Source organism: Coptis chinensis, chromosome 1 (assembly GCF_015680905.1).
Source record: "Coptis chinensis isolate HL-2020 chromosome 1, ASM1568090v1, whole genome shotgun sequence".
Lineage (NCBI taxonomy): Eukaryota > Viridiplantae > Streptophyta > Magnoliopsida > Ranunculales > Ranunculaceae > Coptis > Coptis chinensis.
In genome coordinates, this window is record NC_141456.1 from 53663375 (window position 1) to 53807553 (window position 144179).

General features: G+C 38.2%; 4 protein-coding genes, 1 long non-coding RNA gene and 1 pseudogene across 23 annotated transcripts; 2 read left to right on the forward strand and 4 right to left on the reverse strand.

Annotated features, from left to right (window-relative positions):
* Positions 1-17096: 17096 nt before the first annotated feature.
* LOC147524543 (secreted RxLR effector protein 161 pseudogene) lies at positions 17097-17642 on the reverse strand (annotated as a pseudogene).
* A 5193-nt stretch (positions 17643-22835) lies between these two features.
* Positions 22836-76938, forward strand: LOC147524544 (uncharacterized). Of its 19 annotated transcripts, none has more exons than XR_015219736.1 (20): positions 22909-23064; positions 23263-23358; positions 23465-23542; positions 23649-23708; positions 23817-23921; positions 24354-24464; positions 25314-25355; positions 41674-41784; positions 41869-41969; positions 51042-51169; positions 51326-51441; positions 51526-51568; positions 51660-51751; positions 52753-52801; positions 53881-53951; positions 54921-55034; positions 56762-56850; positions 63905-63950; positions 76466-76546; positions 76625-76938. XR_015219736.1 is itself a non-coding variant. In XM_086603671.1 (20 exons), exons 2-20 carry the CDS (start codon positions 23311-23313, stop codon positions 76633-76635), a joined length of 1521 nt encoding a protein of 506 aa, XP_086459797.1. In that variant the 5' UTR covers positions 22909-23064; positions 23263-23310; the 3' UTR covers positions 76636-76938. The 19 variants fall into 19 exon arrangements, 18 of the variants coding, with proteins under 18 accessions (XP_086459835.1, XP_086459797.1, XP_086459798.1 ...); XM_086603671.1 differs by having other exon boundaries at positions 76441-76546; XM_086603672.1 differs by having other exon boundaries at positions 76459-76546.
* LOC147524545 (uncharacterized) lies at positions 69532-75564 on the reverse strand. Its single transcript, XR_015219746.1, has 2 exons — positions 74176-75564; positions 69532-69824 (listed from the first exon to the last, which is right to left on the reverse strand). It is a non-coding gene; the product is annotated as an uncharacterized LOC147524545 (long non-coding RNA).
* A 36176-nt stretch (positions 76939-113114) lies between the features above and the next one.
* Positions 113115-118995, reverse strand: LOC147524546 (G-type lectin S-receptor-like serine/threonine-protein kinase LECRK1). Its single transcript, XM_086563464.1, is given in 2 exon segments — positions 113115-113962; positions 118929-118995. Coding segments are annotated over 2 exon segments (915 nt in total).
* A 3684-nt stretch (positions 118996-122679) lies between these two features.
* LOC147524547 (uncharacterized) lies at positions 122680-124079 on the reverse strand. The gene is made up of 3 exons (XM_086575317.1): positions 123287-124079; positions 123026-123118; positions 122680-122720 (listed from the first exon to the last, which is right to left on the reverse strand). The coding sequence occupies exons 1-3, from the start codon at positions 124077-124079 to the stop codon at positions 122680-122682; spliced, it is 927 nt and encodes a 308-aa protein (XP_086431443.1).
* An 8122-nt stretch (positions 124080-132201) lies between these two features.
* Positions 132202-132801, forward strand: LOC147524548 (uncharacterized). The gene has a single exon (XM_086575318.1). The coding sequence runs from the start codon at positions 132202-132204 to the stop codon at positions 132799-132801; it is 600 nt and encodes a 199-aa protein (XP_086431444.1).
* The last annotated feature ends 11378 nt before the right edge of the window (positions 132802-144179 follow it).

Below are 144179 nucleotides of genomic sequence, written 5' to 3' on the forward strand. Positions count from 1 at the left end.
ACCGTTCCTCAAAAATTGGCATGCTAACCGGGGATACAAACTTTGAGGAAATTAGGAACGTTTTCAAGAATCTAACGATAAACCTACCTTTTCTCGGCTATTAAAAAGCTACCTAACCACGCTTAAGTTTCTTAAAGAGTTGTGCACTACTAGGCGTAAGACCAACATACCTAAAGACGCTTTTTAACCGAACAGTTCCCAACTTTATCCTAAAAATAATGGAATTGTTAAGTACAAGGACCCGGTCGCCCCATCAGAAAATGCACCTTAGGAGATTCCCACACGACGACGCCTTTATTAGACACGGGGAAAGTGTTAACTTACTCCCCGTATTACTTGTATAAACAAATAAGTCTCACAGAAATGCAACCTACAAAAATAACGTTGCAATTAGCGGACAGTGTCAATTAAGTATCCTAAAGGTGTAGTGGAAAACGTGCTTGTTAAGGTTTAGGATTTCTACTATCCCCGCTGATTTTGTTATCCTCGATACGTAAGTCGCTAATGACTCAGACCGATCATCTTAGGGCGCCGCTTCTTGGCAACCGCCAATGCACTTATAAATTGTCGCGATGGAAAGATGTCCTTATCTTTTGGCCATCTTTTCCGCCGAGGTAAATGTTTTAAAATGATGAAACAGATTACTGATTCGCCCGTAGATGGGGAGGTTAGCATGATCGAGTTTAGCTCAAGATTATTTTAACAACACGTTTCGAAAACAATATGTACAAATTCCTTTCTTTTGGAATTTCAGATTTTGTAAATGACTCCTACTTAGAGGAAGTCAACACCATCCCGAGTCCACACCAATTGTAGACCCGCCGGTTGCTCCATATATCGATTACTTAAGACTTGCTACCTAAGCAAGTCTTCATTACGCAAGATAAGGACACTTATGAAACATCAACGGACATTCCGGCCCACACTAGTGCTTAAACCTCTTCCCCGGAGTTAAAATATATTCAACTTGATCCGGATGGTAGTCACCCGATAATTATATCTTCTCGTTAACTAAGGATGAAGAGACATGTTTAATAAGGGTGATTAGGGAACATCGGTCTGCGATTGGTTTGTCCCTAGCCGACATTAAGGGAATTGACCCTAATGTTTGCACTCATCGTGATCCATTTGGAGGATAACACGAAAACTTTCGCGAACCTCGGCGTCGCTTGAACCCCGCCATGAAAGAGGTGGTTAGGGAAGAAGTCTTGTGATTACTCGATCGCGGGTATTATATACCCAATCTCCGATAGCGAATGGGTAAGTCCCATTCATGTAGTTCCTAAGAATCGGGAATTACCATGGTACGTGAACGGGAAGGGTGACTATGTTGTCACTCAAGGTCCTATGAAATGGAGAATCAGATTGATTACTGACGTTTAAATACTATGACACAAAAGGATCACTTTCCTTACCATTTATAGATCGGATGCTAGAACGCCTAGTCGGTCATGCCTTTTATTGTTTTTAGATGGCTACTCCGCTATTTTCAGATTATTATTGATATTGATGACCAAGAAAAGATAACCTTCACATGTCCGCCGGAACATATGCCTATAAACGAATGCCTTTTGGCCTTTGTAATGCCCCCGGTACCTTCCAAATGATGTATGCTTCATATATTTAGTGACATGGTAGAGCTTTATGGAAGTGTTCATGGATGATTTTTCTATCTATGGAGACTCCTTTACTGAATCGCTTTGTCTAACCTGTCTAAGGTCTTGACACGGTGTGAAGAAAAGAGCCTCGCTTTTAAATTGGGAAAAGTGTCATTTCATGGTAAAAAATGGCATAGTACTAGGTCATATTGTATCTAGTGATGGCATCGAAGTAGATAAAGACAAACTAGATAAGATAGCTTAATTTACCTAAAACCAATTGATCGTCCGCGGAGATTAGAGCCTTTCTAGGCCATGCAGGGTTTTATAGGCGTTTCATTAAAGATTTTTCGAAAATAGCTAGGCCTTTAACTAACCCGCTTTTGAAGGATGCAATCTTTGATTTTAATTTTAATCGTAAACGGGCTTTTTGAAACCTTAAAAGTGCCCTAACCATCGCACCTATTATACTGACCTCCTCGATTGGTCTAAACCTTTCGAACTCATGTGTGATGCTAGTGACTATGCACGGTTGGTGCCGTCTTTGGGACGTAAACTAGATAATAAGTCCACTGTTATTTATTATGCTAGTAAAACATTAAACGATGCTCAACGGAATTATACAACCTTGAAAAAGAATTTTTAGCTGTCATTTATGCTTTAGATAAGTTTCATCCCTTATTTGGTTGGTTCTAAAACTTTAGTTTACACGGACCATGCAGCTTTTAGGTACCTTCTTGCAAAGAAGGATGCTAAGCAGAGATTAATCCGATGGATTCTTCTCCCGCAAGAGTTCACATTAGAAATAAAGGACAAAAAGAGGGGTCGAAAACGAGTTGCCGACCACTTATCTAGACTTACAAATGACGATAGTAGTGATTCTCCGAGTCCATACCTGGGACTCTTTTCACGATGAGCATCTCAGATCCTATTTTTCATCACCATGGTATGCGGACATCGTAAATTATTTAGCGGCTGATGTTATGCCTTATAATTGGTCAAGAAATGAACGTGAAGAAGTTCTTGGCCGAGTCAAGTTATACTACTTGGGATGAGCCCTACCTTTTAAGTATTGTGCGGATCAGATTATTCGCCGTTGCATTCCCGATTGGGAATATAATGAAGTTCTATCGTTCGCCATGACAAAGAGTGTGGTGGCCACTTTAGTGGAATGAAAACAGCCGCTAAAGTTCTTCAATGTGGATTTTATTGGCCTACCCTTTTTAAGGATGCCCAAGTGCATTGCAAAGACGTGTATTCATTGCCAACAACTTGGGCTTAATCATGGCCGTAATATGATGCCATTAAATCCAATCTTGATAGTATAAATTTTTGATGTTTGGGGTATTGATTTCATGGGCCCTTTCCCCTCGTTTCCCACGGTTATATTTATATTCTAGTTGTCGTGGACTACGGTCTAAATGGATAGAGGCCCTAGCTTGCCGTGAGCAATGACCATAAGACCGTTGTATTTTTATTAAAGAATATATTTTTCGTCGGTTTGGCATTCCTAAAGCCATCATTAGTGATGGTGGAACACATTTTTGCAACAGAGTTGTTGCATCCCTAGTTAAAAAGTATGGAGTTACACACAAAGTAGCAACTCCTTATCATCCACAAACTAGCGGACAAGTAGAAGTTTCTAATAGGGAAATCAAAAAGATTTTAGAAACAACAAGAAAACCCCGATAGGGAAAGATCGGGTCGGCGTCTATCGGATGCCTTATGGGCATATAGAACTGCTTTCAAAACTCCTATAGGTATGTCTCCCTTTAGACTTGTATTTGGGAAACCATGTCATTTGCCCGTTGAATTAGAGCACCGTGCTCTGTGGGCTATAAAAAGCCTTAACTTCAATATTGATGAGGCGGGTGTCAAACGCAAGTTACAATTAAATGAGCTTGAAGAAATCCGTGGCGATTCATACGATCTCGCCAAGGATTATAAAGCCAACATGAAACGTGTTCATGATAATCATATCTTGCAAAAAGAGTTTGTGGTCGGACAAAAGGTTTTGTTTTTACAACTCCCGCCTACATATTTTCCTGTGGAAACTAAAACCCGTTTGGTCCGGCCCTTTTCTGGTTATCAAGTCACCCCTTACGGGCAATTACCTTGGTAAATCCCAAGGACAACAAGGTACCTTTCAAGTTAACGGTCAACGATTAAAACATTTTCACTAACTTCGTCCCCCTCGATATAGAGGAAATCCTTTTACAGACCCTATATATGAGGAATGACCCTTGTCATTGGTGTACTTCCTTTCACTTCCATTTAATGGTAAGTGCACCATTAAGGTAACCGGGCCCTCCCTATGGAGTGTGTGGTCGTGAAGTACCGGATCCTAAGTCCACGGTTCACATAGTTCACGTTTTCCACTCTTTCATGTTTTCTCGGATTTTTGAGTCATGTTTTCTATGGTGTGAATTATGTCTTTATTTGCTTATTGTTTTTTAAAAAAAAAAAAAAAAAAAAAAAAAAAAAAAAAATATATATATATATAATAATAATAATAATAATAATAATAATAATTGTTTTCATTTTTAGATATAGATATATATCTAAACCCAGAGAACTAGCAATCCAACAAGTCTTGGGAATCTGACTTTAAATGACCCATGTTTAAACAAATTTTGTGTTTAAAAATTTGTTTGGGGGTGGGAAATCAGTCTTTCCATCCGAATTGCTCGAACTATCTATTTGTGTTGCTTAGGTCCATTAGTATAGTTCATTGGGGTTGACGTCATCTAATTTAGTGTTCATTCGTTCACATAACTTACGTCATGCACGCACTACGTGGAGGCGTTTTCCACTATCTTATATGTCACCCACGGAATAGAGTAGTTTATGGATCATTGGATTGGAAATTCTCTCCTGATCATTTCCATATCTCATTCGCAAAAAAACGGCCCGGTAACGAAACGGGAAATTTAGTTTAAAGTCGCGCTAAAAATCGACAAAAGTCGAAATATCGAATTGGGCTTGCACCCAACTCAGCTCCACTCTACAATAGCTATCCTTTCCAAAACACAATCGCGAGTTCATCTTCTCAAACCGCTTGTCACAAATTTAAATTCAAACCCTAGCAACCAAAATTAAAAAAAAATAATAATAATAATAATAGAATATATCAAAATAGAAACACCACCCACGCCCATTGTGTAACACCAACACCAATCTTCCACACACTCCAACCGTTTCCATCAAGCAAACACCCAACAATTCAAGTCTCCAACCTCCACCATACCCACCACCATCGTTTTTTAGGAAGTTTTCATCAAACTCGTCTCCTCAACCTTTTACAAACCTAAAAACAAAAACTTCATGGCGCTACGACGAGAATTCTGCGGAAACGCGCGTTTGCTCCGACGGTTTAGCGCCATTTTATGACGGAGATGTTTAAAGACATTGGAACGGACTGTGGTATTCGAATGGAGGAGTTCTATCACTATGATTTGGTAGAACAGTTTTATAAGAAACGAGAATGGAGGGAAATAGGATTTTCATTAGGATAGCAGAACGAGGAGGGAAGTAACGGAGACGGTTGTTGGTCGAGCTATTATGAATCACTCCCAGAACCAACCTAGATACGACCATTCAGGAATCCCAAGATATCTTTGGAGTTCCCGCTTTGATGAAAGATACGGTCATAGAGGGTGAATACAATACGATATCTCATTAAGGCGTCGCTAAACGATCTCGAGAACCAATCAACCGGGTCAGAGTTCGGTGGATTGGTAAGAACGCCCCGGGAAAGACAAAGTCGGCGACATCGGACTTCGATTCCGTGACGTTCTCTGGATTTTGCAAACGAATGAGGGTAATTTCTGCATCCTCGATTTAATTTTGAATGTGATTAGAGGAGTGGGAAAAGAGCATGGCCTCTTCCCGTATTGATCACTAAGATTATGCTCTCATTTAGAGTCGCCGCTAAATCTGCTCCTATTAAGATCAAATTGCATTCTAATGCAAGTATTTATAAGGAATGCATCCAAGAGACTTGGCCGTTGTCCGCAGAGAAGGAAGTTGAGTCGGATAATGAAGGGAAGATATGACATGGTTGGTTGAGGATAATTTCGATAGTCATACTTCTAATTTAGAACGAATGATAATGCCGCAAACCGGGTTTCGCGATGCGGTTATCGTGATCTGTGAAGATATCCGACATAGACAAATTGTACCGAAATAAGCAAAACGACCTTTCGGGGAGAGTTGAAATGCTCGAAGGGGGTCGAAGATATCTTGTCCAACTTGGAGATTATCCACCGTAATCACCAAGCCCAAGATTATGCGACTCAAGATCGAGATGGAAGCACAAATAGCCTTGTTCGGGATAGAGATGCTACGACGTATGCCACTCGTGGATGAGTCCGTCTCAAACCGAAGTCCGAGAGGCATGAGCGCCGCCGCAGGCCGATGGCTCAAGCCATTCTTCACCACGTAACTAGTCTCCATCTCGGGGACCATCTTCTTCACACCTAGGTGTTCACCATCGGCCAGTGGTCCTGTTATTTCATTGTTTTTTTTTATTGTTTTGTTAGTGGAATTTTATTTCAGTAGTTAGATTTAAATATTAAGTTGTTTGTTTTAGATTGCTTGGATTTCATATTATTTTAATATAATTTATTTTGATCATCTTTCGTAAGGTTGTCTTGGAGTAAAAGTTGAAAATTAGGCCGATATCGGCATATCTATGATTTTTTTTCGTAGTTGTAGCATGATATGTAGGAGAGTTTAGAAGTTACTATTCTAAACCAAGGTTAAAAGATACCAAGGTTGTTAGGAAATCAAAACTATGGTTAGTTTCCGTTTTCGGGTTTGGCAGTTTTCTATTTCCGGAAATTGCCTTAAAACAATTTGGCAACTTGCCGATTCGTTTTGGAAACCCAGAACCTATTTAAACTTCCATCATTCTACACTCACAACCCACACTACACCCCACAATCATCTCTCACCTTTCACTCCAAGCTTTTTCTTCTTGTTTTTCTTGTAAACTCAATTTTCGCTACTACGGGCAACGCCAAGCAGAGCGCGACTCGCCCTACAACATCAGAATCGAAAAAAAATCTCAGCGGCGCTTCAACAACATCGTCAATCTAAAATCTCGCTACCAAACACTGTCAATCTAAAACCTACTCATGATGCCTCTATAATAGCGCGCGCTCCTCCTCCGTAAGCAAGTGAAATTCGATTTTCCGAGGTTTCTTCCGTGTTTTAAGAGTCGTCTACAGAGTACTTTTGAGATGACACCTCCTATAGTGATTCCCGAACAGTCATTTGAAGACTTGATGGGAACCGATACCTATGGAGCATCGTTCCGCGAGCCGGATCGCAGCGATTAGGATGGCGGCATCTTCGGTAAGTGATGACGCATTCTTTTCACCTAAGCTAACCGAATTCTTCTATAATAATATTACTTTTTGGTACCCAAGAAGGAGAACAAAAATTTTCCCTTGCTATTGATGGCACGACTATGGAATTCAAGAAGCAATTGATAGCTTTGGTTTCGGATTGCCATTACCGACCTATGCACACGTGGGGATATATGACGATAACTCATACCTATATGAATATGCCTATTTCCATGAGTATTATGGGGGGGGTGTTTCAAATATCATGGACCAAGACCAATATAACATCATACGAAAGTAGCCTATCGCTGAATGTAGGCACAACCATGTTGTTCATCATGATGAACATTCTAGGGAACGGCGGTTTACTTACGCCAATAAATACCGGTGACGCGTTTTTCCTTGCTTTAGGCGAGGGACGTCGTCGGTATGACATTCCCCGAAGTTTTAGTTGCTACTCGAGGCGAGGCCATACCTTGAGGCATAAGTACCTTCTTATGCCGTCTTGGTTTGCCGCGATTATGCGGCTTTGCCTACCCATATATTACCAGACACGCGACAGATTGGGAAAGGGTCGAAAACCATGAGACCCACCAATCGCGGTGGTGGTAAGATCATTCCGAGCCATGACTTGGTCGGGATGGCAGGTGCAACCACATTTGGTTGCCCCTTACACCCCATCGACCAAGTAACACTAGAGAGGTTAGCACTAGTTGATGATACACCACGGCAGGCATGGCAAGTTGTTATGGCATGGCAGGGGATCGAAAGAAAGAACCTCATATAGAAGAGGAGGATGACGAGTAAATCTTTGGGGTGCAGGTAAGTTTTTAGTTAAGTTAGTGTCCGCTTATGTCCCAAGCAATTTCATTCTCGTTAACCTCATAATGGGTGGAACTCTTTATAGAGTTCGCGTCGCTTTTTATTACTATATTTGTATGTTTTAACCTTGTTTTGCGATGTTCCCGAATTTCCACGCGTTTCAATGGTATTTTTCCTACCCTCTTTATTTAAATGCTTTGAGGACAAAGCATGCTTCTTGTTTGGGGCATAGAAACATGTGTAATTAAGACATCTGTTAGGATATAGATATGTATAATGTGCACTTGTTTTCTAGTTAAAATTTCAAAAATTCAAAAATATAAATAAAAAGTATGCTATACACTTAGGAATATTGGTATTGTTTTCTTTCTCTATGCTTTTAACAATTTAGAAGTCTCACATAGCTTTTGCATCGAATAATTATTAGAAACTTAGGTTAATATGTAGGTAATAATCTTTGCATCTATCTATAAATTTATTACATGTATATCTATGATTGTTAGCGAGTAAGTTTCTCAAATCTAAGCTAGAGTACTTATTCTACAAATCCTGTGAGAATATAGCCTAAAGCCTTATATGAGCTTAAACATTTGAGAAATGACACAAGGGAGAAGTAAAATCCGGATAGAGAAATCACACGCCCACTTGCTTGATCACTAAACCATATCCTAAGCGAGAATTTAGGCCCTCTTTCGATCGATATAGCCGTAAATTCAAACCTATGAATTAGTTCCGCTTAGTCGCCTCTTCCTCGAGCCTTTCCTTAGCCTTTCATAAACCAAAATTCCTTTACCCTGTTACAAAAACAAAACAAAATAAAAATATAAATCAACCTACCCAATTTAGAATAAGTCTGAGAATAGAATGAGAAAGAAAAAGAGAAAAACCTGTGTAAACAAAAATTAGTAGTTGCTTCAGAAAAAGAAAAGAAGTTTCCATCCAAGAAAGAAAAAAAAAATAGAAATAAATAAAAACTCCAAAAATAGAATAAAGGGAGTCAAAGCCAAAGAAAAGAAAAAGAAAAAAATATGGCTAAGGATGGAAACAAAGTATAGAAGCAAAAGAAAATAACAAGGTTTTCTCTAAGTTACATAATATGAAGACTCTATTATCTCAGACTTGTCCTTTTGAATATCCATTTCCTTCCTTCTTAAACCATCTCCTAATCCCCCAACACACCTAATAAAGACCTCTAACTTTCGGTTAGGAATAGGTTAGTGTGATAGTAAGTGGTAGATGTGTTTGATCGACTCCGCCTTCCTTGTGTGTCATTGAGATTGTAAGGTAAAGTGTGCCCACCGCACAACCGGAGTAGCTTAAACTTGAGTGGAAAAATCAGAGTGGTTTTTTGTCTTGACATTTATGTGAGGACCTACTTAAGGACATTTATTCCGAAGTTTTAAAACGGACCGCTATTACATTTCATAAGTATTACTCATTGTTATATGTTTATTTTAGATGATTGATTATTATGCATATATTAGCTTAGGGTTCTGACTGGGCTATTCTTATGTATTTGCTAGTGAGATGTATAGATAGTTGAGACATGAATGAGAAAACAATAGTTTTATTTCTTAGTCGTTGTAGTATAGATGAAGTTTGTGAGTACCTTCCCTAGAAAACTCTCACGAGGCTATAACTCGTCCACTAGGGAATTCCTAGTGGTTTAAGGCCTTGTTGCATATGGTCAATGCAATCACACTCAGCGAGACGAGAGTAGATAGAACTCCATTTTTTGTCACTTATGCTAATTTCTCATATTTGCTTGAGGACAAGCAAAATGCTGTTTGGGGGTGGTTTGATAAGAGCCCAAAACTGTAGTTTTAACCCCTTAATAATCATACTGTTAGACCAATTATGTGAATAATAAGTAAGAGTTAATACCGATTACGTGTTTTTATGCATTTCAGGCTTCAAAGTCCATTATGTGCAGAAATATGCCACTTTAGCGAGATAAAGGAGCAAAAGTCAGTAGAACTTCCGAATGCCATATCTTTGGACTCAGACCTCGGAATTGGGCCTACCTTATGTCAAAACGACCGGCTCGGAAAGAGCTTTGCAATGGTCCAAGCCTTGACCCAATCAGAGGAGTAGAAGTGGACGAAAAGTCTGCTGAAGCCAACTGCAGCTGAAGAGGCCTTTTTGGACTGAAAGAATTGAGTTTTGGGCCTGATTCTCTGGCCCAAAACATGGCTCCAAGCCCATGCACGAATTTTGGATCTGAAAGTATAAAAACCAAAGCTTAACTCTTTGTTAATGGTAGCTAGTTAGACCTAAAATAATATAGATAATTCTAGATCTGTTTTAATTAATTAATTAAGTTTTAGTTCCATTTCAATTCTTGTTTTAGATTAAATCTTTGAATGATTGTTCTTGATTGAGTAGATAAATAAAATAGTTAGTTTGTCAATTTCGAATTTGGTCATTCCCATTCTAGATCTAATTTCAATTCTTGTTCTTATTTCATTCCAGCCATTAAATTAGATTCATTATTGTTTAATTAAGTAAATCTCAATTTCTTGACATTATGTTTAGTTATAATAATATGGGAAATGATGTTTTGATAACTCAAGGCTAAACCTCCATTAGAGGGGTTGATGAAGCCTTGATGAAAACTTAGTTGTTTAGTATAGAATCGTTGTAGAATCTATTCCACTCTAGAAGGTCGTGTTTCGCCATGAGAATGGGGGCTTAACCTCACATGCTAGTTAGTACTTGGTAGAAATGCCATGAACACTAGGGATTAGACTCGAAATTCTTGCCATTAAAACGTAAGAATCGAGATACGACAATCTATACTAGGTTATTAAGTTGGATTCAAGGTGGATTTAATTCACCTCTATTTCTTTATCTAGATTCAAACAATCGTATTTCCATAGTATTCGTAGTTAAATTCAACGTAGACTCATTTTAGTTGCATCGTAGTATAATTTCCCTCGTAAACCTCTCATTGACTTCAGAGTGACTAGTTAGATTAGAGAACATCCATGCTAAGGCACTAGGAGTGGAACGAACTTCATACTCCACTATATCTCATAGGATTGAGAGTAGAAACTTTGATAAGCACTCTAGCACATAAGACAGTTTTAGTTTACTTACGTTTTGAGTTCTTGAGTTCATTTCGTAGGTAAACTACTCATTTTATGTTTATCACCTGTACTCTGTTCTTCGTTATGAAAATATACCACCCCCAAACAAGTTTGGAGCGTGGGTTGATAGATATAGAACGAGAAATACATAGTTTATCTAAATAGTAAGCTACGTAATTATTCTACCATAAAATTTTGGGGGTTTTTTTTTTGAATCCTGTTTTTCTCAAAAGGTATCTCTAACCATATAGAGGGTTTTTACAAGAAGATAAAATCATACGTTTATCCAGTATCATTTTGGTTACTCTGGGGCGTGACATTTTAATTTTTATATCCTCAAGTTTTTGAAAAACCATGTAGAGATGTTTTAAAGATAACTCCTACAAAAGTTGTGATTTCTGAAGCTAAGTTTGAAAAACAAACTATAACAGGTGATCCTAGGCAACTTTCGTGTGGGCTCTTTATTTAACCCAATCCAGTCAGACTGTAGCTTCAATTATGTGTGTTGCGGGATTTACTATACAGAATGTAATGGGATGGTTTATCTGATTGGACACTAGTGGATGGTGGAACTAGGTCTCTTTGGTGGATTTTGGTAGTTCTGGCTTAAAATAGGGTGGAACCAATGCTATATTCTGATTGATGTAGGTACTTTGTCCTTGTTTGAATGTAGTTGGTGGTTTGATGAACCCTAGAGGTGGTTGGGTTTGTGGCTTTGGGTGTTGCCTCCATGGTGCATTTAGTATATTGAAAGCACAGACTTCTTAATGGTATGTTGGTGCACAAGGGACAATTGGTATCTATGTGGGTTAAGCTGAGACAGAAAGTGCATGGTGATATGGGTGACCCTTAGTAACACATAGCTGATCCTCAAACTGCCTTTAGAAGAATGAAGACTGAGTATTTCTAAGGTTTGGTCTATGTGGAATCCATTGCCCGTTTTGTTTTTATTTTCGAAAAATCACATGACTATTGATGTATCGAGAACTTTCTATTAAGAGAATGGAGAAAAACAAACATTTTTATTAAAGAAAGAAAGAAACATTTGTGTTTGGCTTTTTAGTTTTTATGTTCCTAAATTACTATGATTATAAAACTACTAAGAAAAATCACTATGAGGAGAGTGATCCTCCCAATAGAATGAAAAAATGTTTGAAATTAAGTGATTCTAATTGAGAACCTGCGTGGGGTTTAGCTTGCCCTAGATTGTGCACTTCCTTGTTTTGCAAGAAAGCGAATCTAGTGAAGAGGACTAGCTTTATTGCTAGATATTCTAGTCTCTCATCTCCTAATCTCTAGTTAGCCCTATTTTGTAGCTATTCTAACCAGAGAGAAAGACGAAGCTCGAAATAATTAGAAATCACTCATAGAAGGAAAAAAATTTCGAAATCAAGGGCTCCAGCTGCTAACCATCCCATGGTTTGGCATACCTATGGAAGACGAGACATGCTAAACAACCATAAGACACCTTCACTCAATCCCCATCGCCTTCTACTTTGTTTCACATCTCTTCTTTGTAAAGGAAAAACTACTCAGCGCCAAAGGTAAAGACTGAAAGAAAAATGTTTATGTAATAACAGAAAACAGGGAAATGAAAATAAAGGCAGGAATTGTAAGTGACAGGAATAGAAAAGCTATTCTAAAAAGAAGTGTAAAATAAAGAAAAAGAAAATTGTATACTTGCTCCACATAGGTACACTACTCAAACTGCGAGTAAAAGTGCTAACCAGGAATATGCAAGTATACGTGGACTCAAGGCTCCGACACTTACAACCACACACTCCAAGTGGAGTTGTCCGGTTACCTTTATGATGCACTCCCATGGAATGCATCGAGAAAACATAACATGAATCTTTTATAGTTAAGACTATATGTGGGGTCGTTTTAAGTCAGATTCCCCAAGGCCATATGCATATGATGGATGATATGTTATTAGCTATATACTAATAATCTAAACAGTTGGGGATCTTTATAGAAAAACATATGAAAGCATTTACCCCCAAACAGGATAAAATGATGCATTTGGAGTGTAAGATACAGAATGATAAGAGAAAGCTTATGTAACATATCATGGAATTTATGTAATAACCCATCATTGAATTGTCCAAGAGAGTGTGAGTGTGGTAGTAGTTGTTCTTCATGAGGCTTAGATGATGCGACATATGACAAATTGGGTTTTTCAACCTCTTGAATAAAGGGACCATCGTATGCTCTCAAGAACTCATATTCCACCTTAGATTCTATTTTCTCTTTTTCTGATACTTCAATCAATGCGTGGCTCTTCTCAACTGGAATGATAGTCTCGGGAGTTTGTATGTTGGGCAAAGTCTTTTTACTGGGAAGGTTTAGAAAACTATGAAGGATTTCAAAGGCAATTGGCTTAAGTGTGAGCTTGAGGTTTCTTTGAAAAGGTTTAGTGGTGCAATCCTCAGAAATGGGTGGATTTTTTATGAATGGAGGTTGGCTTTCGAGAGGTGTTAACTCGGGGGAATGATGGTCGGGTGGTGGTTATTCATATGATCTCAAGGACTCAGGGAACTCTTCATCTACCTTTGGCATTTCTACAAATTTGTGGTTCATATCGACAATATTAAGGATGTCACAAATTTGTTCCATCGATAAGTCTTTAACGACAAAACTAAAATTAGATCCACTTTCTACTATAGAATTTATATCCTCTTCTCCAGGCACTTGCACTTGATTTTCTTCATCCTCTTTATCATTATCCAAGTGTGTCGAGTCATTTTCTAACACATGTTCTAGATTTTCTTCTACCAGAGTGTTCTCATCCATGGGTGTATTAAGACAAATGGGAGAAACTGTAACTTTAGGCATGTAATCATTATAAGAACTGGAATTCACACGATAGTCAGGTAGATGGTGATGTGGATTTAATTGGTTATAAATGTCAATATGGGCTTTAGCAATTGGTTTTGTTATAGCAACACTTTGTTCCTCTTGTTGGTTGGTTTTTGGACTGGTGGGAAGAACATTAGTCTAACATATGGTATCAATTGAAATGGATTGGAGATAACAGAAGGTCTTTGCTATTTGTTGTATTTTAATTGTTTGCTCGACCATTTCTTGATAAAGTTGGTTTGTGATAAATGGTGGAGTGGAATATGAATTTGATATGGATGGTGATGTGAATGGTAATGTGAATGGTAATGGACTGTTAGTGAACCTATATTCTGACTGACCGGGTGGATATATGAATGATGGTTGATTATCTGTGATGGAACTCCATGAATTGTCTGCATGATTAGAAAACTCTAGGGTGTATTGGGTACTATGGAAATTTGAAAATTGAGGTTCGTAATCGTAAGAATATTCCATAGGAGGCTCGAACTTGATATATGATGTGCATTGAGATGCCCAATGATACGGACTACCACAACAAGAACAAGGTTTTGGGTTTGCATTGTAATTCTATGATTGTTGTGATGCATATTGATAAGACATGAATGCTCAAACAAGAATGATGCACAATCTGCAGAAATTCATTTGTGACCTTAAAGTTTTTGAAAAGTTTTCATACAATGTCTGTAAATTAGAAACTATGCCCTGTTTGAATTTAACAGTGGGCGCGAAACTGGGTTTTGGGAACTACACGCATCGAGGGAGAAGATTGTTACTTCACTAGATGGTGTGCCACCAAGAATCTCACCCACGATATTTCGGAGGGAGGGGAGTGAGGAAGGTGGTTGGTCCACTGGAATCTGATAGTTTACTACTCTATTTGTTCGTGCTAGATGTTTGCCCTAATGGATGTGACTAAATTAGCTCTGCTTGGTTGATTTTATCTTTTTCATTTGGTCTATGTAAGAAACATTTCACGCAACGTCCGTTCTAAAGTGGGTCTTAATCCCACTTTTTGTTCTTTTAGGGCTCGAGTTTAGCCTTAGCGTTAAATGTAAAGACGAGGCTGAAATATAAATCACACAATCATATAAGCATGATTAGTAACACACAAGTATCCTCTTACACTTTGTAGAGAGGAGGTTTAGAAATTACCTCCCAAGGTCACGTACACGACCCTTGGGGTAAAGGCGGCGTGGTGGGGTTGATGAAGTGTTTGGTGTCTTGCGTGTCAACCCACCATTCGAGCTTTTCCTTACGGTTACAAATTTAATCTAACTAAGACCCACAAGTCGGGTCGAAATGTTGGCAAAGCCAATAAATTACAATTGATTGCCTTCGTGGGCCTAAAACAAATTTGCCTTAATGGGCTTAAAACTATGAAAGCGGTCAACATAAAAATTAACTATTTACTTAATTAAACAAAATACGTAAAAGTTTGGAAAGTGTTCGTCAAAGATTGGAACTTCAACCCCCCAAGTTGGATTGGGATGTCCGCGCATGGTACTACTCTTTCATGCCACACACATCCAATCGGTCCAAGTTGGTTGAATCACCAACTCTTGGTAAGTAAACTTAAACCAAAAGACTAAACTTCCAAAGCTTAAACTTTTTTGTATATTTAACCTAATTAATTTTTTTGTGTTTTGACTTACTTATATGATATTATTTTAATCTAATCATGCATAAACAACAATTAATGAAAACTAAGACCTAAACATGCTACTAAACTAATTCTAACATTTAACCTTACTGATGATTACTAATTCATTTTAATTAATAAAAACTTTTAATTTTTAAAATGCTTTTTAATTGAATTTTTATTTTTTGAAAACTCAAAATCTTGTAAATCTATCTACTTTTTATCTACTAACAATTGAATTAAACAGACTATGGTAAATTAAGGTGGACTTACATATGAAGATTCTTAGCTAACGAAATCTTCATCGGATAAAAACGAGGCGCTGCGCGGGTCAAAGGAGGCACGGTCACGTGTTATTTGCAGGCGCTTGGAAATGGTTCGCGGGTGCGTGTAGTACGCGGACGCGTGTTTAACATATGTGGGTGCATTTCCTTCCCAGGCGCGCGTGTGACAGGCACGGCGCGGGTTCGTTTTCTCCGTTTGCGTTCTATTTTCTACAGCAAGTTTCGGTGACTTGTCTCGTGCTACTATCGGGCCGTTTGCGAAGAAATGTACTTGAAATACACGAAAATGAAACATCAATAACGAAAATTTAAAAAAAAACTAAAAAATTTAAATGAAGATTGAGAAGAAGGGTTCAATGATTGTTGCTTTTCTCCATCTTCCTTTTCCCATATGGATCCATGACAGCGGTGCCATTTGAAGAATAGTATTTGATAGTGGTGGAAAGGGTTTTGTTGTTTATCTTAGACTCTTTGTTTAGAGGATGGTTTTTTATGAATGAAACACTAAACTTTGTAACTCTTCTCTCCTACTTTCTTGTGGCTATTGGAATTACTCTCAATCTTAAATTTGTATTGAAATGATTAAGAAAACTTGTATTGAATTGATTAAGAACTTGGTTTACACTAAAGCTTGAAGAACATGAAAATGGAAAATAAGTAAATAACAATTAAATTAAAACATATATTCTACTCCTAATGACCAAAGATTAGATCTATGGTAAAGATCTTTCTCTACAACTTTGGTTTATATAGGACACCATTTATAATTATACTCTTCCTTCTAGAAATAATCTTATGGGCCTTTGACCTAAGCCCATACACTAGAAGTCTTGAAATTGGCTTTAAGTCCCTGGGTCAGTAGCTTTTAGTCTTGAATCCTTAAGTCCTTACAAATTGTAACACCATACGAATCTTAGTATAGTCACTAAACAAGCGCCTAACTTGAGTTTTATCCCAGTCACTCTCTAGCGCCTGTCAAGAAAAACACTCATATTCGGCTTAACTACAGGCTACATAAAATTGTGGATAAATTTTATGTTCGACCTTTATTTTATAAGGTCTCATCTTAGTTCTAACTAAGGCGACATTCAAAAAATTTTAAAAATATTCTTTTCGCTCTTCTAGCACCAAGAATATAGATGTCTCATCTGGCTCGCTCTCCAAGCGTCAAGGTGAATCACCTATGTGAGTAGGTCAATTCAAGCCCGATGACAAAAACAAATCAAGAATGTGCAATTAAAAGAATATTCCAAAAAATCTGAATTAATGAAATATATCATAAACAATAATAATTACATAAAAGATTTCCAAACATATCAAATCCTACAAAGTCCCATACTCCTAACATGAGATTTAAACGCATCTCGTGCAATAGGTTTAGTCATGGGATCAGTCAACATGTTAAGCATGGAGATAAGTTTCAAGACCACTTCTCCTGTTGCAACCTTATCTCAAATGTAGTGAAAACGAGTCTCTATGTGTTTGGCCTTCCCATGATACTTAGGATCCTTTGCAAATGCCAGAGATGCAGTGCTATCACTATAAAGTAATATTACATCCTCTGCATGAGCTGTGATATCTAAGTGTATCAAGAATTTCCTTAGCCAAACAGCTTCTTGGACTGCAGCTGAGCAAACAACATACTCTGACTCCATTGTAGACAAAGTAACACATTTTTTCTTCTGGCTATACCAAGTAATAATTCCACCTCCGAGCATAAAAGCATAACCCGAAGTAGAATTGCGCTCATCTTTATCATCAGCCCAGTCTGCATCGGTGTAACCTTTCAGTTTCAAGTCTCCACCATGGTAACTTAGGACAAAAACAGTAGTCCCTTGTAGATATCTTAGTATCCTTTTCACAGCTTTCCAATGAGCTGGACTAGGATTACTCTAATAACGACTGACTAACCCGACTGCAAAGGTGATATCTGGTTGAGTACACATCATGGCATACATCAAACTACCAATTGCATCCACATATGACACATTGGACATTTGATTCTTTTCTTCATTAGTTTTGGGACACTAATAAAGGTTTAAGACATATCTTTTTTCCAATGGAGTGTCTATTGGTTTGGAGTTTTGCATACGGAAACGCTCAAGAATCTTTCTAATGTAAGTCTCTTGAGACAAACCAAGAAATTTCTTTTTGCAATCTCTCGTGATCTTAACTCCTAACACAGTCTGCTTCACCCATATCCTTCATATCAAAATTGGAGGACAACCACTTCTTAGTGGCAACAATGGAATCCATATCATTCCCAGCTAAAAGAATGCCATCAACATACAATGAAAGGATAAGAAAACTCTTTCGGGATCGTTTAATGTACACGCAATGATCTTCTTCAATCATTCAAAACCAATTGAGGTAATTGAATTTTGAAATCTGAGATACCATTGCCTAGACGATTGCTTAAGGCCATATATAGAACATTTTAGGCGGCAAACTTTGCGCTCTTGTCCCTGGACCTCAAAACCAGTCGGTTGAGCCATATAAATCTCTTCCTTTAATTCTCTATTGAGAAATACGGTCTTAACTCTTAACATCCATTTGAAAAAGTTCTAAATCCTGTTGTGCGACAATAGCTAGAATGAGGCGAATTGAAGTGAATCTCACCATAGGGGAGAATGTCTCTTCATAGTCTATACCCTCTTGTTGGGTAAATCCTTTCGCCACAAGGCGTGCTTTATGCTTGTCAATTGAACCATCTACCGTGCATTTAACTTTAAAAATCCATTTATTTTCAACAGTTTTACGCCTAGGCGGAAGATCAACTAACTCCCAGACCTCGTTTTTCCCCATTGAGCTCATCTAATCTTGCATAGCAGCCATCCACTTGTCTCTAGCAGGAGAAGAAATTACTTCTTTAAAAGAAGTAGGCTCTTCCTCATCTAATGGAGTACACATAAAATATCCCTTTCAATCTCTAAATGACGACGGGGAATATTTCCACGTTTACTCCTACGCACGTAAGGATCTTGTGGAGGATCTAGTGGTACACTCACATTGTCTGGTACACTCCCACTAGGTTGAGAACTACTCCCACTATCTTCTACAATTACAGGATGAGAAATTAATTCCCCACCCTCGCTTGAAGATGGTAGGATGTCTTTGTACTCCTCTATCTAATAGAGGTGAAGATATTTCTTTGCGTTACTTACGCTAGGAAAATCATTCTCAATGAAATCTATATCGCGAGACTCTATTTCTGTCATTTATCTATTAGGATGTTCACCATACATAACATAACCTTTTGAGTTATCAAAATACCTAACAAAGATACACTTTCTAGCTTTAGGGCCTAGTTTTCCATACTTATGAGAGATGTTGTGAACAAAACCTGCTGAACCCCATGGGCGTAAATGCTCCAAATGGGGCTTTTCGCCTTTCCAAACTTCATAGGGTGTTGAAGGAACTGACTGAGAAGGCACTCAGTTAAGTATGTAGGCAACAGTAAAAAATGCGTCCCCCCAAAATGATATAGGGAGATTACCTTGCACCATCATTGATCTAACCATATCTAAAAAAGTTCTATTTCTTCTCTCCGCTACACCATTTTGTTGTGGAGTATAAGGAATAGTTAATTGTCTATGTATCCCCTTTTTCTCACATAGTTCCTTGAACTGATTAGATAAGTATTCACGTCCTCTGTCAGTTCGAATAGTTTTTAAGCTCCCCTCTTTCTGTGTCTCAACCTCTGCTATAAAACATTTAAAACAATTCAAAGCTTCATAGTGGTGAGCTATCAGATAGACATAACCATATCATGAGTAATCATCTATAAGAGTGAGAATATAAGAGGCGCCATGACGTGCCTTAATATTCGTAGGCCCACAAATCTTTGAGTGCGTGGATTAGCTCAAGCGGCTGAGTAATTCTTCTGCCTTTCCAAAAGGCTTTCTACATGCTTTACCAGCTAAACATGGTTCACATATAAGTAGGTCAACCTTAGCGAGTGGGCCCAATAGGCCTTCTCTAGCTAATCTGGTCATCCTATCTTGTTCTTTATGACCTAGTTTAGCATGCCAAGTAACAAAATCAATATTTCTACTTGCACTAGCCATGTAAGATAATGAAGAAACATAATCATTCAATTCAACTTTAAAGAAATTATTCATAAGGAATCCATGTCCATAAACAATACCATCCAACTTAATATCTAACCTATCAGCCTTAAAATCAAAAGAATATCCAAAAGAAAGAAGTGCTAAAACAGAAAGCAAATTATGCTGAATTCAAGGAACATAAAGCATATCATGTATAAGAAGTACGCGCCCAATGCGTAATGAGAGTTGGTATGTACCAATTCCTAATGCATCTTCACTAGTGCCATTTCCCATATAAAGCCTTTGGGTGTTTGCTGGAATTCGACGATAATCTACAAACCCTACTAGCTCTCGAGCTACATGCCTGGTTGCTCTTGTATCTACAATCCATTCAGGGAGAGAATGAACAGCTAAAACATGTGTACATACACTTATGTAATGAGAGTAAGGGGAAATGGATGCCTGCTTCGGCTCAGTGCAATCACGAGCGAAGTGTCCCATCTGCTTACAGTTATAGCATTTCACCTTGGTCATATCAATTTCTTTCTTTCCACCACGCTTGCCTCTATGGCGCTTGGCTATGCCTGCCTTAGGAGCCAACATATTAGCCCCTCCTTGCTTCTTGGGTTTGTTATTACCCTTGCGCTTAGACCCATTTGTCTTGCGCTCGCTATATGCGATTAAGGCAGAAGCATTACGGTTCGCATCCTGGCGCTCCGCCTCAAGCTTACAATGTTGAGAAATATCAAAAAAATTCTTAATACTCTCATTGCGAGTGATAATTTACTTCATATGCATCCAAGAATCAGGGAGAGATCTTATCACAGCTTGGACTTGCTGCTCATCAGTAAGGACATTTCCAGCGGCCTTTAACTTGCGAATCATGCTTGATAACACCCTTAGGTGTTCAGGCATGGTTGCCTTGGGATCTTTCCTGAACATCTCAAACTTTAAAACTAGACTTCTAAGTTTAGTAGTAGTTGTTCCACTGAAAGCAAATTTTAGTTGATCCCACATGTCCTTAGCTATGGAGAAACTCTCATAATCTCCAATTAGATCATCATGTATGTTGCTCAACATAATGTAGCATGCACGACGATCCGTTTTGGTCCATGCTTGATAAGTCTCAAGGTCACGACGATTTTGGGCTGTAGTCCCAATTTCAGGTTGGGCCATTAGAATGGTTAAGTATACCTGGAGTTTTTGCTCATTCAAGAGGTATTGAATTTTCTTATGCCATATATCATAGTTTGTCCCATCAAGTTTAGTTCCATGGTTAAGGTCTACAACTACGGTCTTGGTGGCCATCACTACATTCAGATTGCACAAGGACATATGTCAGTAACTAAGTTTTCTGTATCCATCTTCTACAAATATGCAATGGTGGATATAACATTAGTTTACACATTCTTTAAATTTATTCCAAAAAATCCAATCCAAAAAATATTATCTTATTCAACATATTGAGATAAAATATTATCTCCCAACAATGTAAATAAAGAGTATATCTTCCAATTGATTTTGGAACAAATTCCATATTAGGAGGAACAAAACATCTACTAATCATTTTCCACTTAATACATAAAAAAAAAATTTTGCCAAATAAAACAAAGAAATGATTGTTAGTCCCATGTGGACCTCAATAGATATTTTAGGGCTATGAAAAAAAAAAAAAAAAAAAAAATATATATAAATATATATATATATATATATATATATATATATATATATATATATATATATATATATATATATATATATATATATATATAAGCTCCATTAAAAATATCAATTTGCAAAATATTTATCATTTTATAGCATAAAGAATCATATCGTTCTACTGTAACTATATGTAATGCTCGGAATTATGACCTAGGATCTATCCCAATAGATTCAGAAGGGTCAAAAACCCTTGTATACAAAAAATCATATCATTTGGCCCTCTCCAAAGGCCTGAACCGGCTTATAAACATTATACGAGTTCATCTAAGATATATTGTCACAGCAACTTATACCTGGAATTTCAATCAACTGATGATTCCAACAGATTCAGAATGGTCAAAAACCCTTGGGTACGAAATTTCGGGTCAATCAGTCTTCAAAAAAGGCCTGAATCGGACCAAACAAAAACAAAAAAACTGGTTCACACTTAACTGGATTGAACCGGGTTCAGTGATCGGGTTGGTCCAGGTGCAGAAAAAGAGTCAGTCAACAGGAAGGAGGAATTGAGTCAACTCAACGTATTAAACTGATTCGAAACAGATATGATCGAGTCAACTCATGAGCTAACTCGATCATCTTCTTCAGTAAACATGCAAAAAGTTATACTGTTACGAAGGTTTCAGAACTGTCTCTAGAGTAGGATTGTTATTAGAATCAATCATTTGTATACACACCTTAAACCCCACTACTCGGTGAATTGAGAAAAGAAGAGAGTTTGTATATTTTCTTTTTCTTCTACTTGTTGTGTTTCTAATACCCACGTAAAGTATATAAAACCAACCAAGTAAATAGCTAACTCCCACGACTCTTAAGTAACAAGAGATTCAGGATAGATTCTATTTTATCCAGTAGGACTACGATCTTACAATCCATAGAGTAGTTTATATTGGGGCTTGATCCATGTTGGCAGACCTAAGTGGTCCAATCCACTAACGGAGGCCTTATTCACAATCACAGTCTTCTTTTAGTTATTATTGTGACTTCACAACGAATAACATGACTGAGGCCCTTGCTATTTATCATGGTTTGCGTATTGATACTAACCTCAAATGCTCTCATTTGGTGATACAAACGGATTCTCATGTGATGGGGAGAGGGTCCTAGCAACAGGGGAATGCAACTCTCAGAACAATGGAGATGAGGAAAATTATCAAACAATGCAGAATATGGTTACAAGCCTTGTCGGCCTTTAGGATTGTTAAGATCTACAGAAGCTAATCAAGTGGCTGACTGGTTAGCTAAAAAAGGAAGCGATGACAATAATCTTGGTGACTATTGCTCATGTGAACACCAAGAACTAAATTTTTTCCTGTGCCGTGACGTGATATGTACCGTAGTGCCTATCAATTTCGACACACAAACTAGAATTCCAGCTGATATTTCATTCAAACTTAGGTATGTGGTCCCGAATCCCGATTCACACGACTGACACGAAATTAATTTCCACGAGCGGAAAAGTCATCAATCATTTCGGCCAATCAGTCAGTCCAGTCAGTCTGTTGACTCTGTGCCCAGCAGTACTTAACAAGTCAGTCTACTTGCCCGCTCTAAAATGTACCTTTTCCCGAAAAAAAAAAAAACCTTTTCATAATTCTAGACTTCTCCTATAAACTCTCTCTCTCTGATCTCGTGCTCGGCCAAACTCCAGGTACTTTTCCTAATCTTTAATTTAAATATATATATTTGAATTTCATTCCTTTTTTATTTCTTAGGTGCAATTCTTTGTGCAAAGTCAATTCAAAGTAGCAATAACCTTGGCTACTAAGCCATAATATTGAAAAAAGAGATGGTTTAGGTGTTCTCAAGTCTACGGTGGCACATTATTGTTTTTAAACCAATTTTGTAGTCTTCGTTTGGCATAACATTGAAAGGAATTTTCGTTCTAGAAGTTGGCATGAAAGGATTTGACAAATCAAACATACGTATGGATCGAGAGGCTATGGTAACGATTGTTTGTTATTTAACATTTACTTTGTTAGTTAACATATTTTTGGACCGTTTATAGACCTTGAGCCAGGTTGTTTATCTTTTACAATTTGTAAGAGCAGGAACTTTTATCGAGAACCAGGGCACAGAAAGAGGAGATAGTTCTACTTCGTGAACAAATTGCTGAGACATGTATTAAGGTAGGAGCAGAAAGTGTCTGCTCATAATATCAATTTCACCATTTTACTTGGATTATTTGCTAACACACACTTATTGAAAATGCTTGTTCTGTTTGTGTATTTCAAGGAGCTGCAGCTTCTGAATGAGAAGCATGCTTTGGAGAGGAAATTTTCTGATTTAAGAATGGTTAGTGTGATCTGGATGATACTTGAGAATCTTAATTTTATTTTTGGACCTCAGTATTGTTTGGTGTTTCTTCTACGATTTATTGATAAATTCTACTCTGTGCAACAGTCAGTGGATGAGAAGCAGCATGATGGTATAACTTCTGCCCTAACTGAACTGGCTCGTAGAAAAGGTGACCTTGAAGAAAACTTAAACCTGGCCCAGGAATTAATGGTAAACTATAACTTTGTACTTTTCAAGAACTTTGCTTTAAAATTAAGGCTCCTTGTTGCTGCACTATTACGCTATTAGACCTGATTTGGTTGGTTTTGCTTATAAAAAATAAGATCCAACACTCAATATGTTAGAGATTAAAAACCCATATCGGTTATCTTAAGCCACACATAAAAATATATAAGTCCTGGGGCCTTTCCATATCACCAATTGGTTTTAAGTTGGATGACCAAATTATACAGAATATGTGGGTTGCTTCTTTGGATCTTTGATGTTTCAAACTTAAAGGTTATTGACCAATCATGCCTCCCGAACAAACAATGACTTTCCATTTGGAATTGCTTTATTGATTATCTGGTTCTTATAACAATATATCCTGCTTTATTGAAAAAATATATCTACAGATGTTCATTATATTTTTTACTGGTTCAGGCTGTAGAGGATGAGGACTATATTTTTACATCGTCCATGCTTAGTCTATTGGCTGAATATGGCATCCGACCCAATAGTATCAGTGCTCTTGCCATTTCTAACAGCGCAAAGGTAACTACTGTATCTTCTTGTTTAGATTCAGGTCATTTGAATGTGTGTGCCTATATGCATGTGTGTGTTGTGGGTGTGTATACCTACATGACTCTTGTATACTGATCTTGGATGTGAAATCCCCACCATCTATTAGAGCCGAGAAGAGCAGAGGATGGAGAAGAAAGAAAATGCAGAAATAAAGCGGAAGACGTATTGTAGTTTGACTGTTCTGTTGTAATGTGTGTTATCTCTCATCTCACGAGAATTTCGATACATGTTTCTCAAATGACGTCTCTTTCTCACTTTCACATATACTGTGTACAAGGTCATTACACACAACCCATCTTACGTATATATACATACCAGCCGTTGCCTGTGGCTACCCCGCTCCTCACATAGTGGGCCTTCAGCACGCCTCGACACACCTCTGGGGTGCCTACATTGATGATACCTTCAGCACATTGTGTCGCTCTTATGTAGAATCGTGATATAATTGTGTGCTTTTGGTGCCCCTACAAAGGTAATGTTTTTGCACATTTTGGCGTGCCTCAGGCACACCTACAAAGTGCAAAAGAGCTTTCTTTTGTTTTTTTCATGTTGGTGTTTTATCAACTGGTATATTTGAAATGTCTCGTCTAAAACGTCCAAACATCTTAATGATATATACCTTTTAGCGAGATAAGAAACCGCTACTTGAATTGATTCTAAGGATGTTATATTCTTGAATGTTTTGTGGTTTGAATTTTGAACATTGAAATATTTCATATTTCATTGATAATTAGTTATGTCCTTTGAACAAGATTTGCAGTTTATTAACTATAGAGATCATTTGCAAGTTAGTACTTATCTTTGTCAATTTCTGTGCAGCGTTTGTATGATCAATTGCAGTGGAAGATCAACACCATTAATGTAAGCTTACTACATTGCAATATTGTCATTGTTTTCATTGGACTTAATTTTAACTTGTATATGTGAGAAAGCAACTTGTTCCATTAGAAATTATGTAATTCCATTGCTTTTGCATTTATCTAATCGTAAAGTTCGTAGTTATCACGTGCTATATAATGTAAAGGTTTATGGTTTTGATCTAAAACCCTAATTCTCTAAAATAAAATTAATACTCATCAAGCACTCAAGTTTTTCCAAGAAATAACCTTTGTTTAATGATGAATTTTTAAAATAAATGATCTGATGACAATTATAAGCTTATTTGTAACATGGAATACTTGCTAGTCAATTAACCATGTTTAAATAGGTAACAACTTGTTTTCATAGTTAAACAACTCGATAAAAATTAGGGTTAATTTGTGTAAACCCCCCACTTTTGTCACCATTTTATAATAAACCCCCCACATTTGTAAACATTACGATTTCCCCCTGCTCCGTCTGACTTTCATCCAAGTTCTGTTGATATTTAACCTAATACTAAAAATACCCCTCAGTGTTGTACATTGACTAAATTACCCTTGAAGATTTCTTTTGTCGTTTTATTACAAATTACCCTTGAAGAAATCGTGATGTTTACAAATGTGGGGGGGTTTACACAAATTAACCCGTAAATATAAAAAGCCCGTACCCACCAACTACTGGCCATACCATTATTGTCCACCCTAGATGCACCGTAGCAACCCATCTTTCTTCTCCAATTCATTCTCGCGAACAGAAATAGAAAACTACTTAAACTCCAGCTATTAAATTATTGAACACCCGAAACCAATCAAGACACCACCTCTTTTGCATCCAATCTTTCAATAAACTCCTAAACCACTGAAACTCAAGCATTCACTTAATAAATAATACATTCTTACTAACCAATCAACATATATTACTGTATTTTACTAACCGATCACTTAAAACCTCACTGAAACTCAAAAGAATGCTTTCATTTTTCGGGAAAATAGATATCCCATCAGCCAAATTAAATTGAGAGGAGATGAATTTGAAAGAGGTTGTTCATTTTTAGTGAAAGAAATTTGATAATAGACGAATCGGATTCTGTTGGTATGATTTCCAAATTGTTTTTTGATTAACGGAATCAGCGTCCTCACAACTCGTCTAAAAAAAGGGGAAAAAGAAAGCGATAGAAGTCGAGAGGAAGAAGAAGATAGTACTGGCGGCTGGCTTGGCTTGGGCTGAAGGGACAAACAAAAAAGAATTGATTTTGACTTGCCACGTGGCTAATTCATAGTCCTTGATTTTAAACCCATTTTAGGGTCAGCAACTTGAGTGAAACTAAGTGTCACGTATGTGTCTCTTGAGGGATAATTTTGGTATTAGGTGAAATACCAACATAACTGGGATGGAAGTCAGACGGCGCAGGGGGAAATCGTGATGTTTACAAATGTGGGGGGTTTACACAAATTAACCCTAAAAATTAGAAAAAATTAATCAAATTTGGAAAACATCTAAATAGTGAAAAGCCATGCTTATTGGGGATGTCTGTAAAGATCTGTAAAAGCCATGTGTGGACAACAATATGCCTCCCAAGTCACCCCTCCCAAACTTGCAATTGTTAATTTCACTAGTTGGGGGAGAAGCTGGAGTAGCAACTTCATCGGTTTGTGTAGCTACCAAAGTCGCAGAATTTGGGTTTGTGGAAGGGCATCAGCTTCAGCCACCAATGCAACCAGTGGTGGACCCAGAAATTTTCCTTAGGGTATTCAACATTTCAACCTAAATTCCACAAATCTAAAGACCAACTTGAACAAAACAGTTTTAGCCTTTATTTATTTTTAAAGTCACTGTAAGTTAGCGCTTTCAATGAAGTATTGAAGTTTTTGTTATTGAAAAACATGATAACCTGAATTAGAGTATGTTAGATTTGTAGTCTATTTGTAGTACGTATAGTTTTCTTGCTCCTCTTCTAGGATATAACATAGGGGTTTTTTGACTTAACCCCCCATTGTATGGTTGCGTTTGTAAAAAACCCCCCAAAGTAACAATCATCACAAAAGACCCCCCATTCCGCCCCGAAATTGCTAACAGACTGTTTGTTATTTTGAAATATCAAATCTACCCTTATTGAAAGCGGAAAGACATTGGGTTTCCCCCCAAAATAGTAAGGAATTCTAATTTGTGTAAACCCCTAACTTCCACTGTGCAATCTTCAAGCCATAATGAATTACAACGTAGAAGTACGAATCAAAGAGCAGAATAACATCTGGACATATAGAACTAACATCAAGGAGAACTGGAATAGGAGGCTCCTCAAAGGAGTACTGGAGAAGAGTCGGCTGGATCATAATCAAAGAACCCACTACCCCTTCTCTATTCAACATCAGTCGAAAAAATGCAGTCTCGTCAGGACTGCTGTTAAAGACGTCGATGAACTGTGGCCTCCTTAAAAAGTACATGAACCGTGGGTAAAGGGAAAAGTTGGAAGAAAGACGAAATGTAGATGGATCTTCCTGTACATAGTCGCCAAATTTGGATGCAAATTTTATTAGGGTGTCATCGATCCATCTGATAACATCTCGAGCATAATTTTTCTCAGCTCGATGGATGGCAAGTCCGGCCACGACTGAAGCAGCAGCCTCTTGATTGAACCCGTCTCCAATTTCTGCTGAACGAGTCCCAACCCACCTTGCTGCAGTTGTCACTCTCTGCCAAAAACTACCATTCCCATGCCGGTATCGTGTTATAAACTGTATGAAGAATGCGGAGCCAGGTTGGATTTTCTGCTCATCATCGTATCCAACTCAAAGATCAAGGCAATCCTCTCATGGGCGGTGGTTTTAATAAGGTAATTCCAATTCAACTTAATTCATTTCTCATTCTTCCTCCAATATTCATCTTATCTTTTTGGTTCATCTGAACTGAAAAAATGTGTGTATAATCAAAGTTTTTCAATAAATTTGGGGGTTTTTCACAAATAAATTTGGGGGTAAATTTGGTATTTCAAAAAAACAAACGGTCTGTTAATAGTTTCGACACGGAATGGGGGGTCTTTTGTGATGATTGTTACTTTTGGGGGTTTTTCACAAAGCGACCATACAATGGGGGTTAGTACAAAAACCCCTATAACATATATTGTATCTGTAACATTTTCTAATAAGTGAGGTATTCAACTGAGTCGAATACCCTTAACCCCTCCTGTATGCAACATGATTTTTCTTTTTGGTGGGCACTTTCGGACATATGATACCCAAGCTGATTTAACATTTATTCCAGAAAAATAGTTTTTGGAAACAAAGGGGTGACGCGTGCAACACTAAGATGTAACCTTTGTAGAGCAGTTATTCTTTAGTAGTTTATTAGAGTAAGGGAATGGGTGGTGTTGTCAGGAGGTTCAGCTTTGTCACCATATAAGAGGAGACTATGTTTTCACTCGCGCCACTATCAATAACCTTCAACCAAACATCTAGTGCGTGAGATTTTGTGTTGAGAAAGATAACTTACAACACACCCAAAAGAGAACAATCAACACCATACTGAAGTTCTTGATTAGTATGGTCATCTTCATAGAAATGGACCATATATGAATCATTGTCCTAGTTTTCTTCATAATAAGCATAATCACTAGATCCTTTGGCAGTGATTGATGTCAGGTTGTTGAACTGGTTCAAAAGTTGAGGAAAAGTGGTGGTAGTAGGTTGAAATTGTTGTTGAAAATATGCAAGAACCAATGATTTGACAAGTGGTAGAAATTTGAGTTGGAAAAGACATATATGCGCATAACTTTAGATTCCATGTGGTCATATAATGATTCGTCTCACATAACTTTAGATTCTAAGGTGGCCATATAAGGAATTAGCTTACCCTTTTTTTTTTATGTGGAGTGCATACATAAAGGCTTAAAGGAAAATGTTAGGAGGCTTTGAGACCCCCTTCTTGTATAGGTGGACTGAAGTCATGTACCAGTGTCGCATACCATGGATTAAATATTTTACTGATGGGAGTTCGTGCATGTGCTACCCTGGCTGCTGATGCAGAAACTTAGTTTATTTTGTATACAAGAAATCCACAAAATGTACCATGTACTTTCTGCGAATTTGAACATGTACCTTTCAATTAATAAATTTATTTATTTTATTTCTATATAAACTTTTTATTCTTTATCAAAGAAAGACAGTGACTTGTGATCATGCTTGCTATTTGGTCAATCATATTTGTAAAGAAATATTAGTAGTACAGTATGGTATTAGTCCCACATCTAGTTGGTTGAAGTCCAAGTTTGTGTTCTCTCTTTATATAAGGAGAGTGAGTCCCTGTCTAAAAGTAAAAGTATATGAGTTTAATACTATGTTACATGGACATGCCATATTTCAAAAATAATCCGTGTCGGACACGGACACAGACACATATTGTATGTGATATACCTCAGTTTTTGATATTTTACCGTGCTAGACACTTCGTATCCGTGCCAAGGTAACTTAGGTTTAATATATCAAGTATTTAGATTTTTTACTTGATATCGGAGCTTTAGGGGTCAGACCTAGGGCTTCACGTTTTTGGGTAAGTGGATTCCCGCGACCGGTGACCAGCTGGTGGCCGGATGACAGGAAAAATGTTTTTCAGGTCATTTTATTAGTTTTCCTCTTTTCTATTTTTGGTGGTAGTTTATCTAGCCATCTAGGGACCTCACGCTAGTCTATTGTTTCTCGAGTACCCGGTTGCTCTTCTTTTTTTTCTACAAATTGCATAACATTGTCTTTACAGCTCCTATAACAACTTCAAGATGTAGGTTTTCTTTTCTCACACCTTCAATGCTTGAGCTATGTGTTCTTAATCTGCTTGCCTGCGATTTGCATCATCAATCTGATGTATCCCAGAAATTAATGGATTTGTTGGTAGTATGTGTGATTGACTGTGTTGAGTTCTATATTGATGTGGTAAAGTAGCAGTCATTGTTGGAATGAAAAAATTATCGTGTTGTATGCTTTGAGTTCGACAACGTTACTTCTACTCGGTGTGTAGACGGTAACCTTAATTGTTTACTTGGTTTAGTATGAAGCACAATAGTAATGGTTTGTTTTCAGTTGATACGTGCTTGTTGTATCTTTGCTAATCTGAAATGTGTTTGGAGCTTCAAGAATTCTATGGGTTGAAGGTGGTTTCATTTTTTATTTTTTTTATCAGTAAAATGAGAATTTATATTAATATTGAAAAACTATTACACGAAGAAGGATGAGATATCTTACAAATCCAAAAACAAAAAGAATAAATAAAAGACATAAAAGAGCGTTTCATGAAATGCAGGCCTCCAAACCTACTATACCCGACACATAACAAAACTAAAAACACTACAAAACGAGAGATCTCTCCACAAAACATCTCCAACTCAGAATATGAAAGATTACCATCTACACACGAAATGGTCAAACGGGATGTCTTGCGTCTCCTCATGCACCTTAGACCAGAAAAACAACAGGCCTTTTATGACCATAATTACCTCATCCAAAGGTGCCTCAACTCCCTCAAAGTGTCTTTTGTTTTGCTCCAACCATAATCCCCACAAGATGGCAAAGGGAACCATACTCCAAATTCTCCTCCCTTTTTGTGAGTGAACAAATAAATTTCAAGATGTTAGTAACAACTTCACCAATCTCGGACAAACCCAATGAATCTTTGACATCAAAACAAAAACACTCCATACCCTCCAAGAGAAAGGACACAAAATAAGTGTATGATTAACATATTTGCCGTCAGACAAACAGAAATGACATAAATTGATCAAAAACTCCTTATAATGTCTCTTTTGAAGGTTATCAATAGTTAAAATACAACCCAAAGAAGCACGCCAATCAAAGAATGCAATTTTGGAAGGGACCTTAGAACCCCAAATAACATGGCTAGGAAAAAAAGATAAGGATCTAGGAAAAGGAGAGGAACGAAGAGCAAGAAGCCCAAAGTAAAAGGATTTTGTATAAAATCACCCATTTTTGTTCATAGACCAAAGACGTTTATCTCTGTCTGGCCTCGCATGAGGAATAGAGTCCAGCTTGCACATAAGAGTTGCCACACTCACTATGTCCCAATCCGAGAGCTCCGTATAAATTCCTAGATCCCAAGCAATATGACCATTATCATCCCGCATGAACACACAAACCGGGTAATTCTTGAAATCTGATAAAGCATATAACCTAGGAAAAGACAAGTAAAGAGATCTCTCATCTAACCAAACATCCTCCCAGAATCTAAACCTCTTGCCGTCCCCTAGACAAAATCTAATGTACCCCTGAAAGACCTCTAACACTTTGGAAATGCCTTTTTAGACCCCACACTCATAAGGAGTGGTCATAAGGCCACTAACCTAACCAAAACAAGCCTCGCCAAACCTGGACGAAATCAAGGCCCAAAATATCAGCGAGATTTTCGAAATATTGCTGAGATTTCCGAAATATCGCTGATATATCTCGTTTTTTGGGTACACGAGATGGAAATATTCGATATATCTCCACCAACTATTGAATCTTTTTTTTGCCGATATATATCGCAATTTTCGATATATACTATATATCTATATATTTGATATAAATTGTTGATTTTGACCAATTTTTGACTGATATAATCGATGATATTTTCGATATTTTTTGAAATAATCGATGATATTTATGATATATCGACATACAAAACAAAATTTTGACCGGTTAACAAAAAGATATATATCTACCGATATATCGATATATCCAATATATCTCGGTTTTTGGGGTACATGACATATTGCTCGAATTTGATATTTTGGTCCTTGGACGAAATAACCTTTCTCCACAAACTCTCTCCTTCCTCCCCCTCCCCAAACCGCCATAGCCATACCTAACAAAGCTAGATTAAACTCGTGAAGCATCTTAAGACCCAAACCCCCGACTTGCTTAGAAAGGCATAAAAAATTCCAGCCCACCAAATGCTATCTACGCCTATCTTCAGTATCATCCCACAAAAAATTCTTTATAATCGTCTCAATGCGGTGAACAACACTCATGGGCAAGTGGAAAAAGGGATAGGTAATACACCGGTAAACTCGATAAGGTACTCTTGATCAAAATAACCTGATCCCCTCTAGATAGGACACACCTTTTCCAACCAGCAAGCTTCTTACTAAAACTCTCGATAACCGGGTCCCAAATGGCTCTAGATCTATACGTAGCGTCTAAAGGAAGACCAAAATACTTACGACGGTAGAGCCCCCACCATGCACCCAATGAATGAAGGACTATGAAGCACCGATACGTCCCTAAGGGTGAAGTATCCGCGGTCCGACACGGTGACCCGGATATGATATGCTCGCACGCGTCCGACACGGTCGTTATAATGTGATTTGGAGTATCCGATTTTGTAATTAATTTATTAATTTCCGACACGCGGGGGGTACGTAGGGGACAGTAATCTCACACATACAAGAATTTTTTTTGGAATTTCAACAAAAAAAAACAAGTGAAATAAAATCCAAGTTAAGAAGAGATGCAAGAGAAGAAAGATGAAGTGAATCTAAGTTATACATGTAAGTTGCTGCTTAATGTGTTTGAATTGGTCATTTTATGAAGTAGAATTGCCATTTTAATTTGAATTTGGTGAAAAATGATCAATTATATAATATTTATATATATATTATTCAAACGTGTCAATGACGTATCTGTGTCCTATATTTTTGAAAAATGTTGTGTCCGCGTATCCGTGTCGTGTATCGGTATCCGTGCTTCCTAGATGAAGGATGCCAAAGTAATCCACGTCCAAACTGCCTACCCCAAAAATCATACTCTTTGACTTATTCACTCTCAAGCCAGCTAGAAACTGCCTCGAAGCAACACAACAAGCCTCGAAAATATCTCAACTGCTCACCTCCCTCAAGAAACACCACAATATCATCCAGGAATTGTAAATGAGAAACAAGGATCTTCTTACGACCTACCTGAAAACCCTCTAGCACTCCTAGCTGATTCGCTCTCTTCACCATCTTACCAAACACCTCGACAACCAAAAGAAAAAGGAGAGGAGACAGGGGATCTCCCTGCCTAATTCCTCTCGACTCTCTAAAGAAACCTGCAGGCGAGCCATTAATGAGAATAGAAAACGAAGCGGAAGAAACACATCTCCTAACCCAACCTCTCCATCTTGCCTCAAAACCCATACGCCACATAATGTAATCTAGGAACTCCCAATTCACATGATCATAGGCTTTAGTAAGATCAATCTTGCATATGATGCCGGCCTGACCATTTCTCCTCCTATCATAAATGGTCTCATTTGCAATCAAGACCCCATGACGACCATAGACAAAAGCCCCTTATTCTGGTGCAATCACCCTCGATAAGACCTTTTTTAGGTTATGAAGGTGTTTGAGTGAACAATTATTGCTTACGAAATTGATCTTGGGTGGTGCCTTATTGTGCATTGAGTTGATATTATCTTGTTTGGTCTGCACGGATGCTCTCTAGGGTTTTACATCTAGATGATTGTAGTGGTTGTTTGGAGCTTATGACTTATGTGCTTTAATCTTGATGTTACTGGTGTGTGATACAATTTTTGAAGGTTTTATCGTTGTCCACATGAGAAGCACGCTTGTATTGGATTGTTATTATGTATGTGGTAAGAATGCGGGATCCAATTTGTTTATGAGAACACGTACTGGGCAACCTGTACCTTGCTGCCTGGTTGGTTTCAGGACTTAAAAGTTGAAACTCAAAGTTGACAGCACACATGGGTTTAAAAAACCAAGTGATTGGTGCTGATTTTAAATGCTGGCTGTTGACACCTGTCTGTTTGAGCCTTGTTGACACCTGAGTTGCATGTCCCCTTCCTCCCAGTGTGTAAAATTTGATAAGGATACCCGACGATTTAATGTTTGCTTGATAAGCACTTCTGTTGACCGATGGTTTAACTTTTTATGGTTTGACTGCCTTTTATATCGTGTTGCCGAGTTCTCTGGTGTTTCACGGGCTTTTTTTTAGCTCTCTTCTTGAGGAGCTATATATATGTTGTTGTCAATGATGGTTCTTCTTTTCAGGGTTTGATTTCTTTTATGCTGCAATGGTGCCAAGCACTTTGGTGTTTCACCGACTTTTATGAACTCTTGTTGAGGTATTTCTTCTTTATTCGTTGTTGTCATCTTTGTTATTGCTGCTGCTGTTGTGAGAAGTTCTTTACTATGTATGCCTTTGGATGTGAGGGGGTATTATAAAGGCAGCCACATTTGCTTTTTCAGAGTTTTTAGACCAATAGTTTGAAGTTAAATTATGAGTATTTGTCTACCATTGGGAATTTGAAGCAGTTTCCTTGTTAGGCAGTTCATCATTTCTACTCCCCAAGTTATCAAATTTAATTGGGTTCTTGCGCATCATCCCTCTAGCAATTTGGATCCATCACACCCTTTGTTCATTTTGTTGTTTAAGCTCTTCCTTTGTTCCCCGCCCTAGTTCTTGAGTTGAGGAGAATTTGTTATTGGAGCTACCTAGGCCTATGTGCTGGGGCTTGTTGGAGCTACCAAGGTTTTTTTTTCACCTGTAAAATAATAATTTTATAATAGATTGTGTGATAGAGAGAGTCACACTACAACTCCACATACAAGCCAGAAATTGAGGTTTACGTTTGGAGCCTTTGTTATTGTTCGTTTAAATTGTTGTTGCGAGTGTTTGTTTGAAGAGGATGCTTGCTGCTAAGCTTAGTTTTAAAATTATCTTTGTGTTTGCTATTTCGCGTAAGAGGGAGGGAAATGGTATCTGTGTATTTTGTTGGGTCTCTCATTGTAATTTCAAGCCTGAAATGTACGGAGTCTGTATATTTCGGTTTGGGGGATTATAGAGAAATATGAGTTGTACAATATGGTTTTAGTCCCACATCTAGTTGGTAGGAGTCCAAGTTTGTGTTCTCTCTATGGGAGTTAGTATTAGAGCAAGTCCAATGGAGAGCTGCTAAATTGGGCTGCTAAAAGTGCCACATAAGTGCCACATAGACCTTTTAGCTTGCCCAGCCAAATTTGCCCCCCAAAAATCAAAAAACCAATCCAATCGCGTTGCCTGTTTTGAAAGGCTAAATGATACGGACGGCATAGTTTTTACTGTCCGTCTATTATTTTTTGGAATTTTTTTGGACGGATGACACAGTTTCTGCCGTCCAAAAAAATTTAATACACGGACGACAGAAACTATGCCGTCCGTCTCCCAAACTTATTATAGCAGCTGCTAGCGAAGGTCTAAACTTTGGCTGGGCTTTTGACTCCTTCCAAATTTAAGACTCTTTTAGCAGCCCCATTGGAATGACATTTTTGTGGTTGGGGTGCTATATTTGCCTTTAGTAGCCTATATAGCCCCCCATTGGACTTGCTATTACTAGTCTTAGTAGCACATGTTGTGCACATGGATAGCCCAAGGGGCCACTCTCTCACTTGAGAGAAGACTAATAGTTCTATCAATATCAATATGGTATCAGAGCAGCCACCAAGAAGAGTTTGAAGAAAAGAAAAAGGAAGTCACTTATTACCACCACGACCTTCATTCTTTTCAATGGGTTAGGTATGTTATACCCGGACTCCAGTAGCAATACTATGAAGAATGTTGTTCTTTAGTTTATAAAGGTTGATTCTTGATTTCAACCACCACATCTCTTTATTTATGGATATGTAGTTATCCATTTCTCTCTCAACAATAATCAGCTGTGAGCCTCCCTTGTGTTTGATGAAATTGCTGAGTCAATCTGTGCCAAGTGAATGTTCTTCAGTTTATAAAGGTTGATTCTTGATTTCAACCACCACATCTCTTTATTTTTGGATATGTAGTTATCCATTTTTCTCTCAACAATAATCAGCTATGAGCCCCCCTTGTGTTTGATGAAATTGCTGAGTCAATCTGTGACAAGTATTTCAGCTCTCCAGTTTGTATAAATTCCATGTTAAGCTTTCCAGCTCTTTATTAAAACCTGTTGAGTGTTTTTGTGTTGTGTGTTCTCTTGGGTCTTGGTTCCTAGATGATGACTATGGATACCCCTATTGATGTTGTTGTGTCTGTTGTTAATACCAACACTAATGTTAATGCCCAATCCATCACCTCAGAGAAGTTAAATGGAAGTAACTTCAAGACATGGTTTAGGGCAATTGTCCATTATTTGACTAGTAAAGGAGTTGAAGGATTGATGGACGGAAATTTATATTCGTCTGAGTGAGACAGAGGAGAAAAAATTACAGTCAATGGAAGAAACACAATAGTATGGTTATTGGATGGTTATTTAACTCTATGGACTCCAAGGTTATCCAAATGTTTCTATATCATGATATAGTGGTTGATTTATGGGCTTCCCTTATGGAGACATATGCACACAAGAGGAATGATTCCCGTGTGCTTCAGCTTTATCGCGAGATCCATAGATACTCGTAGGACAACAAATCTGTTGCAGAGTATTTTGGGTATTTACAGACCCGTTGGGAAGAAATTGGTCATCATGATGCCATTGTAGAGCTCACTGGTGAAGCTGCAAAACTTGTTGCTGAGCGGATTGATAGACAGAAAGTCTATGCTTTTATGATGGGTTTGCGACCTGAGTTTGAGTTGTTGTCACAAGTCCTTGGTACACGTCCTTTCCCATCCTTAATGACTGCCTTTTCTCTTATTGATGATGAAGACAGACGAAGAATGCTTCGTCATAGTAATTCACCAACTCCTGTGGTTCAAGGTCTTGCTGATCATTCAGCACTTGCTTCCGACTCTTCGCACTATAGATATCCTGGACAATGTGGTCGTGGCCATGGTGGTTGAGGTCGTGGCTCTGTTGTTTGTTCCCATTGTGGGAAACCTGGACATGAGAGGTTTGGATGCTATAAGTTGAATGGCTTTCCTACCTGGTTATTTTGAGAGGTCACAACATTCTAATTTTGGTAGAGGATATGGGAACTGCCCCACAGTCGCAGTTGTTGATTTTGCACCCCCACACGCTCAGAATGACACTACAAGTATACCGTTTTTTGATGCTTTTAGTCAGCTCTCAGGTCAACTTCAACTAATGCAAGGACAGCTTGAGGCCATGATGCGTGAGCGCACTGCCTCATCCTCTTCTTCAGGACCACCTACAGCTTCCATTCTTCACTCAGGTATCCCGTTTGCGTTTTCTGCCTCCCCATCGTTATTTACTCTGGTGCTTTAGAGCACATGACTGCTAAGTCCCACCATTTTTCTGATGTATCACCTGCTTTTCTACTGATGGTTTTTATACACCAATTTAGAATGCAGGATGTATTCCATTATCATCCTCTATCTCTTTATCCTCTGTCTTGCATGTTCCAAAACTTGTTTTGAATTTGTTGTCTGTTAGTCGTTTAACCAAATCCCTTGGGTGCTCAATTATTTTTTTTTCCAAATCATTGTGTTTTTCAGGAGCTGAGTACGAGGAGAATTTTTGGTAGGGGATATGAGAAAGATGGACTTTATATGTTTGGGGAAGTTCCATCAGCTTTGACTACTATTACTCCTATGTTTCCTGATTCTAGTCACCACCATTTTGACTCCAAAACTTTACACTTATGGCATGCCCGTATGGGACACGCTAATTTCTAGCATCTATGTCATTTGTTTCCTGCTTTAAAAGCCTTTTGTAGATCGAACAATTTTAATTGTGTTGTTTGTGAGCTTGCCAAGCACACACGTATTTCTTATATTCCTTGTATGAGTAGATGTTCCTCTCTTTTTGATTTAATCCATACTGATGTTTGGGGCCTGCTCCTATTACTTCTTTTGATGGTCATCGCTATTATGTTACCTTTATTATTGATTTTTCTAGGTGTACTTGGATATATTTGCTAAAATCTCGTACCGAAGTCTTGCCCACTTTTATCAATTTTATGAAAATGATTCAAACACAATTTGGAGTTATTGTTAAATGTGTGCGTTCTGACAATGCCAAAGAGTACGACTCTAGTGATTTCAAACATCTTTTGACCATGGGTGTTCTTCAACAACTTACTTGTCCCTGTAGTCAAGAGCAAAATGGTGTGGCAGAGCGTAAAAATCGTCATCTCATGAATGTTGTAAGATCCCTTAATCGAGGCATGAATGTTCCAAAACGTTTTTGGAGCATGGCTGTTATTACTGCAACTTTTTTAATTAATCGGACTCCTAGTAGAATTCTTGGAGGTTATGTTCCCCTGCACCTTGTTAAGCCTGGATATCCTCTTTTTTCTCTTGCCCCTCATGTTTTTGGGTGCATGTGCTTTGTTCAAGATCGTTGCCCACAACGTGCAAAGTTGGATGATAAGTTCATTAAATGCCTTTTTCTTGGTTATTCTTCTCAATCTAAGGGATATCGATGTTACGATCCCATGTCACATCGAGTAATTCATTCTAGAGACTATCACTACCATCTATCGAGGAAATTCCTTGCAATATTTCACAGGTTTTACCACTTGTCATACCTATGCCAGTTTTTCAGGATCATGATTCTGCAAGAAAGTTGTATGGGTAGGTTTACAGTTGACAACGATACAAGCATCATCCCCTGCCACCCCCCTCCTCGACTCCAGGTAATTCCTCCCTTGATATTGGTTTGCCTACACCTATGCATTATCAATGATTCTGAGCTTCCTATTGCTCTCCGGAAAAGAAAACGTACTTGTGTTACTAATCATCCCATTGCCTAGTTTGTTTCTTATAGTGGTATTTCTTCTTCGTATTCCTCTTACCTTGCGTCTACTGATTCCATTTGGATACCACAGATTGTTTCGGAGGCATTACAAAATACCTTATTGGAAACAAACTGCTAAAGCTGCTATGGAAACTGAGATGAGTGCATTGCAACAAAGTCATACTTGGGAGATGGCTTCTCTTCCCTTGGGAAAACAACTTGTTGGATGTAAATGGGTATTTACTGTGAAGTATAAGGAGGATAGATCAGTTGAGCACTACAAAGCTCGACTTGTAGCAAAGGGTTTCACCCAAACACCAGGGACAAACTATGGTGAGACATTTGCTCCTAAACGAAGCTCACTTCTGTTCGGCTCCTTATTTCTCTTGTGGCTTGCCATCATTGGCCACTTCACCAGTTGGATGTGAAGAATGCATTTCTTCATGGCAATTTGATCGAGGAAATTTATGTCTCCACCTCCTGGTTTTTTGCTTCAAGGAGAGGATTCAAGGAAAGTGTGTCGGCTTCTGAAGTCTATTTATGGGTTGAAGCAGTCTCCATGAGCATATAGTTTCAACGGTTCATCTTCGTTATATTATCCATGGGATTTGCTCGATGATGTCAGTCAGACCACACATGTTTTATTCATCGAAGTGCATCTGGACTTCGCACAATAGTTTTGGTCTATGTAGATGATATCATCATTACAGGAGATGACACCTTGTACATAGTGAAAGTGAAAGCAAACTTGGGAACGACTTTTGACATCAAAGACTTGGGCCCTATGAGATATTTTCTTGGGATTGAGGTTGCTCATTCAAGGCACGACATTTCCCTTCTCCCAAAGGAAGTATACTTTGGATTTATTACATGATACTGGTATGATGGGTTGTTGTCCCTCTCAGACTCCTATGGACCCTAATCATCTCCTTCACACTGAGGTTGGTGATCTACTCCCTGATCCGAGTCGCTACCAGCGATTGGTTGGACGCCTTATATACTTGACTAACATGAGGCCAGATATTGCATTTGCTGTTAGTATGGTTAGCCAATTCATGCATTCTCCTCGTACTACTCATATGGATGCAGTTGATCATATTCTCAGATATCTCAAGTTAGCTCCAGGGCTAGGCTTGTTTTATCCAGTAGGAGGTTCTCTTGATCTAGTTAGCTATTCTGATGCGGATTATGCCGGTTCTCTTTCTGATCGTCTACCTCGGGTTTGTGTACTTTCTATGGTGGTTGTCTCATTTCATGGAAAAGTAAGAAACAACAAGTTGTCTCACGCTCCTCTGCAGAAGCTGAGTACCGGGCTATGGCCCATGGTGCTTGTGAAATCTTATGGTTGCGCTCTCTCCTAATTGAGTTGGGTTCCCCCCCTTCTGAAGGGTCTCCTCTTCATTGTGATAACCTAGCAGCTATTAGGATAGCATCTGATTCAGTTCTCCATGAGAGAACTAAGCATATTGAGGTAGACATTCACTTCCTGCAAGAGAAGGTTCAGGTTCATTATTACTATTCATGTTCGGTTTTCAGATCAGTTGGCTGACATGTTCACAAAGTCTTTAGGACCTACAGTTCTCCACTCCACTGTAGTCAAGCTGGGCTTTATCGATATCTTCGCACCAGCTTGAGGGGGAGTATGGGAGTTAGTATTACTTTTCTTAGTAGCATATTGTGCACATGTATAGCCCAAGGGCATCTTTGTAAATTGTAGTCTCTTAAGACCTAATATATAAAGGGGCCACTATCACTTGAGAGAAGACTAATAGTTCTATCAATATCAATACTCTCCTTATATAAGGACAGTGAGTACCTATCTAAAACTATTTGAGTTTAATATATCAAGTATTTAGATTTTTACTATCATCATTCTGCCCACATTTTTCTTAACGGAATGATGAAGTGGCAAACTGAATTTCATGTGTTTTTTTATGTAAAAAACTTCAGTTGTCAGGAAATATGAAACAACACCTTCACATAATAACCGTATAGAACTAACTTCAGGATTGGGCACAAAATTAGACATGAGATGGGATTTAGGTTGTCAATTTCCTGCTTTGATAAGATATTTGTGAGAAGTTAAAAAACTAGGGTTTTGGGGTTATTGATTTCGGAGAGATTTGAGAAAGAAGGGGCTCAATCTCGTATTTTATGGTAGGTGTGGTGAGAGGCTTTGCTTTTACGACTGAAGCCGTTGCAAACATTGTGTCTTCTAATAACACATCAAATTTGTTTTCATTTTTCATGACAACCTCATGAAGATGATGTGGCAATGATTGTGAACACGTGAAATTGTCTACCACATCATCATTCCAAATGATAATTTCTAACAAAATTGTGAACACGATGAAAGTTTACGGTCTTTTCAACCAAAAACAATTCATGGTCTAAGTCGCAAACTCGGACAAAGTACACTCAGCATTTTATCAGTTTCTTCTTTCGTATAGGAGGAAATGTGGTTAATATAGTTCTTTAGAATTGTAAATTGTTACAGAGGTTGCTTCTTTCTCTTTGCCAAGGCCTTTCCGATTAGATTTCTTATTCATAACTTACTAATTACTAAATGTTGGCCGAGTGCATAAGACTCCCCCCGGTGCAAGGTCTAGGGAAAGAATGTCTCCGATTCTTGTTCATAACTTAACTAAACAAACTTCTCCATGGAACACATTTCCTTTCCTTTCAGGCTAGAATTTTGCATATGGATTCCATGTTAGAAAACCAGGCAGGGGATGGTTTCTCAAATAAAGACCGACAACCTTCAAGTAACTTGGAAGATCAACCTTTTGAATCCACGGTATAGTTAAGCATGATCTTGCATATTAATATTCATATTATAAGTTTTTCTCTCCTTGTTTTCATAATATATTTTCTTATGTAGATTTCAGATGCACGTACGGTGAATGTGAACGGCCAACTCAAATCCACTCCTAAGCTGTCAAGAGATATACAGAGCCGTGATAAGATGAATATCAACGATAAGTAAGTATTTAATCAGTCTATACTTGCTCATTTATGATTTTATTCGGTAACAAAATGGAAAAATGCTTACGATGGCTACTAGGTATAAAATCCACAAGACTTTTTGAAAAGGCCATTTTCCCATAAAGTTGTATTTCTTATTATTAAGATGCATTCGTAAATAGTAAACTTTAGATAAGAGTTAGGGTTATGGTTTGGATGAAAAAGAAAAGAAAAGAAGAGATGATACTGAAAGAGAGAGACTTGGGAAAAGAATTTCACATTCGTGTCTAATGGTGTACATGTGTTAGTATTTGTATCTTAGCAACCAGAGCGCAAAGTGCAAGCGAAAGCGAGAGCGGGAGTGAGTGCGAGTGTGTGAAAGCGCTCAAGTAAAAAAATTCGTAATGTTCGAAGCGTCTTAAGAGCGTGCACATATACTTATTTTATCGTAATTTTACAAATCATAACATAATTGAAATAGTATAGAGGTAAAGTTAATAAATGATAATAACATTAAAGTTTTATATATTTGCATTCATAATTTAGTATTTTGTCAACTAATTATTTCTAGGGAATTAAATATTGTTTGGAAAATGAATGGGTTGCTTAGTAAATGTAGGAGTAGAGTATATATACTTTTATACTTCTTGTTAGGATTAACTTAAAAAATGACGTACGCAAACAGAAGCTTACCAAAAACGCAGAGTTTCTCCTTTTCTATTGTATTTCCTTTTTATTATGAATTTATTATCAACTTGAAAAATTATTAAGTTTCTTCTGTTCAAAAGTGGGTCTACAGCTCTATGTCTGTGATGTGTCCTCCAAATGGAGCCTATAGAACACCTCAGACACGTGGGTCAGCAAATCCAAGTCCAAGTAAACTTTAAGCCGCAAGGTTTCCTTTGTTGTAAACAAAGAGCGCGATTTCACCAATGACAAAGCGCGCTTTTTCTTGTAATGCGTTAGAGCGCTGATTTAGTGTGGGTGTGTTGGGGTGGTGAGGCGCTTTAGGTTGCTAAGATTTGTATGCTATTCCATACAAGTAAAATAGAATGTGACGCATCTTAGCCAATAAAACATACAAAATAATTAATAGGGTTATGTAGGGAGGACCACAATTATTAGTTGCAATTAGGCAAAAACCCTGTTTTCAAAGGATTAATCATGATCCCCTATGCTGATGGGCCATCCAAGTCAACTCGCCTTGACCATCGTCTTTGTGGTCAAGGCAGTTGAAATGTCCGAAATGCCCTTATCGATGTGTAATTAATCAAATGACCTCTTGACTTGCTGAGACTAGGGCTGGTGCAACATGAATCACCATTGGATGAAATGTATCTACGGTCAGATCTGTTCAACAAAAGCTAGACTTCATCTTCTCCAATAGTGGGCGTGGGGGGTTATATCTATTACTACTTATAACAATTGGGGTGTGTTGGGTGGGTTATGTCTATTAGTACTTATACCTCAATTTTTATATTTCACCGTGTCAGACACTTTGTATCCGTGTTGGATACGATACTCGTGTCCGTGTCAATGTAACTTAATTTTTTTTCCTACATTTGACATGTGTCACCATTAGAAACCTGGGTCATCCAGATGAATGAATCGATGGTTCTTATTTTTCCTTTTCCTATATACATCAAGAACCTCTTCCAAACAACCACCACCACTAAACAATTCAAATAAAAACTCAAACCTTAATGGCTAGATTACAGTTGAATTTCACATATTAAAACTTGAATTAAAACAATAATATCAAGATCTAAGTTGGATTTCCGAATTCAAATTTTCACCCATTTTGTGAACTACCTTTACTTGGATTCGACCGGAACTTTAATGGCTAGGTCTGAGTGGAAGTGGTGGTGGTTGTGGTGAGTTGAGGTGGAGGTGGTGGTGGGGAAGAAGATATGATTTCACAGTGGCCCTTAGATTAGCTAGACGTACTTCAAGGGTGATTGTTAGTAAACATAATTAGATTTATCACCCACTGTAAGTATGAATATTAAGTTTAACTGCCTCCTTCCATGACAGTAATATCATTTCATCAGATGGTGACACGTGCACTAGTGTACCAGCCACGGCTAGTTGACTTGGACGGGGCATCAGTTTGGGGTCTAATTTTTTTATTTTTGAAAATGGTATTTTTTCTTAATTGCAGCTAATAATTGGGGGGGGGGGGGTGTCAGCCCTACATAACCCTAATTAAGAACTTTAACACTCCCAATCACCTTTTGTGTTGGAGTTAATAAATTATTAGTACCCTCCAGCTCCACTACACCTCTAACCTCATAAATCACACTATACTATTCAGATTGAAGGTGTGCTCGAGGAGGATAGGACGGTGACAGTTAACCATGTAGTGGATTATTATAAGAATTAAAGAATATATGGCACGCTCTATGAGCGTGTTTAATGTCTTTAAATTTGTTACATTAGAAATAAAAATATATCTAAATTGGGTTTTCAAAAAATAGATTTTATGTAAATTTGAGATACCCCTTGTTTTGAATGTCTTTTTTTAAGATTGGCCCCTGTTTTTGTTATGAAAATAGAGACATACTCCCCTAATCTCAAAAAAATAAAACACTCAAAACAGGGGGTATCTCAAATGACCCCTATAATCTTAAATTTGAACTTTTAATCTAACATGGACACTTCACATTCTTAAAAGAATCCGTGTTGGACACACGAACATATTGTGCACAATGTTGTCAACTCCTGAATCGGAATGGGAATCGTTTTCCATTTTTACTGAATCGTAAATCGTATCGTTCGGAAATCGTAAGATTCAAACCATATTCTATATAGGTGTTGTAAATTTTTACATATATGTATATACCATAAGAAAACTACTAATCACTTCTTGTTTCTTATTTGTTTGTTGTTTCTTATTTGCATAGCACTTGAAGAGTTAGAGTATAGTGATAATAATCGAAATTTCAGAAAAAAAAAGGCCTGGAATTTGTTGAAATTTCAGAAAATGAGTGAAATTGGTTTAATTTTCAGAAAATATGGTCTGGGTTTAGGTTATATGGACCTGAGCACCTTACCCAGGTCTTATTAGGTTGGGTTTGACCTGACCCAGGTCCATCCCTTCGAAAAAAAAAATTGAGAAGGAAGGGGATTCAGACGTACGAGAAGAAGAAATAAGAAGGGGATCAAACTGGTCGAAAAAAAAGAAAGAAAGGAGAATAGAAGGTGATTTAGAAGAAATAGAAGAAGAATTAGAATTAAAAGGAGAAGAAGTAGTGATGAAAACTTACTTGTGCAATTTATTCTGATTGGAAACTTTTTGTTTTTTGATTCTTAATAAAGGAACAATCTTTTTCTTTCTCCTCTTTTCTTTTTTCTCATTTCTTGATCAGAAATAGTGATGGCAAGTTACTTGTTGTATTTTTTTTTTTGGTTCACAACCTGTTAATGGAATTTGAATTGGAGGAATCGTTATTATTTCCGATTTGGACGATTTTTCGATTCAAATCCCAATTTTATAGCGATTCCTGTCATCAACGATTTACTGGTACGATTCTAATCTATCATGCTACGACTCGACTAGTACGATTCAAGTCGAGAATCTTACGATTTTGATAACACTGATTGTGCATACGATTGCAATCTAGGGATTCTTCTATACCTAAAAAGATCGGGAAATAATCTATTAACTTTGATAGAACTCCATGATATGCCACTTTGATAGTTACTTATTTGTACGGAGGCACTTTGTAAGCTTTTGAGCCTAAGAGTTAGTTGTGTAACAAAAGAATACTAAAGAATACTAATAGTCTAATGGTGAGCAGGTTGGAAACGTAAATGTATATTTAAAGGTGGGAGGTGCACTTTGGCCAAGTCCACTTTGTTCTCTATTCATTTAGAGGCGGTGAAAAACCTTGAAAAGCTATTTTGGGGCTTCTAGGGTAGTGTCGGGGGAGAGAAGAAGTCATCTTGTCAAATGCCATAGGCTTTTGGCGTTGTGAATTTGTGATATGGAATATGGAATCACTTATGGTGTTTGGCGTAGGGTGGTGGGGAAGGGCAAACAAGTGGTTACTGATGGAACTCTGAGTTACTCTTTGGAAAGCGTTATTAGGTGGGGAGCGACTTTGCCTTTTACACTCATACCTGTGAATCTATTTCTTTATAGGATGATGTTTGGGTTGGGGAAAGGACTTTGAAAGAGTAATTTGGGGACAAGTACATGTTGGCCAATAAAAAAAATTATGGTTTCATATCAAGTTTATGGAGTTGATCAGATTTGACTCTTAGGAGGGCACCAATTGATTGGGAGGTTGAAACAAATTTATGAATCTTTCTATATCCACTATGTACCCAAGAGAGGGAAGGTTTTTTAAAGCCTAGAATCCACTTGAGGCAAGTTGGCTCCTAGATCTTTGAAATGTGTTTTTCTTGAATATAATACACTCATGATGTTATTGATGTTACAATCCTTAGCCCGCACACTTTGTGTCATGCAAGTGTCACTACTTTTTTTTTTGGTCAACCACATTGATTCAAACTTGTTATTTTCGATCACTTTTGTTGATATTGCCGAGTCTATTTACAGTTTCTTCACCCTATAGGCTAGGCCCAAAATATTGTTTGAGTGCTATGTATCAAATGTTGAGATTACAATCTCACATTGGGACTCTAAAGGCTAGCCAAGTATAGAAATTTTGGGCCACTCCACTCATTACCAATTGGCTTCAAGTTGGATGCCCAAATTTAATATGGTATCAAGTAGGTTATTAACTATTTCTTTGGCCCAAAGGGCTGTTTCTGCTCAACATCAACCACTAATCAAAGTCTACATGTTAGGCTTAAGTTATGCCACACGTGTGGGGTCGTGTTAGAGATTATTAATCCCACTTTGGGAGTCTAAAACCAAGCCAATAAGTATATAAATCCTGGGGCCACTCCACTCATTACCATTTGGTTTTGAATTGGATGCCGAAATTTAATTGGACTCATGTATGTATCATCTTTTTGTTTTTGATTGGTAAAATTCATTAATATGATAACATAATAGTATCACAGGCAATAGGCCACATAGCAAGGAGCTATGCAATGCCCAAGAAGACCCCCTCTGCCTGGTTACAAGCCTTTTTATAGTACAAGGGTAGACCGGGGGAAGTTTAGGAGAGATGGGGAGACCCAACAGAGCTACCGGTCGGGGCGGGGATAAGCTTGCTTTGAAGAATCGTGTTTTTTTTTTAATCCAGTTAAGTAGCTAAGGCTCAAGGGCAAGAAATGGCTCTACATACTATACCAACGGAGCAAAGCCCCTTCCATACGCTATTGATTGGTAGAGCTCAGAATGGTTTTTGAATCTTCTCCGCAGTTCTCTGAGCACCGATATTGTCCACAGCTTGTTACATACTTCTAGCTTTTGTTTTATTGAATGTAACTCTTCCAAGGTGAACTCTCACCCCATTGAAACATAGGTTAGCACATGCCCAATCATGTATCTCCTCTCTAATCCCTTCCACTACCTTGTGAATGTCTCTTTATAGTTGCTTAAATATCCTTTTGTTATAATATCTTCATATATTAGAAGTATCGGCCAATATATATTTGTGGAAGGCAAAAACACACAATTGCCATAAGTACATAGTTATCACCACCAATTTCAATGCAACACATGGCGGGAAGACGTTACAACTTACAAATCAAAGAAGCGGTCAATGCAGTGGTTACTTAATATATTGGTGTAATAGTGATACAATAAGTTGCACCAATAAAGGCATTTATGCAACATATTAGCCATGCAGTGGAGTTACATTTCATTGGCCTATAAATCAAAGTGCTTCCTTACTCACTGAAAGACACACAACTTATATGTCAAAACCACTCTACCCAACTCCATCTTCTCCATCTCCATTGTAATCTATACACAATATCATATCAATGAAATCATGGGTTAACGAATATTACCCCCCCACTAGATAAGCCAATTAGGATTCCCCTTCCCCACTAGATGTGGGAAATTAGGGTCTCCCCCCAAATACACAAAAAAAACACGGTCAACCCAAGTTGACATTTTTTTTTGTGTGTACTTAGGGGGGAGGCCCTAATATCCTCATCTAGTAAGAGGAAAATCCTAATTAGCTCATCTAGTGGGGGTAATACTAGTTAACCCTGAAATCATTCACCATTCCGGGTGGACGTAGGCACTTATCATGCCGAACAATCGAAATACTTCTGTCGTTTCTATTTAAATTATAGCATTAATGGGATGATGTGATGTTTATTTCAATCAAGACATTACCATTTACATTCTGCATCGGTTATTGGGTTGAGTTAGGGATGTCCATTTTGTCCGAAACCTGAAACCCGCCCAAAACCCGAACAAAATACCCCACCGAACCCTGCCCGAACCCGACAAAACCCAAACCCGAATCCAAACCGAAATACATAGGGTAGGGTTTGGTCACACTCTCAAACCCCGGACCGACCCAAGCCCGACCCGATAATTTAACCCTAAACCCGTTAAAAGGGCTAAAAAACCCAAAATCGAATCCGAACCGAAATCGAACCCCAAATCCGATTTCAATTGCATACTACTAACCTCATATAAAAGAATGAGTTAGATAAATATTTAGATTATGATCTCATTCATGTTTACAATGATGAGTTATTTAATATATTGGATTATGAAAAAATTTATGTTGGGATTTTTCAATTTTTCTAGTAATTGCATATGATCATGTGTCTATAGTTCATTCCAAGTCCATCTATTTTTAAATCATATCAAATAATTATGTCGAGTATAAGTGATAATTACTTCCAAGTTCATTAAAAGTTTTATTTTGTTTGAAGGATTGGTGGATAGCCGAAGAAGGAATAAAATGTAGATATATATTTCAAATAAAATTTTTATTGTCTTCTTTCTTCATTTATACTGGGCTTTATCCTACCCAAACCCGAACCCGAGCCCGATGGGTACCCGAAATATAAGATTAGGGTAGGGTTTGGTCACACTTCTCAACAAAATACCTAACTCTGAACCCGACCCGTTGAAAACCGGTCCGGGTTTGGGTACCCCGATACCCGTTCAAAACCCAAAAATTCGGGTTTGGGCCGGGTCGGATACCCGTTTGGACATCCCTAGGTTGAGTGTGTTAGGGTGTTTTACTGAACCTAGTTTGCGACCTATGTTGGTCAGTAGAAGCTATGGATGATGAGCTGAATAGTTCATTAATTATAACCTCTAGCACCCTTAATATGGTTATCTTGTAGTAAACAAGCTCCAAAAAGATAATTATTAGCGAAAGTGTGACCTGTTGAGGTCGTTCAAAAGTTGGCACGGTCATTATACGATGAATTAAGTGACCTTGGCCACAAGAGTCGAAGATATGAGAGTACTAAAAGTCCACCACTAATTTTGACATTAATCAAAATATTCTAGGTTACATGGACCGCCATACTAAAAGTCCACCACATATTGTATTTAATTTTGACATTTACCATCTAATTTAATAAATTTATAATTATTAAAAAATTAAAATTATTAAAATAGCAGACCACTTTAAATTCAAATAACAGTTTTGAATTTGTGTTGCATGGTCAAAGCCTTTGAATATGGTCAAAGTGATGCAAATCATGTGGTGGACATGTTCAAATTCAAGCCCAAGTCTTTATTCTGTTATTGTTATTTGTTTTTATTTATATTTTTAGTTGGTCCATGTGTCATTATACTATTGGTTTGCTTAGTTGTCAAGTAAGCCCTAGCTTATAAATAAGGGCTTGTAATAGATTAGAAGTAGGTTGTTTTGGATTAATGAAATAGTGTTAAAGCTTAGGCTTTTAGGGTTTTATCCATGTTTCCCTAATTGTAATTTAGGGTTCTATCTATTTTAATGATGTTGGATCAATTAGTCGATGCTTTGCCGATTAGATCACATCACAAAGTCAAAGGAATGGTTACATACGCAGGAGTTACATGTGGGAATGGTGTTAATAACCAGCAATAACTAATTGCATAGACTGGCGCAACATGTGCGTATCGCAATAGAAAAACAATGATATATTGATCTGCTCATGGTATGCATGAATTTAAGTTTCACAAATCATGGAAAAATGCACAAGTAAATATATATTAAAAGCTGGAGTTCTTCTTCGATGACGATATAAACGAAATTGGATGATAGACTTGTCTCAAATTCCATGTTGTGATGATGGAATTAATTTGGTGTCGAGCGTAGCTTTTTGACCAAGTTTTGTGGTTTGAAAATGAGCCAATTGTCTTTCTTGTCGCTGGATTTGACCACCATGAGTACATTTTGTATTGTTCTTGAATTGGTCAATGGTAGAACATGGAAAGGAACACGACATTTTGTCATGTCCCCACAGACAACGCCAAAAGTAATTGCAAATTTGAGTTGCATTACATCAATAGAATTTGCTAGTAAGTAAATAGGCATTGACACAAGTATTTTGGTGGTTCTGCATTGACCATGACCGGTGCCTACAATATGGGGAATGATTTAATTAGCTCTTTGATAGAGATTGCAATGGAGATAGTGGAGAAGAGTCGAGTGGAGTAGAGAAATGATTTTTGGTAGCATACATAGTGTGCCCTTTTGAGGAAGGAAACACTTTGATTTATAGGCTTATGCAGTATAACTCCATTGTATGACTGTTATGTTGCATGTATGCCTTTATTGGTGCAACTTATTCTATCACCATTGCAACAATAATTTATGTAACTATTGCATTGACCTCTTTCTTGACTTGTAAGTTGTAACTCCTTCCCGCCATGTGTCACATTAGCATTGGTGGTGATAACTATGTAATTACAATTCCAAAAGATAAGGTATTAAAAATTGGTTGTTATACTTTTGGGTGACTTCGTTTCAAATATATCTTCTTACAGATGATCTTCACTTTGGAGAGAACATTATAACTTGTAATTTTTCATATACTTGGAGTATTTGAGGTCAGAGATAAATGGATGTTGGTGCATATATTTATATTCCTTGTGCTTAGAGTCAATCCTTGAATATATTTTTTGGGACAATACACGTATCACATGTGAATGTGGGACTTTGAAAGAGATCTTTCTATATTGATTTATTGGTGTTATCTTCACAGAAAGGTTGGCTTCCCTTCAGCATTTAGTTCTTTGAAAGATAATTTTGTCCGAGCAAGGGGTCAAGTTACTGATACCCCCTTTCCATTTCCGATTAGGCACGAAGAGCGTGCTTCATATATGCCCAAAGGTAGTTGTTGGTAGTATTCTTTAACACGTGAGTAATTTCGGGCTTAACCCTTGGAGCAATTTAAGACTCCAGTTACTAGTTCTCACGACCAATCTTAACATATGTACTATGTTAGGAAGGTAATCTCTTATGATCTAAAGTTACCTATGTTTTCAGTAGAAGGCCTTACGCCAGGCATAGAAGAGTTTCAAATAATCGGCGATGCCAAACCAGGAAACACACTGCGGGCATGTGGCTATCCTGTACGCGGGACTTCTCTTTGTATATTTCAGGTGATTGTGTAATGCATTTGTCTCTCAGTATGTCTAGTATATCTTTGTTATCAAATAACATACGTTGTTGAATTGCATATCTAGTGGGTTCATCATCTTCAAGATGGAACTTGGCAGTACATAGAGGGTAAGTATCAGATTTGTATTCAAAAAATACTTTGTAACTCTTTCAATGTCGTTTGTCACTTCAGTCTTGTTCTTTTGGTTTTATCATTCAGGAGCCACAAACCCAGATTATGTCGTGACTGCTGATGATGTTGATAAACTTATTGCTGTTGAGTGTAGGCCAATGGATGATAACGGTCATCAGGTATCCTCACTAGCTTTATATGCAAAGATGTTGTGGCGTTACAACTTTCTTCTCTTTGTATGTTAATCCCTAGGCTGATTTTGTTAAATTATAATTTGGCTTGATAATTGTTATGTTAGTTACTTATGTGAATTAATATAGTTTGAAACGACTCAATATCATAGTTGGAAGGACATTAGTTTTCTCCCTACTTGGCATTTTTCAAACGAGTTTCTGCCTATTGCATGTATTTTACTGTCTTGTGTCATCAAGAACAAGTTTGCAACCTCAAGTTCATGGTTAAATCTAGACAGGAATTTGATTAAGCCTGTACTTAAGACAAGTGTGAATGCGCAGGGTTTTGAGTTCAGACATATTGGTACCTCTATGCATAGGTCTGTTTTTCTCGGCTTCTCATGCAGCATGGCGTTGATTATGAGAAAACAAATTAGAAGCAATCTGAGTTGTTGATTAAAGTAAAGAAAGTCAACAAAAGACTAAGCAATTTCCACACTTACAGTTAGAGAAGAACCTTGGTTATTCGATTTTAGTGGGCCTGCTCGAGCATTTTAATCTCTCCCACTCTCCCTACTTACAAAACTTTTGTCACAATCACAATCACAACTGTTCAGCGGTGACAAACTCCCACAAAATCAAGGACTTCAATCTAAATTTGACTATTGAAAAGGAAGTTCCCATGGGTGCAGCGGCCTTGAAAGAGTTGAAATTCCAAGACTTTGTGGTCAATTGGGACTCTGTTGTTAAGTTTTGGTGTTGTAGTCCTTGTAGATCAGAAATTAGAACCTCGTAATGTAGGGCCTTATTAAGTGGAGGGTAGCTAATATAGCTATAATGTGCATCAGTTATTTTTAAGAAATGAGTGAAATATATCTTTTACCACTAAAATAAATAAATAACAAATAAAAAAAATGACATAACAAGCACCACTTTCACTTTCCCATTTAGAATGTGATATTGTTCCTGTTACCTGTGTCACAAAATTAGTGCTTCAAATTTTGTAGGGGGAGCTGGTGAGGCTGTTTGCCAATGATCAAAGGAAAATTGCATGTGGTAAGCCTATTTGGTTTTGAGATTATTTGTGCATCTTTCATTTTGATTGCTGAGAACTTGTAGTTCTTTTGTTTGAAACTAGGAAACTTTAGAATTTTGAGTGTGAACGAGTGAATGTATGGTGTGTAAATTATTTCTATGCATATGCATATCGAAGCTTAATGTAGTGGAAAGTTTGCTTTTCCCAATGTTGCTAGGTTTATGCACAATGTATATAAAAATAACTTGTGACCTTCTAGAGAGACATTCGATTTAGCTTGGGGAATTGGTAGCGCTTTAGGTGTCGGTAGGACAGGTGAGTGGAGTAGAAACTCCTGTATCTGGTTTTCCACAGATTATAAGATATATTTGTCCTAGTGGATCCCCTTTTTTGTGATTTCAAGAGGATATATAATTGAAATCTAGTTTGAGATCAGCGCTTTAGGTGTCGGTAGCACAGGTGAGTGGAGTAGAAACTCCTGTATTTGGTTTTCCACAGATTATAAGATATATTTGTCCTAGTGGATCCCCTTTTTGGTGATTTCACGAGGATAGATAATCGAAATCTAGTTTGAGATCTTAATACTTATGATCAGATAGGACGTTGTGGGAAGAAGTTTGGAATCTGAGTTGGAGTTTAGGGGCACTATTGAAGTGCATTTAAGGATGCTTCAAAGATTGTCTATGGACAGCACTTTGACTGTTGCGTCTTATAGCTACTTTTAGGTTGACAAGAACTTGCTTTATTAAATGCAGTGACAATAATACAACTAAAACTCTGTCATGCAACAGCATTGAAATCTCTGTGATTGTATATTTTGCTCACATACATTGTTTCTCAGATATAACTGTTTTTGTTATTGAATGTTATGTCTATTTGTCAACTTGTAAGTTTGTATTTGCGTTGAAGTTTCAGTAAGGAGTCCTATGTAGATTATTTTTAAATTAGATTAGTCACGATGGGTTTTGACTCCCTATATGCATATCATATGATGACCAAGTAGCACATCTTTGTCAATATCAATAACTTTCTCTTGAATGGCAATTATTTCCACTAGCATGGTAATTGTGTTAAAAACTTCAAATCCTGTACACTACAGATCCAGAGATGAATTTTGAGATCGAGACCTATATCTCAGCAGGTCGAGCTAGATTTGACACATCTTTGTTGGTAGGTGGCTATTACCTTCAACGCTTTTTTTTTTTTTTTTTTTTTTTTTTTCCCGCTGGGACTCTCTTTGTCTCTCTACAATATTTGAACAACTTTCGGTGATCAGACTCCAATTGTACTTTTTTCTAACAGTTAAAACTTTAACTTGGTTATACTTTGTTTTCCAATATTTATGGAAACTCTTACATGGTAAACTTCCAAGTTCTGAAAGATTTTATACAGTCTCTGTAGACCATCAGTTAATAATGAACTGTTTTTATTTTGTGGAAAATAAATTTAGATTTCAGATGCGAGTGCTATTAATCCAATAGAGTTTTTATGCACAATGCGCTCCATTGGAAATATTTTTTCCCATCATATATACTAGTTTTTTTCTGGTTTACATCATAACAACATTCCTTGAAGTAGTTAGTAGCTGTATCATCATACTTGAAGAGGAACCCATGTTATTGGTTATATTAACATGAAAAGCCCATTTTCCATGTCTTTTATTTTGATTGCGGAGATATATTGAGTCTTTTACTATGACACGGTTCAGTCTTTATTATGTGTCATCGTGTGTAGGCCACATCGGGTATTTTAAATCCCTGAATCATAATATGCAAAATCATGGGGCCTCTTCACTCATTACAGCCATATTTCAAATTCCATGTAAGGACCTTATTAAAAGACAGTTGCAGCCTGCTTGTTATCCCTGTTATTTGTTTTCTCCCAGAACAAAGTTACTACTTGATATTTGCCCGACATAACTACAAATAAGTTGATTTTGTTGTCGTTGAATGGTTAAGTTCACCCATATTCATCCTTCTGTTCAATATCCCTAAGACCCTAATCACCATGTATCACCTAGTACGTATAATTGTGGAATTTAAATAACTGATTTTATTGTTTGGATTCAATGTAGTTTGTTTTATTGGGAAATAGAGTTCTTTTATCCTAATGAGAACTTTTACATGGCATGTTGAACAGATTGATGAAGTTTGGCAGCAAACAAGGTTTATATTGAAGCGTTCTACCTACCAAGTTAAGATCAAGAGTACAGATGTTGCAGTAATCGAGGAGAAATATTCTGCTGACTTGTCTGTATGTTGTCATGCTGTCATCCTTCATTTTGTTTGATGTGCTAGAAGCCATTTAGATGATTAAGAATATTGTTGTTTAGTCTCTTCAAAATCTGATAGTATATGCAGAACGGTGGTGAGATAGTCATATAGAATGTCTTAATGAATATATTTTCCCATGTTTCGTTGTTTCTAAGGTTAGATGTTACATAACCAGATTACCTCTTTATATCAAAAGTTCCACAGAGCTTGAGTACCGTTTATTACTAGATTAAAATAATAATTCAAAAATTGCTGAAAACTTGGAATATTATTATCGCAAGCTGACTTGTGCCAAAGGTATGGCATTCACCTAAACTATATTGAAGGCATAGCTTTCATGGGCTCGAAGGAAGACGTGCTACATGAGTGCCGAAAGGTAAGGGTCACCAGTAGCTCATGGGCGTGATGGATGTTTCTGAAGGCACCTTCATAGCGCACTACATGAGTTAATATGCCCTAGTTACTGCTAGGCTAAGGGTGCTGAAGGCACGAGGTTATATGTATGAGATATGTCCATGATAATAATATAATGTAATATCACGTGGAATGTGTGCTTTATATGGTAGTATGCATAACATGCCACTTATCGCTTTCTTTTATCTATTTCTTATCAATATCAATATCATAGGATAAATTCTCTATCACTTTTATAACCATTAGTACCTGACTCCAATTTTGTTGCAACTTTGACATTGAACAAATGTAAATTGGTCACATAATCAATCAAAATTTTATTTTATTTATTTATTTATTATTATTTTTTTTTAATATAGTCAGAACTGAAATGAAAAGATGTTCTTTGTGTTCTTTGACAACCTTGTTCTTTGCGAAGAACTTGAATTCTCACACAAGAATTCAACTGAGAAAACCTTTCTCTAACACTTAAACTTTATTATTCTTTAACTCTAACAATGGCCAAAGGCCTACAATATAATATATAGCTAAAGAAACTTTGAATTTAGAAGCTAGCCTTCTAATTCAAATTTAGAAACTATTATACCTAATTTTCGGAATTAAATATAAACCCAAAAATAACCTATGCTAAAAACAACAAAATAGCACCTAAACATAATTAGAAGTAGCTTTAATAATATATGAACCCAATATGGAACTAAAACAAGGGTTTGTAACTCTTGGATGCTTCATAATCGGCTGAATCTAACCAATTTAACTTGTTGGGACTCGACTGTGCATGGATGAAGACTTCTTACCAAAGCCGATGAACTTCGGTATACACCAATTGGTAGATCTCATCCTTGAGAGCCGGCTGAGAAATAGGGGTTGCTCAAGTAGTTAAGTGTTTGTACGCAACACATCCCTGAGGCACCCAGGCGATGTGGGACTATTAGTGCCCCCTCTCAATTCCAAAGATGGAGGCTTTTGAGACTCCCCCTCCACGCAAGGCTAAAGATATGAATCCAATGTGTCCCTGCAATACACCGTCTTGAAACCGTGATATACCCATGGGAAGAGCTGATCCTTGGAAACCAGCTTACACGAGTGGTCAAACGCTTATACACAAAAATCCCTGAGGTTTTAATGTTAAACACTGTATGCCCTTTGTATAAACCTCAAAAAAAGATATACAGCTTGATATTTTTGCTTTATCTCTATTCTATCAGTTATATGTTAAACTATTAGTCAAAAGATCGAGAATATTGTATCCAGCTGAAGTTCATTGATATTTGTCACACTTTGATATTGCAGATCAAAATTCCGTCTGGCCTCTCCACACAGTTTGTTTTGACATGTTCAGATGGGACTTCTCACCCATTTAGCACATATAATGATGTTCGGTAAGAATTTCTCAATGCAAAAGAATTCTTGTATGTTATAATTGTGATATCCACTCTAGCGTCTTTCTGTGCAATTCTACTTGAATCATACTTCTGTTGTAATATATTGGAATGTTACTTGGTCTAGTACGTCTTTTTGGTGGACGACTTTGCTGCCTTTTTATTAATTTCTAGCTACATTGTTTTGTCCTTTTACATCATATGATGTTTGTGGATCCCACATGAAGACATTGGCTAATTTTTGTTGAAGCCCACCTCCCTGCATGGATATCTCTAATCATTTGAGAGAGTCCTGTAGAATACAAATTCATTAACCATGGCCTACTGGTCATGCCTTCGGAGGTTGGGCCCAAAGTATTGGGTTCAATTCCAACCTTGACCTGGGTAAATGTGATATTTAAAGAATGTGAATAAAGTTCTAATTATCAAAATGAATTTATTATCTGTTAGATAAATTATGAAGATAAACGCAACTTTTTGCAACATTGAAATTGTTGAGTGAGTTGATTTTGTATGGATAGTATCAATAGTAAGTAATTGTATGCACCAAAAGGTAGCCTTAACTCTTTAGCATGCAAGCGTTGTGAGTCTTTCTTGTCTAAATGCTTTTGGCAAAGTAGATGCTCATTTTGTTTATTGTTCATTGTGAAAAACACTTGTCCTTCATATGGCTTAGCAATCGGCAGTGTAAGGCAATACTAAGACTAAACAATCAACAATTTACATTTTTATATGGATTTTTTTAGACCAAGTAATACGATGTAGGTTTAGACTTTGAGACAAGTCACAGCCTATATGAAGTACAATTTACAATGTGGAACATAGTGCAGGCATGTATGGATAGTTGATGCATTGTGGTGTGTTTGAGTGGTTAGAAGTTACATCTCTGGCTTTGTTGTTCTTCTCGTGATGTCTTTTTCTTAATATTTGAAGTGGTGGCTTTGATTTCCTCGCATTTGTAATCATGTGATAAGGTGTTAAGCATTTCTAAGCGGTAGGGGATTCTCGTCCTTTTGAGCTTAATCAATTTTGTAGGAGAGGAAGGTTCTCTAGATTTAAGATGTATTTCTTAGGAATACAGCTTTGGTCCTTTTGAGCTTAATCAATATTGTAGGAGATGAAGGTTCTCCAGATTTAAGATTTATTTCTTAGGAATAAAGCTTGGGACGCCTGACCCCATCTATTTCAAAAAAGAAAACCACTATTAATGTGTACTGTGTCAAATACAAAATTACTGATTCCGATAGTGATTTCTGGCATACTAGTTTATATATATATATATATACAGCCCGGCTCTCAAACGGATGTACTTATTCTCCTAACTTACGGACTTGAAGAAAAAAAGTAATCTCACTTGAGTAAAAAGAAAAAGAGGAAAAATTTCCTATTTTCTCTCTTTGTGACTCTCTCCATCCAAATTCTCTCTCTTCCGTCTTAGACTTTTATCACTCCTGTTTCTCTCCTACAGTCTTTCTTCTCACGTCACTACCGTCTCTTCTCTAGTTCTCGCCATATTAACAAAAGGAGAGAAAGAAAACTTAACCCCCTACTCTCAACAAAAACCAAATCGAAATGGAGTAAATACTATTGGCAATTGAAACTATAACGAATCTGAAGCAACTGTTTTCTTAAGTTGAAATGAAATTATTGATGATTACTAGAAAATGATAAGTTGTCGATGGTGGTGGTTTGGTGGAGGCGTTTGGGGGACTTAATGATTAGTGCACCATGAACATCTTTAAAGACTTCACGCTCAATTTGTTGCTGGACCAATTCCTAATTGCTTCAAAACATGGGGATGCAAACTTTTCGCATGATACTTAAAATGGTCAGCAACAAAGTTCTAGGTCCCAAAACCAATTTTCTGGTAATGCAATCCCAAACTTTGATCCAGATACTTCACATGCTACTTTGAGGTACTTTAACCAATCAAATTTTCTTTGTAGAAACAATGCCCCATATGCCTTCACCAGAGTCCAGACCACCATCATCTATAAATCCCCAAAATACCTTTTTACTTTATTCAATTCAATTCAATTATATTAGAGCATGCAAACCAACAAAAACCATAGCGACTTTATTCTCCTTCTCTGGTTCATCAGTAAGTTGTAATCTCTCGATCTCTTTGTTTTTCCTTATAACAGTAAGTTCTTTGTTGTCATTATTCACAATTTCAGTTTATCCTATAACCCAACCTTATTATTCTTCAATACCACCAACTACCTCTTGGTGTCACTGGACCTGAGAGTTTGGATTTTGACTGCAACGGAGAAGGTCAAATTTTCAAGTGGGAAGGACGTGGTTTGGAGAGAATTTGCACATTGGGCAGTATAGATTGAGGGCATTATGTGATAGCGAGAATAGTATGGAGAGAGAGAGTCACCAAGAGAGAGAAAATAGAAATTTATTTCCCTATTTTTAGTGCGTGGGTTTTTTAGTTTCTTTCTCATGTGAGATTTTTTTTTTTTTTTTGTCTAAGTCCGTATAAGGACGTAAGGCCTAAAGAGTAAAATCATATATATATATATATATATATATATATATTTTTTTTTTTTTTGAGAGGGTGGGGGGTACAAAATTATTGTGAAGATTCTTACTCTTCAATTGCAGCATGTGATTGCCCCCCATCCCCATCTCCCCCAGCTTATATCAAAGTTTCAACGCGGTTCATTGGATGGTCAACAAATCATTGATGAGGTGTTGGTTGCAACTGAACTGATTGACTCATGGAGAAGACAAGGTCATCCTGATCTACTTTCGTTAGTGCTAGTTGGGACTTCCTAGACTGTGTTTTAGGAAGATTTGGATTATCTTGGTGGATGAAGCTGATGCAATCGCAATTGCAATAAAATTCTCAACAAAACTTCATTCAATTCAATCCAAAAACTACTATGGCCAAAGAAAGGCCTACATGATTATTTATAATTTCCAATGCCTAACAATTTAGAAACTAATGGAAAAAGAAACTAACAAGAATACCTAAATTCATAACTAGAAATAGCCTAAAAAGAAAGTAGTCTAATTTGTAATTATGTAATTATTAACCCTAAATCACATAAGAAGCACTCACAAAAATGGCGGTGAAGGAGCAGGAGTTAGGGGGTTTCAATCAGTTGACGATAGTGCAACAATTCCAGTTTTGCAGTATGTTGATGATACCGTGGCATTTATAGACAATGACGAGGATCAAATAAGAAATATTAAGTCAATTTTCACATGGTTTGAAGTTGTTTCTGGGCTTCATATTAATTTCAGAAAAAAGTGTTATGTATGGGGTTGGTGATATGATAGGGTGACACAGACACGGATACGGAGTGTATGACACGGGGAAATATAAAAAAAATGAGGTATATCACACACAATGTGTCCGTGTGTGTCCGACACGGACACGTGGATACGTATCCGACACGGATTATTTTTGAAATATGGCGTGTCCATGTAACATAGGATAGGGTGTAGAATTGGTTCTTGTCCGGCTGCGTATCTGGAATACCTTTGGTAGCTCATAGCCTCATGTAATGCCAAAAGCTTGGGGGATTGGGATTTAGGAGGCTTAGAGCGGTAAACATGGCCTTGCAGACGAGATGGAAATGGAGATTTTGGGAGGAGCAATTGTCACTTTGAAAGGAGGTGATTTGAGATAAATATGACCTAGAGCCTACGAGATGGTTTGCAAAGAAGTCATTCAACACTTATGGATGTGCAGTTTGGAAAGGATAATGAACAACATAAGTTTTTTAGAGGAAGGATTAAGTTTCATAGTTGGAGATTCTGCAGGAGTGCGGTTTTTGCGAAGATAAGTGGTGTTTGAACCTTAGCGACCTAAAGCGTTGGTCTAGTGTACTGCTCACTCACTAAATCCATGCACTGACTTATTGGGAGCAAAAAACATTAGAAAAACGCCCTCTAGAATAAACAATGCGTGCTTTGTCATGTTTGGAAAGCGTGTGCTCTATAATGTCTGCAAAAGTTGTTGTCCTTTAGTGTCTTGTCAAACCAATGTTTTATTTTAGCAAGGGTCAAAGTGATTTGCAGTTTGGGGCTTGTGATTTGCCACTCTTGGCATAGTTTATTGATATTAAATAATGACAAATCATGGTCACTTTTCTGGTAGTTATTGCATGCTCATAGGCTCATAGCAAGTGGTCAATAACTCAACATCATCTCATGGCCAGTTCCCAACTTTTCAACCGAAAAAGAACACTTTGCATTTAGAAATTGGTTCCATTGCCTCACACACCAAAGTTATTGTAAATCTGACGTGCACTAATTACTTTTACTTAAAAAATGTGACATTTTAATCCATATAAACAACTATGTGAACATTTGCTACAAACTACAAAATTGCTATAAAAATATGCTTACTTCAAAATGGTATAAATTTCCTCTATTTTAACTATTGTATACGTGCTCTCAAGGCGCTTAGAATAGTGAGAAATTTGGGGTTAGGGTGCTTTAGTGCTCGTGATTCCGCTCTCGCTTTACGTTTTGGTTGCTTAGGTTTGAACTAATTGCTTAAGGAGGGCTTAGGCCAACTTTATGCTATTTCGATCAACAACAGTGGACTGATTAAGCAACATTTGCATTGGGAGGTAGTAGCTATTCGTGGAACTTAATAGTCAAAGGTTAGATATGGCTCCTGATAGAATAAAATGGCATGGGAGAGTGAATGATTTTTTAGTCAAATCAATATACGAGTGACTGAAAAGGAAGAGAATTGAGAGGCCAAACATTGGGCTTACTGATTTTCCTTACAGTAAAGTATGGAATAAGAAAGTGTGGAAGGTTTCGTTTTTGAGTTTTTTCATATTGTCTATGATTTGGGGTCACACTCTCATGAATGATAATCTCAAAAATAGAGGTACGAGTGTTGTATGCGGAAGGAATGAGGAGTCGACCACACAACTCGTCATGGAGTGTACATTCTTGATAAGAGCATGGGAACTGTTGCTTTGTCCGTTCATAAATTTGTCGCTTCATCCCTTCAGGGTACGTATGGACTGGTCGGTTAGTATTGTTGATGTTCCAAAGAGATGGAAAGCTTCTAATCTATGGAAGGTTTTATTTGATGCTGGTTGTTAGGGTATATGGCTCAAGAGGAATTCAAGGGTGTTTGAGGATAGATTATGCATTGCTGAACAAATGTGCTATTCAATTAAAAGTATGACTTGGAAGTTGGGACTGGTTCTTTATACTCCCTCTAATGAGAGGGATTTTCTTTGATGTATTTATGGTGGGATGGGAAATTTTATAATATTAAAGCCTTGATTTATTTGTTGGTTTGTAGTGTGAGCCTCCTGTTTTTTTATCGGTAAAATTCACTTTGTATTCATAGAAAGATAATAATATCACAATGTTTAAGGGTCTAAGTAGCAAGGAGCTACTCGACTATGCTCAAGCTCCTCAAAACCCCAATTAGGCAATTACAAAAGCTTGCTCATCTCAGTAGCCCATCCCAATCACACTTGAATTCAACAAATTTTACACCCATAAACAATGGAGTAGCACGACCCTAATCAAATAAGAATTCCTTGATTTCCCCTACCAACTTATGCATCTCCTTTTCACTGTAAAGGAATCATTGTCATCCCACACCCATAGTCTCTTATCCGCTTCTCCAAAGTTTCTACCCACTTCATATATTGCAGCCAAGAGATCTTCATATCTACCATTCTCCCAATCATTGAGTCGCCTTCTACGTGTCATGTTCCATTCCATGCCATTAGCACCTCTCTCCATGTAGTCCGAAATAAGTGTTTTTTTATTAGAGGCAAGTATGTAGATTCCACCAAATTGTTCTTTAAGTGAGGTCTCCCCCTCCCAAATGTCATCCCAAAAGGAAATGGATTCTCCGGTATTGGGAAGAAAACTAGTCCCTTTAGCAAATGTATCCCACCAACTAGTGATGCCCTCCAAAGAGTGATGCTAAATGGGATTCTAGGCTCCTTAATCAATCACTTCCTCTCTCCCTCTCCATACTTCTCCGCCACCATTTTCCTCACAAAGGATCATCCTCTTCCCCATACCTCCAAAGCCACTTGGGCCTCTCTCTCACACTAATCTATTTTTATGAACATATAAAATTGTTGTTTTACTGGCCCTCACAACAACAATGTATAATGCTGTGTTGTCACTAGTAAGTATAAAAGAGAAAGATAATGACCAATGACTACATAACTTTACCTGGTCAAGCCCCATTGTCCTATCAAATTCATGCCAACTAAGCCACAAAGAAATAGGAAAGGCACCACTCTTATGGCTTTGAGAAATTATTGGGACACATGAGGCATTTCAAATCTCATTGTGTTTTTTAGATTGGAGTCCTGACACCATTTTCTGGGCTAGGAATACAATGACCATATCATTAGCACATGTTATCACTATATTCTGGTTGGTATAAAAAGCAAATTTTGCCTCGCTTACACTAGCTGTGGTTCTTCATGAGCATCCTCTGACCGTTTTTTGTGAGTGCAACTGTGTACTTTTTCTTTTTCTTGGCTTCATTGACTATGTAATGAATTAGAGAAAAGTGAGAATAAGAACATTATTTATTAAAAGCTAAAGCTTAAGAACTGACCAAACATAGAGGTAACAGAATCTGTAGAAACTTATTTCGTTCTTATTTGATGCATGCTACTTGTTTACACTGTAAATAAAGGTGGTTATTCATTTCCATTTTAGTGAAAGAAAATCGGAAAGCTTCAGATTTTGTTTTCACATTGTTGCCACAACTTTAAAAACCTTGAAATCATTTGAAAATCTCTTCTCAGAAGGGTCAATGTTTAGTTTTTAAACTCAGTTAATATACAATAAGAATGTGTGGGGGCGCAAACTTCTTGCATGGATCTGTAATATGACTGACAAGAAACTTTGATGTTGAATAACTTGAGAAAGAAGATTAATATATATATATATATGTATTTGTGCTTGGGCGTTTGAATTCTGTTTCTTTAGTTGACTGGTCTTTAGTTGTAACTATAGGTCATTTAAATTGTGTTTACTCTTTTATATGGCCTATTATCTAATATGGTTATTTTCATTTTTCTTTTTGTAGATTGCGTGACACCCTCGTGTTGACCATAAGAATCTTCCAAAGCAAGGTGTTTATTGTTCCCCGTACATATGATATTCTATATTTTTATGAGACACGTAAAATCTGATGTTTATGATGCATGGAAGATTTATTTACAATCTTAATGGCATGAATGCATGATATTCACAATATGGCGCACTAAAACTGACTTTACTCTCTAGACTCTTCGACTCATACTGAAAACTATTCTGAACTATTGATAAATGTTGAATATTTAGTGGTGTGACCTATCTTGATATATGGTATGGCTTCTCATATAACATGAATGTATTTTGTGTTATATATTATGAATACCAGGAAATTTGGTGAAATTGGGTTCTAATTTTATAAACCTTAAAATTTCAAATTCCACAAATTACTTGAATAAGAATTCTCCCAAAGTAGTTACAAATTTCCAAAAGGTTAGTATCGAATCCTAAGGACAGACATTAAGATTCAGTCAAGGTACATTTTTCATCACTGATCAAAGCACCTCATTTGAGAAATATTAGGTGTTACTTAAACATAATTGGAACTTTTTTAGCTGTAGTCAAAGTTTGAACATTATGCAGTTTTTTTTTTTTTTAATATTTACATTTTGCAGTCAAACATAAAGTAACATGTCAAAATTTAGCTTCAAATTGTGTTATGCCGGCATGTAGGGCAAATTATTGACGGTATATGCTGACCTTTCAGAGCCAAAATATTTAATGGAAAAACAAAATTGTGTACTGTGCTTAAGATTAGGAATTATACAATTGTGTGGTTGTGTTCTTAAAGAAAAGACAGCGAGGATGTATTTAAACAACATTATGTCGACCAGATACAATGCAATATGCCGGCGATAAATAGTTCTTAAATTTGGAGAATCCAACTCAAAACCAATTGACAGAGACTAGAGTGGTCTCATGAATTTATATATTTCGAGCCTTTAATGTCCAGAGTATAAGTATAAATCTGAACACACCTTCAGGTGACGTGACCATAGCCTATTCTGATACCATCTTTGGAGCATCCAACTTAAAAATAAATTGAATTTGAGTGGAGAGGCCTCATAAGCTTATATATTATTATGGAAGGCTTGGCATTTCCCATGCATGACTTCATAACAATGATTAACCTTTTGTTTTCAATCTTTAAGGGACTGCAAATATTACCATCATCCATGCTTAGCCGTAAGTTACCGAAGACACTCTTAGAGTGGATTGAAGGGAAAATGAATGATAAAGAAGGGAATTGAAGGTGGTGGATTGAAATTGAGACTGGACTACTGGAAGGCTGCCTACATACCCTATGTCGCATTGGTATCAAGTTTCCTAGCGTTTAATTTTTGTAGTTTAGAGAGGGAAGAATAGCCCCTAGAGGTGCTCATCGTAGATATAAATTAGGATACTTCTAACTCTCCTGCTAATCTCTATTCGTTCTACAAAGAGTTGGGATAAAGTCAAGACTCAGCTGGAAACCAACTTCCGAAAGTCGGGACTTCTTGAGGGGATTTTTGTTTATTTCCACCTCAGTTTCCGTCCTTCTCTCTAACAATTTTAGAAGCTAACACCTTTGGATATTGATACTAATCTCATTTAAAAACAGGCTTGCTAACCAAAATAAAAAAAGTTAGGGAGTACATAGCAGAAATCATGTGTCAATATCAGAATTTTGAGGAAGTACAAGTTGAGCTGTAAAACCTGGCATTTGACGATGCTTAATACTATTTGAGTTTGGAGAAGTTACCAGAACCTTATCAAAACAAATGCAGGGAAAAGCCTGACAACTAGACCAAATCCTTAACTGACATCTTTTTGTGTGCACACTCTGAGGAACTTCGCAAAGTGCAATGCTTTGTCAGATCACTTGACCAGATTAATTAGTGAATTATATATGTGTTTATCCAAGCTCTCAGATGATAGGAGTAACTAGAAGAGATAAGCTCAGTAACAAACGAAACACTAGAGGTCGCGCCTATTAATGAGAAAATAAGAGAAAGGAGACTTAGATGGTATGGACATGTCCATCGTAGAACTAGTGACGCACCGGTAAAGAGAGGAAAGTTAGTGGACGGAAATAGGCAAAGAGGGTGACCAAAACTAACATGGGATGAAGTTGTTAGAACTGATTTTAAAAGGTTGAACAGAATAGGTTAGATTTTTTTTGATAAATTATCATCTTATTCATATGTCCAGTTAAAAATTTAAACATAGTAGGTGAGATGGCCCAAAATAGAAAATATTAGAAATTGAGAATTCATGTGGCTGACCTCATTCACACGTGATAAAGGCAAGGATGATGATGAAGATCCAAGTTCTCAGAAATTTTGGCTTCTACGGGTGCCGTATTTGGCAAGACCACCCACTGATCGATATGACATCCAGGTTTTACTCCTTGAGACGACTCGGATTTGGTGCACCTAGAAAAGATTTGAGCTTAGACGATGTTATATTTACTAAATGAGGCTGAAGCTGCGACACGTGGGTTTTGTATAATGCGACCAGAGCCATACCCACCTAGAATTTTGCTTCATATTCTTGTAGGAAGTCCTGCTAAATATGTAGATCCTTTGTTGTTGACTATTCACCCTCATTATTGTCTGCCTGAACATTTTTTCCTTGCCCCCAATATTGTCTCTGAAGCTGACATGGGGTGTTTGATTTTAGGAGTTAATATTGCTACATTAATTTTCTAAATTTGGAAGTTGTCCCAACACCTAATGTTCACCGGTAAAATCCTTGTGGCCTAATTGGTTCCCCAGCTAAACCTTTGAAGTTTCATTGGTTTTCCCACCATAAGGTTGCCGAACAAGGACTACATCAGGGTAAAATTTGCTTGTCTTCTTTTAGTCTCCTGAATATATGAACCTGTGGGTTGTTTCGTGGAATGGCATATACACAAAGCAGAGTCTCCTATCAAGAAGGTTTTGTTGTCCCGCTTTCCTTTACTTTGAACAAACAGAGCGTCTTCTCTTCTGAAAAGCAATATAATGTAGATTAAACTGGCAGAAGCAACAGTTTGAAGAAAATATACAATTTTAACATATAAATCAAAACCCTAAATAAACATCACTCTTTTATTCTGCTCGATAAATTCATGCACATCAACTAAAAAACTCCAAAACTATTCCCCTGAATAACCGTAATGATTATTATTTATTTATAAGGTAGGTTTCTTGCTAGCAAAGAGGCTTGCTGCATGGAAGAGGAAGTATTTGTGGAAGGGTGGCAGAATGATTTTAGACAAGTCTACATTATCAAGCTTGCCAATATATTACTTATCATTGTTAGGTTCCACAAAGAATTTGCAATATTCTGGAGAAAATGATGAGAGATTTTTTTATGGGGGAACCATGGGTAATTCACATCGCTATCATCTTATTTCTTTGGATAATGCTCTTAAAGAACTCTGGGAATTGGGGTTTAGAAGGCTTAGAGAGGTAAACATGGCCTTTCTGATGAAATGGATTTGAAGAGGATGGACTGTCACTTTGGAAGGAGGTGCTTCGAGATAAATATGGCGTAGAGCCTACTGGAGGGTTTTCAAAGAAGTCATTCAACACTTACGGATGCTTGCTATGTTGCTCCATTCCACTCTCATTGAAACCGACAAGCACTACTCTATTGCCTGCTCCGTGTACCTATACGGACTATAACACTCAAGCTGGTATAATAAACAACGGAAGCTTTTTAGAGGAAGGACTAAGCTTCCGGGTTGGGGATGGTGCAAGAGTGTGATTTTGGAAAGATAAGTGGTGTATGAATCAACCACTTAAGGAGAGTTTCATCCAATTTTTTGCTAACAACAAGAGTGGGCAGGTTCAGCAGCATTTTGGAATGGGAGGGTAGTAGCTATTTGTGGAACTTAAACTTGCGCCGTGGTTTGTTTGAGCGGTAAATGCAAGAGATGGTGTCTATGTTGGATTTGCTTAATGGTCAAAGGTTAGATATGGCTCCTGATAGAAGAAAATGGCATGGGAAAGTGAAAATAGTGGACCAACTCAAACAAGAAAATTAACTAAACCTTATATACTAAACCATTTATAGAAAATAGTGAAAGTAAAATATAGTGGACTGGCTCATGATGGGCTCACTAGGAGCATTAACGCGGCATCTACCAGCATCAACCAGCAATACACATCTCGTAGCAGCATCTAGATGCTCACACATCATATGACCATGGGATGCCTCTTAATTGGTGTGGCTAGAACCATAGGCACTATGCTCAGCGTCATACTATTTGTTCACTTTATTGTGTTTCTTACAAATGGAGCAGAATGTCTTAAAAAAAGTTGCTGCTTGTCAATTTTTGCCCTTTGTGCTTGAAAGATGGGGAGTCTGTGAATCATATTCTTTTGTTATGTACTTTCTCTTGGAGAATCTGGTGTTCTTTGTGTAGAGTCCGGTGTCTCTTGGGTGTGTCCTGGTTCAGTGAAGAAGGTTTTAGCCTCATGGAACTTGAGGGTTCATTCTTGGAATCCTTTGTAGCCTCAAGTTTTAGTCTTTGGAGAATGCTCCCTTTTGCAATTCTATTTGGCATATATGGTTGGAGAGGAATAATAGACATTTTGAAGCTACTACGATGTCTATGGGTAAGGTTGTTATGGCCATCAAAGTGTGGCTGTTTTTCTAGCTGAAAGTACAGGACGAGTTTCGAGACATCCCTTCTGAGGCTTTTGTGTGCAGAGATGGGAGTCCATTATGAGCTGATGGCATGTTTTCTCTATGTTTTTTCTTTTCTTTAATTTTCAGTTTCCTTTGTAGCTTGTACTATAGGATATCTCATCCTTTTTCCTTTTGATATATATATAAAATCTATACTTTACCGATAAAAAAAAAAAAAAAAGTTGCTGCTGATTTTGATCTGTCTGATTTAGTAAATTGAATGGAGTTTCTTTTTCTGATAAAAAAAAAAGAAAAAAGAATGGAGTTTCTTTAAAAAATGTAAGTTATTTTCTTTGAAAAATTTAGTTAAAATAGAGCGGAATGGCTTCAAGAAAGTTGATGTGGTTCTCCACTGAATCTAGTAAAAACAAATAGAAGCTATTTGTGAGATGCTATTTATGGGAAATTGGTTGTCCAATGTAGGACATGAACATGGTTCCAAAAAGACACTTAATTTAAGTCTTGTGGGGTTTCGGAATCACCCCAAACTTGTGGGAGGTAGTTTCGTATAATGTCTTTGCAGTAATAAAAAGAAAATAAAAGTAGGGAGATATAACACTAATCAGATTCGGTAGAAGTTGATCAATATGGTTCCAGAGATCTATTCCAATTCTAGGGTTGGGGCGGTGGTACTCCCCACCATATGGTATATTGATAAAAATATATGAAAGAATCATAGTTGCTGACATCAGTATGATGTCAGACTTACTGGAAGGACCTTTAGTAGTTATTAGTTCCTAAATTAGGAACCGTATATTAATGGTTTCTTATTTGTTTTAGAACTACATTATTTAGGAGTTTCTAGACTTGCTGGAAGGCAGTTCCTTTAGTAGTTATTAGTTCCTAAATTAGGAACCGTATATTAATGGTTTCTTATTTGTTTTAGAACTACATTATTTAGGAGTTTCTATTATGCTTTCCCAATTCAATCAGGATTAGGAATTAGGTGGTTTCCTAATTGGATTCTAACTAGCTTTGCTGGTTGTTTTATTATTTAAAGGCATGTTGGCCTTTACGGATTTGGTTGATTATTGAGCTTGTTTTTTGAGAGAATTGTTCTTCTAGTTTGAAGATTAAACCCTAGATTTAGGTGGTGTTGTTGATTATTTTAATTGGTGTTATCCATTGTTGAAGCTTCCGCCAACAAGATACATCAGGAACTCACCCCCTTGGTGACATTTTACGTACAAATGAAGTTCTTGTGAAGGTTAGGTCATCATAGCTGCATTCTCATTTTTTTTTGCATCTCAAATCTCAAATTAGGTCTCAAAGTGAGAAAATCTTAAAAAAAGAGTTAAAGTGTAATAGGTTGGGCCCAAGATAGGCCCAAAGGACTAATATTACAATACTCCCCCTGGTGTGCGAAGATATCCATAGACCACTTGCCAATGGAAGAAGCGAAGAATTTTGGTTTTGGTAAGAGTATCGACAATCGTGCCTTAGTCCTAACAAAATCGGGGAGACAAAATTGAACTTTCTATGAAAATGCACATCAATCTTATGTGCTTAGTGGATTGGGATGAATCGAAGCTAAATGGATGGCGAACTCGATTGATCGGATGATGATCCGTGATCATGCAAAACCAAGTTCCCAAAATAGATACAACCCATAATCTCACAAGTGCCCAAATGGACTCTCGGCTTCTTCAGAGATGATATTGTTTACGGCTTTTCCATGAGATAAGGTGAGTAACCTCATAAGCCGGAACTTCGCCAATAGAACCTCCATAATCGAAATCTAGCATTCTAAGGGACCATGAACCGGGTGCATTGAGACTAAGCCGAGGGGCAAGACTTTAGTTAATATGCTCCATCGCATCCATATGAGATTCGTGGAGCATGCATGAAGTGACTAACTGCTCGCGGAAGGAATATCCGGTCTAGTATTAACTAGATAAATAAGGCGTCCACAAAGTGATATAAGGCGATGGATCGACAATAATGGTCCATTATGAACTAAATTTGTTAGGCACCATAGAGTTCGGTCGACAACCCCCTTTCGGAAGATCTAGAACATACTTTCGTTTGGGACTACGTGCAATCTCAATGCCAAGAAAGTAACGTCATTGTTTTTAATCTCAAAAGAGAGGGATTCCTTAATTTGTACAATGCGATAATCGATCTCCTGTAATAATAATGTAATCCACATATACAAGCGGATAAGTGCATTTGAGTTCGCCGAACAAACAATGTATGGTCCGAAACCTGGTAAATCCATTTGAATTACAAGCTGAATCTGAACCGGGCTCGTTGGTGACCGCTTAAGCCCATATAAGGACTTACGAGTCGACAAACTTTCCTAGCATACTCCCCCACCCCGAAAGCACGGTGGGGGATCCATGTAAATCGTCTCGGCCCGGATCTCGCGTGAAGGAAGGCATTCTTCACATTGATGAAAGAGGCCAATCATAAAGGCCCGGGGAAATAAGAAGTGAAAGAACGGAGCAAAGGTCGCACCAAAGTCGCGCCCGTGTACGTGTAAATCCTTTAGCAACCAAAGCGGGCCTTATATCGTTCAAAGCTGTACCATCCGCCAAGTAAACATTTGTAAAACCCATTTGCAGAGAGTCTTGGGAGGTAAAGCAACCATTTCCCAAATTGGTCTTCATTGACTGCGTGGGCGACTACCCAAAATGGATCCGACAGAGCCTCGAAGAATCCCGATCGCGGTATATCGAGAGGAAACCGAAGTCGGATATGTCCGATAGGAAGCGATACATACGATAAGAGACAAAGAATAGGATGGTTAGTGGGAAAACCGTATTTGTCCGGGGATGCCCGGTCTGGAAGGAAATCGAGGGGCTCAACAACGGGAGAATTGGGGAGCAATCATAGAGTCAGCGGTAGGAGCAATCGATGGGTAGATCACTAGAAGGTGAAGGAATGAATTTGTAATGAGCATAGCATGAGCATGAGAAAGTCGAAGTATGTAAAGGTTTAGTAGGAGGGACCACCAAAGGAGTGTTAAAGCGGGAATAGGATAAGCAAAGGAAGACGCCTCCTCCGGGAAGACAAAGATTCCCGCACGGATGTATAAGGACCAAAATATGCACTATGCTCGACAAATGTGACATCCAAGGAAATGATGGACGACTAGGTGGATGATAACAACGATACCCTGGACATAGGGAATACCCTGAAAGACACACCGAATGGATTTATCATCAATTTGGTTCGCGTAGGCCTTTTTATCATGAACATAGCAAAAGACCAAACACCCGGGAATAATGGGAAGCGAGAACCCTGGGGTATACAACTTGCTTGAGAGGGCCTTACCATTAAGAACTCTACTTGGGTGTCGCGAGCGGCGGTAAGAACCGCGATAATGCGATAAGATCGAGGAACATGCATACCTTGCAACAAACACCGAACTACATCCATAAGACTCCGATTTTTTTCGCCATGAAGAACACCATTTTGCTTTCAGGTGTATGCTGGTCGATTCTTTGAAGGATACCCCTGTTGGTTAAGGAAGGCTGTTTGAAACATACTCCTTCGCATTATCGGACGAAGTCCGCGAACCACGATATTGAACCGAGTTTTAATGAGTTGGAGAAACCGAAAGTGAAAAATAGGAGAACTTCAGATTTCTTTGAAGTAAATAGATCCAAGTACACCGAGTATGGTCATCTATAAAGGTCACGTAGTACCTATGGCGAGAGGCTAGTCGCGAGGGAAAGGGCCCCAAACATCCGTATGAATCACATCAAACATACAAGGAGATGTAGAAATGCGAGGAATATAAAATTACGCACATGTTTAGACAAAGAACAAGTATCACAATGAAAAAGAGTATTTTTGCATGCTTTTATTAATTCAGAAATAAAGTACATAGATACTTGAAGTTGACATGGCCCAACCGAAAGCATGCCAACTTTTCAAAGACTCGTGAGAAAACAAATAACGGCGACCACGGGCAACACATAGCATGCAAACTTCGATCTTTGGTGGAGCAGTTTTGGGACAAGGGGGATCTAGTATAGTAGATGCTCATAGCCCCGCCAAAAATCTGCCTCGCTCGGGTTAGAAGATAACAAGAATGGGGTAAGAAAACAACGAGCGGTTGATAATCTTTAGCAAGGCGACTAACGGATAACGGGCTAAGTGCTAAGTGAGGAACATGTAAGGATGACTCTAAAGAGATAGCGGGGATAATCGAACAAGACACGGGTAATAGTGGTGTATGAGCCATCCATGGCCGGACATGATGTGAAAAGGGTGTGCTATCACAATAATCTAGACTCGCGGTCGTATGATCATTTGCCGGAATCAAGGACCCAACCGGATGGAGGGGGAACGAATATGGAACGCGATAGGTTTTACTAGATGTCCCCCACGTAGAGACATAGCATGCATAAGCCGATCAATCTTCTTTGGGTAAAAGTCGGAATCCTCGAAACGAATGATGACTACGAAATATCGCCAATAGTTTGCAATCACGATTTCCTAAGCCCCTCGACCCCACTTGGGACGAAGCTCGGATGCAACCGATAGCAACTATCAATAAGGTTTGCCACTTGCAATGATGAAAAAGCGTCCACGAAGTGTTCGGATGGAGCAAGAGAGCGAAAAGCCAATGAAGACCCACAGGGTCGAAAGTAGTAACAACAAACGCCATCGAGAATAGTTTTCATGCATCGAAACCCATGGAGAAGAAGTAATCCGAACACGGTTTCATGTTTCAATAATGGCAACTTCACCAAGAGATGGAAGAGGAGAGATTGAGAACTTGAGTCGAATGGCTTCAAAATCGAGTGAAGACCAATAAGGAATTGATGAATCTCGTTTCTCCTCAAAGAGCGGCCATTAGGTGTCATACCGATATCTTTGGATAGGGAAAAATGTGACTTCTTCAAGTACCCAAAGTAAGCTAAGATAGAGCCCTGTGTAGCGACCCAACTAGAGCTCATAAATTGAACCTCATTGTTCGTAGTAGCATACATTCCGGAGAGGCCCACAAACCATCAGCGGTCTCATAAAAGGTAAACATCTTAGTAGAGTTGAACAACCAACTTAGAATCATACAGGTTGGTCATGGACCAACTATTGTAGGTAAGGTCGTATTAATTGGACAAATCATCTTGTTGGGAACAAGCCAATCCATCTTCCCTTTGGCCCCCAAAATAAGCGAGCGAGCGAGCCCAAGAGTGGAAATTCCGCCCATTAAGAAGAAGCGGTAGTAATTTTCTTGAAGAAGAAATTATTCAACAAGGAGACATCATCCGTACCTTTAGAGTCGTTATCCGTCATGATAAGGGATATAGTGCAAAGAATAGTACCTTGATGTGAAAAAAAAGTTTCTGCGGAAAAATGTGATAAACGCCGGAAACCTACCGGAAAAGTGATAAACGCGGAAAACCTACCGGAAAACAGTAGGAGGCAGCACAAATGATGAAGCGACTTGCACAATCATGCAGCGCTAATATCGCTCGCCAGAGCGGGGAAAGGAAATTAGGTTGGTGGCTAAGGGTGGTGACTAGGGTTTGATCTCCTTACTTCTATAGTTAGGTCTCAAAGTGAGACCCATCTTCTATTTATAATAATTTTCTGATTAAACATAGGTTGGGCCCAAGTATAGGCCCAATAGGACTAATATTACAATACAAATTATCCTGAAAATGATAAAAGGTTAAAAAAAGTACAAACCAAAGATGACACAAAGGAGTGTTCAATCACAAATTACCTACGACACTCTTAGAGTGGATTGAAAGTGGCTAGAACTTAGATTGAACTTATGGAAGGCTTTCTAATTACCCCATGTCAGATTGGGATGGACTCTCTTAGCTCTGAGCTTTTAGTGTAGTTCTAAAGAAGAGTCACCTCTGTATAGCAGGTGCTAATGGTAGTTAACAATTAGAATCGTTCTAACCTCTCTTGATAACTTTAAGTACCCTATGTTGAACTGGGATGAGTTCTCTTAGCTTTGAAGATTCTAGCGTAGTTCTGTAGAAGAATCACCCTTTTTCGTAGAGGTGCTAATGGTATTATCCTTTTAAATTTCTCCTGCTAATCCATATCCCTTCAAAATAACATTTTTGAATATAGATGAAGTTGTGTTCGTAGGGGTTGGTAAGGACGTTAGGTAGAATACAAATCAAGAAAGTCTCTGGCTTAGGGAAGGTGAAGCACCAAGCAATGTGGGCTGAGAGCTGAGAACAGAAAGAGAAAGAAACTCAGAATCAGTTGGGACTTTTTAGCCACTCATAAATGGTAATTGAGCAAGAAGAAAAAGAAAAGGAAATTCACACAAGGACACAAGGTACTGGAGGCAATCAAGGAGGAGCTAGACAATTGAGCCTGTACCAATCTTTGTTTCTGAGGGGGGGTGACCTACCAAGATTCGATGTGTAACTGGGATACTCACGTAAGGTAATGAGGGTGTAATTGGGTATAGTCTTACTTGTTGATGGTCCAGTAGCATCTTGCTACAAGACTGACTTGTTGTAACGTATTGTGACTCATAAGATATGATTGAATTAATATGACTTTTATCGGTCAAGAAAAAGTAGCCATTCATAAATGGTGTCCCATGATCAACGTGACTTCAGGTTTGTTTGAGAAAAAGCTGGCAAGTTTCCACTGGCCTTTAATTGCCTGGTCCTAGCCCATGTGATATGCTAGTTGGTAAGTCACTGTTTGCCTTGTGCGTGATGTTCGTATTGTCTGTTTGGATCCTGGACTAATCCCATATTCTACTAGCCTGTGCTAGCTAGGCATGTGTTGGTGCCATGTTCAAAGATCGTGCCAGTGCATGCAAGCATGGCTCTTTGTGGAGCTCTGCATAGGATGATTGTGTCGAGTCACACATTGTCATGGCATTTTCTGATGCCATGTCAAGCCCACATATTTTAGGTAAAGAGTTAATTAGACTTAGACTTTGCCCCTAATGGCGCCTATGAAGTAAAAGTAAGTGAAGTGTTAATCACTTTGCCCCTTTTAACATGTTATTGCACTAGTGGGACAAAGTCTGATTATAGAAAAAAGAAAAAGAAAGATATAATTGATGATAGAGTAAAGAAGAAAATCTGATCAATTTACCAAGATGAGGTTTTGAATCTCCGTTTGCAGAGATTTTGCGAAACTTAGATTCTGATCACAAAACTCTTCCATCACCTTGCTCAGACTTTTGTATGGCACTGGGAAAGTGTGTAGCAGATATAAGTTATATCATATAACACATATACCAGATCACAAAACAAAGACTTCTTCGTTTAATAGTTTCTGATGCAATTCAGATGAAATATTTCTGCTGCGGTGGTTATGGCCTTCTGGGAATAGTAAAAACTTAGCATTGAGAAATGAGTAAAATGCCTAGTACCTTTAGATAGTTCATTAAGTTATGCATATAGAGGATGGGTTTCTGCTCTAGTATACCAGTATGTCGACCAAAAAGAGGGGTCGAGTCATGTTCCGAGTCATGTTCCTCTAATCATTTTCAGTTGCTGCTTGGACGTGGCATTAGATCTGTACTCTACTTTTTTTTGTATGACTATGTCATGTTATAGTCAAGTCGTTTGTAGTATTACCAAGAATTCACTTCCTGAAGTCGTGCAACTAGACAATCATGCAGCTCATAGCAATTTGTGCTCATACTCTTTAATTCGAGTACCGAACTTTAATGGGTCTGATAAAAACTGAATAAATGATCTGTACTGCTTACTGTATAGTCTGGGAACTAGGAACGATGGTCAGTTATGCTTTATAACTTCTCGTTGTTTTCATATTTCACCATTTTTTATTGTTTATTACAAATTATTTTTAAATTTGTTTAGACTAGTAGTCCCTGTCATTCTCCTTAGAACATGTTGACAAGAAAACAGATCAAACCAAATCTGTTATGCCTCTTAACCCTTATTAAACTTTCACCAGTTACTGTTTCTTTTGAAGCCTGTAGATCATCCAGTAACAGTTCTTACTTACCAACTTAATCAATTTGGCCACGCTAAAGGATTGGACGACAATCTATGGTGGATAGGTTGCATTATAAATTGTTCAGTGGTTTAATATATCTATTGAATTTTCTGTTATTAAAATTGTGTGTGGTAACATGCAGGTTTTAGATGAGAAGAGAAAAGGAAAATCCTAGAAGATGAAAGTTTGCCATAGTTTTTATAGAATAGTCATCATTCTTATGTATATAGGAATTCACACTGAAGCGTGGAGATACTCTGCAATAATAAGAACAATAAGCATTTAGGTAATCCGTACGTTTGTCCAGTTCTCACTTCATGTATTATAGTAATTTGGGGCTTTACAAGTTACCACACTATTGATAACACAAGCAATTCATTAAGAGCCTTCCTGTAATGTACTGCTTTTACGTTTTATTTTTCCCTTTTCATGTTCTATTTAAGGCCTTTTTCTTAAGTCTTCTCTAAGCATGTGCAATGTAGGACTTTTGTATGAAAAGATAAGCAAAGGGGTCACTCTTTGAGGCGATTCTAAGGCGACTAGCTGTTAGATAGGATATCTTGCAACCTATGATCCAGTGCTCTAAAAGTTCCCTTTTCTAGCAAAAGTTAGTTGGTAAGAAACTCGTATCTTCTTCTTCGCTCTTCTTTTTTCCTTTTATGGTATCCTTCAAGACCGCGCAGGTCAAAGATCCGAATTTTCTCTTCCAATATTCTGTTTGATCATGGGGGATTCTACCTCTCAACCGATTTAAGACAACCTATGTCTTGGAGCTCTGTTTTTAGTAATCCTTGTATTTCTGAAAATACTACACCTTTGAGAATTTATACACGTGAACTTACCAATGGAGTAGTTGTGGTACCTTAAGACCTCATTGATGAGGGCGTTGAGGAGTAGAAAGATACCTTGGTAGGGTATTTTCTAGAAAAAAGACTAACTTTTCCTTATGTGAAAGTTTCACTTGAGAAAGCTTGGAAATTGAAGGGTTCGATGGAGCTAACTACCGATAGGGACTTGTTTTATTTTACCTTTACTTGTTGATGAGGACGGGGAAGATAGCTCTAGAAGGGGGCCAATCTTTATTGTTGGGAGAATTTTCATTATCAGACCTTGGAATGTTGAGGCTGAAATGATGAGAAACAAAATCTCTACTGTTCCAGTATGGATTAAGATATCGAATGTTTCAAAAGAGTTGTGGACGAAAAATGGATTGTCTTTTCTTGCTAGTTTGGTAGTAAAACCCATGTGTATAGATGATGCCACCGCTAAAAAGCAGAGACTTTCGTTTTGCGAGAGTATGTGTTGAGATCCCATTACTCTTTCACTACCCAAAATCTGTTAGTATTGAAGTTGGTGAGATGGAAATGAGCATTGGTGTCGAGTATCCATGGAAACCTTTCTGCTGCTCCACCTGTATAAAGTTTGGACACGGTACAAACAAATGCAATAACACTGTAGTTAATACTTGGATTCCGAGAAGAAATGTAAATGGTCAGAGTAGTGATGCTGATGCTCAGCAAACAACAACAAGGATTGGTCAGCTTCCTACTCAAGTGGTGGTCCAGACCATTACAGAGAATGTTACTGCGGTGCCGAACTCTCCTCTTGCAGACTCGAGTACCTATAGTTTGTGTGGGTGCTTCCACTGTTAGAACAGAAGAATTTGGCTAGAGTAGTGGTGCTCAAGGGAATGAAACAGTGGTTGAAGAGCTCAATGCTAGTGGACATGATACTGGAGTTGATCTTCCATTGGACTTCAATTAGCACTTTATGTGCTTGTTGAGATAACAACTCCTATAGTAAATAGGATTGGTGAAATTATGGATACTCCTCAATCGCAAAGAGGAGTTGGATACTCCTCAATCGCAAAGAGGAGTTTCAAATAACTAGAGAGAGAAGAGTAATACGGTTACACCAACACAAAGTCATCAGCCTAGAGTTATTCCGATTAACCAACCGCCCAGAGACGAAAATGTATGAAGGACTAGTTCTTTGGATATGAGGATGAAGATGATGATCCCTAGAATTAGTTTTTTTGGGATTAAGGCCCCAACAATTAGCTTGCATAAGAGATCATCAAGGAATGTGTCTTTTAAGGATCAAAATCAATGGACTACTATGAAGCTAAAAAGAAGGGAGGCGTTATTCAGGGAGAAATAGAGCCTAACTCTTAGGGAATGATGAAGAAGGTAAAGCCTTTAACTAAAAAAAACAAGAATATGAGAAATCTTGAAGACTACACCAAAGCGTTTTGGGATGATACTTTGGGACTTACTTATGTGTGTGTTGTGCTTGCGAAGGTTTCTTTTGCAACTATGAGAAAGCACAAACTCATCTTGGAAAGGATCATTCTAAGATTGTTAAAGGGATCTAAGACTACTTTCTCGATTAATAGGATGACTAGTATGTTATCTTATGTATATTAGGCTTGAAATTTGTCAATATAGTGTCTTTGTGCTCCTCCTTTCAGTGATCTAACTCTTAGGGAGGCTTGTAAGGTTTAACCTTTTGTAATAATATCAGGTGGGGGTATACCTTAACCCCAGCTTACTTTTTAAAAAATAAAAATAAAAATGTAGGACTTTTTTGTTTTTGTTTTTTAAGAGGGTAAATTCCTGATTCATCCATGATGATGTCAATGTGTTCCAATTCGGTCACAAATTGCAACTCAGTGCATTTTGTCAGCAAATAGTGGGGTCATGTCAGCAACCTTTTGCACTGAGTTGCTAACAATGGCTGTATTAAGAACAAAATGACATTATCATGGCCGAATTAGGAATTTACCCTTTTTAAGAAGTCAACATAGATAACTTGTATTGGTTGGGATTTCTTTATTGTGTAATTATGTGATGGGCCTTTGGGCCAATTGAGCCTTCCGACTAGAGATAGAGTGTTGTTACGATGGGTGAACCGAGGAGCGAAAACAAGTCTTCATGGACAAGGTGGGGGCGGTTTGGTCCACTAACAATGGCGCATCGGCGAGAGTTTTTGGGCTAGGTTCCCTTTGGGATTGATGAGCCCTCAGGCAATGTAAGCATTCATGCTAGGGTCTTTCAATGTAACTAGTATGGTTGCCTTAACCTTCTAAATGTTTAAAAAAAAAAAAAACTTCGGGAAAGAGGATAAGTAGAAAGGACTTGAAAATAGCTAACTAGATGCTTAGTCGATCCTCATTTACACAAGGACGTTAGTAACACCATTCCTATAATGTACATGCGCACACCCTTCCAATACTTGGTCGATCCTCATTTACACAAGGACGTTAGTAACACCATTCCAATAATGTACATGCGCACACCCTTCCAATAGGTTCTAGCGTCGACTCCTACTCTTGCTTTCCGATATTCACAAGGTTTGCTCTTGCTTTCCGATATTCACAAGTTTTGTTCCATGTTGATCCAGTGCAAGGTGAATGGTCGGTATATCTTTTCCTCCTATGTTAGAACAATTCATTTATATTTCTTCTATTTCAAGCTAATTGTTCTCTCCCAGACAATTCTTTTTTGCTAACACAATATTCTTGTATCTTCATATTTGTTTCGTCCAACATCTTCGAAAAGCAGTTTGCGCCATTGCACTCTGCCTCTTGAACTTTGAGAAACCTTATCATTCATTCATTGTCAAACGAAATTTGTATCAGTTATGGCTTTTAGGTTTTGCCTGTGCGTCGACAAGGAGATTTTCATGATGCCAAGACTGCTTAGTCGACCAACAATCTGCACAAACTTTTTGACTTTTCTATTCACTATTCAGTAATTCTGGGGAGACAGGCTTAGAGGAAAGATGTTTTAGTGACATGGCTGACACCCTCTCACGTGCAAAATAAAACTTGAAAATACAAAACTTTTAGTAGTCCTAAGACTCTTCTTAAATTTTTTTAGAATTTAATACCCCAATTTGACCAGAATATAGAACTAACCACCTGTTACCCAACTTTACCAGGAATTGGCGAAAATATCTTCACTTGGAAACAAGCATAACCGACTATCTACCCAGTAATGTAGTGGGATGCAAAACAAAAATTTGAATTTCACACAAAAATTTCACTTATAACTACTTGCCTTTACATTTAAAAATACATATAATGAAAAGAGGACATCTAGGGTGCATCAGAATGTATGAGTGCGCAGGAATGAGGGCCCTTGGACAATACTTCTTTGTTGCAATACACCAGTATTTGTGCTTATATGAGTGGCTCAGATGCTATACGCTGAGTACACTCTGCGCACACTAGCTTTTTAGTAATGAAAAAACTAAAAATATTATGCCTCCAATATTTTGTGGAGGCATTTGACACTAGTTGTTAAGTCTAAACCCCAAACCAGTAGACACTAAACCCAAAATCTTTATAAACTAGACCCTAAGCCTAAACCCTAAACCTTAAGACACTAAACCCTAACCCCAATATCCTAAATTTCTAAATAGTAAACCCTAAACCAATCCCGTTTCATTTAATAGTAGTTAATCAAACCCACAAAATAAATAATCAAATGCATTTTGTATCTGCATTTTAAAATGTGTGGTGTATGCATTTTAAAATGTATAAGTTTATAACGTAGTGCATCTGCATTTTAAAATATATAAGTTTATAACATGGTGCATCTGGATTTTAAAATGTATAAGTTTATAATGTCCACATTCGGATGAAAACAGGTAGTGTCAAATTTAACTTTCGGAGACTTGAATGGATAATCTGTTGGAAAGGTTAGCGAGAGCTTGTACTCGGTTCCTTCGAACACGGTTTCTTTGTTACCAATGATTGTTTCTTTCCATCAAAATATGTTGTCCTTTTCTGGAAAACCCATATGCCAAGATCGCCACTCATCTGTAATAAACCAAGAAAATGGTATCCAATAAAGATCATTAAATCGCCATTAGTACCAAAAGAAAATTGTTAAAAATGGGCAAAAAAAAGTAATCTATTCTTACCATTAAGGACATGAGTTCAGATTGCAGCCTATTCCAAATAGCAAAAAACATCACAATTACAATCAAGACTCAAACTTAAATTTTGCACTGATTTCGACCAAAATTTTATACCAAACAACTAGAAATGAGTGACAATGAATCAAACTCAAGAAACTATACAACCCCAAAGAAAGCCTCGAAACACATAATTAAAGAAACCCCAAAAGAGTAATTTATACAAATAGTTTGCCCACATTGAAAAGTTAAATATACCTTTTAAGAACAGATTGAGTGTCAACAGTTTTCACAACTTGGGTAGGTTGTTTTGCGGATATTACTGACTGACCCATTGAAGCAGGTGAAGAATATGAATCATAGAAACTATTAAATTTTTTTTATATGAAAAACGATTAAAGGGTAAAAAGAGAAGACGAATTTTTTTGAAAAAAAAGGTTTCGCTGGCGGTCTCGAGTCATATCCCCAAATTCGAAAACATTTTAAAAAATAACGACTTTTAGCAATGAAAATAACCAAAATGGTATTTTAAAACCCAAAAATAGTACTTTCGGGTCTTTAAAAGTAATTTTATTTTTGAAGCAGCTTTGTAGCCCAATTTCTTGAATTTTGAAAATGCCACTTCTTCCCTCTTTACAAGAAATTAGTCCCAAGGCCCGTTACCGAGTGAAAATCACTCACAGTACCAGTGTTTTTTTTTAAATCACTCTCAAGGGTAATTTTCGGGTGTAAATAACTTGGAAAACCAATTTTCCAGTGAAAATAACTCGTAAGGACAAATAGGCCGGATTTGAAATAAATTTTTCTCAATTTTACCTTTTCAGTCGTTTTGCTATGAATAATAAGTGTTCATATTTTATGTTGATGTATGAACATTGATTGTTCATATCCAAATAGGTTAACATACCTCATGCAATATGTTGAGGTATGAACAATGATTGTTCAAAGCACACACGTAGATGCTTTGTTGTTAATGGTGGCCTCTAAGGGGTGATTTTTTAACCTTAGGGGTATTTAGGACTTTTCACACAAAAAACACAAAAATCATGCAAAAACCACATGGTTTAGGTAGTTTAGAGGCTGCAAACCCTAGCACACCAACTAGGGTTCGTAAGGAAGGAGATGATACAGACCAAGAAACACCGCTGAGTGAGGAAGAAGACATGGAGTTAATGACATCTGTGTTCAGGAAAAGGTATGGAGTGGGTTCTTTGGAGAGGTACAGGGAAAGATTAAACCGCGAATATTTTGGATCTCAAAATACAGAATGCAGCAAGATGGATGATTTTGCTCTGGATATAGCATTAAAGATCCATGAAGAGGAAGGCAATGAAAGTAAGTCACCTGATACTGCTTCGCCTTTTACCAAAGAAACACTCGAGAAACTCCAGAATGATGTTGAACGATATTTCAAGGCAACAAGGGTACCAGGAGTGGAAGTGGCTTCACCCTTCAGCAGTATTTCAAGTTTAGGTGAAATACAAGGTAACAAGATTTTGAATGAGCTAGAAAGTGAAAAGAAAGAAGGAAGATTTCAGGCCAAGCAAGTTGTGGTTGCTACAAATATAATACTCGAGAAAGGAAAAAAAGCTAAAGACTTGGAAGCGGGGAGTAGCTCAGCAAGCATTCAAGAGACACTTCTAAAAATCTAGCAAGATGTTGAGTACTACCGAACCAAAGAGAGGGATCGAGGAATGGAATGTACAAACTCTGCAAGTAATACCGGAATAATAGGATCTAGAACAGAAATTCAAATAGAGGCTGCTACTACAGAGATGGAGACTCAAAAACATAACAATGGTGTTGCAAGACCAAAAAGCACTTGGTCAGAAGTGATTAGAAAGTCGGCAGCAGGTAAAGAAGAACTGAGATATGTACAGCCTACCATTGTCAACGGCAAACCAATCATCCATGTACAGAGTTCGCAATTTTCGGGGTTTAACAAGAAATTCGAAAATTTGGTAGTGGGTTCTTTTGTGGGTAAGAGGATGAACTACAACTATGTGAAGGAGATTGTTAGTAGGGCATGGCGGTTAAAGAGTTTCATCATGAAACCTTATGGTGATACTATGTTTACCTTTCAGTTTGAGAAGGATGATGATCGCAAAGCTATTTTGGACATTGGTTCATTTCACATCGCCATCAAGCTGTTTGTTGTTAGGCCTTGGAGACTCTTTGGGGAAGTAGAAACAAGGGAGTTAAAGACGATTCCAATATGGGTAGTAGTCAAAGGACTCCCTATGGAGATGTGGAACAAAGATGGGTTCAACCAAGTGGGGAGTGCTATTTGCATACCCATGTTCACAGATCGGATGACTGAAAATATGGCTAGAACAACCTATGCAAGAATGTGCATAGAAATCGATACACAATGCTCATACCCAGAAAACATCCATGTGGTTTTAGACCAAAGAAGGGCATACAATGTGGATTTTGAATACAACTGGAAGCCACAATGTTGTCAGACATGTAATGTCTTTGGACATACGAGACAGAGCTACCTAAAAAGACCGATTTCAGAGATGCCTAAGACAAAGAAGGGAGTAAAAACAGTGTGGCTGAAAAAAGATTCTAACATAAATGACATCAACAAAGTAATGAAAGTTAAGGGGATACAGATGAAGCTAGAAGGGTTAGAAGTAAAGCAAGCTGAAATCACAGACCTAGATGTGCAAGAAGGGTTACAAGTACAAGATGGAAATGAGTGGGAATCACCGGGGAAGAAGCACAGATGCAAAGTTAAAAGAAATGATACCTCGCCAAGTTCAGAGGAAGTAGAAATACGAGGGGCAGAGAGGAATAGTGGCAAAGCTGACCGAGAGGGCAAGCTAAAAGGAGGTTACTCCTACTTCAGCATGGGGACAATAGGTTCAAGAACCTTGTTGAAAATTCAGCGGAGAGTGAGGAAGACACAACAGTTATAGATGCCGCATAACCTAGTCGCATGTCCAGAGCTGCAGACCCAAGTGGAGGGGTTGGTAACATCAGCAAAGAAAAGACTAACACTAGTCTTTTAACTATTTCTAAACCACTTCAATAATAAATACAGCATGCTGGAACATGAGGGGGTTCAACAAAGCATTTAAGCAAGTGGAAGTCCGTGAAATGGTGAGAAAGTTTGAGATCAGTTTAATGGGTTTAGTTGAGACAAGAGTAAAGAGAAAGAATTGAGATAGAATTTTTAACAAAGTATTCACAGAATGGCGAATGGAGTGGAATGACAATGGAGCTGAAATGGGTAACATTTGGGTATGTTGGAACCGAGAGAATGTGAAGCAAAGCTAATGCAGAAAGATGAACATCAAATTACAATGGAAGTGGCAACAATTGCGGGGGAAGAGTTCATAGTAGTGTATGGCAGCACTGACATGAGTACAAGACGACAGTTATGGAGGACTATTATTGACCTTTCATGTACTATTCAGAAACCATGGGTACTGTTGGGGGATTTTAACTCAATATTGAGTGCCCAAGAGAAGATAGGAGGGGTAGAAGTCAGACCGTATCACTTTGCAAATCTCCTTGATTGTGTTAATGTCGCAGGGATGTGGACATCAAAAGCAAAGACAATTTTCTGACATGGAGCAATAAACAAGTGGATAGGGTTAGTTGTAAGCTTGATAGGGTGATGGCAAATGCAGAGTGGATAGGTGAATATGGGGATCATGAAGCTGATTTTTTAAACCCAGGAGCCCATTTGGCCATTGTAGTAAGATCAATTATCCAAAGAAACCAGAAAAGAAAAGCGTTCAGATTTTTTAATTTTTGGTATAAGGAGAGAAACTTTATGCAAACAGTCGAGGAAGCATGGCAGAATGCAGTTGTGGGAAACCCAATGTTTGTGTTCATGAAAAAGCTCAGATTAACAAAGGCTGCTCTTATACAATGGAATAGAGAACATGTGGGGGATGTGGTAAATAGAGTAACAGAAACAAAGGTGGCAATGGATTTGTTTCAGAATGAACTGCAAGCCCAACCGCTGGATAGAGAAATTATTAGGAAAGAAAGAGAAGCCATCACAACACACATCCAAGCGGTTACCTCAAAGGAGGACATATTCAGGCAAAAGTCGAGGGATTAAGTAATAGTTCTGGGCGATAACAACACAAAATATTTCTTCAAATCCATGCAAGCTAGAAGAGTGAGTAACAAGATATCCTGCCTAAAAGACACTGCTGGAAATATTATTCAGGATAGCAATGCGATTGGGGATGAATGTGTAGTCTTTTATAAAGCACTATACATCCCTAGCGATATGCAAGATGTGGACTTCTCTGTGTTTCGAGGGATGGAACACCGGCAACGGCTCGATACAGAAGAGTATGAAAGTCTACAGAGAGAAGTGACTCGAGATGAAATAATCGAAGCACTTGCTGACATTGGCAATGATAAAGCATCGGGGAGTGATGTATTTTCTTCTTTTTTCTACAAATGCACATGGAGAATCATTGGTGAAGATTTTACAAAGGCAACAAAGAATTTTTTCCATTCCAATCAGATGCTGAATGAGGTAAATGCCACTAGTATAACACTCATTCCTAAAGTGTATATACCCACTTCTTTGGGAGATTATAGACCTATTGCATGTTGTGGAGTGATGTACAAATGCATAACGAAGGTCTTGACAAAAAGAATGAAAGTCTTGATGCCTAAGGTGATTAATCCTAACCAGTTAGCCTTTATAATGGGAAGGAGAATATAGGATAATATCTTGCTTACCCATGAAATTATGCATAATTATCACCGAGATCATCACCCCCTAGATGTGCTGTAAAGATAGATCTGAAAAAAGCCTATGACACGGTGAGATGGGAAGCAGTGGAATTTTCCATGAGAAGAGTGGGTATTCCAGACAGGTTCATTACCTAGGTTAAATCATGTGTGGAAACATCATCTTATTCCATCATGATTAATGGCTCCTCTTATGGGTACTTCAGAGGAAGAAAAGGGATTCGATAGGGAGACCCAATATCACCTTACCTTTCTGTACTTGTCATGGATCTGTTTTATGATATTATGTTGCATAGTGTGAGTAGTGGGCACTATAAACTACACCACAAGTGTGAAGATCCTATTATTACTCACTTGTCATTTGCAGATGATTTGATGGCTTTTATGCATAGAGATACATAGTCTGCTTCGCAACTCAAACAGAATCTACAAGATTTCAAGATGACTTCAGGATTAGAAGTCAATTTACAGAAGAGTAGCATTTTTTTTTGCAAGAGTTAATGACTCCACATGCATGGATATTGAGCAGGTTTTACATTTTGCAAGATGTGAACTGCCTGTGAAGTATTTGGGTTTACCACTGTAACTAAAAGGTTAATCTCGACTGATTGTGGGCCTTTACTTCTTAAAGTGTCTAGGAGAATCCAAAGCTGGAAGGGGAAGCTACTATCTTATGCAAGAAGGTTACAATTAATTAAGGCAGTTTTAAACAATTTGAGTGTGTATTGGCTGGCATCTTTCATTATAACCCAGAAGACATATGATGATATCAATAGATTGTGTAGAAATTTCTTGTGGATGGGGCCCACCTGTGCCCATAGTATATGCTTTCCCTATGAAGAGGGTAGCTTGGGGATCAGAAACTTGGCCACGGTGAATCAAGCAGCTACTATGAGACATATATGGAAGATTGTCAAAAGGGCAGATAACTTATGGGTGAACTGGGTATACAACCATTTGATAAAAGAAAGAAGTTTCTGGCTGATTAAGATTCCGCAAGATTGCTCATGGAGTTGGCGGAATATACTAAAGGTAAGAAAGGAGGCAGCAAAAATAGTTATTCACCAAATCGGCAATGGAAGTGAAACTGAATTCTGGAATGACCCATGGTGCTCTGCCGGGATTTTATGAAACAAGTTTCCACAAGCTTTATTATACAGCAGCACTCGCCATGTGAATAATAAGGTCTCTGATTACATAGAGGAAGGAAGGTGGAGCATTCCATAACATATACATTATCACTTCTCTAAGTTTCTTGGAGATATCGCACAGGTGGCCATTATGGGGGAGGAAGACAAAGTTGTTTGGATTGCGTCAATTCATGGAGAGTACAACATGAAGGATACATATGAAATCTTGAGGAGTATTAAACAAACAGTGCAGTGGGACAAGCTGGTATGGTTCTCTAATAGAATCCCGCATCATTCATTCATATGCTGGATGGCGATGAGGGGGGGTCTTAAAACCTTACATAAGCTAAAGGAATGGAAGACAGTGCAAGCTGATATGTGTGTATTGTGTTGGCAAGGTATAGAAACAAAAGAGCATCTCTTTCACAAATGCAATTTAGCACACGCAGTGTGGAGCAAGCTGCTTCAGAAAATGGGGTTTAGGCGAGTCATTGAAACAACTTGGCAGGGAGAACTCAAATGGGTAGAAACAGTAACAAGAGGAAAAGGATGTGAACAAGATTGAAGGAGACTTGTTTGGAATGCTTTCATGTACTGGATATGGAGGTCGAGAAATGATCGCATCTTTAAAAACAAAAGCTCGGATGCACACCAGGTGGTTGAAGCAGTGTGGGCTGATGTCAGAACGAGGCTATGGGGGATGAACATTAGAATAGAGTCAGGTCCAGTAGCACAAGAGTTTATGGAAAGGTGGAATATCGATATAGGTACGAAATAGAGAAGATGTGAATACTGCAGATGGACGCGCGCAGAAATAGATATCGGCAACCTAAATACAGATGGGACGTTGCAAGGCACTGAAGCGGGATGGTCAGTAGCAATTCAAAATGATCGGGGTGAAGTAATTGCAGCTAGCCATGGAAAATCTGAAAAGGAGAACATCGCATTGATAGAGTTACAAGTTGTACAGAAAAGATTGGAGATGGCAGTGAGACAAGGCATCACAAAGCTTGAGGTTCAGGCTGATTCCACAAATGTCATATCTTTCTTGAACAAGAATAGCAAGCATCCATGGACAGCAGAGATGATGATTTGAAAGATTCAAATGTTGAAGGAACAGTTCGTACATTTTAAAATAAAACATGTTTACAGGGAAACTAACAGATTAGCTGACGCATTAGCAAGGAATATTCCTACTGTTAGTTACATAGACTTAGTACCTAGCTCGTTTTTCGATGATGTAAAGAAAATTATTTTTGAAGATGCCAGTGGCAAGCAATATGTCAGAATGTAACAAGCTTTATTTTCATTTAATGAAAAGGGGTAGGGGACCTCTCTATAAACCTCGCTTACCAATAAAAAAAAACAATGATTATTCATAACTCATGTTGAGGTATAAACAATGATTGTTCATACTCCAATATGTGTTCTTACTGATAATACATAATGTTGAGGTATGGACATTGATTGTTCATACCCCAAATAAGTATAAACAATGATTGTTCATAGCTCATGTTAGTATGAACAGTGATTGTCCATACTCCAATAGGTATTCTTACTGATCATACATTACGTTGAGGTGTGAACAGTGATTGTTCATACCCTAAATAGATATGAACAATGAGTGTTCATATGAACAGTGAGTGTTCATAGCTCATGCTGAGGTATGAACAGTGATTGTTCATACCCCAAATATGTATGAATAGTGATTGTTCATATGAACAATGAGTGTTCATAGTTTATTGTATAGACCCCCACTTTGTGGCTCATTAAGCCCACAAATCCAGCCCAAATCAATTACGCCCAAGGGCTTAATCCTAGCTACACCCAATAACTAGTCTATTTATGAATATATCCAGGTTCATTATTGTAGAATATAAGGATAGAGGTTCAAAGAGATAATAATTCTTTTGACAAAAACAAACACAGTCCTCATAGGACTCAATCTCTTCATTCATATAAAAACTATTTGTTCTCATAATGTGAACTACGTTGAAATTTGATCCCTAAATAGTAGATCTTGGGTACGTAGGCAGCCATTATCTTGGTTCAGTTTCATCTCCCCTAACATTAATTTCCTTTATTTCTTAGTGCATTCTTTATCATTTGTTCTCGTTGTGTTGAAGTAGGTTACTGCCGAAACATAATTGGCACTGTCTATGGGTTTTTAGAATCCATTATCACGTGAAACAATGAAGATGGTAAGCACAAGAAGCAGATCAAATAGTCAACATATTCCTCCTGCCAATAGGAATCGCAACCCTCGAAATTCAAGTCGGCCAATGCAAGAACCGTTGAACAATCAAGTTGCTCCTAGTGGTAGGATCAATTCTCAACATCCAACTGCAGCACCGGCACCGGCACTGCCTCCGCCACCGCCACCGCAACCGCAAACGGCAGTACAAATGCCGCCACCACCCTTAACAGTCTTGCAACAAGAAAATCGACAAGTCGGTAATCCTCCACGCGGTCCGCTGTCTGTCCATGTCGATCCTTCAGTTGACATGGATATGGACGTGGACATTATTCTCACACCAACTAACAGAAAAGGTGATAGTAACAACCAATTCACCCCTAATACATGAGCGTGAGTTACAATGAGTCAAAAATTTAAATAGGAACTTGAGAAGGAAGCTGGCAAAGAGGAAAAAGGCGGTGGACGATGCTGCAAATTCAATAACATCAAGGCGACCACGCAGGGACGCAAGCCATAACAGTGTATGGGACCGTCTTGAAGATCCACTTCATCGTCCTCAGCAACATGTTATTTCTCAAGCACAATCAACCAGTGCACGCTCTAAGAGTAATGACCCTATTACCCAAACTTATGGGGATAATCGGATTGGCAGGGATAACTACTACCCTAGACATGTCCGATCTCAAAAGTAAGATTTACCTTAGAGAAGCAATTTTAGGGAAGACCGCCATCCGAGATATGTCCGACATGACTGGGAAGGCGGGCACTGCAGACAAGAGCAACCAAACATGGAAGAGTAGTATAATTATACCGACCGCCCTGCCAAGGGTGACTACCAGCCTAGGCAGGCTGGTTACAGGGATATAGAAAGACAATCACCGGTCGGAGCTAATCGTGTATGCCGCCAAAGATCTCTAACTCCAATAAGAGACAATGAAAAGTATCTTTCTCCACATGAGCACGACCGGGGGCGTGTAGCTATTCGAGCCAATACTTTAACTCTAACAGAACAACAATTGAAAGAGTTGATTGCAAAAGAACTTAACAATAGAGATGAGTCAAGGGATGTAAGAATGAAAAACTTGACAGTCAATGATGGCGTACTTGATAAGTTTTCGCTCGACATTCAGGAAGCTTACCACCATCCCGACTTCAAACAACCCAATTTTGAACTTTATGATGAGTCGGAAGGAGATCCTAGCTTGCATGTTCTATCGTTCAAAAATAAGTTGGTGTAATGGGGTAGAGATGATCCGCTCATGTGTAAGCTCTTTCCATCAACTCTAAAGGGAGAAGCATTACGCTGGTTTAGTAAGTTACCTTCAAGATTAATTCACCAATGCAATGAACTAGAAAATCAGTTTATTAATCGTTTCTGCCACAATTGCAAGACGCCAAAGGATGTCGACACACTTATGAACATCAAGCAACAACTTGAGGAAAAGTTACGTACTTTTGCTACTAGGTTTTGAAAGGCAGCAATAGATGTTCCAGAAGTTTCTGATGGGATGCCTCTTTTCGCCTTTAAAGAAGCATTATATTATGAAAGAGACAGAAGTTCGAATTTCATTGTAAGGGATCTTTACCACTCTCTAATTAAAGATGTCCCTAAAACTCCGTACGATCTGTATGTTAGGGCTGAACAACACATCTCTATCGAGGAGAACCTATCGACAAAAGCAGCAAGAGACAAAGATATTTGGGGTAAAGATTTTTCTGACAGCAAGAATTCTAAGTCGAAGTAAGGACAGTCAGATCAACAACATAACGATGGAAAGAATGACAATCAGAAGCAAGTCAATTTCACTTAATGCCAAGTACTCTGTTATATTTGAAAAGTTGAAAAGTGGGAATCTTCTTCCCCGCCTTATCCGCTTTCAGAAGATACCAAAAGTACAAAGGACAAATCCTTGTGGTGTAAATTCCATAATGACTATGGCCATGAGACAGAACTTTGTCGCTCTCTCTGGGGTCGGATTCAGGAATTAGTGGAGAAAGGACTTTTAAATGAATATCTTACTAACAACTCTCAACAGGCTGTTGCTGTAACTTATGAGCATATCATTAATATTTCCCATTCTCATGTTGAGTCTCTTTCCAAAAGTTAGAGTAAGAATCAAAAGCATTTGAAAGTTAATTATGTTGGTGAGTTTAACCGTGTCAACAAAGTCAATTTTGTCAAAGGAATCCAGACTTAAACTACTGAAGAAGGGCCCCTCCGATTCACTGATGACGATCTCCTTGGTGTATATCACCCTCACTATGACGCAGTCATAATTATTGTGTCTATAGGTGCTTCTCGTGTTCAACATGTAATGATCGACACAGGGGCCACTTCCAGCGTCATTTTTAGTGGATGTTATTCTCAGATGCAACTTCGCGAGGGTGTAATCCTCGCCAAAGACAATCCTATCATCGGTTTTGACGGGATAACATCTTCAGCGGTTGGAAGAATTACCTTACCAATCAAATTAATGAACAAAGAAGTTGAGCTCGATTTCTTATTGATAAACTGTCGTTCCCACTATAACGTAATTTTGGGCAAATATTGGATACATTCCATGGGGGATGTAGTCTCCACATTTTATCAGTGTGTCAAGTTCCCATTCTCTAGGCATATTTGCAAGGTTCGTAGTGACCAAGTATCTGCCCATGCCTGTCATGACAAAGCAATGGATGACTATAAAAAAATCTAAAGTTCGTGGTAATACCATCCTTGCAAGTGCCAAGCCCAAGTTGCAGTTACCAAGTGGCGTGCCCTCCATCTATAATATTGAGGCTCATGTGAAAGGGTCGCCTACAGTGGATCGCCTTTTGGAAGTGCAAATAGGAGATTCAACAAAAGAAACCACTTTTATTTCCACCAAACTTTTGAGCGTAGAGCAAACAGAGTTGGTTTTCTTTTTACAGCGAAATAAGCATATCTTCGCTTGGAAAATTGAGGAAATGCTGGGAATATAGACCCTTCTGTTGCCTATCATAAACTTGACATTGATCCAAGTTTCAAGCCAGTTCGCCAAAAACCAAGAAGAATGACACCTGATCGAAAGCTCAAAGTTAAGGAGGAGATTGATAAGCTACTTGTGGTTAACTTTATCTGACGAGTTACTTACCCAAAATGACTTGCTAATGTCATCGCAGTGCCGAAAAAGAACAGACAAATCAGAATTTGTATTGACTTTACAAACCTTAACGAAGCTTGTCCGATTCATTTGTATCCATTGTCACGAATTTCCGAACTGGTGGTCACCACTTCGGGCTTCCAACGCCTATCCTTCTTGGATGCTTCTTCAGGGTACTACCATATATCTTTGAATGTGTATGACCAAGAGTTCATCGCCTTCATCACCGACTAAGGCATTTTCTGCTACATTGTTATGCCTTTTGGTCTGAAAAATGCCGGTGCAACCTACCAAAAGCTTGTCAATACAATTTTTTTCGATCTGCTGAGAAGAATAATGGAGGCTTATATCGATGATATAGTCATTAAATCGAAGTTTACTGGTGATTATCTTTCTGATCTTCAGCTTGTTTTTGATAGGCTTAACAAGTATAACATGAAACTCAATCCTGCCAATGTTCTTTTAGCCTATCTTCTGGAAAATTTCTGGGATACCTCATGACTCGTAGAGTTATTGAGGCTAATCCTAATCAGATACGCGCCATTATTGATATGCCATCACCAAAAAATAAGAAAGAAATTCAACAACTTACTGGTCAGCTTGCCACTCTTCATAGATTTATTTCTAAATATTCCGATCGTTGTCATCCCTTCTTCCAGACTTTAAAGGGGGTGGCAACTTGGAACGTTGATTGTGAGATGGCATTGCAACAACTGAAGAAATACTTGGTCAGTCTTCCTATATTGACAAGTCCTTCAACGGGTTAACCTATTGGCATATACCTAGCAGCTACAACTCAAGCTGTTAGTGTTGTTCTTTTCGTTGATGATGGTAGACCCATCTTTTTTATCAGTAAGACTTAAATCAGAGCTGAGTCTCGTTATTCAAAGATGGAAAAAATTGCACTTGCATTGGTTCATGCCGCTCGCCGATTGAAACCATACTTCCAGGGGAGGTTGGTTAAAGTTTATACTGAGTATCCCTTATGCAAGATCTTTCGTAACGCACAGGAATCAAGCAGATTAGCCGAATTGGAAAGTTATCTTAATGCATATAGCATTGTTTTTGAAAGTCGCATGGAAAAGGTCGCTTCTTTGATAGCTGATTTAGTGATGATTCTCTTATTGATGATTTCATGGGAAGAATCTATGGAAGACGATCATTTGCCCAATAACCGGGGCTTGCTGAAGACCAACTTGAAAACGCAATTCCTAACATTGACCTATGGATTATTTACTCGGATGGCTCCCATAATAAATAGTGCTGGAATTGGATCGTTTTTGTTTTTGGAGAGAGAAGATTGAGAAATTTGACTTTTCAAATAAAAGCCCGAATATGAGGTTGCCATTTGTGCCTTGAGAACAACTTTTGCCGAAACGGTTATAGCATTGCCTTGTGGTCTTTTTGAAGCAAGAGATTGAATAACTTATCTTGGTTTGATACATAGCCTTGCCTAACAATTTGATAACATCTCTATCACTCAAAGACCCCGAAATGACATACGTCATGCAAATTCTTTGGCTTATCTCTCCGCCGTAATTAGAAGTGAAGAATCAAAACACATCACTGTGGAGTTCCAAAAAGAGCCAATCATTGCCTTTACCAAAAAAGAGTTGCATGACTTGTATGTACATAAAAGCAATTACCTTTTTTGCTTGTACGCAATAGGGAAATATGACCCACGTATAATCACACCAATCATGACTCGAAAGTGGAAAAGGGAGATGGAAAAATCACAACATGACCGTACTTTGGATCTTCCATCAGAGTCCATAGATCCATTTGTTCCTCTTGAGTTTGCTCCAAAAATAGATAGTGAGTTGGTACATGAAGCAGATGATAGTCCTAAAGTTCCTGATATGATACTATCGGAGCCAGTGATGATCTCTACAAGATTGGCATCTCCTTTATATCCAATACTTGCAAGTTTCTTCACTTCGCAGAACAAAAACTCGCTGAAAGAATCAAACGCGATTCATGGAAAATTTTGGTGATATCTGCTACTGACGGAGGTTTGCAATTATATCGCAAAGGCTCTGACTTAAACCCTATGTTGCGATGCTTATCAAAACAGGAAGGACTTTAAGTTTTGGAAGAGATTCACTCTGGCTTATGCGGAAGCCACTCCAAGGGACGAAGTTTACCTCATAAGGCTATGACACAGGCTATTGGTGGCCAGAGATGCAAAAGGATGCAAAACACCTATCTGAGAGGTGTGAGCCATGCCAAAAGTACGACAATATGAGTAAACTCCCTGTTATTGAGTTACATCCCATGCTTAGCCCATGGCCATTTGCCAAATGGGGCTTAGACATTATTGGCCCTTTACCTAAAGCTCCAGGTAGTATACGATTCCTACTTGTGGCAACCGATTACTTTACCAAATGGGTAGAAGCAAAGCCTTTGGTCCAAATCCATGCTTCCAACATCAAAATGTTTTTATGGAGAGATATTGTTTGTCGTTTTGGCATCCCTGTGGCACTTGTATTAGATAATGGTAAACAATTTGATGCTGAAGAAATTCATCAGTTCTGTGCTAATTTGAAGATACGGCATAACTTATCTGCACCTTATCATCTGCAAGTCAATGGGTAGGCTGAAGCCACCAATAAGGTGATTTTGGCCAACCTAAAGAGACATTTGACTTGCGCCAAAGGAAATTGGGTCAAGGAGTTACCATCTATCTTGTGGGCTTATAGGACAACACCAAAATATTCAACTGCATTATCACCTTTGAACCTTGCATATGGTGCGGAAGCAGTCTTACTTATAGAGCTGATTTCCAGTACATCTCGGTCAGTTGTTGTAAACAGGTTCCAATGACAATACTATGGCTTAGTCAAAAGCTCTTATTGATGAGGTTCGCTCTGAGGGACTACAACAGCTTATTAAATATCAAGCTGATATGAAACGAAACTACGACAAGAAGGTCCGTCCTAAGTCTTTTGCTCCTGAGGATTGGGTTCTCTGTAGAAACCCAAAGCTTATAGAATCAGGAAAGTTTGGAGAAAATTGGCAAGGACCCTACATCATAGATCGTCTAGTATCTAAGGGGTCATATTTCCTCTATACTATTTATGGAAGAATGATAGAGAAGCCATGGAATGCTTACCACCTTCGCAAGTTTTATCGTTAGGAAATCTTTTGCATTTTTACATTACTCCATCAATAACAAATCTATCCATCTATGTAGTTCGTTCTATTTTATCCATCAATAAAGGCATTCAAATTCCATTCTCATATGTTTGGTTGTAATTTTACATTACTCTATTATTATGTACTCTTCCTTTCAACAATGTCATTCATTAACATTAATTCTAGAGAGGTCATCCATATTATGCCTTCTTCGGTTCGAGTAAGTTGCATTCATGCCTACTTGAAGGAAATCCGAGTAAATAAGATGGTTATTCTTGCTCGGTACAATTATTGCAATACTCCCAAATTACAATATCTGTGCAAATTCCACTACTAAGGCAATGATGTTGTGTTTTAGTTTGGTCCCAGTGCACGGGTGATGACCTTGCACCTGTGACAACTCCAACAGTTGTCAGGCCTTACCTTACGTTCGGTACAAATATTTTGACACATGAATAGCTAGATTCATTGAGGATGATCATGGCCCCTTTGCCTTTCAATCACACTTTCTCCAATGGATTTTATATTGGGGGCGTCTACTTTCCCCTCGTTATATTGCTATCATATTTTTCTATCCATACTATGTATCGACATGCAGCAAAGAACGCAAGATCAAAAGCAAGATGATATATTTTTATCAAATTATTGCCGACGATGCATGTTCATTCAAGGTTGGTAGTATTTTTACTACATTTTTTTTCAAAATCATAGTCTATTAAGTTCCCTCTGGTAAAGGCACACCTTTCGGAGCAACTTTACCAATCTCTATATACATTAGATATAATTTATTATAGGTCTTTTTTCTCTCTTCATTCTCTTCTAGAACATCTGCCTTTTGCATAACTGCTTGCATCCTTTCCATCTCCTTATTTCCTATCTCTAGAGACGCTTGTGTTAACAATTTCTTGTTTTCCACATTCTATTTCTTAGTAGCACTTAATTCTTTTTCTAACCCCAACACTTTTGCAGTCATCTTTTCATTTTCTTCTTCCTGCATTTTCACCCGGGCTTTCAAATCTTCTAATTCTTCGGTCCTTACAGTGGCGTTCCGCTCCTGTTCTTCCATCTCATTTAATTCTTCTATTATTCTCACTACCTGAAACATTAACGTAACCTTAAAACACATATTACAGATAAATAATAAACAAATAAAAACATAATTTACCTCATTCCTTTTCTCTCATAGCTTGCTAGTTGTCACATGGATTATATTGTTGGATTCACCTTGCGTTTTGTGATTTTCCTTCAGTGCTACAATACCAAATCCAACCTGCACAATATCGTCTTTCTTCTCTATATTTTTAGCCAGAGTTTTCTCCTTTTTTTTTACGTTCTCTTCTCTCCCATAACCATCTTCTAAAAATTTATAAGTTTCATCGTCGTCCTTCAATGGTAACTCATAATCTTTTCTTCTTAACGTTCTCCTTTTTTTGAAGTATTCATTTCTTCCTCTGTATCACTATTACTATCTTCATCTTTTACGATTATTCGCTTATTCCTAATAATATTGTTTGGATCTTTGATCTTATTTTATCTAATTAACTGTCCACTCATAACTTCAAATTCTTTAGTTTGCTTTTTCTCCACACCTCTTTTACTATTTTTCCTTCCTATAACTTTACAACTCTCAACTTCATCATCTCCTTCAACACTTCCTTCTTCTTCTCCCTCATCACTTTCTTCTTCACTCTCTTGCCCTTCACTCTCATCCTCTTTTTCCGCCTCTTCCTCCACCTCACATAGGAAGTCCACAATATCATCTGGGAAACTTAGGTCAAATACTTCAGTTGATATTTTCCCATGGAAGTAAAATTTTAACTTATCCTGTGTTTTGCTATCCATGTCTACCATATCAATTGCCAGAATTTCATCTACAAATATAGCCACCAACAAAAACACAATTAGTAATTAAGTTATTACAAAATCTTCCTTTCCTAACACAAACATAGTATCGACCTATGCGTAAACACAATATAGTTTCTTACCAGTAAAATTGTTTGGAACGTCCCTTCCTGTTGTGTTCCACTTCCCTCGTATGCGATACGGATAATCTTCCCAATGCTTGTAGCTATCAAGAAGACCACTAAACCTTTCCCTTATTTTTTTAAAGTGCACGCCGAGCATTATGAAATTGTCTTTCGGAGTGACACGAGGCCTTGCAATTAAGTAAAGCTCTTGACACCCAAATCTTCGCTTGTACCAGTTGTAATCTTCACATCTTTGAAACTATTAACCAAAACGGAATTGACATCTGTGCAGGTGCAACATGCCACCATTCTAAGATCCTTGCAACGGTATTATCCAAGGGAAATTTCAACCCATATGATAATTGGTGGCATGTTGCTACTACTTCATCTTCTTTGGTTTTTTGTAAAACACTTTTCACACTGTCCACATTGAATTCTTGTAATGCAAAACGTTTCTTCATCTCCATTATTGGAGTCTTTCTTGGTTGACCTCGTATGTATAGAGTACCCTTTGTTTAAGTCCATCTTCATTGAAGTTGAATTCTCACCATTATCATATCAAATTCTCGCTTCTAATTTGTTATATCATATTACTTAATCTCGCTTTCCTGTTATTTTTTCTTTTATTCAATATGTTTTATCCATGTGTGTCGTACCTTGTTATTTATGATTGTAAGTAATACATTAACATGCTATTCAAGTTATAGAACATACCTCTTGTCTAGCGGAAGAAAATGAAGTCAAAGAATGATAACTTTTGAGAGTTGTTACTAGCCTTGTCTCTAGAGAAGGATTGTTACTAGAATCAATCCCCTTTGTATCCACACCTTAAGCCCTACTTCTCTGTGAATTGAGAAAAGAAGAGAGAGTCTTTCTTTTTCTTCTACTCTTGTGTTTTTAATACCTACGTAAGGTATATAAAACCAAGCAAGCAAACAGCTAACCCGACTCTTGTGTAACAAGAGATTCTGGATAGATTCTATTCTATCGAGTCCTACGATATAGGGAGTAGCTTATACTGGGGATGGCCAAGCAAACAGCTAACTTCGACTTTTGCGTAACAAGAGATTCTGGATAGATTCTATTCTATCCAGCAGGACTACGATCTTACAATCCATGGAGTAGCTTATACTGGGGATGGATCCTTGATCAATGTGGGTGGACCTAAGTGGTCCAACCCACTTATATCTCCTACTCGCCCACATAGGGCAAATCTCAATCTCTTTTATTCATCTCTGCATACAGGGAATAAGGTGTGCGACCTCACGAGAAAAACAAAGAGCAACAGGAGCGATATTATTAAGTTTTCACCCAACTAATAAAAACGCATCACCCAGAAGCATCTCGTATATGCCTTAGACATTGTTGATTACACTGGAATTAGCACTCTTAATCCCTCGTATAAAGCAGTGCTACATCCCCTCCTTGTTTTGTACTCATGACATATTAAAATATAGTCACGGGCCTACTGTGAGTCACAAAATAGATGTAATATGAAAAGTCTACCCTAAACATTCATGCCATTTCAATTATATTCAGTCGCTTTCCTAGAAATGCCCTGTAATACGGTAAATCTCGTCGTACTTAGGAAGCACACTAAAGTAGCGTCACCAAATATTCTCTTCATGACATAACCTTAGGTTAAGAAAGGCATACAATGGCAAAATGTTTTAATTATCCCAGTGGCTCACATAACAATGAAGAAGGGATTCATTCATTGTTCTCACTATTGGTCGGCAAAGCACATACAATATGTTATGTATGCTATGGTGTTATCCCATTAAAATGGGTATGTCACTTGCTAAACTGTAACACCATACGAATTTTAGTCTAGTTGCTAAACAAGCGCCTAACTTGAGTTTTATCCCAGTCACTCTCTAGTGCCTGTAAAGAAAAACACTCATATTCGGCTTAACTACAAGCTACATAAAATTGTGGACAAATTTTATGTTCGACCTTTGTTTTATAAGGTCTCATCTTAGTTCAACTAAGGCGACATTCAAGAATTTTAAAAAAATATATATTCTTTTCACTCTTATAGCGCTAAGAATATAGATGTCTCATCTTGCTCGCTCTCCAAGCGCCAAGGTGAATCACCCATGTGAGTAGGTCGATTCTAGCTTGGTGACAAAAACAAATCAAGAATGTGTAATTAAAAGAATATTCCAAAAAAATCTGAATTAATGAAATATATCAAAAAACAATGTCAATTACATAAAAGATGTCCAAACATATCAAATCCTACGAAGTCTCATACTCCTAACATGAGATTTAAACGCATCTCGTGCAATATGTTTAGTCATGGGATCAGCCAACATGTTAAGCGTGGAGATATGCTTCAAGACCACTTCTCCTGTTGCAACCTTATCTCGAATGTAGTGAAAACAAGTCTCTATATGTTTGGCCTTCCCATGATACTTAGGATCCTTTGGAAATGCTAGAGCTGCAGTACTATCACTATAAAGTAATACTACATTCTCTGCATGAGTTGTGATATCTAAGTGTATCAAGAATTTCCTTAGCCAAACAACTTTTTGGACTGCAGCTGAGCAAGCAACATACTCTGACTCCATTGTAGACAAAGCAACACATTTTTGCTTCTGGTTACACCAAGTAATAATTCCACCTCCGAGCTCAAAAGCATAACCCGAAGTGGACTTGCACTCATCTTTATCACCAGCCCAGTCTGCATCGGTGTAACCTTTCAGTTTCAAGTCTCTACCATGGTAACTTAGGACAAAATCAGCAGTCCCTTGTAGATATCTGAGTACCCTTTCATAGCTTTCCAATGAGCTGGACTAGATTACTCTGATAACGACTGACTAACCCGACTGCAAAGCAGATATCTGGTCGAGTACACATCATAGCATACATCAGACTACCAATTGCAGCCGCATATGGCATATGGCACATTGTACATTTGATTCTTTTCTTCATTAGTTTTGGGACACTAATTAAGGTTGAAGTCACATCCTTTTTCCAATGGGGTGTCTATTGGTTTGGAGTTTTGCATACGAAAATGCTCCTGAGACAAACCAAGAAATTTCTTTTTGCGATCTCTCGTGATCTTAACTCCTAACACATAGTCTGCTTCCCCCCCCTATCTTTCATATCAAAATTGGAGGACAACCACTTCTTAGTGCACAACAATGGAATCCATATCATTCCCAGCTAAAAGAATGTCATCAACATACAACGAAAGGATAAGAAAACTCTTTCTGGATCGTTTAGTGTAAACGCAGTGATCTTCTTCAATCATGTCAAAACCAATTGAGGTAATTGAATTGTGAAATCTGAGATACCATTGCCTAGACGACTGTTTAAGGCCATATATAGAACATTTTAGGCGGCAAACTTTGCGCTCTTGTCCCTGGACCTCAAAACCAATTGGTTAAGCCATATAGATCTCTTCCTTTAATTCTCCATTGAGAAATGCGGTCTTAACATCCATTTGAAAAAGTTCTAAATCCTGTTGTGCGACAATAGCTAGAATGAGGCGAATTGAAGCGAATCTCACCACAGGGGAGAATGTCTCGTCATAGTCTATACCCTGTTGTTGGGTATAGCCTTTCGCTACAAGGCGTGCTTTATGCTTGTCAATTGAACCATCTACCTTGCGTTTAACTTTAAAAATCCATTTATTTTCAACAGTTTTATGCCCAACGGAAGATCAACTAACTCCCAGACCTCGTTTTTTCCTATTGAGCTCATCTCATCTTGCATAGCAACCATCCACTTGTCTCTAGTAGGAGAAGAAATTGCTTCTTTGAATCTACTCAACGGTTTTCCATGAAATTTTGGGAGAATGTTCCTCTCACTAAGAGAAACAAACCCTACTTATTAGTTTTTAAAAACTCATGACATGTAGAGATCGAAAATCAATAGATTGTTTATTAATAGTTTTTGAGAAAAACTAACAAAACTTGATTTTTATCAATGCATATTACAATGGCAAATCAACAAACATAACTAGCTCTGATACCAATGTAAGTAATACATTAACATGCTATTCGAGTTATATAACATACCTCTTGTCCAGCGGAAGAAACCCGAAGTCAAAGAATGATAACTTTTGAGAGTTGTTACTAGCCTTGTCTCTAGAGAAGGATTGCTACTAGAATAAATCCCCTTTGTATCCACACCTTAAGCCCCACTTCTCTATGAATTGAGAAAAGAAGAGAAAGTCTTTCTTTTTCTTCTACCTCTTGTGTTTTTAATGCCTACGTAAGGTATATAAAACCAACCAAGCAAACAGCTAACTCGACTCTTGCGTAACAAGAGATTCTTGATAGATTCTATTCTATCCAGTAGGACTACGATCCTACGATCTAGGGAGTAGCTTATACTGGGGATGGCAAAGCAAACAGCTAACCCGACTCTTGCGTAACAAGAGATTATGGATAGATTCTATTATATCTAGTAGGACTATGATCCTACGATCCAGGGAGTAGCTTATACTGGGGATGGATCCTTGATCAATGTGGGCAGACCTAAGTGGTCCAACCTACTTACAATGATGATGTAATCTTTTGTTTAAGTTGGACTAGAACTGTAAGTCTGTTTCCCTCTTGCAATGGGACTCTACTCTAAATTTGAACAACTTCATACACTTTCTTTTATTGGTTTCCCTATAGTACCGTATTTACTCTTCACCTTTTTCAAAAAGTCAAATCGCAACGTTGTTTAGTTTTGTCTTGTGTGTTTTGTCTCTTTCTCAAACCTGCGTTTTGTCTCTTTCTCAAACCAAAAACAAAACCAAAATAGATAAGGCCGGTCCTACTTATTACCAACAATTTAAGGCATTCACATAGACTATCTTTTAAACTTTTATTACCAGCTGAAGAACCAAGTCCCAAAACAACAATTCTATTACCCAAAATTTTAACCGGCCAAATCCCATGTGTTTTTACAAATTCTAATTTGGCCGGTCCTACCTTGTTATTACTTTTACCACTATTATTTTTAGCCTTTTAGCCGACCCCAAACAATCTATTAAGTTCCGCCCTTCCGCCAATAATTTCCGCTAATAATTTTCGCCAATTATTTCCGCTACTAACTTCCGCCCTTTCGCCAATAATTTTCGCCAATTATATCCGCCAATAACTTCCGCCCTTCTGCCAATAATTTTCGCAAATTACTTTCGCCAACAACTTCTGCCAAAAACTTTCGCCAAAAAATTTTGCCAATAACTTCCGCCACTTATTTCCACCAATAATTTTCGCTAATTATTTCCGCTAATACTTTCCGCCAATTATTTTTGCCAATAAATTTCGCCAATTATTTCCGTCTACTCTTGCCAATTGCTTCCGCCAATAATTTTAGCTAATTATTTTCGTCTTTTGTCGCCAATAATTTTCGCCTACTGTCATCGCCTATTGTCGCTTTTGACAATGAGATTCCACACGCCAATACTTGGTAACATTTTTTTTTTCTTTTAAATCAATGTTCTTCCATTCTTTTTTCAATATTAACTTCTTTGCCACATGGGCTTTGCCCATCCATCAAAGAGAGGGCGATGTATAGACCCCCACTTTGTGGCTCATTAAGCCCAGTAATCCAGCCTAGATCAATTAAGCCCAAGGGTTTAATCCTAGCTACACCCAATAATTAGTCTATTTATGAATATGTCCAGGTTCATTATTGTAGAATATAATGATAGAGGTTCAAAGAGATAAAAATTCTTTTGACAAAAACAAACACAGTCCTCGTAGGACTCAATCTCTTTATTCATATAAAAACTATTTGTTCTCATAATGTGAGCTATGTTGAAACTTGATCCCTATAGAGTAGATCTTGGGTACGAAGGCAGCTATTATCTTGGTTCAGTTTCATCTCCCCCAACATCAATTTCCTCTGTTTCTTGGTGCATTATTTATCATTTGCTCTTGTTGTGTTGAAACAAGTTACTGCCGAAATACTCATGTTGAGGTATGAACAGTGATTGTTTATACCCCAAATATATATGAACAATGATTGTTCATACTCCAATAAGTGTTCTTACTGATCATACATTATGTTGATGTAGTATGAACAATGATTGTTCATACTCCAGCCAATAGGTGTTCTCACTGATCATACATTATATTGAGATATGAGTATTGATTGCTCATACCCTAAATAAGTATAAACAATGAATGTTCATATGAACAGTGAGTGTTCAAATCCCAAATAGGTATGAACAATGATTGTTCATATTATATAATGTTGTGTTACTTTGAATAAAACAAGAGGTGAACTTGGGCTTGGGCTCTCTTTGATCCCTTATCTTCTTTTTGGTAAACCATTTTCCTTAAATTGTTTCTGGATAAGCTTGGAAACAGAATTGGATATAGATTGGGAAGCCGATGTGATAGACTTGTAGAATCCAATTCTTATTAGGAAACTGGATTAGTACCCTATCCGGATCTACTAAGTGCTCCACGTTTTTCCTCTATAAATACTCCTAGAGCAGCAGCTAATAAGATATGCGATAAACTATTTTCTATACTAAGTTGAGGGCTATCATAAGACCAGTATCGTGGTTCTTCTTTTCTTCTTTGGTTTATCTACAGTAAACAAAGGAGAGTCTATCTGGCTGTTGTATCCTGGAGGTTGACGCGCTTTGTTTGCATAAAGAGGAGCAGATGTGAAACAACCTTAAAGAAAGGGTTTGATCCATGCCTCAGCCATCCTTCTTATTCACAGTTTGTTATTGTTGCAGCAATTGTTACCAACAATTTTAAGGGTGTTTGACGATGAATACGAAGAAAGGTTAAGGTTTGTTTATTGGTTTTCATTTATGGGGTAAGCGATTACGAGGTATGAGATTTTGTTATGATTATGGGATTATTGAGCATACTACAGGCGTACTATATGTTATCCTTTAATATCCTTTTACTACTAACTGTTGCGGACGGTGATAAGTATTGTGATCAAAATTTATAAACTATAGATGTCTTTATTTGGTGATGATCTTTGTTCGTTAGAGAAAAAGTTTCGATGCACATGCTGAGATGCTTCCTGACCACCTTGTGAACACCATAATAATTTGCTTATTTTTATGTGTGAAGTTGCTGCAACTACATGATTTTTAATCGTGTACGTTCTTTCTTATTAGCAAAGAAGGATTCAATGAAAGTAAACAAGGTGCTGATGTTTATGTGATATGGATATATGGACTGAACGTGTTATTAGCTTAAAATCATATGGTTAATATATGTTCTGTTGAATGATTACTCTAATGGATCTCTCCTTTTGTAATTCATGAGTTCGACTTCGAAGGGGAAGTTATCTCGGAAGAATATTCTCTCGAGTATGGAACATACATAATGGAGATGCATGTAGGAGCTGTGGAGCCAGGAGAACGTGCTCTTCTTAGTGATGATCTCATTGTGACTGGGGGTACCTTGTGTGCCGCAATCAGGATACTTGAACGAGTTGGAGTGGTGGTGGTTGAGTGCGCCTGTCTTATTGAGTTGCCAGAGCTGAAGGGCCGGGACCGCTTGGGAGACAAACCACTTTGTTCTTTCTGACTTCGAAATTCGGACTACTATGACACTCTCAACAAAAACCGCCATAACGTTCTGCTCAAATGTCGGACTTGCAAACCGCTTTTTGTGTTAGAAAGCTAACTCAGAGATATTTCTAACGGTGTATGGCTTGAAGTCTAATTCGTCCAGAGCTGATTCAGGTTTACAGATTTTTATGGGCTAATTTTCGTCGAATAGCGAAACGTGATAATCCGATTTTTCAATCGGATAGGTATCATATTCCTTACCAAATCTATGCAATTCTTTATTTTATATTGTGAGATGGATTAAAACATAGAATTACATGCTAGGGTTTTTAATTTAAGGAAATTTAAAACCTAAGTCTATATGTTCTAGTTATTTATCTAGTCAATATATTGTGGCACTAGGTGTTGGTTAACATGCATTGAAAGTTTTTTCATTGACTAGATATAATTGTTTGAGATTAATTTCTCATTTGTACATATATGATCACCAAGGTTGGTGTCTTTGCTGGTAAGGGATTTGTATGTAAGGAGATATTGAAGTTTGTTGATCCCACATCTAGTAGTCATGGAGCTACACTTCTATTAATATAGAACCACACACCTTAGATGAGGTCCAACTGAGGTTTGGGCCAAGTGATGGCTAAGGTTGGGGACAATATCAGTCTTGGGTGAGACATCTGTGAGGGTACCATGGATGGTCCCTAGGCTTGGCCCTGGTCATGCCTAACTAGTGAGACAAAGCCGATGGTTCGGTTAGACCAGTTTCGGTCCAAGGTGGAGATTGTTAGGTGTATGGACTGAATTGGATGTTGTTGATATTAATAATATTATACATCTACTTACATGATTTCTTGTTCTGTTAATATTGGCATTGTAGATTATATCATATTAATAGAAAATATGTTAAGAACATGAGCATACTTGATTTAATTCCTTATTTGAATTATGATGATTTTGTACACGGTGAATCTTGCACTAAGGCCAAAATCACAAAGAAGCGACACAAATCAGTTGAAAGAAATACAAATTTGCTAGACTTGGTATACACTGATATTTGTGAGCTTGAAGGTGTTCTGACTAGAGGTGGTAAAAGATATTTTATTACGTTCATTGATGGTTGCTCGAAATTTACATATGTTTAATTGCTGAAGATAAAAAGTGGTGTTTTTTATGCTTTTAAAGCTTATGTACTTGAGGTTCAAAATCAACATGATAGGAACATTAAAGTAATTCAAAGTGATTGAGGTACTGGATATGGTTATACTGATTTTAATCTTTTTCTTGCAATCACATGGTATTATTCATGAGATGATAGCTCCTTATTCACCTAAAATGAATGGAGTAGATGAACGTAAGAACATAACACTTAAAGGGATTAATTGTTGCTATGTTGCTTAGTTTTGGAGCACCCTCAAATTTGTGGAGGAAGTTGTTTTGATTATTAGCTATATATGTGTTGGATAGAATTGCTAATTCTAATACAAATGTTACACTTTATGAGCTATTGAAGAACATGAAGCCTAATTTGAATTACTTCAGAATATGGGGATGTCTGGCTTTTGTAAGGAAGCATGATCCCAAGATCTCAAAGCTTGAGAACAAAGCTTATGAGTGTGTCGTTTTAGGCAATGCTATGGAGAGCAATGCCTACATTTTTCTAGATATGAAGAGTAATGTTTTTGTTGATCATCTTATATTGAGTTTCTTGAAGATAGATTTCCATATTTATCTAGAAATAGTGGGGGTGCTAGTGGGGGTAGTATCCTCCAAGGCCTCTAATAATGATGTTTCTGACACTGACATATTTAGATTGCATGATAGAATCATGGACACAGAAAATGAACTTAGAAGATATAAAAGAGCTTAGGGTCACTAAGGTTTTGGGACCCGACTTTGTCACTGTACTTTGGAAGGATATCCCTCCTCCATTGAAGAAGCTCTCACATCTTTTTGATTTTGAGTGTTGGAGAGAAGTCATGTAAGAGAGATTGATTCTCTCATGGAAAACAAAATTTGGAAACTTGTTGATTTGCCTATTGGTTGTAAAACTATAGGAATCAAATGGGTTTTAAGAAGGAAGTTTAAAACCGATGGTTCAGTGGATAAGTTTAAAGCAAGACTTGTTATCAAGGGCTTTAGACAGAGAGAGAACTTGGTTTCTTTGACACATTCACATGTTATGAGGATAACATCCATTAGAGTACTATTTTCTATTGATGTTGTTCATAATCTTGTTATTCATCAGATGGATGTTAAGACAGCCTTTCTAAATGGGGATTTAGAATAGGAGATTTACATGGATCAGCCAATAGGTTACGTGGAACCAGGTAATGGTAAAAAGGTATGCAGATTACTTAAATCACTTTATAGGTTGAAACAAGCACCTAAACAGTGGCATGAAAAGTTTGATAACTTAATAATTACCAGTGGGTTCAAGATAAATGAAAGTGACAAGTGCATTTATTATAAGTACTCTGATGGGATATGTGTTATTATATGCTTATATGTTGATGATCTACTAATCTTTGGTTCCAATTTACATGTTGTAAAAGAAACCAAGAACCTGTTGTCTTCTAATTTTGATATGAAAGACTTAGGTGAGGCTGATGTAATGTTGGGAATCAAAATTACAAGATCGTCTGATGGCATATGGCTGGATCAGTCACACAACATTGAGAAAATGTTGAAGAAGTATAACTACTTCGATTGCGTGACTATGAGTACTCTTTTTTATCCCTGTGTTAAATTATTTGTGAATAATGGTGAACCTGTGAATTAGAAGGAATATGCAAGTATCATTGGTAGTTTGAGATATGCTACAGATTGTTTAAGACCTGACATTGCCTATGTAGTAGGTGTTATTTGCATGTATACTAGCAGGCAATAGATTCAGATTGGAACATCCTTTCAGAAAACTCTGAGGTCACCAGTGGCTATGTGTTTAACATTGGTGGAGGTGTTGTATCTTGGAAGTCCAAAAAACAGACCATAATAGCATAGTATGCTATGGAGTCTGAGATTATTGCTTTGGCTAGTACGAGTGAAGAAGCTAGTTGAGTACTAAGCTTTCTTACCATATACTAGTCTAAGATAGACGGTATTAGTTACAATGATATTTTGTTGATAGCATTACAGCTATTACTGGGAGAGTCCATATTATTTTGATTTTGTGAGATCTAAAGATAACCTTACAGATTCACAAACCAAAGCTCTGGCCAAAGATACAATGTGGATTGCTCTACTAGCATGGGATTGAAGCCAATTGAAAGATGAACATCTATGATGGTAACCTAACCTAGGAACTGGAGATCCCAAGAACTAGGTTCAATGGGAAGAACAAGTCATAGAATGTTGGTTGTGAGACATACATTGTTACTTATCTGTCCCATAGCTGGATAATAAAATGTATGAAATCCTACAGTGATAATAAAGGTTGAGGTTTTATGGGAAAAACTCTTAATGAAGTTCTATGGTCCTTATAGGCGGAGTGTATAGCTACAGGAGCACTCTTGATAGACTCACCTAGTGAATGTGAAAGTAGAGGCCGCTTTCTATGAGAATGAGGGCAGATTCTTTAGATCATTCACGAATCTAGGAAAGCACATGGCCTTTAATGTGCAGAACATGAAAGGAGAACACTGGATATGTTGTGCGTGATTATAACTTATTGTATACTCAAGACCTAAGTTTAAGACTTAGTCACTTATGGCTCTTATACTTTGAGTAATTTTCACTACATAAAGGTTCAAGTCACGGACACCTTAATCTATGCATAACATGTTGATACTGATATTGATTGCCCTTAAGTATATTTTCTATTTTGTTTTTATTAAAAATAAGTGGGGGATTGTTGTGTTATTTTGAATAAAACAAGAGGTGAACTTGGGCTTGGGCTTGGGCTCTCTTTGATCCCTTATTTTCTTTTTGGTAAACCATTTTCCTTAAACTGTTTCCGAATAAGTTTGGAAACAGAATTGGATATGGATTGGGAAACAGATGTGATAGACTTGTAGAATCCAATTTTTATCGGGAAACTGGATCAATACCCTATCCGGATCTACTAAGTGCTCCACGTTTTTCCTCTATAAATACTCCTAGAGAAGCAGCTAATAAGATATGCGAAAAACTATTTTCTATACTAAGTTGAGGGCTATTCTAAGACCAATATCGTGGTTCTTCTTTTCTTCTTTGGTTTATCTGCAGTAAACAAAGGAGAGTCTATCTGGCTGTTGTATCCTAGAGGTTGACACAGACGCAAAACAACTTTAAAAAAAGCGTTTGATCTGTGCCTCAGCCAGCCTTCTTATTCACAGTTTGTTCTTGTTGCAGCAATTGTTACCAACATATACACTGGGTTGTTTCGGTTGGGCCAAACTGCTTATTATGTCGCATTAGGAGTATACTTGATATTTCATCTACCCGAGTCATTTTAAATTTCGCGTCAAGGATATACTTAAACTTTTATCTACCCGGTCCTTGTGAGTGATTAAAAAAAAATGTCCTTAAGAGTTACTTTCTCTTCCCCCCCATATGTCTGGAGAGTTTCTTCCTATATCTCATGAACGAGAAAAAATAAAACTTCTTCCCCTCCAAATCCCTTATGGCTTTTACTATCCTTGAAGTTTTGCCGTAATTTAATTTCACATCACCCTTTTTTCTTCCCCATACAACTGTCAATGATCTGGGTTATTATGTTAGTGTTAATATGAAGAAGACAAAAAATTGGATGAACAAGGGTACAGCAAGATTAAAATCAACATTGACAATGATTTTTTTGTTAGTATAATTTTCAAAGGTGTTCCTTTTTTTTTTTTTTTTCTTTTGATAATGAATTAACATCCAGCATCTCACCAGATTACAAAAATCTTGCCCAAATATTTGGATTTGTTTATAGCTAGACTCTAACTTATTGATCTAAGTTTTGGGTTTTGAGTATTTGTCTTCATTATTTTTATTTTGGTGCATGTTCTGTGTTCCTAATCAACTTGATTTTGAGCAAATCTAAACTATAAAGTATCTAATGTGGAAAATTTGCTTCGCAATCGCGCGAACTAGAGAGTGGATGAGGGGTTTGAAAGAAACGAAGAAGAGTACGATTCTGTTTTGGTTTTTTATCCTCTCTGGTTGTTTTGAAATTTTGTTGGGCACGTGAGAGAGGTAGACACGTCAGGCGGTCTCCCTGGAATTATTGTTCACTATTACGAAACCGGTGTCATGCATTCAAGAAAATGTTAACTTTCCAACTTTTGTATTCATTAATACACACACTCATAACTAAAGTGCAAATAATTCGTAAAAATATTGCTTGTCAACATACCTTCCTACTTGCTACTTTTTAAGTTCGTCATAAAGCTAAATATTAGTTTCCATTCTTCGTCAATCTTCAACGATAAAACAAAAAAATTTGAAACCAAAGTTCTGTTGGGAGTAGAATTCATGCTACGAAGTTAATTTGACAAAGGTTGCATGAGCTTTTTAACCATATCATTGTTGTATGAGCTGTTGCAGAAGAAGAACTATTGTATTTTTCTCTTCTTTAATTTTCTCGCTCTTCCTTTATTTTTGCTTTTAGATTTATTCTAAATTGTATTTACATGTCAAAAGTGATGTGGATTAGTTGCTTAATCCACGTCATTGATAAGGAAATTGACACACATAAGCACGTGAGTTGCCCCATCAGTTTTCCTGTGTCGGTTTTTAGCGTCTCAAACGGAGCTACTTATTTGCCAAGTCTAGGGTCTAAATTGCATGAAACAAACTTTAGGGTCCAAATGAATAATGTGCGCCAAGTTCACAGGTCAAATCGGCCCTTTTTCCTTACGTCTTGAGGTGAAAAAGTCATGCCCCAGTTTCCACACATCTTTGACATGGATTTGTTTGAATTCAGAGCGTGTGTGACCTACCGAATGAAGAAATGAAATGATGCAAAGGTGTATGCATATATCGTTGCATGATCCAACCAGATAGACAAAGAAGAAGAAGTCTGCATCATATATTTAACTTGACATTTCAAACAAGTGTTCTTTGTGTTGGAAACCCCAATGAGTTGATTTTAAATGTTGTTGGTTTGATGAATGTGAAAAAGAAAGTGAATTTGGTGAAAACGGTGATTGGGAATGCTTGGATATTGAATTTGGCTTCTATAAGAAAAATGTTACAATAAGTGTTTGGATTCGGTAAAGAATGTGAATAAGCCGGTTTGGTTTAATGAAGCTGGTGTCACTACGCCTTTAGTCAACAGTAGTGATGCACCACATCTAAGAGTGTTTTTATCCCATGCAAAGATATATATGACATGACATAACGTCATAACTGTTATTCACTAGAATAAAAAAATAGTAAAGAGTCGAGGACAACAGTAACAATAGACAACCAAAGCGTGGATTACACTGTTTTAAAGGAAATATTTCGCCCTTACTATGGTGCAGAAAAGTAGCAGTGGCGTCTTCTCCTCACAGAATACAATGGTTATAGAAGGTTGGTTTTGCACTAATCAGACTTCTCTCTAGAACACCGATATAATTCTCTCTGGCGGCTAATAGAAAGAAGAGAACAGAAGAGAAGAAGCTAGGGTTTAGTGCGAGATCTATTTCTGTGATTGTATCTTGATCTGGACGCACAAACCTCTTATATAGAGGTGAGTTGGGTCGATCACAATCAATTTCCACAATAGAATAGGAAACCTGTTGGGAATTGGAGTCCAAAACTTGCTGCTGTAAACAAAAATAAGTTTAGGCAATTGGCAGCTCGGTTTGATGTGGGCGCACGCGTGTGGCTTTGTGTGAGTCCTCCTTCCTAACACCAAAACCTTTGTACTCTAAGGGCATACTCTTATAGTAGAGAAAACCCATATATACTTACTTGGTTAGAGGTGGCTTACCAATGTGGGACTATCTTCAAGGTACAAAAGTGGAGAGAACACTCTATGTTCTTCTCCTCTACTTTGCACACACTCACTAGTAATTTGAAATACTAAATAGATTCCAACAATAACCTCCATAATAAAACCATAGAGTTGTGCTTTTTCAAACTTCCGATTACCCATGCCATAAGGGTGTCGATGGGTACCCATTTAACCGGAATTGGAACTGTAGAAAAAATCATGGTTCCGGTTCGTATTTTTAGGAACTGTTAAAAAATGGGTACTAAAAAAACCGGACCAGAACTATAACCGGACTAGAACCGAACGTTAACGTACTTTTAACATAAAAAATATTAAAAGAAAGAATATAAAAACTTAAAACGTTCATTTATATATTACTAAACTTTATTTATATATTAGTATAATATGTAGTTTTCATAGTATTTAATATTATAAATAATATAAAAATATAGTTTACAACCTAAAATATATGGTTTTATTTAACTTATTATTGAATGACATCATTACTTATATCAATATTTAAAAAGTGACTCGTTCGTGTGGTATTTTTGTATTTTTAGTACACTTTTTTTTTAATAAGACCAATAAAAATGTGTGTAAATAATGAATCTCTTAAGAATCGAAATGAAGAACCGGAACCGGAAATATCCGTTAGGAAGCGATGGTTATGGATATGGTTTCACAATTTTAAGAACCGTGAAAAATCGGAACCAGAACCAAAACTGTAAAATTAAATGGTTCTTGGTTCTTATTACACAAAGAACCAGACCAGAACTGGACCATTGACACCCCTACCCATGCAAGTGTTTCAAGTTATCGATTTTAATTTTTTGTACAATATAATTAATTCAATTCAAGTCGAATCCATTGCCATTTTGAAAAAGTAGTTAGTGCCCAATAGACTGATGGATTGTTGGTTTAAGTAATTTAGCACATGGTGGCATAAAATCATATAAATGACAAACCTAGCATTACTAATTAAATACATGAAATCTTGAGACATTTTGGAATGAAGATCAACACCCAGAATGGAAGGGAGATTGATGATTCTAACTGATAGAGGTAATAAAGGGGGAAGGGTCTGGGGGAATTAAAACTTCTTCAGCTCCATCTAGCATCCTAGTCACTTGTTTCATGGAAGGTCTTAAAGATGGTTCCTCCTGAATACACCATAGAGCAACCATGACAAGCCTCTCCAAACTATTGCCATCATATTTTGCTTCTTCATCATTCAACACCAAAAGATGTAGTTCTTTCTATACATAATATTCATATGCCAAATATGACAGTACATCCATATCTTCATCCCCAACTTCTACCTCGACATTTTTTCTGCAACATACGGTCTCTAGTAACATGATCCCAAAACTATAAACATCCACCTTAGTTGTGATTGGCATGGCCTTGAACCACTCGGGAGCAACATGCCCTTTGGTTCCCCTGATACCTGTAGTAGTTCTAGTCTGATTACTCTTCAAAAGCTTGGCCAATCCAAAGTCAGATATTCTTGCCACATAAGAGTCATCTAGAAGTATGTTATGAGGTTTTATGTCACAATGGATAATTTGGGTGACGCATGCTTCATGTAGGTATTCCAATCCTCTAGCAATCCCAAGTGCAATTTGAGTTCTTTGGAACCAGCCGAGCCTTGAACTTCCGAATAGGAACCTTTCTAAGCATCCATTTTTCATGAACTCGTATAGTAGAATCCGGTGCGCCTCCTCATCACAAAACCCTAGTAGTTGGACTAGGTTCTTGTGATTGGTTTTCCCAATTGCACTCAATTCTGATTTGAATTCCTTGTCATTTCTTTCTACTACCTTCCCCAACCTCTTAACAGCAACAAAATTTCTAGAACCTGATTTTAGCTCTCCTTTATAAAATGTGGAGAAGGCGTCTTTTGTAAAACCAGAGGATTCAATTCAATTCAGTTCTATATTTACTTAATTGAATTCTAAAGAGATTACAATTGTTTATATAGAGGTTACAAAAAATAGAAACAAAACAGTCGGTGTGACTTGAGAAACACGAGGCGCGGGGTGCGCTCTGTTTGTACTGGAGAAGAGCGCGGGTCGCGCTCCAACTACTAGGCATCGGTCATGCTCGAGGCGCAGGTCGCGCTCCATCATGCTTTATCTGAGCGCAGTTCGTGCTCTATACATGAAAAAGTATATACAACTTTCTACACTCCCCCTCAAGTTGGTGCATAGATGTCAATCATGCCCAACTTGTCAACTGAGCTGTCAAACACCTTGTGAAATACACCTTTGGTAAGAACATCAGCTAATTGCTCCTCTGAGGTTACGAACGGAAAATGAATAACCTTCCTGTCAAGATTTTCTTTAATAAAATGACGATCAACCTCCATATGCTTTGTTCGATCATGCTGAACTGGGTTATGTACAATTTGAATGGCGGCTTGATTATCACAATACAAATCCATAGGCTTTTGAAGCTTGAAGCCCAATTCCATCAAGACAGTACGGATCCATAATAATTCACATACTCCTTGTGCCATACCTCAAAATTCAGCTTCTGCACTCGATCTGGCACCAACTTTCTGCTTCTTACTACGCCAAGTTACACGATTTCCACCGACAAAAGTGAAATATCCTGATGTAGAATGTCTATCAGTTTTATCACCAGTCCAATCTGCATCTGTGTATCCGACAATGTCCAATACATCATACTTTCCAAACAATAAACCTTTGCCAGGTGCCTTCTTCAAATACTTCAAGATACAAGAGACTGCATCCATATGTTCTTCACTAGGATAATGCATAAACTGACAAACCACACTCATAGCATAAGCAATATCAGGTCTAGTATGAGAGAGATAAATTAACCTTCCTACAAGACGCTGATACCTTCTTTTATCAGTAGGAACTTGATCAGGATGAATGGCGAGTCCATGATTCATCTCAATGGGTGTCTCCATTGGTTTGCAATCCAACATTCCTATTTCAGCAAGCAAATCTAGAACATACTTCCTCTGTGAGAGTGAAATTCCCTTTTTAGACCTTGCAACTTCAATACCCAGAAAATACTTCAGTTGTCCATGATCCTTCATTTCAAATTCTTCCGACAAATACTTTTGCAATTCATTTATTTCCTTCGGATCATCCCCTGTAACGATCATGTCATCAACATACACAATTAGAGCTGTGATCTTACCATCCTTGTGTTTGATAAACAAGGTATGGTCAGAATTGCTCTGTTTGTACCCAAAAACTCTCATTGACTGTGTAAGTCTTCCAAACCAAGCTCTTGGAGATTGTTTCAGGCCATACAAAGCGTTCTTTAGTTTACACACCTTCCCAACATCTTTGGGATGGTTCTTCACACCTGGAGGCATATCCATGTATAACTTCTTCCTCCAAATTCCCATTTAGGAATGCATTCTTCACATCAAGCTGGTGCAAGGGCCAATCTTTATTTGCTGCAAGCGAAATTAAAATTCAGACTATATTGATTTTCGCCACAGGTGTGAAAGTCTCCTCATAATCAATTCCATAACGGTGTGTGTATCCCTTGGTAACCAATCTTGCCTTATATCTATTAATATTTCCATCTGTATTAAGCTTCACAGTAAACACCCAACGACATTTAACAGTCTTCATTCTAACTGGCATATCAACTACCTCCTATGTTATATTCTTTTGAAGGGTTTCCAATTATTCATTCATTGCTTTCTTCCATTTTGGATCTTTCAAAGCATCCTGCACGTTACTAGGAATAGATACAGTAGATAATTGATTTATGACAAGTGCATGTGACTCAGATAAAGGCTATGGTTAGACATAGACTTAGCTATAGGATATTTGGCATTGGCTTTGATGTCTGGTTCATATTGTTTCTTAGGAACTCCCTTACTAGCTCTTTGTGATTGTCTAGGTTCAAGACTTTCTAACCCAACAGATTCATTAACGGTTATAGGAGGTACCTGAGGCGGATCATTCTGATCGAGATCTTCAGTTATTGATGTAGAAGGGGAAATGTCGAGTACTATAGTTTCAGATACATCTGCCTCGTGTACTACATTTTCAGATACATTCGGATCATGTGCTTCTGTCTTTACTGCTACAGGATCAATTTCTGCTTTAGGAACTTCAAATCGTTCCTCCAAGTGTTCCAATTCCCCAAAGACATCAGGATTCCCTTCACTGTCACTCTCCCCCTGAAGGGAAGACTGGGAAACTCCCCCTGAGTAATATGGGTCAGATTCATGGAATGAGACATCAAGAGATATATGCATCTTGTCAGTAAATGGATCATAACACCTATACCCTTTCTGAAACTCAGCATAACCCACAAAAATACACTTCTTCACACGAGGATCAAGTTTACTTCGTTCTGGTTGTGGAATATGGACATCCAAACACCCGAGGCTCCAAGTTAGGCATGGATGGGATGGACAAAAGTGTATGGAGTTTCTGATAAGGATTCTGGAACTCAAATACCCATGAGGGAGAACGGTTTATAACATAGGACGTTGATTTCATTGCTTAACCCCAATAGGATCGAGGTACATTCATGCCAAACAAGGAAGCACGAACAACCTCCAACAACTGCCTGTTCTTCCGTTCTACTAAACCATTTTGTTGGGGGGTACCAGAATTGGAGGTTTGATGACGAATTCCAATTGACCGGCAAAATTCAGACATGAGGCCATTCACAAATTCGCCACCATTATCAGACTGAAAGACCCTGATAGATTGTTGATATTGTATCTCCACCATTTTGTGAAAAACAGTAAACATCCCATATACATCTTTTTTGTTTTTCAGTAATGACACCCAAGTCATGCGAGTGCAATCATCAATAAAAGTCACATAATAGCGAACTCTAGAAAATGAAGAAACTTTGGCAGGACCCCAAACATCAGAGTGAATTTTCATAAAAGGAACAGGACATTTATTAATACTTGGTGAATAAGAAATACCGTGGCTCTTGGCCAGTTCACAAATGTCACAATGAAACTCAGAATCATTAACAACTGAAAATAGCTAAGGTTGCAACCTCTTAAGATAACTAAACGAAAGATGACCTAACCGACGATGCCATAACCACACAACTTCTTTTGCATTCTCGACTCGGTTGACCTGATTAGCTTGCCCTAGAGAATTCTTCTGTTTCTCTCCAGTTTCTGTCAAATCCAGATAGTACAGTTTCCCCCTTCTAACACCATAACCAAGGACTTGTCGAGTCAGAATGTCCTGAAAAACACAGAAGGATGGATAGAACATCACAGTACATGCAAGTGCTAGAATGGTTTGACAAACAGGGATGGAACAACTAAGACAGATTCAAGAGTGAAGGTTTTAGATAACACAATAGAACCTTCTCCGCTAACCGGAGTTGGAGTACCATCTGCAGTAGAAACAACGGTTTGAGGTGAAGTTCTAAGACTTTCCACAAGGCTAGGGTCATTTGTCATATGGTCAGATCCACCTGAATCAATTATCCATGTACTATTTGAAATAACCTTACTATTCATACCTAATTGAGTTACATTAGCCGAAGCATGGTCTGGATGTCCATGCACAACATTAGCAATGGCAACCTTGCTTATATTGTTTCGTGGCCTCTTTGCGAAGTCCCACCAATCAGGATAGCCAATCACTTCATAATATCTCTCCTTGCTATGACCCAATTCTCCACAAACATTGCACTTTTTATTTGCATAAGGATTGGATTTACCTTTAGGGTGGCGTGAAGGACCAGAGAAACCGGGTGGAGTAAATGTCTTGCTATGAACAACCAAGACAGAGGATTCAGTTGATACAGAGCGCCCCATAGCCTGTTTCTCCGATTGCACCTTACGAATGTAAGCATAGCTTTGCTCCAAGAAAAATTTAGGTTCCTTGTGAAGAATCTCTCCACGCACCTGATCATACTCCGAATCTAGTCCACGCAAAAACATATGAACCCGTAATCTAGACATTGTTGACGTGTCATGGACTACATCTACAATATTGTTATTCTGGGAGGTCACCCTTTAATCAATCTCTTGGAACATGGCCACCAATTCGTTGTAATAGGAAGGAATAGGTCTCCCATTCTGCTTCGCTTTAAAGCACTTCGTATTCAATTCAAAAATTTGAGTTTCATCAGAGTCATCATAGAAGGTCTTCTCCATAGCCTCCCAAATGTCTTTTGCAGTAGGAAGACAAATATATCGATTCATAAGAGAAATCTGCATAGAATCAATAAGCCAACTTTTCACCTTTTCATTATCTGTTGCCCAAATTTCATATTCGGGCGAATTCATATCTTGTTCAACCTTTGCGCCAGTCAAAAAACCAATCTTTCCCCTTGCTCTAATATGTATCCGCATGAGAGGAGCCCATATGGTATAGTTAGACTCATCTAATGAAATAGTTTTTGGGAACGCTGAGTTGTCTTGTGAGGTGTAGTGGTGATGAATGACATTTGAAGAATTGTTGTCAGATTCAGCCATTGTAGAAAAAAAAAATAGGCGAAAAATTTGGGTCTGAGGTTTAGGTTTTGGGAAAAAAAAAATTTGGGTTTGAGATTCAAGGATTCAAGGATGGTTTGATTAATGGTTGTAATACGCAGCAGATTTCAATGGTTTGGCTCTGATACCATGTAAAACCAGAAAATTCAATTCAATTCAGTTCTATATTTACTTAATTGAATTTTAAAGAGATTACAATTGTTTATATAAAGGTTACAAAAAATAGAAACAAAACAGTCGGTGTGACTTAAGAAACACGAGGCGCGGGGTGTGCTCTGTTTGTACTGGAGAAAAGCGTGGGTTGTGCTCCAGCTACTGGACATCGGTCATGCCCGAGGCACAGGTTGCGCTCTATACATGAAAAAGTATATACAACTTTCTACACCTTTACCTAGTTCTTCATTGTACCCGTTTGTTGCTTCTTCTAGCTCTTTGTAAGTAAATGACCACATGTTTACTCCAAGTGTACGGGGATCTTTCAATCTTATATTTTGTTTTTTTGGTCGTGCACGATAGAAAACCAGCAAAAGAAATAGTAAGGCGAGAAGAGTACAACCGTCCAAAACTATTATTATGGGCTGGAACAATTTGTTTTCTTTTTCATTCTTTCCATCCAAGATTGCTGAAGGAACTTGTTGTGTGGAAAAATTACCTACTTTAATAAGAGCCTTTCCATTAAAACCGGAAGTCATTCTATCATGTTGAAGTGGGAACATTTTCAAAAAGCAACTCCCCTCGAAGATAACTGCCACAATACAGAAATAGTCATTCAGGCAAGTTTTTTCGCATCAATCTTCATTGACAGCCTTAAACAATTGGTAATTACTGTATGTCCAATCTGTGCCAGGCACACATTGCATTTCGAAACCATCTGTTCTCCTTAAATCATTTTTCTAACAACTCTGTGACACAAAGTTTTGCTTGCATCCTGTGAATGTATTTTGCAGATCTATATAGTTATACCCAGGTGGGCATTTACATTCTGGCCTCTGAGTTTGGCTTATTCTGCAATAACTGTTAAACCCACAAACTCCACTGCCAAGCCCCCCAAAGGCAGCTTCACGAATGTTTTGTAGTAGCGACCATGACGAAGACCAAGAATCAGGCCACCTTCCGTTGCTTGGGAATGTTCTTGGGTAGGTTTATTGCCTTAGAACCCCATCAAAATAAATGGTGGCTCTTCGGTAGTAGTCTCTTGTTGAATCTGGTCCCTCAGATGACAGATTAACGATGCTCCAATATGTTAAAGTTAGATATATGTGCCCAGATTGGTTGAATATCAACTGTCGGCCTATATTTATAGTGTTACTGATAAATTAGAGAGAGAGAGAGAGAGAGAGAGAGAGAGAGAGATTGATTTGAGAGAATATTTACTTGATTGATTTCTATAGAGATTATAATAGTTTATATAGAGATTAAAAGTTCCTAAAATAGAAAACTAAAATAAGAAATATCTAATATCGGTACAAATACAAGCGGTGCGAGTATCGCAAATAGTACGACAAATACAAGGGATAAACTTGCAGATGGGATGGAGGGGAAGATAAATTTTGATAGGGGAAGACATTCTCATGGAAAATCACGTCACGAGAAGTATAAGTTTTCTTGGAAGATAAATAGGATAACCAATGAAGATGTCAGGTTTCCTGTAGTGATCAAACTTATTTTTAATAGAAGTGTTGTGAGAAAAACATAAACAAAAAAACATGAAGATGGGCAAGAGTGGGAGGTGTTGTAAACAAAAGCTCATGAGGTGATTTGTCATTTAAAAGGTGCTAGGAATTTTGTTAATGAGATAGCCTGCGGTGAGAATGCATTCACCCCAGAAAGATAATGGGAGATGAGCTTAAAAACGTAATACTCATGCAACGTTTAGTAAGTGATGATGTTTTCTTTCAACAATGGAGTTTTGTTGGGGAGTAGCAATGCAACTACGTTGGTGGAGAACCCCATCTTTGGAAAAAAATTGTTGCATGTTATGAGATATAAATTCAGATCCATTGTCAGATTGAAGGACTTGGATTTCATGAAAATGGTCATCAATGTTGCTATGGCAAGATATGAGCAAATGTATTGTAGAATGAAATTGAGTATGAACCATAGCAAAAAAAGATTATAAATGCATGGCAGCTTTATATTTGACAGTTGTAAGATAAATCCATGTAGCATGACTAAAATCATCGACAATAGTTAAGAAAAAATGAGCATTGGAATATGATGGTAAATGAAAAGGACCCCAAATGTCACAATGAATCATTTGAAAAGGTCGAATAGTTTTTATTGAACTATGAGAAAAAGATAAATGTGTTTGCTTAGCTTGGGGACAGACATCGCAAGTAGCATTATTGGAACTAGAAATGAAAGGAAACTGTTTAGCTAAAATCTGCAAAGGCATGGAAGAGAGATGTCCTAAGCGATAATGTGACCTTCCTCTTTTTGTGTGTGGAGATGGTATATGGATGACGTAGATATATGATGGTCATTGAACAAAATAGAAGTGTATCAAAACCTAATTATCTCTCAATAAGTAAAGGATGAGTAGAGTATCCTTCCACTTTTAAGTGTATGTTTATATGAAGGACATAATTGGAAAGGGGGTTTGAGGGATTAAAAACTATGATTATAAATATTATAGATTCTTAAACTAAACTAAACTAAACTAAACTATTGAGAATTTATAAGAAAGGGAATTCAAGAGATTAGAATCCACCAATACTTTTGATTCAATGACCTTTTGCTTCATGGTTGTTCTCACAAGTAGACTACAATTAGGCAATTGAGCGAGTGTCGATGCCCTCTTGAATGAAACATCGTTAACAATTAACTCTACTTAAGGTTGTTCCTATGTTCATGTTACTAGTATCTTCTTTCTTATTATGTGAGCTTGGGCAGCTATTCAATGAATCACCATCTAAGGCAAACACAAGGAATACTTCCCTTACTCTAAAACACTACACAACTAGAAGAAAAGTAGAGAATAATAGTATAATATTCAATTACAATAAATAAAATCCTATTCTAGCTTTGTATTCAATTGTAATAAATAAAAGCATGTTACTAACAAATATTCAATTGCAATAAATACAACCCTAAACTAGCATGATATTCGATTGCAATAAATAAAAACCTTAATCTATACTTCCATCCCCTGGTCTGGGCAATGGAACTAATGACTAAAAACATAAAGAACTAACCTGATTGAAGAACACCATGAACTAGAAGAATCATTAAACCTTAAGCACCAACTTTATCTTCTCCTTTGAAGGAGAAGATTAGCCTTCCATAAAGAAGGAAGAACACGAAGAACGAGAAGAAGAAGAGTCGAAGAACATAAGACTAGAAAGACTAATTTATTAAGACTCAACTAGTTAAAACTGATCTTTTATTATTAATCTCTCTCTGCCTCAAGTTCTGGAGACAAGTATAAGTGAATTGGCCAATTACATGAGGCACTTAGGTCCTCTATTTATAGAGGTTACAATGAGCTCTAGAAGCATTCCAAACCGCCATTTGTTTCCTAATACAAATAGACTTCTTTCAGAGTCCAACTTCGTCTCCAAAACTGAGAAGGAATTGGCTACAATGTCGTTTCATGCCTCTGGACTCATGATCAATGCGTCTTAGACTCAAGCAATGCGTATGGACTCATGATCCATGCGTCCCAGACGCGAGCATTGAGTCTGGACTCACGATCCATGAGTCTTAGACTCAAAAGTCTATTTTGTCTCTTCTGCTCTATCCTTCTATCCTCTTTTACGGGCTTTGGTCCAAGCAATGAATCCTTTGGCCTTGGGCTTCCAAATAGACTTTAAAATAGGTCCAAGTTGCATCTTTAATAGCTCCAATTTCTTGGCCTTCTCCATGATTGTCCATGGGCCTCCCATGTGATCCTTAATGCTTCGAATTGCTCCGTTTTACCCCTTTTTCTCTAATATTCTACAAAACACTCTTTTTCACCTTGTAGAATCTTAAAACACAACTTATAAACACTATTAGTCCACTAAGATGGCTAAACAAGAGGCATAATCGAGGGTTAAATTGCATTTTTTGAGCACTTATTTTAATGCCATAAATTATTGGTGGTTGAGTTATGGGAGGAGCAAATGGAAGCTAGTTGGAGATGGTAGAGTCCCCCATTAAGCCGTCCCAATCCAATCTTCTTCTTCGATAACTGGTCCTGAAAAAGGCAAGAATCATTAGTGAACGTGACAGAGATAGGGTGAGATTTGACTAGTTCACTAATGGAAAGGAAGTTAAAATAAAAAGTGGGAACAAATAGAACGTTGTCAAGATGCAAAAGAGGAGAGAGAATAACACTACCCACATGAGTAATTAAATGGCCTATTCCATCCGGGAGTTTAAGAGTATAATGTGTTAAACAAGTATGATAATGAGAAAACAGATGTAATGGTGAACAGACATGATTGGTAGCACCAGAATCAATGATCCATATAGATTTAGAAAAACACGAGAGAGATATACCTGTCAGATTTGCTTGTGAAGTGGTACTACCTGAATCAAGCAAACTGAGAAGTTGGTTGTATTGTTCTGTGGAGAAAACAGGAGAATTGGAGCCTGTAGCAACCGAATTGGCTTGAGCAGGCTTGGGTGGATAACCGTGTAGTTTGTAACATGTACCAATATGATGTCCAACTCGGTTACAGTGGTTGCAGAATGGATGAGAGCGTGCACACTCTGGTTACCCTATATCAGAGGGCGCGCGCACTCTAGACTGAGGCAAACCAATGTTGTGCTGTGGAGGTTTAGACGGGCCTGATTTCGAAGAAGAAGCCCAGTTGGTCTTTTGAAAGTGAGTACTCAGAGCAGCAGTGTCTGGAGCAAAAGGAAGAGAGAGTGCATGAATCTCTTGTTTCTTCTCTTCCTGTTGGATTAAAGAATAAATCTTGGACATACAAAGAAAATGATCCATTAAGAGAATTTGACTGCGGATGGATTGAAAACGAGTATCTAGGCCTTGCATGAATTTCATAGAATGACCGTCTTCAACCTCTTTGGCAAAAATAGATGCATGACCACAAGTACAAGCAGGCATAGTAGACAAAGAACTTAATTCATCCCAAAAAAATTTAAGCAAAGTGAAATAAACAGATACCAGACGATTATCTTGCTTGAGAAGAGTGACAGAATCCTTCAGTTGAAAAACCTTGGGTGCATTAGTTTGTGAGAAATGATCACCCAGATCTTTCCAGATTTCGGATGCAGAGTCGGCATAGAGGATGCTTCCACGGATATCTGGAGTAACAGAATTGAGAATCCATGAAGCAACGAGGTCATCACATCGCGACCACTTGGATTTTTCTTTGGGAGTGTTGGGAGGTGTGACAGAGCCATCGACAAAACCAAACTCATTCTTTGCTCGAAAGGCTCTAGAGATAGATCGTAACCAAGTCGGATAATTGTCCTCGGATAACAGAAGAGATAAAAGAATAGTCATGGGGCTATCTGAGTGGTGGACAAAGAAAGGATCATCAGAACCTGGAGGAGAGTCATTATTGGTGTTTGAGGCGTCGGCCATTGAGAATTGAGAGGAGGCGGAAGCTTAGAGTGGTTAGGGTTAGGATTTGGATCGAAATTAGGCTCCGATACCATGATAAATTAGAGAGAGAGATATTGATTTGAGAGAATATTTACTTGATTGATTTCTATAGAGATTACAATGGTTTATATAGAGATTACAAGTTCCTAAAATAGAAAACTAAAATAATAAATATCTAAGATCGGTACAAATACAAGCAGTGCGAGTATCGCAAATAGTACGTGAGGCGCGGGCACCCTCGAAGTGTGCAGTCGAGAAGCGTGGGCGTGCTTTTTACTCTGACGTCCAGAATACTTCTAATAGTTACTTGCCCAATAAGCACCATTTCTACCTTCGGTAGGACGAGCAATAATTACATGACAAGGTTCCCATCGCCTTGTAGGCTAAACTTAAATCTCCCAAGTGTGTAGTCCTTCTCAGTTTGCAGAGAGTAGAGCCTATAACCAGGCTATAGTTCTACGGTACGCAAGATGGTGTAAGTTGGATTCTCAAAGCTTTGTCATACAACGGTAGAATCTGGGGTACTCAGCACCAAATTTCCTGTGTTGAGTATTACAGCACTGGTTACTTGTCTATTATCCGGTGCTTGAGCTTTCCATATCTCTGTTCCATTTTGGGTGCTCACTAAAAGCACACCATTTGATGTTAATTGAATTTTAGCTCCTCCCTCCACAGGCGTTCCTTGGTTTGCAATCCAAACTATAGTGTTCATAGGTATTTTGGCATACCATATTGCTAGCAAAAATTTGCCTTGTTGGGGATGGAAACCAAAAGCAAATTCACCTGACGGAGACATCCAGTGCGGATTATCATCAAGGCTAGATAGAGAAAAACCCAAGGTTATGTTTTTATAAGGTAATTGAGTTGATGTTAAGAACGCAAGAGGCAAAAATATTACTAGGTAGAAAATATTATGTAGCAAATAAGGCATGGACCAAAGCAGCAGGCTATTAGAAAGCTGCTAGATAGAATATCATGAAATGTTTCTAGTTATGTGGAACAAGTTTTGAAAGGGTTGCTAAATTAGTGTTGAAAAAAAGAGAGGAACTAACGAGAACAAACTTTGGGACAGTTCATCAAGGACTAGATCGAGTTGCTATATATAACAATAAATAAGCTGAAGAAGAATCGCAACATTTGAAGTGCATGAAAGCAAGAAATATAAATGCTGACTTTTCTTCCTTACAGTTTTCCTTCTACACTTTTCTATTGAATGGTGCAGCTTGTGTTAGAGGTCTAGACCTGGAAGTCTTCGTAACTTATAAATTATGATTGTAAAAAAGTCAGTATGATGTTAGACCATACTAAATACTTGTCCTGTTTCAATTGAGCCTTTTTGAGGCCAAACAAGAAGTTTGCTTTGACTGAATGTAGTGCCACAATCTGCGGAAGCGTCGGATTGACGGCGGATTGGCTTGGGTGCAAGATAAGAAAGAGAACAGTGGAGTATGGAATCAAGGCTGCGGATACCTAGGCTGCAGTACGGGATAGACATGTGGAAGACAGGAGACCGTAAGATGGGAAGATAGGTGGACGGCTGAGAGAGAAAGGAAGGGGGTATAAGAAGATAGAGGAGGTAGAGAGAAAGAGGGAGACCTAGCCGCAGTACGGGATATACACGTGGAAGACAGGAGACCGTAAGATTGGAAGATAATTGGACAGCTGAGAGAGAAAGGAAGGGAGTATAAGAAGAAAGAGGAGGTAGAGAGAAAGAGGGAGACCTAGAGAGAGAGAAAAGAGAGGAAAAGAGATAAAAAGAAGAAAAAGAAGAAAAGGGATACTACATTTGGTGCCATCTGTGGGGAGAGATTAAAGCAACTTAAAGATGGCAACAGTAGTGAAAAGAAGGGTAGGTAGATCAAAAAAGGTGGTAGTGTAGGAGCCAGTGGCGGAGGTGGTAAGCGATTGAGGGGGAGATCAAGCGGAGGAGATAGCTACGGGTTCAGTGTCAGAGGAGACACGGCTGATGCAAGAAGAAATTGTGAGGTTGAGAGAGGAGAATGACGCGCTCAGAAAAGAAAGGAAAATGGTGGAGGAGGAAGCGAGAGAGGAAGCAAGCGAGGAGTCTGATAACGAAAAAGGCATGCCAGACCTCGTTGAAAACCTGGTGACCGACCTTACGGTGGAGCAAGTTCAAGAGATGATAAACAATGACCATGAGGCGAATCTTCAGCAGGCGAAAGTCCAAGTTGGAGCGGCTAGTCAAGTGGTGGCTGGTTTGAATCATAACCCGTTAGCAGACACCATATGGGCTTTAAAAGTTCAAAGCGTTTCAATCAGCCCCGGTTTGAAAGATATGACGGCAAAAGAGACTCGGCAGATCACATTCACCATTTTTGACAGCAGATGCCTCTTTGGTAGGAGGCTCGATACGATAGGCTGCGGTGCATGATGATCCCGGCTAGCCTTAAGGGGGGGGGGCGTCAGACTGGTACTACCGGTTGCCGTCAAGGAGCATAAATAATTTTCAGGAGTTAGAACAGGCATTCATAGACTATTTCATACATCAGAAAAAGCGCGTGGTTGACATCGCAGCTTTGTTTAATGCTAGGCAAAGATATGTAGAATCAATTAGGGATTATTTGTACCGATTCAAGGCCGAGACGTTGAAGGTAGAGAACATGGACGAAATGATTGCGGTAATAGCGTTTGAAAGAGGGTTGTGACCAGGAACATGAGTGCATCAGTCCATGGCTAAGAATGAGATCGCGACCCTGCACGAGTTGTATCCCCGGGTGGAAAAATACATAAGGTATGATGACACAATGCACAAGGATTCCAGGAAGTCAGGAAAGGCAATATTATCTTTAGAAAAAGGTGGGGATCACCAGAAGACAGAGACGTCAGATAGAGGGAGTAGTGGGTATCGCGGATACTCGTTGCGGCCTGAAAGAAGCAGGGAGGGAGTTAAGAGGGAGAATAGGGAGAGAAAACCATACCGTGAACTGGAATAGACGCCTCTAAATAGGCCATTAAGTGAGGTCTTGCCGTTAATCAAAAATCTTCAGGGCTATGAAGGACTGCAAAACAAACCGGTAGAGATACCAAACAAGCCATATTGTGCATATAACTAGGTACGAAATATTAAGACTAGTGAATGCTATGCGTTAAAATGGTTGATTCAGAGGTTGGTAAATAAGGGAATGATAAGAGAGCTTATAACGGGTGCCCAGAATGAGGAGCAGGTACCGGCTCAGGGGAGGATACTGGGAACTATTAATGTGATTCTCAGCGGGGAGGTCCTGAGTCACAACGTCCATAAAGAGAAGATAAGGAGAATCGTGAGTATTCAGTAGGTCAATGAGGTAACAGGAGCTCCGCAACCCAAGTCATGGTCGGCGGGGGGAAGGGATCAGATTGTATTCCCCCAATGAAGACGCGTTAGTCATTACGGTAGCGATGGGCAATTACATAGTCAAGAGAGTACTATTGATTGATTATGGTAGTGCTATGGACTTATTATTCAGAGGGGCCTTATAAGATATAAGGATTGATCCAAGGCAGCTAAGAACACCACAGACCAACTTGTACGGATTCAATGGGAGTATGACGAAGCCTATGGGAGAACTCTTGCTACCCGTGACAACGGGACCGGTGATAGTGTTCACCCAATTCAAGGTGGTAGATTCAAACTCGCAATATAACGCAATTCTGGGGAGATGGTGGATCCACGAGATGAATGTGGTACCGTCAACATACTATCAGGTGATTCGATTCCCCACCACAATAGGGATGTATGATGTCTACGGTGATCAAGTGGTGGCTAAGAATAGCCATCATAGTATAGTGAAAGATATGGTCTGCAGAACAAAAGGAGAGACATCACACCCCAGGAAGAGGCAAACATAGCAATTACAATGCACCACCATGGAGGAAGAGGTGGAACCATCGATGGGGCAGAAGACCCTCGATGAGATTGAAATAGTGAACTTGGGGATAGGAGAGGAGGAGAAATTTACATCAGTAGGGTCCAATTTACTGGATGAGTGGAAGAGTAAGTTGGTATAGTTTTTATCAGAAAATAAGGATGTCTTTGCATGGCTAATTGAGGATATCACAAGCTCGTATGTCACCACTTGCACATTAAGGAAGACGCCAAACCTGTGAGACAAAAGATAAAGAGCATTAGGCCGAAGTATGCTGAGGGAATTCAGGAGGAAGTTGCAAGGTTAAAAGGGGCGGGAATAATAAGAGAGGTGGAGTTCACAAACTATCTGTCTAACATCGTCGCGGTACCGAAGAAAAATAGCAAGGTTCGTATGTGTGTCGACTTTACAGACGTCAACCTAGAGTGTCCTAAAGATAGTTATCCTATGCTGCGAGTGGATGAGTTGGTGGATAAAATGGCGGGATTCAAAATATTTTCGTTCATGGATGCATCTATGGGATATAATCAGGTCATGATGTATAGACCGGATTAGGAGAAGACATCCTTCATGGTGGAAGGGGGTACATATTGTTATACGAGGATGTCGTTTGGTTTGAAGAACGCTGCGGCCAGCTTCCAATGTTTAGGAGAAAAAATATTTGAGAGCAAGATCCGAAAGAGAATTGAAATATACATAGATGATATGGTGGAAAAGAGCATGTCGGAGGAAGAACATTTAGAAGGTTTAAGGGTGACTTTTAGCATACTGCGAGCACATAATTTGAAACTCAATCTAGAGAAGTGCACATTCAGAGTGACCACAGGAAAGTTTCTAAGGTACATTGTTACTCATCGGGGAATAGAGGCTAACCCCGAACAAATAAGAGCCTTGGTGGAAATGCCCTTTCCTCAAAATGTTAAAGAAGTATAGCAACTAGTGGGAAGGGTCGCAACATTAAACATATTCATTTCGAAGTCGTTAGACAAGTGTAGGCCGTTGCATCAATTGCTAAGAAGTACACCGGATTTCTTATGGACTTCAGAATGCATGTGAGGATGCATTTCTTGAATTGAAGAGTTACTTAGGCAAGGCTCCTTTGTTGTCACGGCCGGAACAGGGGGAGAAGTTGTATTTGTATCTGGGGGTTATGGAATACGCAGTTAACTCAGTCTTCATCTGGGTTGTCGACAAGATAGAAAAATTGGTGAATTTCCAGAACAAAACCTTGCTGGATGCCAAGACCTGATATAGCAGAGTTGAGAAGTACGCTTTGGCGTTGATATTCTCGGCATTAAAGTTGAAGCACATTCAGTAGTGGAGGTGACGAATCTGTCCCTCAAGCAAGCGCTGAAGGCAGAGAGATCTGGAAGAATGCTGAAGTAGGCAATGATGCTAAATTCTTATGAAATCCAATATCAGATCAGGACCGCGGAGAAGGCTCAGGCTGTGGCGGAGTTTTTGGCAGAATTCCCAACGGAGGACCCCACTTAGTGGGAAGAGATGGTCATGGAGCCTGAACGTGATTGGGAGCAGGATCTACTGGACCCATGGGATAAGAGGAACGGGTGGAGAGTGTTCACAGATGGATCGACAATAGATGCATGCAGCGGAATAGGCGTCGTATTGGTTACACTAGATAACAACAGAATAGAACAAACTATGAAGCTGGGTTTTGTGGCATCTAATAATGAAGTGGAATATGAGGCTGTGATAGCAGGATTAAGAATGGTAGAGGATTTGGGGGTAAATGAGTTGACGGTGTATTCTGACTCTAACTTAGTAGTGTGTCAAGCAAACGGAGGGTTCACCGCTCGATGCCCACGAATGGTGAAATATTTGGAGGTTCTACACAAGAGGTCCACAAAGTTTGAAAAGGTCAGGTTTGTCCACTTAGGTCACGGTGAGAACAGTCATGCAGACACCTTGGCCTATGTAGCCGTGACTATTCCAGGATCCGAGGAAAAAACAATCAAAGTGGGGAGGTTGAAGAAACTGAGCACCGATGACTCAAAAGAGGTGTTCCAAATTGCAGAAGAGGAAGGTGGTTGGATGGATCCCATAAAGGATTTTTTATTCGGGAAAGAGGTGACTGATAAGAAAGAGAAGAGAAGGTTAGAACAGACTTTCCAGAGATACACTTTGCTAGGGGGAGAATTATATCTAAAATATTTCGATGGGCCACTGCTAAAATGTTTGGGACCGAAGTTGGCACTGGAGGTGCTAGCGGAGTTGCACGAAGGGGACTGCGGGAGTCATTCCGCAGGAAGAACCACGACACATCGGCTATTGACTCAAGGGTACTTTTGGCCGCATATGAAAAGAGACGTGGTGGAGCTTGCCACGAAATGTGAGAAATGCCAGAGGTTCTCACAATTGATATTTGCTCCAGCGAAACCGTTGCATAATGTGTCAAGTCCTTGGTCTTTCGCCATCTGGGTGATAGGAAATTATCCGACCTAAATAAATAGACTAATTAAACCTTACTTAAATAATAATAATACTCGCAAGCGCACGAGGTCTATTGTAATAGGTGCGCAAGAACGAGGTCGATCACACAGGGATTGCTATCTAGGGACAATTGAATACTAAAATATTACCTAACCTAATTCGAACAATATTTGTTGATTTAAATTAATTACTAATAAAACTATTTTACTTAACTACGGTCTAAAACGGAAATAAACTAAATAATTGGGTTTCTGTTACGTGGAGAGAATACTAAGACTATGACTCCATCTTAAACCATTGTTTGTATTTGTATGATTGGATTCTCTATTTCAGTTTTTATATGAGCGGCATTGGCAATGAGTATTGACTGCCGTCTCAATGATATGAATGTGGTAACTCTTAATCGATAAGTGTCTTCTAACGGTTTAGCACTAAGGTCAAGGTCACATAAATATTCGTCTTCTTACAGCACGAATAGTACACAATCTGGACTTAAATAGTAAAAATGTGTTTAACTAATAATAAAAGTGACCAAACAATATCTCATGCATCACATACCATATGAAAGACTAAACCTTTTGCTAATTAATTATGAACAATGAAGAGTTTATATAAATATGAAGCATACTAAAAATCAGAGAACCAATCCCAAACACAAACAACCAGTGCCAGACTTCGTTTGTCTTAGTCTAGAGTTAGCTACGTATGGTATTTCGAACAACCAGGATAGAAGAAAATAAAGTCATTAGTAAAACCGATATCCTGATGTGCTTTTCTGGCTTCATCTTCGTCTCTTTTGCTCTAAAGCTCTTCGTCCTTCGGTGTTCTCTACTTGTTTCTGGATTCTCGAGAGACCCCCCTTTTCGGTTCCACTTCCCCTTTATATCTTGATTCGGTTAGGGTATTACTTCCCTTTGTGGTATGGGAATCGCCCTATTATCTGATCTTGTCTGTTTTGATTTGTGGAAGCTTTTCATTCAATTTGAGGGAAGGTTTCCTCTTTCTGTTCGTGAGAATGAGAGTTCGAGAAGGAAACTAGAGCTTCGATTCGGTGGTCCGGTAAGCTGATTTGGTGAGTGCGGCCTTTAATTGCACATGGGCTGATGGAATAATTCTTGGACCTTAACTCAATTTAGGCCCATATTCCCACCAGCAGATCCTCGCCTTGTGACTTTGAGCTCATGACCATTTTGCTCAATTCAAATACTTAAGGGCCTAACCAAAGGTAAATAATAACCCAGTAGTACACTAATACTATTTCGAGCACCTCTACTGAACTGCACAACCAATCTTTCGCCAACCAAACTAGGAACTCACGTATCTTATCAGTTTCGACACGTTTGGTCGAGTTAACTCCAATTTCTGCAAAATCACTAAAAACGTACTAACTAAATCAAACAAATAAAGTAAATGGACTAACTGATATAAAATTGGCCATAAATAATGTAACATTTACATGCTTATCAGTGGGCCATGGATAAGTTGGACTGCTGCCAATGGCAAGCGGGAAGAGTAGATTCATTTTGGCTACGACGGATTACTTCACCAAGTGGGTAGAAGCGGTGCCATTGTAGCAAATAAAGGATAAGCAAGTGATTAAGTTCTTGTGGGAAAATATCATATACAGATTTGGATTGCATCACTCTATCATCACAGACAACGGAATGCAGTTCATAGGAGCCAAAGTGCAAGCTTTCTTGCAAGCATAGAAGGTGAAGCAAGGTTTCTCCGCCCCCTACAACCTGGAGGGAAATGGACAGGCGGAGTCATCCAACAAAACCATAATGAATAATCTAAAGAGAAAGTTGGAAGATAAGAAAGGGGCACGGGCCGACGAGCTAAACCATGTTCTCTGGGTGTACCGTACTACTCGACATACCTCCACCTGGGAGACCCCATTCTCGCTAGCTTACAGGGTAGAGACAGTTATTTTATCAAAAATGGTAGCCTCCACAACTAGAACTGAGGTTGTGGAGGTGGGTTTGAACTGGGGCATATTGTCAAGAGATTTGAACTTGGCGGAGGAGAGAAAAGACACCGCACATATCAGATTAGAGGAGTACCACAGGGGTTTACAGAGACAATATAACAAAAGGGTAAGGCCGTGGAAATTTCAAATTGGAGATGCCGTGCTCCGCAGAGTAACACCTAGCACCAGGAAAGAGAAGGATGGAAAGTTGGGTCCCAACTGGGGAATACCATCTATCGTGGTGGATATAGGAGGGTCTGGCACTTACAAGCTGCGAACAGTGGGAGGCAAACTGATAGACAAACCATGGAATGTGAGATTGTTGAAAAAGTTTACTTGGGGGCAAACTAAGTTGCCCCTCGACGGGCTTCACTGCCGAGTAGAGACAACGGGGATGATCCCTATGTGGACATGAGGTCCGAATCAAATTTGGGGGCAAACTGAGTAGCCCCTCGACGGGCTTCAGTGTCGAGTAGAGACAGGGGGGGAGGGAATGAGCCCTTCGCGGACATAAGGTCCAAATCAAACTTGGGGGCACACTGAGTTGCCCTTCGACAGGTTTCACTGTCGAGTAGAGACAGTGGGGGGGTTGAGTCCTACGCGGACATGAGGTCCGAATCAAACTTGGGGCAAACTGAGTTGCCCCTCGACGGGCTTCACTGCCTAGTAGAGACGGGGCAGACATGAGGTTTGAATCAAACATGGGGGCAAACTGGGTTGCCCCTCAACAGGCTTCACTATCTAGTAGAGATAGTGGGGGGTGTAAGCCCTCTGCGGACATGAGGTCTAAATCAAACTTGGGAGAAAATTGAATTGCACCCCCCAAACGGGTTTCCCACTCGTCAAAGAGGGAGGAAATATAGAAAAATATTCCCAAAATTTAGAGATTGGGGCAACCTCATACCGTGAGAATATCAAAGAGAGAAGTATCTATGGTACAAAAACAAGTAGCGTGGGATGAGTGTCCATACAGATTCAATATAGAGCAAACAACATAAGTAGGAGGAGCAGGTAGAAAATCCTAATTTACATCTTAGGGTCCATTTGAATCCAATACAAACAAATGGAAAGAGTGCATAGTACATCTTGAGCACAGAGTAAGGGGAGACAGAAAGGGTACATAAGAAGCTAAATAGTTCCTTTTAAACTCAAACATTTTCGGTAGCCACACATAGAGAATGAGAAAGTTAAAGATAAACTTTGTTAAACAAGAGGGACGGAGAAAAACCAATAAGGAAATACTCCAAGGTTCAAATTTCAAGTTTCAAGCCCAAGCTCAATGGGCAAAACAAAAATACATTAGTCCTGCGCTATAGGTTCAGCGGTAACTTTCTCGGGCACCGCGGTAGAACCCAACAGTGTAGCCTCAATGGTTTGGTCAGCGGGAGATGGGTAAGCGGTAGTGGAGATTGTGGCATCATAAGTTCCAAGGGTGGAAGATGAAGGTTTTTTAGGGAGGAGACGACCCTCTTTAGCTAGACGAGCATGTTCTTCTTTTACCTTTTTCGTCACCCGTTTGTCAGCTTGAATCTTGAAACGTAGCTATAGCTGTTCCATGTCTTTTTTGTGTCATTGCTGAAGTGCGGCAATGTTACCTTCATGTTGATGGGCAAGAGCTTCAGTGCTGTCCTTATGTTGAAGAAAGAGAGTTTCCCGCTGCTTGCTTAAACGTTTGTTGACACTGTCCATGCAAGTACCTTGGACAACATAGCGGCCTCCAATTCTGCCTGTAAACAAGCACAAGTGGTTGCAACCCACCAGAGCCGCCACCCTCTTTCTCCAGTGCCTCAACAATGTTTAGGGAGGAGAATAGTCCGTGAATTATATAAGACACGTCTAGGCTCACCTAGAAAGAAAAAAGAGAATGAGATAAAAGAGGATATAATGAAAAAGGTCACGGTGCAAGAGACAAGTACCTTCTCCCAGTTAGTGTACAGAGAGGTCTGATGTTGTTCGAATGACCCTCAGCATAAGAGAGGTCCCTGGGGAAATGAGAGCCGTAGAACAAGGCACAGGCCACAGCAGGGTTCTCTATAGCAGAATCCGTGATGGTGACATGGCGACTACGGACCTTGAAGGTCGGGTGAAAGATCTCCAAAGTAGGGGGCCCTTTGTTGGGGTGGCTACCTCTTTGCCAGGACGCTGAGCCTGGAAAGTATGGGAGACAGTAGGAGTGGGCTCCGTGGACACTGAGGACTGGCTCCGCTTGTTCGGAGGCTCACCAGGAGAAGTATTGACAGGGGAAGAGATGCCCACCACAGAAGTGATAGTCGTGGATTGGAAAATTTCCATTACGTCATTATCAGAATCACTGTCAAACAATTTTATCTTGGAAATGTCCATGGCAGGGGGAGCAGAATCGGCTTATTGGGTTTCTGGAGAAATATACTGATCTTCCCAAGTGGAGATGGATCTGAATGAGGGGGGCACGGCTCTGCTGGAGTGAGAGTGAAAATCAGCTTCGGCTTTGCGAGCTATGGCCTTCAAAGCTTGGACACGAGCCTGGGATTTAGAAGTTTTGTGGGTAAAGCTACGGCTGGTGTGCTTCCCAGATGGGCCCTTCGGTGGTTGAGGTCTTCTGGGGAGAGGAGGAGAAGACCGATGCTTCCTTTCCTTGGGAGGGGGGGTGGTAAAATGGTGCAGAATACTTCCCGAGGGTGTGAACGGCGGGGTCAGACAGCAGCGAAGTCTCATTTCTAGAGTCAATATCGAGGACTTTCGTTTGAGCTGGTCCCAAGTTGCGGAGTTGTTGGAAGATGGACGAAGTGATCCCTGCGTAGATGCACGACTTAGAGTTAGGCCTCCAACCTGTGCAAATGGAGAACAAAGGTTAGTTGGTGACATATATCCCGCACATGAAAGGAAATAGGAAGAGACACTCACCACGGGTCAGAAAAGCTAGGTGAGTAAGAGTCACATTGCGTAGGATGTCTGCAGACAGGAATTTCTCAGACACGTACAAGGGATAGTGATGCTAAGCCTTATCCGAGGTGGTAATGCGAAGGGTGAAGGACTATTTCCCGAGACGGACACAGAAAGAATGGTATCCTAAGCTGATATCCTTAGTACTCTTTTTTATATAATAATGAGAGATCATATCAAGGAGTGTGATCTTAGGTGCCTGGGATTTGTTATAGTGATTTGCAACATACATAATCCTCCAAAAGTTGCCAATTCCTTGGCAGGGGGGAATGTGGAAATGATTGCAAACTTCGACGTTTAGAAGTGACAATGGGAACCGCATGCTGGCAATGATTTGATCAACCATGGTTATTGATAGGGTTATATACTAAAAGCATTACTTTTGTATTCAACGATCTAATTCTTTATTTTTTGAATGAGAATCATATGGGCAAATATTATGCATATTATATATGTTATTAGTTATATGCATGTGTCTAATACTTTATGTTGTAGATGATATGGTGTGGACACACAAAAGATCTTATCATCATATCAGTACCTTATAAAGTATAAGTAATCGTTCACAACCTATATGGATTTGGACAAACCATTAGTACAGTTGCAGTATAATCTGGTATTAGTCTATCTTGACTATATGATTACACTAGTACACTTTGTGTGTATTGAACAGGACCAAGTGAGGTTGTTTCTCCTTATACTGACTATTGATAAGAGCCCAAAACTGTAGTTTTAACCCCTTAACAATAATACTTTTAGACCAATTATGTGAGTAATAAATAAGAGTTAATGCTAATTACGTGCTTTTATGTATTTCAGGCATTGAAGTCAATTGCGTGCAGAAATGTGCCACTTTGGCGATATAAAGGAGCAAGGGTTGGTTGCTAAGAAGTTCTGTGATTAAAGGCCAAAATTCAAGGAGAAAAAGCCTTTGTAAAGCTTGGTCAGAAGCTGAAAAGTCAGAGTCAAAGCGGGCAGAAACAACACACAAAAGTCGACAAAACTTCCGAACACTGTATATTTGGACTCAAGCTTCGGAATTGGGCTTACCTTATGTCAAAACAACCGACTCGGAAAGAGCTTTCCAATGGTCCAAACCTTGACCCAATCAGAAAACAAAAAATGGACAAAAAGCCTATTGAAGTCAAAGCTAGCTGAAAAGGGCCCTATAGACTGAAGAAATTGGGATTTAGGCTCGATTTTCCGGCCCAAAAAATAGACCCTCAGCCCATGCACGAAAATGTGGATCTGGTCTCCTCCATTTACAAACATAAGACTTAGCTCTGAAGTATCAATTAGGTTAGGATAGAAAGTAGTCATTAAAGCTTAGTTCTAGATCTAGTTTTTCAATTAATTAATTAGTTGTTATTCTTGTTTTAATTTCAGTATTGAATGATTGTTATTTAGTTGTTAGATCAATACGATATTTAGTTCTTGATAATCTAGTTTCGTTTCCATTAATTATTAGCTTCAATTCTTAGATTTACTTATTTGTCATTATTAGTTTAAATCAATTATTGCATGAGTAGTTTCCATTTGAGTTTAAATAAGCAAAGTTTCAATTTTTTTATGATGACTTGTTTAATTGCATATGGAAATGATAGCATGATGATTCTAGGCTAAACCTCCATTAAAGGGGGGTTGAAGAAGCCTTGATGAAGCTTGATTTATGTTAGCATAGAGTAGTCGTAATTTCCATTCCATTATAGAAACGATTAGTTCACCATGAGAATGAGTTTGATTATTCACATGCTAGATGTTAGTTGGTAGAGATTACCATGAATAACTACGGATTAGGAAGAACCAATTGTTCTGCGAAAGCAGTTCAATTTGGATTACGACGATTCGTCGTTAGTAAATTAAGCCGAGTTAAGGTGGAATCAACCCCCCCCCCCCTAATTCCTTATCATATATTCAACCCGTAGCATTTTGTAGTTGAATCCCATTATCTTGTTAGTATAAATTGCATCGTAGTATAATTCGTAAAACTCTCATTGACTTTGGTAGGATTGATAGTCGTAGAAAACTTTGAATGCTAAAGAACTAGGAGTGAAATGAATCTTCTATTCCAACTCTACTTCAATAGTATCGAGAGTAGAAATCTTTGATAAGAACTGTTATGTAAACTAGTTATAGTTTTACTTACATTTTGACTTCATTGTTTATTCGTTAGTAGAGTTATATTCAATTTTATCGTGTTATCAAATGACGCCGCTGCCATCTTAGTTCCTTTTAGTATTATTTTCTTTAGAATTGTTAGTTTTCCAAAGTCCCATAACCCACCCACCCTTGTTTGATTCTCACTATGGTTGTCCATTTCAGCACTAAAAATTTTCCTTGCAGAATTACACAAAGCGCAACCCGCGCCCTGGGCAAGTTAAATTGGAGCGCCACCCGCGCCCAAACGCCTAGAACTCCACTTTTTGGCTGAGCGCGACCCACGCCCTACCAAGGAAAAACACGAGCGCCCCCCGCGCTGAAGCGCCTGGACCTTGAGTTTTTCCCTGAGCGCGACCCACGCCCTACCAATGCTAAATTGAAGCGCGACTTGCACCCAAACGCCTGGAACTCCAGCTTGACCTGAGCGCGACCTGTGCCCTACTTAGGCCTTTTCTGAGTGCGACCTGCGCCCTCTGCTGAAACTGCCCAATTTCCACAGGTTTGTTTAAAACTTCTATTTCTTTCAAGGTTTCCAGTGTTCTAACTTGTTATACACATTGAGCACACATAAACAAGACGCTATTCATAAGAGAAGCAAGGAGGCATTCAGGTACTCTTTTCTTCCACACCTCGCATCTCCTATTAGAGGTTCATACTAGCATATCAGGATTGTTTGGAGTGTTGTTGTGTTTCATTAAGATTGGCTTAGCCTTGCATGAGATTAAAGTCAGGCCGAAGAAAAACGCCTAACGTAATCAACCAACAACGTCAACAAACACGCCTTTCTAGTATACCACTCACTACACCTCTAGCTAATACACCACACACACCACCTGAAATAATGGCTGAAGAAAGAGAGTCTCCTCTCTCTGACTTTTACAAAGCCTTGGACGATAGCCCTAAATCTTGCATCGTTCTATCAGACCCAGTGGGGGATTTTCGAATCCCCCCAAATATATTTAATTTGTTACCCATTTTTCATGGGTTAGACCATGAAAAGCCTTATCAGCACATATGTAGGATTGACCAAGTCCTTACTACATTCTATCATCCTACGGTTGGTGCTAAACAAATTAAACTGAGGGTATTTCCTTTCACTTTAACCGATAAGGCGGCGTCTTGGTTAAGCGCCTTAAGCCGCCTAATTGATGGACTTCGTGGGCTAAACTTGTTCAACTATTTATGGAACAATTTTACCCACCACTGAAGACCGATGAAATGCTTTCCAAGATTCATTTCTTTCGACAGAATCCTCATGAATCATTTTTAGAGGCTTGGAATCGTTTCACCGATCTTCTTATAGAGTGTCCACACCATAACCTCGCGAAAGACACGTTAGTTTGTACCTTCTTTAAAAGACTTCTACACCACCATAAAGAAGTCCTTGACATAATGAATGGGGATAGTTTCCTAAGTAAAGGAGCCTCAGAGGCGTATAAGTTTTTAGAAGATCAAACTAAGTGTAATAATAACTGGGGGGGAGTAGTAACGATATCTCCTGTTCTGCTAGTTCTTCTATAACAGTTAAGGTCGCCGGTATGTTTGAGATGAAACCCGATCCGAAACTTAAAATTTTAATAGAATCTCTAACTAAAAAGGTAGAGGCTATTTCTGTTCAACAAACGCCTATCCCCGTCATGAATGTCAACTCTAATCCATGTAATTTCTGTTTGAATCGAGCATCCGAGCTCCTATTGTCCCTAAGCCTATGAACAACAACAATCACAACAAGATAATGTTTATTCCATTAATAGCGAACCTAACGCAGCTTGGCGACAAAACCCCAACTTCGGTTGGCAAAATAATCAACAAGTAACACCTCCAGGGTTTAATAATCAAAATGTTAGGCAAGCAAACAATTATAACCAAGCTCCACCACGACAAGGACAAGGTCAGGGTAATTATAATAATTATAACAATAATAATTATAATGCTAATAGAGGTATCGTTCCGGTAAATAATAACTATCAAAATCCACCCGTTAATAATCAACGTGACATAGTTCCTGTCACACAACCTATAGCTAACACTCTTCCACAACCGGATCAGTTTCGATACCTTTATGCAATCTAAACAATAGATTTTACAAGCCATCCAACTTTCCTTACAGCAGTTAGCTCAAGAGAAAGTACAACCCAAAGGTGTGTTCCAGGACAAGTGATACCTAATCCTAAAACATCAAACATAGCCTTTGAGGTAAACGGTAATACTAGTATCGAAAATGCAAACTTAGGTGAGCTGAATGCCATCACCACTTTCCGTTCAGGGAGAGTGGTTGATAACAACGTAACTATGCCTATAGTTACCCCACAAGTAGTCCCTACATCGGATAGTGAACTAGAAACCGACATAACTGATGAGCCTACCCCTATAGAGGTACCAGTTAAACCACAACCTAAGAAACAGAAAGCAAAGGTTAGAAACCCAGTTGATCCATACGCTAAATATAGAGAGAAACCACCATTTCCCTATAAATTAGCTATGTTAAACAGGGATACAAACTTTGACGAGATTAGGAAAGTTTTTAAAAATCTAACGATAAACCTACCCTTTCTCGAAGCACTTAAAAAATTACCTCACCATGCTAAGTTTCTCAAAGAGTTGTGCACTAAAAGGCATAAGACTAATATTCCTAAAGACGCCTTTCTAACTGAACAGTTTCCAACTTTATCAGAACATAATGGAATCGTTAAGTATAAGGACCTTGGTCGTCTTACTGTACAATGCACCTTAGGAGATTCCCACACGACGACCGCTTTACTAGACCTAGGGGCGAGTGTTAACTTACTCCCGTATTATCTATACAAACAAATAGGTCTACAAGAGATGCAACCTACTAAAATGACGGTTCAATTAGCGGATCGATCTATTAAGTACCCTAAGGGTGTGGTTGAAAACGTGCTTGTTAAAGTTCAGGATTTCTACTATCCTGCGGATTTTGTTATCCTCGATACAGAAGTCGCTAACGACTCTGTTCCGATCATTTTAGGGAGCCCTTTCTTGGCAACTACCAATGCGCTAATAAACTGCCGCGATGGTTCGATATTCTTGTCTTTTGGCCATCTTTCCGTTGAGATAAATGTTTTTAAAATGATGAAACAGTTGCCAGATTCGTCTATAGATGGAGAGGTTAGCATGATCGAGAGCTTAGCTCAAGATTATTTTAATAACATGTTTCCAGAAAACCAAATGCATAAATTCCTGTCTTTTAGAAGTTCAGATTTCGCCGATGACTCCTACTTAGAGGAAGTTAACACCATCTTCGAGTCTACACCTATCGTAGACCCTTTTGTTGCTCCATCTACAGAGTTTGAAGACCTGCTGCCTAAGCAAGTATTCATTACTCAAGATGAGGACCCTCCAGAAGCATTTATTGATATTCCTTCCACCCCGGTGCTTAAACTTCTTCCTCCTGAGTTAAAGTATATTTAACTTGATCTGGATGGTAGTCATCTGGTAATATTATCTTCTCTGTTATCTAAGGAGGAAGAGACACGTTTGATCAGGGTGATTAGGGAACATCGTTCTGCGATTGGTTGGTCCCTAGCTGACATTAAGGGAATTGACCTAATGTATGCACTCATCATTATCCATTTGGAGGATAGCGCCAAAGACTTCGTGAACCTCAAGATCGCTTGAACCCTGCCATGAAAGAGGTGGTCAGGGAAGAGGTCTTACGGTTACTCGATGCGGGTATCATATACCCAATCTCTAATAGCGAATGGGTAAGTCCCATTCATGTAGTTCCTAAGAAATCAGGGAATACCATGGTACGTAATACCAAGGGTTAATATGTTGCCACACATGGTCCTATGAAATGGAGGATCTGTATTGATTATAGACGTTTAAATGCCATGACACGAAAGGATCATTTTCTTTTACCCTTTATAGATCAGATGCTTGAACATCTAGCTGGTCATGCTTTTTATTGTTTTTTGGATGGCTAGCTACTCTGGCTATTTCCAAATTATTATTGATATTGATGACAAAAAAAAACTACCTTCACATGTCCTTTTGGAACATATGCCTATAAACGAATGCCTTTTGGCCTTTGAAATGCTCCTGGTCCCTCCAGCGGTGTATGCTTAATATATTTAATGACATGGTAGAGCATTTCATGGAAGTATTCATGGATGATTTTTCTATCTATGGAGACTCTTTCACTGAATGCCTGTCTAACCTATCTAAAGTTTTGACACGGTGTGAAGAGAAGAGTCTGGTTTTAAATTGGGAAAAATGTCATTTCATGGTAAAAAAAAAAGGCATAGTACTAGGTCACATAGTATCTAGTGATGGCATCGAAGTAGATAAGGCCAAACTAGATAAGATAGCGACTCTACCTATACCACGGACTGTCCGTGATATTAGAGCCTCTCTAGGCCATGCAGGTTTTTATAGGCGCTTTATCAAAGATTTTTCGAAAATAGATAAGTTGTTAACTAATCTACTTTTAAAGGATGCCATCTTTGATTTTAATTTTAACTGTAAACAGGTTTTTGAAACTTTAAAAGCCGCCTTAACTTCTGCACCCATTATACAGCCTCCCGATTGGTCTAAACCTTTCGAACTCATGTGTGATGCTAGTGATTATATAGTTGGTGTTGTCTTGGGACAGAAACTAGGTAATAAGTCCACTGTTATTTATTATGCAATTAAAACTCTAAACGATGCTCAAAAGAATTATACAACTACTGAAAAAGAATTCTTAGCTGTCGTTTATGCTTTAAATAAGTTTCGTCCTTATTTGGTTGGTTCTAAGACTCTAGTTTACACGAACCATGCAGCCCTTAGGTACCTTCTCGCAAAGAAGGATGCTAAGCAGAGATTAATCTGATGAATTCTTCTCCTGCAAGAATTCACATTAGAAATAACGGACAAACGAGGGATCAAAAACGTAGTTTCCCACCACTTACAAACGACGATGATAGTGATTCTGAGTCCATACCGGACTCTTTTCCTGATGAGCATCTGTATGCTATTTTTTCTGCACCATGGTATGCTGACATTGTGAATTATTTAGCGTCTGATGTTATTCCTTATGATTGGTCAGGAAATGAACGTAAGAAGTTCTTGGCCAGAGTTAAGCTATACTACTGGGATGAGCCCTACCTTTTCAAGTATTGTGTGGATCATATTATTCGTTGTTGTATTCCCCAATAGGAATATAATGAGGTTCTCTCATTCTGCCATGACAAAGAGTGTGGTGGCTATTTTAGTGGTATGAAAACAGCTGCTAAAATTATTCAGTGTGGGTTTTGTTAGCCTACTCTCTTTAAAGATGCCCAAGTGCATTGCAAGACATGCATTTGTTGCCAACAACTTGGGCGAATCACAAAGCGTAATATGATGCCATTAAATCTAATCATGGTGGTAGAAATTTTTGATGTATGGGGCATTGATTTCATGGGTCCCTTTCAAGTTTCCCATGGTTTCATTTATATTCTAGTTGCCGTGGACTACGTGTCTAAATGGATAGAGGCCATGGCTTGTTGTAACAATGACCATTAGATAGTTGTGTTTTTTGTTAAAGAGTATATTTTTTGTCGATTTGGCATTCCCAAAGCCATCATTAGTGATGGTGGAACACATTTTTGCAACAGAGTTGTTGCATCTCTCGTGAAAAAGTATGGAGTTACACATAAAGTAGCAACTCCATATCATCCACAAACTAGCGGACAAGTAGAAGTTTCTAATAGGGAAATCAAAAAGATATTAGAAACAACTGTAAATCCTAATAGGAAAGACTGGTCAAAGCGTCTATCTGATGCCTTATGGGCATATAGGACTACTTTCAAAACTCCTATAGGTATCTCTCCCTTTAGACTTGTATTTGGGAAACCTTGTCATTTGCCCGTTGAATTGGAGCACCGCGCTATGTGGGCTATAAAAAGTCTTAACTTCAATTTTGATGAGGCGGGTGTCAAGCGCAAGTTGCAATTGAGTGAGCTTGAAGAAATCCGTAGCGATTCTTATGATCTTGCAAAGGATTATAAAGCTAACATGAAATGCGTTCATGATAAGCAAATCTTGCACAAAGAGTTTGTGGTAGGTCAAAAGGTTTTACTTTACAACTCTTGTCTACATATTTTTCCAAGGAAATTAAAAACCCGTTGGTCTGGTCCTTTTCTGGTTACTGAAGTCACCCCTCACGGGGCAATCACCTTGGTAAATCCCAAGAACAACAGTACCTTTCAAGAAAATGACCAACGGTTGAAACATTTTCACGAGCTTTTGTCCCCTGATGTAGAGAAAGTCCTTTTACAGGACCCTATCTATGCGGATTGACCTTTTCTTTGGTGTACTTCCTTTCATTTCCATATATTGGTAAGTTCACCATTCAGGTAACCGGGCCCTCCCTATGGAGTGTGTGGTTGTAAGTATCGGATCCTAAGTCCATGTTAAACATAATTCACGTTTTCCACTCTTGCATGTTTTCTCGAATTTTGAGTCATGTTCCTCTATGGTGTGAATTATGCAATTATTGTTTCCTTGTTTTTCTTATATTAAATATTTTTCATAAAAAAATAAAAAATTGTTAAAATCACAAACATAGTAATTTAGGAAGTCTCGGGAATCTGACTTCAAAAGACCCACTTTTCAAACAAATTTTCTAAACTCTGTGTCTAAAATTTGTTTGGCGGTGGGGTGTTCGTTTCCGTCCTGGATTGTTCAACTTTCTAGTTGTGTTGTTTAGGCCATTTAATTGTATTT

What these genes read in the sequence shown, in the direction of transcription:
- LOC147524544 (XM_086603668.1), top strand. Translation starts at nt 23,311, where the DNA reads ATGAAAGGATTTGACAAATCAAACATACGTATGGATCGAGAGGCTATG. An exon ending in CTTCTCTTTGTATATTTCAG is followed by an intron (nt 51,442 to 51,525) that starts GTGATTGTGTAA and finishes TTGCATATCTAG; the next exon opens with TGGGTTCATCATCTTCAAGA. An exon ending in TAAGAATCTTCCAAAGCAAG is followed by an intron (nt 63,951 to 66,196) that starts GTGTTTATTGTT and finishes CACGTGATAAAG; the next exon opens with GCAAGGATGATGATGAAGAT.
- LOC147524547 (XM_086575317.1), bottom strand. Translation starts at nt 124,079, where the DNA reads ATGGCCGACGCCTCAAACACCAATAATGACTCTCCTCCAGGTTCTGAT. An exon ending in ACCTCCACAGCACAACATTG is followed by an intron (nt 123,119 to 123,286) that starts GTTTGCCTCAGT and finishes CGGTTGCTACAG; the next exon opens with GCTCCAATTCTCCTGTTTTC. An exon ending in TTCACAAGCAAATCTGACAG is followed by an intron (nt 122,721 to 123,025) that starts GTATATCTCTCT and finishes TGCCTTTTTCAG; the next exon opens with GACCAGTTATCGAAGAAGAA.
- LOC147524548 (XM_086575318.1), top strand. Translation starts at nt 132,202, where the DNA reads ATGAATAATCTAAAGAGAAAGTTGGAAGATAAGAAAGGGGCACGGGCC.